This window comes from Cavia porcellus, unplaced genomic scaffold, assembly GCF_034190915.1.
Source record: "Cavia porcellus strain 051 isolate PalLab524CR breed Dunkin Hartley unplaced genomic scaffold, mCavPor4.1 scaffold_1, whole genome shotgun sequence".
NCBI lineage: Eukaryota > Metazoa > Chordata > Mammalia > Rodentia > Caviidae > Cavia > Cavia porcellus.
The window spans coordinates 63,500,197-63,643,904 of NW_026947484.1; the positions used below are offsets into that span (position 1 = coordinate 63,500,197).

The 143,708-nt window shown below is 45.6% G+C and overlaps 1 protein-coding gene across 8 annotated transcripts; it reads left to right on the forward strand.

The window, feature by feature from the left end:
• The first annotated feature begins 10,048 nt into the window (after window positions 1–10,048).
• On the forward strand, window positions 10,049–96,113 carry LOC100732024 (transducin-like enhancer protein 1). 8 transcript variants are annotated; one of them, XM_023566068.2, is made up of 21 exons: window positions 10,049–11,036; window positions 11,573–11,673; window positions 13,094–13,157; window positions 13,269–13,313; window positions 19,413–19,508; window positions 36,135–36,197; window positions 37,402–37,506; window positions 50,615–50,819; window positions 51,529–51,545; window positions 66,895–67,011; window positions 70,147–70,200; window positions 70,898–71,050; window positions 72,337–72,481; window positions 73,318–73,508; window positions 74,626–74,702; window positions 88,002–88,251; window positions 89,832–90,079; window positions 92,774–92,921; window positions 94,414–94,564; window positions 95,356–95,432; window positions 95,517–96,113. In XM_023566068.2, the coding sequence occupies exons 1-21, from the start codon at window positions 11,013–11,015 to the stop codon at window positions 95,622–95,624; spliced, it is 2,439 nt and encodes an 812-aa protein (XP_023421836.1). In that variant the 5' UTR covers window positions 10,049–11,012; the 3' UTR covers window positions 95,625–96,113. The 8 variants fall into 8 exon arrangements, with proteins under 8 accessions (XP_023421836.1, XP_013010536.1, XP_013010537.1 ...); XM_013155082.3 differs by lacking the exon at window positions 19,413–19,508 and having other exon boundaries at window positions 10,052–11,036; XM_013155083.3 differs by lacking the exon at window positions 19,413–19,508 and having other exon boundaries at window positions 10,052–11,036; window positions 73,321–73,508.
• The last annotated feature ends 47,595 nt before the right edge of the window (window positions 96,114–143,708 follow it).

Consider the following 143,708-nt stretch of genomic DNA (forward strand, 5'->3'; position numbering starts at 1 on the left):
TGAAAGCCACCGATTTCAAGATGACTCTGAGGGACAGAAACATACCCTTTTCTATTGAACAGGCCAGACATTTCCAAATCTATTACTAGTACCCAGACACTATGGCTCTCAGGATCATCCCAAAACATCCCTAACCACAGAAATACATACATGTGTGTGTGCACGTGGCGTGTGTAAAATGTAACTATCTGCTAAACTGCAGAAGACGCAGGGTTCCCAGAAGGCACACAGCACAGGTGCAGGCATTTTCCCACCAGCAACAGAACTCCAGGCCCAGGACAGCGGGTAGCTCTTGTGCAGGACCCAGATTCTTACAGTGTCCCTTCACCTAGAAAATGGCAAGAGAATCCCACAAGTTTGTGTGGGACACACACACACACTCACACACACAGAGGATGGGGCCAAAGGGTAGGAGCACCCTAGCAGGTGGCTCCGGCTCACTGGTGGCTGCACCTGGACAGAGATGACTGACGTAGCTCTGCTGCCCTGGGCCGCATGCAAGCCTGGTCAGTTAGGGCAGGGATGATGGCAGCCACCTCAAAGCACTGATGTGAGCATTAAACGAACTAAGCAGTTGGCCCAAAACACGCTCTGCACGAGCTTAGGAAACAAACGAGAGAAAGTCCGAAGTGAATCTAGTGCGTGGCCAGGCTGTAACCACAGCTGCCTAGGAGGCTGAGGTAGGAGGGTCACAAGTTCAAGGGTACCCTGGGCAACTCAGCAAAACGCTGTTCTAAATAAAAGAAACAGCAGGGACATAGCTCAGTGTTGAGCTGCTTACCCAATACTGCAAACAAAACCCAAACCACTAGGAACAAAAGCCTGGTGCCTGAAAGGAGCTCTACTGACTTTTTAAAAAAATGTGGTGGCATGGGAGTATAACTCAGGAGCAGAACACTGGCCTCACACACAACCAGGAAAATGTGCCGTCCTCGGCATTGCCAGCACTGTGCTACACATAGGTCCCAGAATCGCTGCAGCCCGCAACATGAAAGATCCAAACCAAGCTAAGCAACAGCCCGCGACCAGTAACAGGCGTGTACACCCAGTGGCTGGCCTGCATCCCATGGACCTTCCTTTGGCCCCCATAACCACCACCCCACTCTGCATTTCTGGTTTGGACTACTCCAGGCTCCTCGTGTGAATGTAATCACTTTTTTTTTTTTTTTTTTTTTGAGGTGATAGGGACTGAACTCGAAGCTTTTGTACTGAGCTACATTCCCAGCCCCTTGTATTATTTTTTTAAGACAGGCTCTCACTAAATCACTAACATGCTCAAGCTAGGCTTGTCCTTTTGATTCCCCTCCTCGGCCTCCGAGTGCCAGGGTTACAGGCAAGGGCCACTATTTGTCTTTTTATGACTGGTTTATCCACTTACTGTGGCATCCTCAAGGGTTCTCCAAGCTGTCACGTGTCAGAATTTTCTTTCTTTTTACGACTTGTTTGGTTTTTAGCCTAATCATTTCCCCCCAAAATTTTAGAAATTTAAGATGTAAACACGCTGGCATCTTCTTTTTCCAGAAAAGGCAAATACAGTGACTTTTTAAAAAAACACTAGCTGGAGTTCCCCAAAGACAATGCCTCCGTAGAAATGCTAATTGGAAGCCAGTTTTCTTGAGAAAGGTATTATTCCTTGAGGCAGGCTGTTTACATTAATCAACATTGCTCTAATACTTCTCAGTGTTTTGTAACACTTTCCCAAGTGCCAACTGCAGCTTGCCAGCTCTTCTGGAGTGTGGAGGAAACCAGCCCGTACCTCCATTCCCTCAGGGCTGCTTCTGTCCGGTGAAGCTCAAGCTCGCTTCATCATTTTCATGTCACATAATCCTCAGTTATGCGGAGGGTGGCTGGGGACACGGAGAACTCCAGCTTTCCCCATGGCTTCAGACGTGCCTGCCTTCCAGGCAATCAAGTTTTTCTGTACAAATTGAAGATTTAATCTATTCACAGGCGAGCTAGAATCTGCTTCCATGTCCTGCAGTTTTCTCTCCAATACACAGAGTGGTGGTGAGAAAAATAAAAGCAAGTAAAATAACTGATTAAGAAAAAATTGATGGCTGGGGTGACCCATCTGCCTTCTTCTGGATTAAGCTGCCTTCTCACAGTTTAGCCCAAATAAATAGGGTGGGCCTTCATGCCTGAGTTTTGCATTAAAGGACTCAACTGTGGATTGAAAATATTAAAAACAACAACATGAGTGCCTAACAGTTTACACCTGCAATCCCAGCACATGGGAGGCTGAGGCAGAAAGATCTGGCAAGGGTTCAAGGCCAGCCTGGGTTACACAGAGAGACTCTATCTCAGCTTCCAATAATAATAATAAAAAGGGCTGTAGAGGGAGTTTTGACAGGAGGGTGTAAGTTCCCTGTGAAAACTGTGCCATTTCATACTGTGGAGTTGGTCCCTACCAAGGTGGCAGGAACTGTATCCCCCTGGGGGTTTATGTGCCCAGGAGTTTGTGTAAGGACAACACCTTAATCCCAGTGTTTGAGATTCAGTGCTAGTTTTACTTCCTTTCAAGATTACTGTTTCAAGCTTATCATACACTACAATGATCTTTATGAGTATATTTCAAAATACTGAGAAAATCTGAAAATCAAACTAATAATTTATGCAGCACCACTAAGACTCAAGTAATAAAAAGGCTAGCAGAACAAGTACACATAAACATTTAAAAATTAAAGTATTTTTAACATAGAAACAGTTTTGCCTTTATTTTATAATTTTTTGTGGCAATTCTGAGCTTAATGGATCACAAGAAGATGCAGTAGAGGGTCATTAACTTAATACCCTAGTGTATTTAAATAATTTTATTTTATTTTAATTGATAACTGGATATTATGAATTAATGGATATTTAGAAAACAAATATAAGGGCATAACAAAATATTCAATGACCTAGAGCAAAACCACGGGGTGATCCTTTAGTCATTAGAAGGAGTTTTTCCATTATCAGGAAAAAAAATCTTGAATTTTTCTCTTTTTGATACAACTAGACATTCAATACAAGGCCTTTGGACCGAGTGACATCCCCAGAACTTTGCTTTTATTTTGAGCCACTACATTGTTAAATTGCCCAGGCTGAGCTCAAACTTGCAATCCTCCTGCCTCAGCCTCCCAGAGGGCTGACATGTACCACCATGCCCAGCTTCACACTTCTTTCTTGTTATATTAGAAATTTTACAATTCAATTTTCAAGCCCTGAAGTGAATCCCATTTAATACATGAAATGATACAGACAATGAAGTTTAAATGTTTTCTCAAATCATTTTAGCATGAAGAATTTCACACTGAGTACAGAAACAAGAACAAACTGAATAGCTATAAACTACCCCCAAGTCTTACAGCTGTAAATGTACTGCCAGTCTTGCTTTCTCCTTCTCCCTCGAGGTAACCTCTTACTTCCAGTTACAGGAGGCCCCAAGTTGCACGCTTTACCACTCATCAATTGCCTAGAGCTGCAAGGTTTCCACACCAGAAGAGCACCCAGCCCTGGCACATCCTGTGGTCCCACCAGGCACTTGGGAGGCCAGCCTGGGCGGCCTAGACTGCACACTGAGATCCATGTTCCAAAACACCAAACCCCAAAGGTGTAGTAACCTCCTACCCCTCCTATCTGGTACACAGCAGGACAGGCCAGTAACATGCTGCATTGTTTCATTTTTGGAAACAGCCTCCTCTGCAATCCAAGATGGCCTTGAAGGTTGATTTGGAACCCCAGTGATCGTCCCATGTCCCACCTTAGCCTCTCAAGGTGTTGGGACTGCAGGTGTATACCACCATCAAGGAGCCAGTAAGACACATTGCATTTTAATTGTATTGCTTTGTTTTTAAAGGATAATCTCCCCCCCACACCCTTTTTTGAGACAGGGTCTCATATAGTGCAGGCTGGCTTCAAAATCATGGTGCTCCTCCTGCCTCAGCCTCCTTGAGTGCTGGGATTACAGCATGCACCACCATGCCCAGCAACTCTTTTGCTTTTCTCTTCAATGGCATTTTTGTTGGTGTTGTTTTCAGCAGTGCTAGGAATGAAATCCGGGCCTTTTGATTGCTAAACCACTGAGCTATACCCTTGCTGAATGTTTACTTTGCTCATCCAAACCCAGATGTTCCATTCAGAAATGAAGGTATCTGCACTACACACCTGTTGGTGGCCTTCCTGGCCTAGACCTCTTCTGCTTGCAACCCCAGAAACATCAAGGAGCACTGACTAGCTGAGCTCATGTTTTAACCCTACCAAGCCCTTGCTGGCTGCAGGCAGAAGATGTCTGTGTGACTGAAGGTTCAGGGCAGCTGTCCAGGCCCTGGCCTGCAACAGAGGCAGAGCATGAGAGAACCCTAGAGCCCAGGTCTGCTCTTGTCCTGTGAGTGAATGTGCAAGAAGGGGCCCTGGAAGGGGCTTCTTGCAATAACCCTTCTCTTCCCATTGTCTATCCAATGCCCTTTTGCTCCTGTCCTGCTAAATGCCAACGTGGAAGAATAAGTGTATTATCCCAGCTTTCAAGACCTTAAAATGGGTTAAAGGTAGGAGCGTGTGTGAGTGGGTATGTGTGTATGTCAATATGCAAGAGACCCATTACATGGTCACAACTCAGGCAGTACTGGGTCAGGTCCCCAAATCCTGATGGTGCTGTTCCAGGTCACCTTGTGGGGCCCAAGGAGAGCTTGCACTATTTCAAGGAATGAACCATGCATCTATTTTATTATTGGTGTGAAAAACCCAGACTGATTAGACTCCTTCAATACATTCGTGTTCTGTCCTTAGGGGTTATACGTAACAGGCTTGGAAGGGGTATTAACATGCCAAAGAGTATAGGACAATGGCATTTATATCTGCCATTTTAAATTTGTTTTGTTTTTGAGACAGGGGCTCCTTATGTAGTTCAGGCTGGCCTTGAATCCCAATAGAGCAGGTCTGGAACTCTGGGCATCCTGCCTCAGCCTCCTACATGCGTGGGTTAGAGGCATGTGCCTGCACACCTGGCTTATATCGGTGCTTCTGTGACTGCTTATAAACACATGCGATTTGGGGCTGACAGTTCCCTGGAAATACAGACTTAAATAAACTAAAGTCTAGCCCTGGCTGAGGTGGTTCTGTAGGCCACAGACAGTTTTTAAAAACATGATTGACCCCCAGGTAGGAAGTTTATTCACTTGATGCCTCAAATTCTTAAACAGTTTATTTAAATACCTAGTAAATGGCTAATCTCCTACAAACTCTGGGGCTTTAACAAGGTAAACAAATGGGTGGGCTGTGAGCTAAACAATACATTTCCTCCCAATTTCCTCCCAGGCGCCCCAGTTTCCAGAATTCCTCTCCTTCCCTCCCCTCCGTTTGATCTTGCCTTCTGGCTCCCAAGCTTGGTCTCTTATACCCCGTAAAGTACTGCAATTGCAAAGGAGACATTTTTAATTATAAGTACTACAGTAATAAATTCAAGTACACTCATTTATCATAAAGGGCCTTCCCATCTGCCTCGAAAGTATGCTTAAAAATCCTGTATATTTGATAACATTAGCAGCAAGCACCTTCCACATGGGAATGTGCAGCACCGTGATCGCGTCCCCCCCTACCGCTCACCCCATCAGAACACAACCAGTGATGCCCCAGAGAGAGCCTGTCTGTGGCTGCCTTTGGGGATGCCTGTGTGGTCTCCTCCTCTGTGGCTGACACTCCAGTCCTTGGGGAAACCCTAGTAATTCCCCTGGGCAAAGGGAGGAATTAGGGACCTACATCTGCTTCCCCACACTAACAGGGAAGGCAAAACATCTTCTCCAAGTCCCACAAGTTCTTCTGGCCACTGTACAAATTGTTCTTGAGCATGGAGAGTTTCCAAAAGCCCTAATTAGCAACTCACAGCAAACATTTCTTTGCATTAGCTAATGATCCGGCTACACTTGTAAGCAAACAGAACCAACATATCTAATCAATGCTGAAAAACCAACCAAATGCCTATTAAACATCTGGATGTAATTTTCCAGTTAGAACAAAATGAAAACATATGCAGGCCCTTTGATCTGCGTCCTAACAAAGGAATTGTTGATAAGAAGCACTCAGGCCAGTCAGTGTGTCACTTTCTCTTCATAGGCTCCCAGTTTAATTTAGCTGGTTTCCTGCAATCTCTAATTTTACCATAGTGTGTGAAACCACAAGAGATTCTTGGGACGTGATTTTATTTGAGGTTTCACTGCTGCATGATCTGCTACTGACTGTGTTTTCCTCCTCTGCCTTCTCCCTCACTACCCCCCCCACCTCCACTCAAGTCCTAGGTTTTTTTCCTTGATCAACAGTGGAGGAGGAAAAGACTACAAATTAACACTGGCCACTCTCTTCTGAACCCTACCTTCTTAGGCTGAAGAATATTCTCAGTTTCACCAGCTTGGGTGGTACACACAGTAATCCCAGCATCAGGATCCCTGGAGGCTGCTAGGGCTACACAGCAAGCTCAAGGCCAGCCTGAACTATATAGTGAGGCTGTTTCCAAAAGAAAAAGTGACACAAAACAAAATAAACCCAAAGAATCAAAGAAAACTCAAATGAGGAAATATATGAGCACCACAGAGAAATGACAAAACTGGCCTTTAAGAAACTATTAATTATTTTAAAAAGTAGAACTAAAAGATGCATAATTTCTTCTCTTTTATAAAAATTTTTGAACTGGGGATTGAACCCAGTACATCTGGGCTGAGCTGCATCCCCAGTTCTCTTTTGTAATTATCACTATTATTATTTAGAGACAGGCTTTCACTAAGTTGCTAAATGGCAATCTATCAGTCACACAGACTCCTACAGTGCTGGGATTAGAGGTGCATGCCACCACGGCTAGGTAAGATGCATAACTCTTATGATCGTTGGGCATATATTTTCCTATTACGTCCAGTACCTACACTATATACTACACACACACACACACACATATATCTCATGATAAACCAAGTCAGGTACGGTGATTCATGGCTGTAGGATCAGCTCCAAGGAGGCTGAGACAAGAGGATCCTGAGTTCAAGGCCAACCTAGTCTGCACAGATAGAGGGGACCATGCCCCCCTACCAAAAGTCTTTCTCTGTCAGAAAAGGGGTACTTTCTTCATCCAAAACTATTTACTATGAAAGCAGTGTACTTAACATTATTTCCTGTACTAATATCACTGGCATGTGAGTATGTTAACGCTAAAAACGATTATGGTTATGGAAATTATAGATTTCATGAGTAGGACTATTTTTCTTTAAATAGTCTGTGGGAAATCTGCACGTATATTATTTATTTAAAACTAAGATTAAAACTGCTTGATTGTTTAAACCCCTCATTTATAATACAGTGTGATGAGTTTTGCAGTGTAATTATTACAGCTTGACAATCAGGGAAAGCCTGACCTTGACAAAGGACAGAGCCTCCCCCTCTCTCAAGGAGGATGTTCACAGGAAGGGCGTCTTCAAAACCCACCATCTTTAAACTCGAAATTAGCGCACTTTGTTTTGAAATCATTGAGTCTTCCTTTTTCCAGAATTTTTTTTTTTTTTTCTTCAGTACTGGAGACTGAACTCAGGCTTTTTACACTGAGCTAAATTCCCAGCCCTTTTTTCCCTTGTTTTTTATTTTGAGATGTGTCTTGCCGAGTTCCTAGGTTGGCCTGGAATTTGTGATCCTCTTGCCACAGCCTCCAAGACGGCAGGGATTACAGGTGTCTGTTACCCCATCAGGCTTCCACATACTACATTTTAAGGAAATCAAAAGGCCTGGCCTGGTTTTGAACTGGTAAGGAAGCACGAGTTAAAAGTATTTGCTAAAAAAAAAAAAAAAAAAGTATTTGGTTTTACTCATAGCAAGCTAGGAAATGTGGTTGAGGGTGAAGAGTCATCGGGGAATATTTAAAGAAACTGTTAAAATTGACTCTGAAGGACCTAGGGTGAGAAAGAGGCACCCCCTCTTTGCTCCTGTCCCGGAGCATCCTGTTTTAATGTTCTGTTTAAGGATCAGCGGTTCCTGTCAGTCAGCATACACTACTACTATATTACTTTTGGGCAGGGACGTCACGTGGCCCAGTAGTGCCAGAGTGCACACGAGCTCCCTGCCCAGGTGTGGAGCTGACCACCAGGTGCGCGACCACAGACTGGCACGGGTCATCGTCCGTTCCTGCGTGATGACCAGGAGGAGCACAGGCCTTGCCTCCCCAGGACAGGACGCGGGGCCAGGGTGTCACAGGATTTCAGATGACCTGAATATGCAACCTGTTCCAAAACCACAAGACGGAACCCAGACTAGAGGCTGCCTTTCCTTCCTATTTCCTGCCAGTAAAATCAAGTCGCACAACCACCTTCCTCAATTCTGCATAACCAAACACCCCAAACCCACGACTGGTTTAAGAACGAACTATATGACCTTCGAACCAGCTAAAATTACTCTTTGATTTTTCATTTATAACTGATACTTACGATTGGAGGGATTACACACAAATTAATACTACACATATTTAAAAACTCCAACAGAGAACTGTATTATCTAAAAGGACTCGTTTAATATTTCAAGGGAAAACATCTTTGTGAAAGCTCAACTTGGAATAAACCTGTGTGTTTGAATAAGCTCCTTCTGCCCAGGAAGGAGCTTCGTGGCCAAGCCTGTGGGAGAGCTGGGTTTCAATCCCAGCACAAAGAACCAAAAAACCAAACCAAAGTGAAAAGAAAACACCAGTCAAAACAAAACAAAGCAAACCTTCCCTAACTTTGCCTGAAGGTGAAATAGTGGGACCAAGAAAGGGCTGTCACACCAAAAAGTTGTTAACTGGGTTCCTGGATAGGCAGGAGGCTTGCATTAGAGGTGCCTGTTTCCAGGTCCCTGGGTACCGACCACTCAGCTCTCGGAAAACAGCCCATCTGCAAAGTGGTGAAAAAAAGTCCACGCGGGGTCAGGGGAGCCGTGGGTTCCGAAAAGTGGGCAGAACCTGGGCCACCAGGTCTCAACAACACCATTCTCTTCCACGAAACCCAAAAGCCCGCCTCACTCAAGTCCCCGCAAACCATCTTCCCGGCACCCATGAGGGTCACGCGGGCCCATGCCGCGGGTGGCGGCCCTGTGGGCCTCGTCTTTTTTCCTGGGCACTGGAGACAGGTTCGTGGTTCAGCTGCTGGGAGGCTCCTTAGCCCTCAGGCGCCCCTAGACATGAGAAGCCAGGGTTTCCGGACCAGGACCTGGGCTACTCCAGCGGGCCGGCGTCCACTCCGCGCGCCGAGGACACGCATGCCCAACACGCCAAGCCGTCCACGCAACAGCTCCGGGGCGCCCGGCTTGGTGGGGCGGGCGGTCTGGCCGGCCCAGGTGTCGCCGCTCACCAATGCGCTCACACCACGGCGCAGCCCACGCGCGGGTCTCCGCGAAGAAGCGGATCGGCGGAGGCGCGCTCCAGAACGGGGTGTCACCCAAGACCGCTGCGCTGAGAAGGGCAGCGCCACCCGGGTGGGAACCCCCGGTGCTTTCGCCGCCACCGCAGACGTCCCCTCGCAGGGAGAAGCGGCCCTGCGGCCCCGGCGAACTCCGGCCCGCAGCCCCGCGCCGCACGCCACCGCCCCCTCCCGCGCGCGCCCGCCCGCCCGCGGCCCCGCGCCCCACGTTACTTTGATTGACAGCCCGGCCGCGCAGCTCTCCTTCTCATCGACCTTCCAATCCTCCGCGCCAAGCCCCACGTCTCGCCGCTTCCCATTGGCTGCCGGCGGCGCCCCGCGGCCCCTCCGGAGCGGCGCCGCGCGGAGCCAGGGAGGACGCGCCGGGCGGAGACGGGCGGGGCTGGGAAGCGGGCGACAGCGAAGCCGGCCTCTAGCAGGGCGGAGGGAGGGGCTGCGGGCTGGCCGACCGGCGCGGCACGGCACGGCCATTGGCTACGGGGCGGAGTAACGTCAGCGCCCCACGTTGGGCTGGGTGCATGCGATTGGCCAAGGTGGCCTGACCTCGCGGCCCCCGCCTGCGCAAGGCTGGGCGGGGCTGGCGCTGTGCTCTCAGGAGTGTGAAACCGCGTGTTAATGTAAGCGGCGCGAGAGGCGCGGGCGGCGGCGGCTGAGCGGGCGGCTCCGGGAGCGGCAGCGCCGGCGGCACGGTGCCCCCCGCGTCCCCGAGGCTGCCCACGGCACTACCCCCAGCCTCGTCGGACCGGCCGGGACTCGGCGGCCCCGCGCCGGGGGCACTGCTCCGGACTCGCCCGCGGAGTTTGCCCGTCTGGAGCGGGGCTGAGCGGGAAGCACTGCCGCCGTCCTCGGCGTCCGGTGGATGTCGTCTCCCGGAGCGTGAGAGAACTTCGCGGCGGCCCGGAGCACCTCGGGCAGAGAGGGAGCCCGCGGTCGGAGAAGAGGAACGCCGCGGGGCCAGGGCGCGAGCCGGGGCCGGAGCGGGGCGCAGTGGCCCGATGCGCGCGAGAGAGGAGCGGCCGCGGGCGCTTCGACTCGCCCGCACGTAGTGGCCCGGGCTGACCGCGGCGCCGACTCACCCGGCGCACCTCCGCATTCCGCTTCCCTCGTCCGCGACCGCCCACCGACCCGACCCGACCCGACCCGATCCCTTGGCCTCGCCGGAGCCGTTGAGCGCCCGGCCGAAGACTCAACCCGAACCTGCGGGAGTTGGCCGGGGTCGCTGCTGGCTTGTTGGTGTGGGGCTCCCTGGGTCGCTGCGCCACCTGCCCCTCGCTGGTCGCCACAGCTGTCGCGGGAAAGCCGGAGCGGAGCGAGCCTGCCGACCCGTCGGATCCCGAGGGGAGCACACCAGGCCCTCGCCCCAGCTCCGCGCCAGTAGCCGAGGCCCGCGGTGGGAGCGCGCCCGCGTCGCCGCGCACGTTCGCGGGCAGCCGGGGCGCGATGTGGCCCTGAGGGCGGGAGGCCGTCTTTGCCCGACCAGGAGCCCGGTGTTGATCCGGCTGGTGCGCCCCGCTCCTGCCTGCTCTCCTGGCTTAATTCTCTTCGGTGGGATTAAAGTTAGAGATTGCGCGGAGAATCGAGTTGTCCGGGAACAGAGCCTCGGCCGCCGCCAGAGCGATGTTCCCGCAGAGTCGGCACCCGGTGAGCCGCGGCTCTACTTCCCGTTTCCCTGGAAGCCCTCCTCCTGACTTCGGGGCTGGCGGCCTGGGCGCCGTGTCCCCGGAGCGCCACCCTTCATCTCGCATGTTTACCAGTGGTTGCGTCCCCTTGGCGATACGCGTCCATAGGTGGCCGGGCAGCTCGGGGAAAGGGGAGCATCGAGAGTTTTCTCCCCCGACCCCTGGGTGGTTACTGTCCCCGTGGGGAAGCATAGACAACCCAGATGCCTGGCACGGCCCGGGCGCTCTGGCCTCGGGCAGGTGACCCAGGCGCTGTGTGTTGGGCGCAGGCCGCCCTGGGGTCTGGGTGCTTTCTAAGCCTCTGGGACCGGGATCGGGACCGGGGAAGGTCTACTTTTTTTCTCTCCAGAGTGAAGCTTAAACGAAGTGAAGCCTCGCTTACACCACTTCTAACTTTGTTTTATGTCCCACTCGTATCTCGTGCCAACCCTGACGACTTTCTGATGTTTCCATCTGCTCGCGTCCTCGTTCCTCGGTACCCCTCGTTGGTGCCTCCAGACGCCGCACCAGGCTGCAGGCCAGCCGTTCAAATTCACGATCCCGGAATCTCTGGATCGGATTAAGGAGGAATTTCAGTTCCTGCAGGCCCAGTATCACAGGTGCGTGCCCGGCTGCGCGGTGAGAAGTCGCCGGCTCCTTCGCCCCTGGGCGCCCAGGCTGGTGGTGGTGGCTGCCGCGCCGGCGGCTGTACTTTCGCTTGCGTCCAGGCGGTGGCGTGTGTAGTCGCTATTCAGACCTGTCATTCATCGTACCCCCTCTCCCGTCTCTTCTCGGGCCGCTTCTTCTGTCTCCTCCTCCTCCCATTGTTTCCCTTTGGCCCGTTTGCTGCTGTTCCTGGGAGTCCTCTTTTCGTGTATTTAGGAGTTGCATGAGAACCGTCAATATTTGCACTTCATTTATTTATTTTGCAACAGGCTGAGCTGAAACATTGGTTCGATCGATTCCTCAGCCCTGGGGTGCGTTTCAGAAAAGCAAAGCCATGTTGAAATGTTTGTTTGCCATACTAGAGGATAGGGTTTTCTGAGGCAAAGTCCATTAGGGAAGGCCAGGTAATTTCAGCCCATGGTGGTGGCGGAGAGAAGTGTAGAGTGTGTGGGAAACCTCACTGCTCTGCCCTCATTTTGGGTGGTTTTGCGGTGGGATAAGGGAGTGGGGCCACATTTGCGTTAATGAAAGACTTAGTTTCTTTAGTGATGCTGCGCATCAGGGCATTTACAAATGAAAGCTGTTTGTGAAGTACTCTTTCCATAGTGAATTTCCCAGGGTGGTTTATTTCCCTTGCTTCTGTGAGGTTATGGCTGACTGGAGCTAAGAAATAACTGTAATGACTATTTTTACTTTTGTTGAGCTTGAGAGAAAACAGATGAGGCTAAGTGGCTTGAGTGAGAGTTTTGTTCTTAGTTTGTCAGGGACTTTCTGATTGCTGACCTTTTGTCTGCTGGCAGATAGCACCTCCAGAGCCCCAGGCATGCTTGCACACACCATGTGTTTACCAAGCAGGGAGAACTTCGGCCCACTTCATTACAGTAGCTGCTTGACATATTTTGGCAAGGATGTAAGAACCAAAGGTTTTGAAAGGGACCAGCCATAATAAAAGAAACTTTGCAGATAAGATTTTCAAATCTAGAGACTGTTTAAGTTGGCAGAGGTGGCACAGCCCATGCTGAAGACTGACTGTTACGCAAGGGCCAGAGTTTAGTGCAGTCTTTAGAAGCAGTCTTTAATGCAAGGAAGTCGGGGCACATGTCCAGGAGGAAGATTCTGTTTTGACAGTTCTCATTATTGGCATCTGGGTAGATGGGCACCAAGAAGAAAAAGTTGAAGGGATGCACCGGGCTTGCTGGTCATTTTACTCCCTTTTCCTGTCAAATGCAAGGACAAAGCTTTGGGGTATTTACCTAGGTAGTTTATGGCTTGTCCAAATTGGTCTTTGTTTTTACTTGAAGTGCAAATATGTGAGGCAAATGTTAAAACAGGTGAGGCAATGTTTACATTAAGTTGCCTGTTTTGTTTTCATAGCCTTAAACTGGAGTGTGAGAAACTGGCCAGTGAAAAGACAGAAATGCAGAGGCATTATGTGATGGTAGGTATCAAAGATTGACCCTTTTTCCTTTTCTTATGATATTGGAAATTGTGTGTTGACATTATAACAATGCAAGTTAGTAAAAGGCTTGATTCTCTTTTCTCTTCACAGTATTATGAAATGTCATATGGATTAAATATTGAAATGCATAAACAGGTAAGCTTTACGCCTGAAGTTGAAATGAGAAATCAGTTATATGATTTGATGTACTGGTTGTGTCCTCAGTTGCAGGGTGGAGGAGTTGGCATTTGTATGCCCTTTTTCTGCCTTGGTTTCCCTTCCTGCCTAATGGTGATGGTATTCGGCAGCAGTGGTTGCTTCTTGACAATTACTTAGCCTTTAAATGACTAGGTAAGAGGTGGTTTGAAAATGTAAACTAGTTCTGTTTAAAGTAAACTGAGACTGAGCCTTACTTTTCCACCTCCATGGATGTATTCTCCCTGGAGGCATGTGTAGAATGGCTGAAGGTTAGCATAGTTTGTTAGTGCTGTTTAAGAGTGAAATAGGGACCTGTGGAGCAAAGAATTATGATAAACTGTGGCATACTTTTTATGCTTTGGGGTTGCATAAAATGACACTTAGGATTAGTGGTTTATTAGCATACATCTTACTGAGAAGTTTCTTAGTTGATGCAGGTTTGCAGATGAAAAAAGGACCCTTTTATTGCCACAGCATATGTTGGGAGTTGCTTCGGTCCTCATGGTTTTAAAAGCATGAAAAGATTAGTGACTGGAAAGCTTTAGCTATGACTATGAGTTTGCAAGTTCCCATAAAATTCACACTTACGGCTACTATAATGGTGTATAAAAAGAGTATTGAGCTGGAACAAGGCACTAAGGACCTCATAAGAGAAGAAAAGCTAAATGATTGCTCAGCCCAAAGGACCCTCGATTGAGTAGTCATTGTCTGCCAAAGAAAGCATTAATGGCAGGGTGTAAGTATTCTGGAGATATGCTGACATTCACTTTTTCATCAAGACGCTGATACAATAAGTCTTTCAGAAATCGATTGCCTCTTAAAAAATTATCATCAGATGAAGTTGCACAGTTGGACACATTTCAGAGTGCAACAATACAGTTCTTACTTGATGTATATGTGCTATTTCATCTCAAACCCTTGTTTCATTAAATTAAAGAGCATGGCTGACCGGCTGGGGCACAGTGGAGAAATTGATTAGTTCAGCCTTCAGATCTTCCTCATATTCAAAGACTTTCATTAAGCAAGTGTATTTCAGAGTTGAATTCTGCTTTTGTAACTCCTCACTCTTTGATTTTTAATTCATCATAGATTTCATAATGTCAAGCTATCGTTGTGTATATTAGATCCTTTTTCAGATATGTGTTTGGAAAGAGATAGCTAAATTCACAGACATTCATTAGTAAAATAATTGGACATTTTAAAGAGCTCCTGATTTCATTTGATTTGCAGGTTGGGAGCCTTGTTTGTATTGGTTGTGCCTTTATTTTTGTGTGCTTCAGTGGCTAGTCCCTACTGAGGCAGTTGGAACTTGCTGGTAGTGAATGGCTTTGCCTTAGGAGGTCTATGGCTATGGTCTATGAGCTTCTAAGGTAATTTTGAGAATGCATTTGGCCTCGGGCTGCCACTCTTAAAATTAGCCTGAAGGCCATGTTTTTTTGATGTTTAGTTTTTTTGGTAACAAATATTCTGAGATTTCAGTGACTGAGCTTTTTCTTAAACCCATAACTTGATGGATCACCCACCTCATCAAGTCTTGCACTAGGTGTGGTGTTACGTGCTGGTGCTGTCACTGGAGGAGCTAAAAGGTGTGTAACTCTTCTGGGTTCCTGGAGTTCACACAGCATGGTGACCGACCTTTTCTTTGTTGTGTGGGAAGAAGGAAGAAGGGACAGAAGCCCTATGGTGTGAAAATGGTTTTCTAATGAGTTTTTGTACTGCACTGGCATTTGTGGGTATATATACTGTCTGTCCATGAGCCTGCGTGTGTTAATCATATGCTGTGTATAATTGGCTAAATAATTTTTTAAAAAATGAAAAGCTGAAGGATAATGTGTGTCTTGTGGTAGGGTATCGAACCCCTGAAATTTGGTTTATATTGTAAATGCTGACAGACCCTTCACTAGAACAAGGTGCGAGGCAGTGCTGTAATTCAGTTTAAAGTGGTCTTACATTGAAAAACATCCTTCTGAATGTCACACATTAATAATAAGTTCCGAGGAGGCATTTGGTGCAGCTAGTAATCATAATTCTTATTAAAACTGGTGACGTCTGGCCCCCAGGGTGTAGCCAGGCTCAAATTGATGCTTTTTGCCGCCTGATCACCAGCATGGCCTAAGTGCTCATTATATTGTAGAGAGGGCCTTTGGAGCTCTCATTAGATTTGACAGGAATTCTCTCTAGGGGGAAACTGGGCATTAGTGAGACTCCTGACAGGCTGAAATTATTCCTGCTTTATGGCTTATAACCAAATGCTAGCAAGGCATCAACGGGGGACACAAAAAATTGTCATTTCTGACAACATCTTTGTTACCGAAAGAAACGCAGTGACGGGGAAACTTTCCATGGAGAGGGAGCGGGAGGCAGTGAGGGCGAGCTGCACCACTGCTGAGCTCCCCTTTCCGGAGGCTCTGTCCCTTCCTGCCTTGCAGCCGGCTCATCTGGTGGCCATGGGTTCAGAGTCTCCTGTCAAGCCTCCCTGCTGGCTCTTCTGTCTGGGAGTTGTAAAGTGGCAGCTGTCCAAATCAAGAATGGTATAATTGTGGTTTCCTGACTTGAGGAGGTGCCCGCAGCCCCGTGTATGTTGTGTCAACACTTCCGGATAGGCCTTGCCCTTGCTCTCTCCTTCCCATTTGTGGCTGGTTCCTGAAAGGCGAGGCCCTGAGTGGGATAGACACCTCAGTCTTTTATTATATAGCCTTAAGACAGTTTCCCTCTCCGCTCTGACTTTTTAACAGATGCCTGCCTGTTCCAGCAGATCCCCGTGTTTCCATCTCTATGCATATAAGTGGTGAAACTACAATTGTTGCTAAGCAAGAGGGAGACAGAGACTTCTCTTGGAAAAGAGAAACAGCTCTTAGACCTTAGCTGAAGGCGAGCTGCTGTGACTTTGGTTGGTGTAAGGGCTGTGTCCCATCCTTGTGGCAGCCAGATCTTTACATTCCTTTTCTATGCTGTGGCTTGGTATTATCTCATTGGATATTTTTGGGAGCTTTGTGTGTTATAAATGCACGCATAAGACTGTGTGTCCTGCTCGTGTACATTTGCCCTGTGCTGGTAGAGCCAAGCTGTAAGTTGTCATTGGTGGCTTCAGCATTACAGTTTTCAGTAGCTATTCCCCACCATTTCCACAGGCACCTGGCAAGGTGGCTTGGGTAGGTGATTGCTTGGCCAGCAGCTGTGTCTGTGTACTTAGCACTCAGAGCCCATGGCAGCTGTGGATGGGCTCGTGAGCCAGAGGCCTCACTTGTGCCAGTTGACCGCAGGACTAAGGAGACACATCAGGTCTAGATGGAAGTTCTCCAAGGTAGGAAGGTGGTGCTGAATTCCTGTGGTGTGAGTCTGGGGGGGGATCTCCAGCCCAGGAGTACATAGGAAGTTGTATCCCACTGTGTGATAATGTGCCAGGTTAAAATACGTTTTGAGAACAAAAGAAGGATGTCAGGAATCCTGTAGAGACTGGGTGATGGCCTTAGTGTCATCACTCTGCCTGAGTTCTGTTAGGGTGTGCAGGAAAGCCTGGCTCTGTGCAAGGCAGTGATGGGTTTGGAGGTGATTAAAGGTCTCACTCTGCAAGGAAGGAGGTGACCCATTCTGTAGTCCTGGTTTTGGGTGGGTAAGAAGAAAAGGCTGAACATTTCCAAGCTCCATGGCATTTCAACAAGCACAGTGTGTCCAAAAGGGAGCAGGGCCCGAAATGTGTGTAGTTTGGTGGTGCAGAGCTGGCTCAGCAAGTACAAGGCACCGAGGTGGGGTCTGACATTGCTTTCACAGTTTGGATGTATGCTTTAAAATTTTTCTTAGACAAATAAATTGTCTGGGTGTGGTGACACGCCTGTAATTCAACCATGGGAGGCTGGGAAAAAAGAGTTTTGAGTTTGAGGCCAGGCTATACCTTGTGGGGAGATGGGGGTATTTAGTGGGATTTTTTAAAAGATGAAATGATTAGGGATTCCCCTGTGGGTTAATTCCTTAGATGTATCAGTCACAGTATTTTTCACCATTCTTTCTTTTTTGAGAGTGTGTACATTTTTGTCTGTGTTTCTCACTCTGAGGTTTCTCACTTTTCACTTTGGTTGGTAGGAGACCCCCAGCTAGGGCCCCACGCCAACCACAAGGTTTACGGAGTCACACGGTCTCCCAAGGTTTTTGTTTTTTAGTTTGTTTTTATTTTTCTCTGAGTCAAACTCAGACTTGGAAATGACCCGCAGGAGTACAGGCAGAGTTCCGCTCTGCCCGGTATCCATCACTTTGTGATACAAAGAGGGTAGCTGTCCTCAGCATAGAGTGAGCTCTGCCTGCCTTTTCATTAGCCAGACCTCTCAGTCATAGGCACAGTTTACAGAGATAAAGCTCCAGAGCATTGAGAGCCCAGATGCCCCGCAGCCTGCCCACCCACTGGCTGGACCGCCGGGGTGCAAGATTAGACCTTCTTGGTGGCAGCAAGCAGGGCTGATTTCACCCTGCTGCTGTCCCCCTGACCCCAGCTCCACAACAGTTGTCTGTGGTTGCTTTCTGTCCAGGCCTGTCTTGGGCCTTGGACATGAAATTTAAGCAAGGAGTCAAAAAATTTAGTAGTCATAGTAATATTTTAAAAGTTCAAGTTAGTGCCCTCGAATCCACACTGGTCAAAGTGCCCCCATTTTTTAAGGATGTGGCCCATCTGGCTTGGGGGAGGTGGGAAGACCAGGCAGAGCTGGGCCAGGTATGTCTGACAGCTGCCCATTCCATTCCCTTAAGTGTAGGCTCTGCCATGGCGCCTTCCAGGTCATTCCCTGGGGCCTGGATGGAGGATGAATTCCCAACCCCAGTTTCCTCAGGGCAGCAGTCTCCAGAACCCCCATCCCCGAACCAGCACCTTGTATGCGCGATTTGAGGCTAGGCCTTCACCAGAGAGAGGCATCTGATGATCTTCCAGAGAGTGTTTATGAAGAAACAGAAATTTTCTGTAAATATTTAAATAAAGCACCTTGAGTGATAGTTAAACTAAAGATACATTCAGCTATTGCCTCATGGAACCATTTTAATTTCCAAAGAGCCAGCTTCTTTTTGCTTTTCTATTGTTAAACCTTTTACAGTCTCCAGAGTGCATTCAACAGGAGGGAAGCTGAGGATCTTAGCTCTTGACTAGACATCGAGTGAACTGAGCACTCCAAAACCTTGCTTACTCTTGTCTGAGATCTTTTTTCTTTTCTTTGTTGTTTCTTATTTTGGTTTTTGAGACAGGGTCTTACTTACTGTGCAATTCAGGCTGTCCTTGAACCTACTATGTCGCTGAGACTAGCATTGACCTCACAGTAATGCTTTTGCCTCAGCCTCCCAAGTGCTGGAATTACAGGTGTGAGTTACCATTCTTGGCTAAATTTTTTTTTTTTTTTTTTTTTTTTTTTAAACCACAGTTCTCACATCTAAAGGGTGCTAACCTTTAATGTAAGATACTTGGTATAACGCTTTTAAAATAAATTTTAGAGGTTCAAGTTCTAGGACTTTTGTTGCTACAGGCTAATATAATTTTTTAAACAAATTAGAGCTGGGTGATAGTGCATGTTTGTAATCCCAGCCCTCTGGAGACTGAGGGAGGAAGAGCTGAGTTCAAGGCTTGTCTGGATTATGTAACAAGTCCCTGATTCAATCCCGGTGAGTATTAGACAACTGTTTTTGCCATTTGACTTCTTTGATGGGCATTTATACCTAGAAAATGGTCCTCACTAACAGTCTTGGAGAGTAGTTCTGGAGTCCTAAGCATCACACAGTGGGGTATTCTGTGAAGTGCCCATTGGCAGTGCTGGGGCTGGAGTACAGGCTTTGTGTGTGCCTGGCCAGGGATTTCCCCTGCGTGACAGTCCAGCCCTATCTTTTTTTTTGTTTTTTTTGGTTAACAATCTTATTATGCAGTGCAGACTGGCCACAGACTTGATTGTATATTCCAAGTGGCCTCAAACTCATGGTCCTCCTGCCTCAGCCTCCAGAGTACTGGGATTACAGGTATGCATCATGAGACTCAGCTACCAACCCGATGTTTTCTTTGTCTTTTTTTTTTCCCCTCCTTTTTTTTTCCAGTACTGGGGATCAAACTCAGGACCACCTGATTGCAAGGCAGGTGCTTATGCCGCTGAGCTAAATCCCCAGCCCCTCCTACCTGATGTTTTAAGTAAGGTATGTGTTTGTGTTGGTAGGTAGGTAGGTATGGGTATAGGTGAGAGAAAGACCTTAATTTCCTTTGAGCCATGGTTTGATGTGAAAGATGAAATAAATTTGCACTGAAATTTTATCGTAATTAGGGTATTCATGTGATGTAATTGCCATTCGCTTGATGTCATAAAAAGTGATTGGTAAAATAATTTGCAGAAAGGTATGTTTCCAGAGTTGCTCAGCTTCCTGGAAGTCACTATAGGTTTTGAAATGATGGTATGTGGCTCTAACCGACCTGTACTTTAGCACTGGTTTATATTTCACTCTGTGACATTTAACTTTTTAATGATTACTGCTTCATTCTGTTTACCTGTTTTGAAGCATACAGAATCATAACCTTGGTCATAGTTGTTTGCTCCCCTGCTTCAGGCTCAGTACAGTTTCCTCAGGTGGTTCTCGCAGATTGTGTACGGCTTCAGTGTTGTCTCCCTCCCCCACAGTGCTGGGGATCTATCTGAGGGTCTCAGGCATGCTAGGCATGCACTCTACAATGAGTTACATTTCCCCTCCCTGCTTTGTCATTTTTTTAGCCACAAAACATATGGTCATTTTTGGTATAGAGAAAAAACTGGCAGGAAAAAAGTGCTAAAATTCTGTTGATTGACTTCTACACCTTCAACATAGGATGATTGTTGTGCTGAGGACATGTATCTGTGAGCCTGGGTGAAAGCAGAGTCCCATGTAATACACTGCTGAACATCCCTGTATCTGTTTGCAGTGTGCTAGTAGATACTTGTTGTCCATTAGATGGGATGAAATTAGTCTCTGAGAAAATAGGTGCTTTTCAGCTTGCATCCCCAACCCACACAGTTTGCTGAAATTGCTGCAGTATGGCACAGTTAGACTTGAGTTTGGTTTTAGCACTGCTGCTTGTGCATCTGGTTCTTAGTCTGTGTATGCAGCCTGTCAGGAAGATGTTTGCACGTATATCAGGAAGCTAGAGTTTACTTCCTTGTAATTCATGTACGCATGATGCTGTTTTTGTATATGCTGTGATTTGTAGTATATTCTTGTGTGTTTGCACAGGTGAGTGTTGAACCTGGGATCCTCCTTCCACCTCTCGCTTGCTGGAATTGGAGGCCTGAGGCCCTGGGCCCAGCCATGTAGCATGACAGTGAGTGCTCACCCCTTAGTCGTCTGTGCTATGACCTTGGACAAAGGCCCCACTAGGTGGGCTGCACACTCCTCAGGGCTGCTAGGGCTTTGGCCCTTGCGTGGTATGGCCTCTGCCCCCAAGATCTTTCCCCTCTGTTTTTACTTGGCACCCCACTTTCTCTTCCCTGTGGCCCCATGAGCCACCTGGATTCCCTGTGGAATTTCCTTTTTGAAAACACCAGGTCTGTTGCAGTCTGTCTTCCTCAGCTGCCCCCAAGGCCAAGTTCAGAGACCCCAGGTTTTCCTTGAGCCTTTCAGTTAGGGTACTGGAGGCTGCCCAGTATGTGTCAGTGCCGTTGCAGCTGTTTTCAGGCTGCCAGGGTGCTCTGTGCATTCCTTTTGGGTACTGAACTTTTGAAAGTCTGCAGACAGCCGCTTTGCCAGGAAGCAGTTGTATACATTTTTACATAAAATTACCCAAGGTAGTCTGCCCAACAGCTTTGTTAGTCTACATTTCAAGATCACAACAAAACATGGAACCCAGATTAAACACTTGAATCAGGGACACCAAAACTGGTCCTCCACCGCAGTGAGGCTTGCAGCCTAGTTGCTTCTGTTCTCATAATCTCGTCTCAGCCCTCTTCACGCTGGTCTTTCTCTTTCGGAAAAGTAATCTGCAGGCAGAACGTACATGGGCTTCTTGATGAGGAGCTAAGGCACAGTAACACGTTTGGGTTTGTACTGACGAGAGAGAGGAGACAGGCATGTGTGGGGCCGGCCCTGGGCCTGGGGGTCAGGCTCTCAGCTAATGCCCGTCTTACTGCTTCTGCTGTAGCGACCACAGCTCCTGACAGAGTTGGGGATAAGTTGCATTAAAAGCTTCTCTTGAGGCATTAAACATGACATAATCACCAGTTTTCTTAATAATGGTTATAACCATTGATTAAAGTCTTTAATACCCTTTCCTCATCCACCTACCTTTTTTGTGTGTTTTTCATGGGGGAATACACCTGGCATCCTTACATGGAGCTGCATCCCCAGCCCTTTTCAGTGTTTTGAGACCGCTTCTTGCTAAGTTGCCCTGGCTCGTTTCAAATTTGTGATCACCTGTGTCAGCCTCCCAAGTACCTGGATTATATCATATTAACCATTCCAAATATTGTATTATGAAAATTTCGAATCTTAGGAGAAAGATACAGTGGGCACCCACCTCACAGCTCCCTGTATTATCCCTGTAGGTTACATATCTTACTTACATAGGACCCTTTTCTCCCAACATGGAGAATTTGGAAAGGCTCAGCAGAGAACCACACATTCTTTCCTGAGCTCAGTTTAACTTTATTATTATTATTATTATTTTTATTGGTACCGGGGGTCAAACTCACGACTGCGCTCTTGCAAGGCAGGTGCTTATGCTGCTGAATTAAATCCCCAGCCCCTGAGCTCACTTTAGAGTGTATAAAGGAGTGATTTTCCTGTGTATTTTAAGAATTCCAGCTTATAGCTTTGATGATGCTTTTCTGTGAGACCTGCTTCTTACATTTCTGGCATGATTGTATGGGTGGCCCACCATGACTATCCTCTGAAACAGATTGGTGCTTACACAGAAAAGCCAGCTCCCTTTGCAAACCCACCCATCTGCCTTCTGTCACCTTCTTCAGCTTGAACTCTGACGTGCCTGTAAGTGCTGACCAGCGTGTGTGCCAGGGAAATGGCTGCTGCATGGACAAGCAGGAAACTGGGAAATAAGTTTGTGAAAATGAGTCTGATTTTGAACTTGTGTGAGTAACTGTCTCGGTGGAGAATTTCAGTTGTGACTGGTACAGGGCAGAAGTGGAGGCAGCCAAGCTCGTGGAGGCCCCAGGAGACGCCTGCCTCCTGGGGGCTGTGTTCTCAGGTGCCCCCCACAGCAGGGGCACAGCCTTTGTTCCCACTCTACACCCTCTGGGTGCCCCAGCAAGTGCTGGCCAGCGCAGCTCATAGTGTGGGTGAAGCAGCATGTTGACATGCTCAGACACAGTGACGACGGGACGACGGCGTTGGGAGCAGTAAATATATTACAGAACACAAGTGCCTTGCCGATACTGCTTGTTTAGCAGTTTGCTTAGCAGTTTGCAAGGGCAATGGCAGTATGGATTTTTGAATTAGAAGGGAAGGGCTGTTCTTTCTCTGTGCAGGAACATCTAGTTGATGTCTGGGGAGAAAATTGATTTAGAGAACAAAATGCAGGCGCTTTTATTTGTGCCCTTTGAAAGATTTCTGTGGATTAGTGAGTGAAAATAAAAATGTCGCTTTGGGGTAAGGAAAGGTGTCTTAACGGTGATCCGCATCTCTCTGGGATGGAGACGTTAGGGATGGGCCCGTGGAGGGGACGCGCCTGTTTTTGCCAGCCTGCTCCTTGTCATAGAGAATGCTCTTTGGGGATGTTTGAAAGTGTGTAGAGTTCCTGGATTCTGTTCTGTGGCAGCCTCGCATCAACCTCCTAGTCTCCCTCTTGGTGGGTACCAGTTACGATTCTAACTTAAACAGGTAAGCAGGACTGACAGGTGACCATGGCACCTGCCACCCAGGAGGGCTACTTCCATGAGGCCCCTGCCCTGGACCAGCGACCTCTCGCTGAGCACTGTTCTGGAAGCCTCTTGTAGTCCCCTTAAAACTCCGCTCCTTTATTACACATGTAGGCTTTGCTCCATTTATTTTTATTTCCATCATGTGTTTCCAAGCCAGCATTTTCTCCACATCAGAATTAGTTCATTTTTCATTTTTTTCCCTCAGTTATAAAGATCAAACATTTTATTTTTAGCCTCAAAAGGAAAGCTAAACATTCTTTTTCCTTTGAAAAATATAGCCCCTGTTGGCAGTCTCTGTTGTCCAAAGGGTCCAGAGGATTTAAAATACTTACTCTGGCCAGAGAGTGAACTGCGCCCTTGGAAGGTGAGGACTTTAGGTAATTAATGTAAATACCGGGTTGGAGGTTTTTTCCTTGAAGGGGATGGATGAGCAGTGGAGAGGATTTGGTTCATTTTATTGAAGTGAGTTGTCAAAATACAGGGTAAGAGATGTTTCAGACTTTTTCTGTTAGTGTAGCCTGGAAAACTCACTCTCAAAAGGAAGCCTTTGTCTTCCTGCACATGCGTGGCCTTGTGTGTGGAGATTAGCGAAGGACAGGTTTTAGGCCTGGGCTGTGTTAAGTCTGTGAAACCCTGTGCAAAGGTTTGGGGAGAGTGTTTGTGTTAATCATTCTCCATCTCTTCTCTGGGCCTGAAGTCTGTGATTGTCACATTCATAGCTTATGTGCTAATATTTGGGGAAGCAAAACTAACAACCAAACAAACCCTCACATGAGTAAAGCAGAACCACTGAGGGGCCCAGTTTGTGACTCCCACTGCCAAAGGCAGTGCAGGGAAAGGACGTACTGTGTGTGTTTGTAGCATCCAGGATAAAGGACGGTGCCACCCAGTCAAGTTGCGGTCCAGTTTACATCCATGGGAGCTTGAGCGCTCAGCTCTTGCTGATAGGATGTGCAAGAAGCTGCCTGCTGAAGCTGCTCTCGAGTGAGGGAAGCGGCCAGAGATGTCCAGTGTCTGCAGAGGAGCGTTGCTGTCAACAAGCCTTGGGCCTGCCAGTTGGCCCCGGTTGGAGCCATTTCTGTGTGAAGGAGGCGGACTTTCCCAGTGCCTGGGTGGTGACCCCTGTAAACTGGTGTCTTTTCCTAGCTCCTGAGAGGCCTGGAGTCAACCACTAGAGGAGTCCAGCTTCTGTGCGTTTTAGCTGACCAAAGGCCAAAGTCATACCATTCACCTACAAGTGGAACCACTGACTCTGCAAACTTACAAGAAATGTGTATTTCAAAATTGATTACTTGGGATGCTTGCTATCATTGAGTTAGTTAAACAAAGTACAAAAAGGTGTTGAATTGTAACTATGTGGATTTCTCTAAGGGGCCCAAGTTTTGAACTGGTTGTTAAATTGGTATTTATTCTCATTTCTTACGACTTATTTATTGAAAGGATACCACACAGATCAGTGCCAGTGCATTTCTGTAGTCTTGTGCAACCAGTATCTTGGTCATTATTTTGCCACAAGGTCAAATATTTTTAAACAGTAAATTTTAAAAAATGATTTTATTTTTTCTGATATTTTCTGGGCTTGCTTTTGTTTCCTTCTGAGTGCTGAAATTGTGCCAGGCTTTTATGGAATGAGTCTCATTATTGCTTTTCAAATGAAAACATTGTCAGAGAGAAGGGCCTTTTGAGTAGACTTTGCATGGTGAGAATATTGGTATTGACATTATCTGTGACGTGGAGTAAAGTTGGAAGACCAGAGTCTACTGTTTGTCGCATGCTGGTTAATATGTCTGTAAAGGGGAGATGAATGTGGCTACTTTTCCAAGTCTATTACTCAGGAGGACTGTAAATTTGATTGGCTGTTACAATTCTAGCAGAATCATTCGATTTGAGAGCAATAGAAAGATAAGATATCCAATTACTCAAATGATTTGCAGGGTTAGCCAACGTTGTCATGGAGACACGAATTGGAACAAATTAAATTTTAAGCAATAAAATAATCTTAAAGCCCGTCTGGGAACAAGAAAATTTGGCAGTGGCACTTACCTGAATTGAATCTTAGCTTGACACGATGTTGTTTGACATTGATATACTGTGGGGACCTAAACTTATATATGGCACAACATTGTCTTTAAAAAGTAGCTCAGCCAGACCAGTGAAGCAGAATATTGGTATAAAGTCAAGGGATATTAACATTTATTTATGACTTAAATGATAATTGGACCCTGTGTTCCCAAGAATGTTTTGTATTTAAGTCTTGAGATGCCTTAATAATGATGAAGCAGCTTTAATTGGACATTTGGAGAAAAAAAAGATTTCACAGCAGCATGCAGCTTTCAGAACTGCCGTCCTCTTGTTCATGTGTCAGCAGATGTAGTAGCAGTCCTGTGGGTGTCTTTGGTGGGGTGGAGGTGTAAATACGCACATATTTGCATGTACAAGTAAGGAGAGTTTTGGCATATCCCCCTCTACTGCAGGCAATTTCTCTGTGTTAGTTAAAATTTCTACTTCACGGTGTTGCTTGCAGACTGGAAAATTGCATCCCGAACTTCAGCTGATAACCTAAACCCTGAATATGCCTGGGTCTGAGGCTTAGGTTAGGTCCCGCCTCTTAATACATGTTTAACTGGTTCCTGGCTTGGGGCTCAGGTTTGAAAACAGTCCAGTGGCCCGGAGGAGGGAGGGCTTTTTAATCCACACGTCTGTTAGACAGATGGAGATGAAAATTGGTCTGAGGTCAAGCCATTTGCAGCGTTCTCATAGCCTTCGATTTTCCTCTCATCCTCAGCACAGATCATCTCAAATGATTCAGTAATGACCAAAAGTGCAACACTGACCTTTATTCCCGGTGGATTACTGTGTTTCACAGTCCAAATGGCAGGAAGTCTATTCTGTTCTTCTAGCAGGAACGCGACGTTGCTGAGCCAGCCTGGCCCTGTGGGAACTACACAAGTGTAGACCATTGTAACGGAATACCTGGGTCACATTTGGTTTCTGGTGCTCTGGGAAACAAGAACTGACATGTCCTGGAACCACATTAATGACAGAAATCCTGAATGTTTTCTAAAAACACACGGGAGCACATCAGTCGATTTGTCCACTTGTAAAATAACCTGTGTGCAACTTAGGATGGCCCCTGGTTTGTAAATTGTTCTTTCATTGCCCTCCTTGCTTCCCCCTTTTTAATTTAGTGCTTTTCCAGTGTATCTTAAGGCAACATTGTAACAGTATAATCTTAAGATTATAAATTAACATGACTAGACATAAGGGGACTTGGGTCTTTTCTTTGGTATACTTTTAATTCTGTGTATTTTTGGTCAGCCTGTGTAACTAGGAATAGAATTTTTTCATACAACACAATTTTTTCTCCTTAAAGTAGGTTGTTATCATAGAAGAATGGTGATTATTACTATTACTTTGGTTTGGACTTTTCTGCAGATGATAACGCACTGATGGAGATTTTCTTTCTTTATTGCAGAATAGTAATTTGTGTTTAAATGTTACCCCTGTTGCATACATGCATAGGTGAGTCAGTAATGGTGAGTCTATACATTGTGAGGTCTGTAATGAAGGATGTCCTATCCCACCATCTTCTAAATACTTAAAACAACCTTTCCCAAGGGTTTTACTTTGAAAATTTTAGCTAACACCTCAGATTTCATTTTAGCCAGGGTTTAAAAGTGGTTTTGAGAAAGGGAAATTTTTCTGGACTGTGGCCTGACTTGCTAAGTTCTTTTCCTGCCTCGGTGGCTCCTTCACTCCCACCCCCAGTTGCTGGTACCGCAGTGCTGCGTGCTAACTGGTACTGCATTGGAAATACAGCCCCATTCCTCACCAGTACTTGCGCTGGCCACCCTGACAGTTCTGGAGCTTCCCTGGTCTCATGGCCTGTGACCACAGAATGGAGAATTCCACCTTACCCCTGGGAAGGCTGGGACCATGTCTTCCTTGGTAGAGGTTCACCCCTGGCTGCAACTCTACCTGTGGGCTGCGAGACTCCCTGTGGGCTCAGGTTGGGGGCTTCTCAGTTGAAATCTCAGCACTGAGTTTGGGGGCTCCGGCCCTGACCAGCATACCCCCAACACTTGCAGCCCCCGCGCCACATCTGTGGTTGCCTCAGTCTCCCTGTGGAGCAGCTGCTTTTCTTGAGAAGGAAGAGTAGTGGCAGCTGCCATGCATGTGCACGGGTTATGCAGCCATAGCTTGCTCAAGAAATTAGGGCCACCAGGCCGTGACTACCTTGTGCAGGCGAGTCCTCATTACCTTCTGGATTGGCTAAAGCTTTCAGGGTGTTATAGAAACATACATCCAAGCTGCTTCTCCAGCACTCTCCAAATAAGGTGAGGGGCCGCTACCCCAGACACCCCAGGCTAATGATAAAGGAGTCTGCAGTGGTGCCTAGGTGCCTGCTTCAGCAGGATGAAAGGTGTGGAACCAGTGGTCAGATACTGGAGGGCAGTACCAACCACATAAAGGTTGCCTAGGCCTGACAGTTACTTTGGTGAAAGGGAAAGTTTTAGCTTTTATTGTAAGGACAGCACAGTTACAGATTTCAGCCTTAACTTGATTTTTGCATTTTTTTTCTGTTCAGTCCTTGCCTATTTTCGTTTTACAGTTGAAATTTTAAGCTTCATCCAATGATGATGTAGTTGGCTTTTCCTCCCACTAATCCTGCCATTATAGCTTGGCTACCTCCCTCTCTAGCTCCCTCAGGACTGGGATCTGGGAGGAGAAGTGAAGGTGTGGGCTTGCCTTAGGTGTGTCTGGAGAGGCTGCACGCTGCTCTTCCAACTGAGAACAATAGGGATGACTTCATAGAGAAGTTCTCTGGTTTGCTTGTGGGGTGTGTCTTGAAAACCTGGTGCTGCCAGAGAATGCATTTTCTTTCCAGGCCACCAAAAGCTGCCCTCTCCCTACACAGGACAAGTCAGTACTGTTTCCTGTGAACAGGCCCCTCTGAACTCTCTAACAAGGGCTTCTGAATAATGGAAATGTGCTAGTTGGGAACTGAAACAGCTGCGGTGCTTTTGTCAAAGATGCATCTTTACCAAAATGACAAAGCCCAAATGCTCTGCTTGGCAACAGTTGGGTCAAAACATTTAAGTCATTAATTAGAAGGAACTGAAGAGGGAAAGATTACACAAATACACAGCATTGCAGACTCAACTCATCCTGGAAAATGCAACTGAATTCTTTAGGGGAAAAAATGAGGGCAGCCCTCAAGTGGGGCCTGGCAAGCTTGTCATTTGCAAATAAATCAAAAGACCATCATTGCAGGAAGGGGAACCAATGAATAGAGTTGCTTTGTCATCCTTTGATGGGCCCCACACTCAAGCCTACTATTAAAAATGAATGCATTCAAGAGGCTCTGCATTAAGAACATAAACAATTAAGGGCACTTGAGCTGCTCTGCAGAGAGCTGCTGCAGAGATAGGAGAGCTTTCTCCTGAGATGAAGGCCTCTGCAATCTGCCTCAGGAGCTGGAGAATGGGAGCAATTAGTGTTGCTGTCTCTGTAGGCTCAGCACACACACCCCTCCCCTTCCTTGGTTTTCAGAGAAGCAGAGTGTGAAAGATGAGCAGTGAAGGATAGATAGGGTCTGGGCCCAGCTGGAAAGGACTCAGGTGTAGAGTGCTGTTGGAGTTGCCAAGTGAGCAAGAGCTAGAACATCAGAGTTGCTCTCTGCCAATTAGTTGCCACTAAAGGTTTTCTGTCATCTGATACGCTTTGGTTTTCCTCATAGTTTTTCATTTCATAGGTTACACTGCCATGGCATAATAATTTAAATGAATATTGTTTGAGGGTCCCTGCAGTAGGCAGGTGTGTTCTTCTACCCCAGACTTGTGTTCTTGCCTTGTCTTGTTTTCTAAAATTGTGTGGAAACCATGGCCCTTGTGTTGTGGCAGGGATTTGGGGAGAGGAAAGCCAGATCTATGCACCACTGTATTCTGCTCTCAGATGAGTTATTTTAACCTTTAGGATGAGTGTCACAGGGGACATGGTGCCTTGCAGATTGAAGTGTCAGGTAGCCTGGGGCTGCTGCTGTCCTGTGATTGGTAAAGAGCAGTGGTTCCAGCAGTGCAAGGGTTTGTTGGGAGAAAAATGCAGGTTCCTAGGCTCAGCTGTCCTTAAGTAAGCTTAAGGCTGAGGCTCTAGTGAGCCCTTCAGGTGACCCCAGTGTGTGCATGGGTTAGAAACCATCCGAAACCTTGTGTACCACGTAACCTGTGTCGCTCAGGAGTAGACCCTGTGCTCTGCATGCTTGGGACCGTGAATTCCATCCTGAGCACTGCCTAGCAAAACAAAGACACTACACAGACAAACAACAAAACCACCACACACAAAAACGACCAAAACCACTCCACATTAATTTTGATTTCCCCAAAATATGATTAGTGATTTCTGGCACGTAATTGTATCTTAAGCAGAAGTCTCCTCAGAAGCTATGAATTTAGGATGACCTTTCCATGAGTATATTGCTAAAGCAGGCTGTTAAGTTACTGAGGCCACCTTGGCAGGGGAACCTTTCCTCGAAAAGGGGGAGAACATTGGATGATTATTTGCAATGTTTTGTGTGCGTCATTTTTGGTACACAGGTTTTATGCATAACATCCTGGATTTAGATGGCTAGGATGTCACTCTCAAGAACTAGAGATGTTTCTGCAGTTTGCATCATTGGTGGGCAAGGTGGTCTGATGGTGTTTTGGTGCATAATTTTTACAGCCTGTGATAAAGTGGACTTGTCCATTACTGACAAGTTTTGCAGTTTATAACCCAAATTCTTTATGAAATGCCTCAGTTGGGCAGCAGGGTTCAGTAAGCCTGTTTGATGGACACAAGCTGCTTGCTGCTTGTGGTGGCAGTGGGAAATGACAGGCCTGTGGCCTTGGACTGTGCTGGAGTCCTGCTTGGCCTCTGTGCCTGCCCAGCTGTCTTTTGTTGTGCAAACAAGACTGAGTTTACCAGCTGTGCTAAGTCTGGTCTTGAGTATGACCCAGTTGCCCTCTTCTGCTTCCTGGAGAGTCTTGTTTTATGTTCTTCAGCAAATCATCTCCTTAAGTGCTAGTTTCTCCTTTTGTGATTTGAGGATTGTGGGAGGTCAGATACCAAGTGACTGTAGGGCTTGCAGTCATTAACATTGTTGCATCTGGTTGGTTGTAGGTCTCCTCTCCCTCACCAGTTTAATATTAAATTTAAGCAATAAGTGAAGAGCAGTGTTTGCAGATCACTGGAGGAAGAAAAACTTCCCAGTAACCAACCACAGCATAATCACTTTCTATTTTGGGTATCAGCTTACAGTAACTGGCCACATGTGTACATTAAAACATGTACACGCGTACACACACACACACATATACACGCACACACACCATGTCTTCCTTCTTCCTCTTCCCCATCTAGTAAACATGTTGGCTGTTTTAGCATCACTCTTTGAAGCATGACCTTAATGGCTGCTTGCTATGTGTGTGAGTTGGCATAGTGCGTTTAACCGTTCCCCTAGTATTAACCAATTGATTGATCAAGAGGGCAAATTTTAAGTTTTTGGAAAACTGTGGACAGTTGCGATATATTGAACTGCCATCCTATCTTTAACTGGCCTGTTTTCTTTTGCTTTGAAACTGGTGCTATAGTGAAAAGCTTCATGCATGGAATGCTTTTATTCTGAACTGTTTCCTTAGGATAAATTCTCAGCTGTGGGAAGCCTTTTGAAAAGGTCTGAATAATTTCATGCTTTTGAAAGACATTGCTCAGTGCTATCCAGGCAGCTGTTCCAGTCCACTCCTGTTGGTTGGTAATGCGTGATTGTCCAGTTTTCCTCAACACTCACATCATGGGATTTTAATTTCCCATTTTTGGCTATTTTTAACTGGTTTCAAATGACTCACCTGTTTAAAATCTCCATTTAGGCAGGGTGTAGTGATGCACCCTTATAATCTCTGCATGCAGAAGGCTGAGACCTGATTGTCATGAGCTCAAGGCCAACCTAGGCACACAGTGAGACCTTTCCTCAAAAAACAAAACAAAATTAAAATTTCCATTTTGTTTGTTTGCTGGTGAGGCTGAACATTTTTTCTCTGTTTAAGATTGCTGCTTTATTATTTTTATTTTTTGTCGACAAGGTCTCACTGTATAGTTCAGGCTGCCTTTGAACTGATGTAGCCCCAGCTGCCCTCCAACTCCCACAGTCTCCTTCCTCAGCACCCAGAAGGGTAGGGTTACAGGTGTGCACCACCACGCCTGCCTTCTGAGGCACCTCTGGCCAGAAAGGATGCACAGTGTCCCTTCACTTCCTTTTTGTGCTTTGCTTTCATGTTCTCGCCTGTTTATCTGTAGCCAGACCCTTCTTACCAACACTCTTACTATGTTTTCCACCCATGGCTTCCCGGTTGGTTCAAGGAAAGAAAAGATGAGTGTGTCCGTCCTTGTTTGAGCCTGCCTTTTTGATCCATCAGTTTGTAATTTAAGCTGGCTTTGGGCGTGGCGCCCTTGGCTTGCTCCAGGGCTGTGGACAATGATACTCACATGGCCCTTTCCCTGCTTTCAGCCTCAGCTGGCATTGCCCTGTGTGTGGGAGCATGTGGGTGCTGAAGGGGTGGCCCAATGGTCTTATCCTTAGGATGTAGGAGGATGAAAGAGGGCAAAGGTGGTGAGCTGCCGTTTCCGGAATCAAGTGCTACAACTTCAGTTCCGATGCCCAGATTGTACCTTCAGTTTGAAAGCTCTGCAAGGCCGTGATTTGCGGCAGGTCTTTCAGGTACAGTATTTGATCGTGTTTTAGCTTAGCGAAAGCATTTGTGTACATGAACGGTTTTGCCGGGGGCAGGGAGGACGCTGGGAATTTAACCTAGGGCTTTGTTAAGTATGTGTTGTGCTTCCGAGCTCCACTCCCCACCCATCCTCGGGTTTCATGCCTACCATGGGGCAGCTTTGCCTAAGCAGCCTTCCCCCAGCACAGGTTACAGTGATTTACCTGCTGCCTTTGGTAACTGAGTTCAGAGACTAGGATTTATAGTTCAGTCAAACTTAGATTGGAAGTCTGTTGAGTAATGTCCATATGATCAGTTTTAGGTCAGGAGGTTTGGTAAGGAAATGAGTCTAAGTAGTTCACTAGGGTCTTTTTTTTTTCGTGGTACTGGGGATCGAACTCAGGACTGCATACTTGCAGAACAGATGCTTATGCCGCTGAGCAAAATCCCCTGCTCTCACTGTGAAGACCTGTTGCAGGAAGCTGGTAGGAAGCTGGGAGTGTTGTACAACATGTGACTTTTTCAACACATAGGTTTAGTGTATCAAATGACTTGAGTGCCACAGAGGGTCTGGAAGGTCCAGAGAGAAGTGTGTGTACTGGTGCTGCGTGCAGACGCAGCTTCTGGGTGGCTGCAGGGAGGCCTGAAGATCACGCCGCCCTTGGTCTGTGTGGAGCTTCGGCATGGGGGACACCTGCAACTTCCTTACTGACTTCCGTCTTGTGGATGACACTCTGATGTTCCCTGGGGCCCAGCAGCTGGTATAACTACTCTCAGCACCTGTGGTACTGGTCTGCTGAATCACAGCCTAAACATTTGGATTGTAGCGTGATTTCTGTTAGGTGCAGACCAGTGAGGGCAGTCAGCCTACGCAAGGGCCATGCAAGATTGGTCTAGACAGGTAACTTTGCCCCGTCTCTTGCTGCCTGGGGGTGGACACCATCCGTGCAGTCTGGCTTGATGTTCGGCCCTTCACACAGCTCCTTCCATTCAAGCATGGGGGAATTCCTTGCAGACTTCCCTGGGGATAACTCTGGAATGCTAACATGGCATTGTCTTGCACAGGGTCAGAACTACAGGTTCAGGGAAAGTTTATTTATAAACATTGTGACCTAAAAAATATCTTAAGCTTTGAACCAGAAAATGCTGTCTGGGTGGAAAGTAGAGTTAGTGCATTTTTTTCCTGGGAGTTGCACAGCCTGCAGAAGTCTGAGTGTTGGCCAGGCAAGTGCAGTGTCTAGAGGAGGCTGTTTGCAGCTCTGCAACCTGGTTAGTAGCAGGGGTTCAAACCACTGCTGCCTGTGGATCTGCTAACTGAAGAGTAACAGAGTGCGCTGGCGTTGAGGTGAGAGGTGTACTAAGAACTGTTGTTGACTTCTACACTTCCACTGCTGAGACTATTGGAAGCGAAGGGCCAGTGTTTGTGAGCTGCGCCTGGGGAGGCACAGGCGCTGTGTGCAGAATACAGAAAGCACGAGTGAGTGCTGCAGTGCCTGTGCAGGTTCGTCAGCTTGTGAGCAGAAAAAGCCAAGGTATGGATGGAAGCCTCAAGTTCCCTGGTTGGGATCTCTTATGATGTGATTTAGAGACTGGGCACATGAAGGAGAATAGCTCAAATGGGATCCTTGCCCATGGTACTTATTTCCTTTTTTGCTATGGCCTGTGGCTTAAAATTTTTAGGACATGTGACATGGCTTTTGATGGTTTCCTGTCAGCTTGAGTTTATCTATAACTTTCTTCCTGCTTCACTCTTGCCTAAGTAACCCAATTTGTATTGTCTTTACTTTAATCTGTATATATTTTGTTTACTTTTTGATCACTTTACTATTAATAAAGGTTTATTATAAGCTTCATTCAGAATGGGTCTTAACAATCCTTTGCCCATGTCCAACTCTATTTTGATGCCATGTTGCATAATAACACATATTTATTTGTTTTCATTGATTAAAGATGGGGACATCTTTTGTTCCTTACCCTAAAATAAGTTTCAGCTAGATAATTAAGTATAAAAAGTATAGCCATAGCAGTACTAAAAACAAAGAATGGCTCTTATAATCTTGGTATTTTCCAGTCTCTTGTCCAAGGGCCAGAAGTGTAGGGAAAAGAATCCTTTAATTTGGCCACATAACAAATAACATTCTATGCAGTAAAGTGTGGATACTAGGCAAGGTTGAAGCACACACAGCAGGTGGGGCAGCTACTTGAGGGCTGGGGCTCAGTGGCACAGGCACTTACCTGGCAAGCACAAGGTCTTGAGTTCGATTGCTGGTTCTGTCTTAAAAAAAAAAAAAAGAACTACTACAAAAGCATCAATGATTAAACCCTGGCAGAAAATGGAAAAAGGAAAGATACAGTGGACCAATCACTGTATAAAGCATTTTCAATTTCAGGAAGAATCCAAGTAATGTAAATAGCCATTTTTAAATCTATTAGACGAACAAAGGTTTTAATAAGGCCAACAGAACCCAGTATTGACACTAGGTGGGACGGCAGGCACCTGTGTAGCCAGGCAGTAGTGTGTCTTGGTTTGGCTTTTCTGCTAGGTGGCCTGGCAGTGTGCATACAACTTAAAGTATGCACACACTTTGACCCAGAAGTTTCCTTTCCAAGCACACTTTTTGCAGATCTTTGTGGAGGGTTATTTGACAATTTGTAGTTGTGGAAAATTGGAGAAAATATAAATAGTTCCCAGCATCAGGAATGCTTAAATGTTGGTATGCTTGTATAGTGAGATATATGGTGCCGTACTCATTTAGTTCAGTAGGCAGATAGGTAGATGGACAGGGTGAGCATCCTGGAGGAATTGTCCTCTAGGAAAGGGCAGCATGCCCATGCTTTTGAGGAGAGCTGTGACCTTGAGTTAGCTTGATGGGTGGCTGCCAAGAGATGAACTGGGTGGGGCCAACCCAGTCCTAGTTTTGCATCTGGGACTGCTGCACCCCTTTTGCATATATACCTGTTTGCTCCACTGGCTGAAGCAAGGTCATGGCTTTGCTCTCAGTACCATTCATTTCCCCTCCTGGTACGTTTCCCCTACCATGTGGTATGTAATGCTATCTCATTGGTGGTCAGGGGAATAGGGACTGGGTTGGCCTAAATCCAGTCCAATAAAACCAGAGACTTTGCTGCTCAGTTAACTGGAATCATCTTGGAGGACAAAAGGTAGCTCTCTTTTATGTACTTAAGTATGAAGTACCTGGGTTTTCCACTTTATCTTACAGTATTCTCTGTTTTCCAAAGACATGGCTGCTTTGTTTGTAATATTCTTCTCGTTTCTTTTCATTGCTTAACTCAATGATAGAGATGGCATTTAGTAAGCAGACAGAAAATGGTGAAATAAAAAAGGCCTCTTTATAGATGACTTTTTCCTTCCTTCCTGCCTTTCTCTCTCAGAGCAAAAGCAGAGCTGCTCTGTATTGAGGTAGGGTGTTGAGGTGGGAGGTGCAAGGGCAGAGCCCTCCCTTCGGAGGGGGAAAGCCCAGTATCCTCCACCCCTGGGGCATTATGTCCTGGTGTAGAGGAACTGCTGTGGATGTGGGCGCACAGACTCTCAGGACACAAGTCCAGCTGAACTGTGAGCCCCGCTTGTGACATTTTCCAAATACCCAGACTGGCATGATTCGATCAGTCTAGACCTGATGTCTGTGTGCAGTGATGTTTTTTGGTCTGGATTTTCTGGAGTTTGAAATGGAGGTCAGGAGAGTTCTGTGTGTTGCTCTTGACCTTCAGGTCACATCTTTGAAAGCTGGGCTGCATTGACATTATGACTTTGCACACCATTTTGAGCACAATGCACACGTGCACCTCAGGACGCCATCACCAAAGTGTATTGCGGGGCTTGTGGTCAGTGGATCAGATATAGCCCAGATCATTGGTGGGGACCTGTGGCATGTGTGCCATGGCTGGCTGTGTGTTATCATTGAAAGCTCTAAAGGGCTTGCTATCACTGATCTAGTCAATGTAGATTTTCCAATTCTTATGCCTCATTATCTTTAAGTGACCAATAAAGTACGGTTTTCTTTGGCAAAGGGGACTAATATTTACTATTCATTTCACGATAAACACTGGTAGCACAACCTGGGGAAACAAGGAGTGGAGGACCAGGGGCTGAGGTATGAAGTTTCACCTTTCAGAACCAACCATTAAGTATTCTAAACATTTATATGACTTTGTCTTTATAGACTGAGATCGCCAAGAGATTGAACACGATTTGTGCACAAGTCATCCCATTTCTGTCTCAGGAAGTAAGTAAAACTGTTCAACTGTTAAAGTGCAATTACGTTGTTTCTGTTTGCAGATTAGCTAGTTTTAAGATGTTAATTTTATCACAAGGAGCAAGCTTGAGGAACATCTGTTACAGCTGAAGTGTGTAAACCTCCTGCCATTCTAACACATCTGAGGGTATACTGCAGAAGTGGGGACAATAGTTCAACCCCAAATTAATTTTTTTATGAGAAACTGCAAAATGACTATCGAACACAAAGCTTTTGTTTTCTGTGAGTAGTATAAGCCTGCTAGCTCCTGATGATATTTTTATCTTTTTAAGTAGAGAATTTTTCTTGTGCTGACTGAAAAATGGCCCCATGGAGTTGACTACTGTGGACACATACTTCTTTACTCCTGGATCAAGTCCATTGACTTAATGCTTGCTATCTGTATCCCTATCCAGGGACTGGATAATAAGATAAAATAAATATTCATATCAACTTACTAAATCATAGATGTAGATCAGCCATTTCGTTTGGTTACAGAGTCACTGAGGTTTAACCTTAGTATGTTGAGAGGGAAAGTCTTTATGTGAGTAATCTATGACATTGACTATATGCTAGTTTTGCTTTGAAAGGTTTACCCTCCTTTTAGATACAAGCTAATAAATGCTTCAGTATGCACAGGATTAATGTATCTTGGGCCAGGTTGAGAAGATTGTTGAACTGGGAGTAAGAATACTGAATTTGGTTCTAGTTAGCATCTATTGTTCCATGCTGATTTACTGGCTTTTTGAATCTAGATGTTTCGACTTGAGTGGCTTTGGTCTCCATCAGTCTCAACTCCATCCCCCACCCCTGCCCCAGTGCCTTTTCAGTCTGTAGGTAGAGTCTGGAAGGGTGCAGGGTGATTTTCCACCCCCTGGCCTTAAGCTAGGACCTTCCTTTTCCCTGGCAGGTGAAGACTTGAAAGGCTAAAAGAAGAGAGGGAGTTCCAGAGTTGCCAAACCCGGACAGGTCACAATCTGTTAATCAGAGCAGGGACCGCAGCCCTGCGTGCACACCAGCATCGTGGGGCATGCTTTGCCATTCCCTGTTCCTGTGTTGTGTGAAACACGTGAGCTCGAGAAGCTGCTGTTTAAATCAGTGCTTCAGCCTTTACGGCGTGTAGTGTGCCTTCGGTTGTGGGCTGAACAGGGATGCTCTTGATTCCTGCTAACACGCCTTCTTCTTGTTTTCAAAGCATCAACAACAGGTGGCCCAGGCTGTGGAACGTGCCAAACAGGTGACCATGGCAGAGTTGAATGCCATCATCGGGGTACGTGGCCTACCAGGTCTACCTCCCACAGTGTGTATAACCAGCTTTCATTTCTTAATAGTTTGGTGGCTTAGTGTACATGTATGTGTGTGTAATATCATGTAGCCTAATGTTGACCTGTTTGATGGGGAGAGCTGGAAGAGGTTTGGGGTGTGCTGAGCTGTTCATGGGAACAAAGATTATTAGGAGGGAGAAAATCAGTGCAGTTTATCACGTGACTGTGCTTAACTGTCTTTCAAGTGAAAACTTTGGGCAGAGGTTTGAAGACTCTTCTTGCTTCTGTCTTAGCACATGTGACCATAGGGAGGTACAGACAGATCTCGGGCTATTATTTCACTGAGTTCTCTTCACTTCTGCCTTCTGCTTTCCTGGGTATATGAACCTGTGTGATGCATTTGCTCGTTTGCTTTCTTGTGCCTCTTGCATGAATTTCTAAGTGGCACAGTCCTGAAGGGCACCCTCCCACTTGAGGAAGAAGTGCTCATTGTCTGCCTAGCCCTCCTTGCTAGCCTTTCTGCAGCTTCCTGCTCTTTGGTGGGCTCCAGGCTGGCCACTGCATCAAGGAACCCATTGGACCTTGTGTCCCATCCCTGCTTGTGTTCCTTCCTAGCGTCCGCAGGACCCTGGCGGTTCTCATGTGCTGTGGCCAGTCCACACTAAACGCAGGATGCAGCTGAGACAGGGAGGGAACATTTTGATTTTATTCATATGTGAGCACCCTGAGCTGATTCAAATCACTCATTTGTCAATTTATGTTAATTGCTTGTGAGAAGATGCCCTGCTGGTCTTTATAGTTCCCTCAGACACTTTGTAATGGTAATTAGACATGCTGCTGTATGGATTAGGAGTCCCTAGTCCAACCAGGGCCACAGACAATGGGACCAGTTAATCCATCAGTGCTTAAAATTACATCCCGACTGGAGAGGAGAAAAACATAAGAGCCGAGGAGGATTAAAGAATGAGCCTCAGCTTGAAAACTCTCCTTTCATCAGTTTCTCAATTGCAGATCTGCAGTTGGGTTGCCTGTGGTAAGCTATTGGCAGTCAATTAGGTGAAATAAACTGGGAGGGTGACCTTCATTTCCTTTTAATAGCTTTTTCCTCCCTGAAATGGGGAGCTTCAGTGGATTTTCAGCTTAAATTTTATTCAAGCTGCTTTATTACACTTGACAGCTTAGCTCTGCATAAACAGTTCTCCCTCCTCTCCCCTAGACCTAGGCACTGCCTCTCTTCCCTTCAGGATCACATTTTTGACTGTTACTTAGTGGGCTGTAATCACATTCAGCACCAAACACAATTACATCTGCATTTGTCTGCTGCCTTCTGTACCCTTTTCTAGTGTAATGAATTGCTTTATTTCAGAGATCAAATCAAATATTCACTGGTACTTTTGAATGTACCATGTTTGATTAGCAAAGAGTAATAGTGAATTGTACTTGTAGCTTGAGTACAGAATTTTTAAACCCAAATGAATGAGGATGGAAAAGCCTGTTTTGATTAAAGGGAAACATATGCAAAGCAATTCTGAAGTACCCAGCTAAACTTGGAGGAACATGTTTGTTTTCTAATAGGCTGTAGGTTTTTCACATATAATTTTTCAGGGTAAAAGTCTTATATCTAATCCCTCAGAGGTACTGCCCAGCCCCTTTGAGCCTCAGAATCTACACTTGATAGATAAGCCAATTTCAGTAACCAGGTGTTTATAGGTGCTGCCCTTTTGAGAGGAATCAGAAAATAAAAATAGATTACTTTAGAAGGGCACGTGAATGGCTGCTTTTTGGAGTGGCTTTCATCTAGGAAGATGCTGGTGAGATTATACAGGCAGTTTAAGCTTTGATGGTGAATTGGGCCAAGCATGTGACTTTGGCCCCTTGCATGTCCTCAGCATCCTGGCATGTGCAGTTATTATCATTGAAGGTTTTGGATCAGTATATTAATTTACTGATTAAATTAGGCAGAGGCTCTTTTAAAGTCTGCCATGATCAATAATTATCCTGCAGTGTAAGTTTTGTGCTCTGTCATATGTTTGACTTTAACTTGAAAGGAGCTGTGTGCATCCTGGAAAATCGAAATAGCATAAAATTGGGTTGACAATTCCTCAGACCTTCTCACCCGGTCGTTGAACATGCAGTGTGTCAACCTGTCTCCCCGGGGAGGAGGCACCCGGCCGGTCTGTTCCTACAAGCAGCAGCTGCGCTCAGAGTCACTGTGGCCTGATTTGATAGCAGCTGTCAGTATTGTTCAGGGAGCAACTTGGGGTAAAGAACAATGGAAGAGGCCAGGCTCTTGGTCTGCATCTCTCTTAGTCTGCTTCAACTTTCAGGCTATGAAAAGAAATAGTAATTTAACGGTTGAGACATCTATTACCAGTGTGAGAGATCATGAAAGAGCACCCTTTAACATGCAGATGAGCCCAAACATTTTCTCCCCCTTTAAGGTGCAATCAGGAGCTCCCTGCTTGTTGTCAGGGCTAAGGAGGCTTCTCTTCAGCTGAGGACTCCATGCGTCCTAGCTGGTGGGTGGGTGGGAGCTCAGCCCTGTCCTGGGCCTGCGACTGCCCTGCAGGAAAAAGGATTGTGTTCTTTTCTGCCCTTGTGCCATTTTTGAGTGAGGGATGGTGCCCACTTTTTGCTGGTCTAGAGATCTTGGCTTGCGGGACAAAACAGACTGCACTTTAATTCTTTCCTACTTGCCTTCCAGTCCTGTAAAGTACTGATACTTTAAAAATAGATGCATCTTACATAGTTGATATTTATACAAATTGCTGAAACATTTTTGCTGAATTTTGAAAAATAACTTCTACTGAGCGGCAAATATGACTGGCAGAATAGTAACTGCACCTGCGTGGAATCCTGCTTGTCACAACTCTTCTGGGTTGTGTGTTGCACTCTGGTAGTGCTAAAAAGGCCGAGTAGTAAACACAGCGAGCTTCATGGGCACAGAGCTTGTCTAGTTTGACACACTTCCTGGCTTGGAAAGCAAGGGGAGGAAAAAACATCCTTTTGAGATATTAGGTTTTTAGGTCAGGGTCATTTTCAAACTTTCAGCAACATTCTTCAGACTTTTTTTTTTTTAAATTTGGAGTTGGGTTAAGAGTGACCAAAATGATACTAGTTGTTACGTGCTATAAAATCTTCATTTATGGAATCAGTAAAGGCTATCTGGATTGGGAGAAAATTGATTAACTCTTCAAGACCACTTTGCTATTTAAGGAGTTTAAAATTAAAAGCTTGCTTTTACCTGCCCTGATGAACACTATTTGATTTTAGTCAAGTGGAATTCCAAATAATACTTTCCTTTAAACAAGTTTACGTCAGAAGTAATTTTGTAGATCTGACAGTATAGATGCACACATAGGGAGATACATTTCTGTACACATACAGGGATGGTTTTTCATTTTAGAATTTCTGTGTAGTGAAGTAGGCACAGCTACACATGCCCAGGGCCCACACCCGTGAAATGTTCTATCACCACGGCAGGTTCCCTGTACTTTTGAGTCCGTTTTCTCACCCCTCCAAATGAAGTAGTTACTTTTAGTGAAAAGTAATCAGTCCATCAATACTAGCTGAGTTTGGATTTTGGGGGTGGTAATTAATACCTTAGTTGAGGCATGATGTTTTTGTGTAGTTCGTGTAGTTTGTGCTGACCCTTCTGTCTCAGCCTCCTAAATGCTAGGGTTGTATGCAGGTGCTTTAAAGAAAACAGTTGCATAGTTGTATTTTTCATTCCTTACTCACTACTTGAAAGCTTTTGTGGATTTCTGTATTCCCCTTGCATTGTGTTGTCTTGGACAGAAAGCATAGGTCCATGATCTAGGCAGACTTGCCTGTCACTCACTGCTTTGTGACTTTGTGGGGTCAGTTAACATCCACCAGTGTACTCCAGCAGTGGGCAGCGCTGCACATGGCTTTGTGAAGTCTAGGACCTGGCTGGTAGCATCCTCAGTCTGTGCTCTGACTCCCTGCTCGCATGGTTGCATGTGCCTGGTTTCTTTGAGTCCCTGTAACTGATCTGGGGTGCAGTCGGCCTCACCCCCATTGGGGCCATTACTCTGAGTAGCAGATCACTTCTTTCTTTCCTAGTGGTTTCATGGATGTGGGTATTTAAAATTGGATCCAGCTCCTGCCATAAAGCAATCTCGAGTGAGTGCCTTTTAATAGGAACACAGTGAGGAAGCACCACCACGTAGATTTTGATGAATAAATTTAAAACTTCAAACTGAGGAAGTAAAAGATTTAAGAGCAGATGCAGCTGGGCATAGGGGTGCATACCTATAATCTCCCCTCAGAAAGCTGAGGCAAAAGGATCGTGCAAATTTGAGTTCAGCCTGGGCTATATAATGAGTTCAAGGCCAGCCTGGACTGTGTAGGGAGAGACCCTGCCTTAAAAAACAAAAAAACATAACACCAAAAAGCAGGTGGATATTGAGTTGAATGTCCAGATGTGAGAACAGAACATCCTTGGCTGATTGACTTCTTTCCTTACTGTGGAAAGAGGACGGGGCCACTGCAGACAGTTCAGGGACTCCTGTGGTAGAGCGAGCTGGCAGGAAAGAGGAGTGGAAGAGGCGGACACATGGCTGGCAGAGGGCATCCTCCTTACCCACAAAAGGCCATGTTTTGGCAGTGGCCTCAGTAATGACTGTTAAGGTGTAAAAAGATTCTGAGTTGGGTTTGTTAGGTTGTGTCTGTAATCCTAGCTACCTGGGGAGGCTGAAACAGGAAGAGTTCAAAGCTGTCCTGGGAAATTTATTCAGACTCTGTCTCAAAAAGTAAAATGAGCTGGGGAAGTAGCTTAGTGAGAAGGCATTGCGTTCAGCTCCCCAAGTATCACCAAAAAATACAGTTTCCCGTAGCAATACCTTTGAACTTCGGGAATTCAAGAAATGTGACGTTAATCTAGGCATTCATTGTTTAGTTTCCTTGCTATATGGTTTCTTTTTCATAATACAACAATATCAAGGCATATGTGGCCCCAGTTATTGGTTAGATTTGCATGTTTTTGCCTCATAAAACAAATCTATAACTGCTTTAAAACGATTCCATCTGAAATAAAAACGTGAGGCATTGTGTGATGTCTGGCTGTGTATGTTTGTGTAGGGCATGGCCGTGAATAAAAGCCCTTGGTGTATCTGCAGGAAGAGACTGCATGTCCCTGAGAGATTAAGTTGTAGACCTAAAGGGCTCTCCACTGTTGCATGAGATGATTGGTTTAAGGATTAGCACAATGTTAGATTATTTCTCTCCTTTGGCTATGGTGTCAGCTGTCTGTGGGATTGTAGTGTGTGAAGTTTAAGAGGATGAGGATCACCTCTTATTCTTACGCGTATGCAGCTAATCCCTAGAAAGCCCATCAATAACCCAGCTGTAAGTTTCTTTATAAAACAAATTCGCCCTAGGAAAATAATGCATATCCTGTTACCAAAAGAAGACTAAATAGAACAACAAACATGGTTCTTCCAGTTCTACTAATACACCCTCCTTCTAAACTCCAGCCTAGCCCTTTAACTACATTTCCAAATGAAAGGAGCAGTATTACAAGGAAGCCTTTCACGTATCCTGTTTCTCCTTGGTTAGGTTAAAATAATTTTGACAGTAAAATGAGGTGTCTTGACAGATGCAGCATTTGGCCTCATTTGAGTTCAGCACCCCAAGTATCACCAGAAGTAGCAGACAGTTTTCCATAGCAATGCCTTCAAACTTTGGGAATTCAAGCAATGTGGTATTAATGTAGCATTAATGTCTTGACTCTTCTGTGTCATTGTGGTTTTCAGTTTTTAACCAAGTTGCATGTACTGCTTAATAACTCCATATATTGCCATACGATTTCTACTGAACTCCTTGGTACCCTCGGATTCTGTATTTTCTCTTTTTTCAGAGAGTGGGAAGAGCTCCTGAATGGAAAGTAGAGTGCCCTATTTAGGAATTATGCCTATTTGTATGTCTAGTTTTTGAGATGCAATTTCCTTACATCAAATTTACCTCATTACAACTCAGGGTTTGTACATTCACAAAGGCGTACAGCCATCCCTATCTAACCAGCAACCACTGCATGGCCCTCCAAGAGAGACGCCCATCTCCTAGCATCACCGTGCAGGGCTCCTTCCTCCCAGCCCTGGCAGCTATCTCTTTCTAATGCTGTGGATGTTTCTGTTTTGCATATTCTGTATGGTATGCAGCCCTTTGTGTCTGATGCCATTTACTTCTGCAGTGTAAGTTTTCAAAGCGTGTCCATGCTCTGGTACATTAGTGAAGGCTGTGCTGCCTGCATTTGTCCAGACAGAAGCTAGGGACATTAAGGTTGCTTCCTCTTGTGAAGATTTCACGTTGAATATTGTGTACAAGTTTTATGTGGACATGTTTGTTTTTTTCTTAGGCCTAGACCTAGAAGCGAGGCCAGCTACCCCTTTGGTAACTTCATTTTAACTTTGTGAGAAACTTCCATGTTACTTTCCAGAGTGAACATGCCATTTGACATCTCCACAGCAGTGTGCAGGAACTCCGTTTTTCTCTGTCTCATCCAGCATTTGGTGTGCCCCCTTCTCACTTCCAGCCTTCCTAGTAGGTGTAAACTGAGGTCTGCGCAGGGTTTTCATTTTCATTTCCATGCAGACTTGGCTTCCTAAAGCTTTGTCTTCTAAACTAGGAATGCAGTTCAGCAGTAGAATGCTCACTCAGCGTGTTGAAGACCCTGGGTTTGATCCCCAGCACTGCAAAAAGCAACAACAAGACTCTCAAAATGCCTTTTGGTTTGGACCTGTAAGTCTGAGGATTCCGATTTTATTTTCCTGACTATAAGATTTGTGCAGGGATGCTGGGGTAAGCACAGCATCGTTCATGCAGAGTTTGGTCAGGCCTGGGCAGATTAGCTGGAGGAAAGCAGAGATGGCTTCACACCCACGTGGTGCCTGCCTGTATTGTGGCCTTCATCAAGTTTTGGAGGTAGAAGCAGTTCCAGTTATGAGTGTGCAGTGTGATATGCATTATGAAGTGATTACCATCGTCAAAGCTGTTACCACCTGCTACCTCCTTTAGTTACAGCAGGGTGACGACACTGAGGTTCTCTCCCAAATTCTTCCCGGATTTCAGATGCAGAGTACAGTAGCATTACCTGTGGGCACTGTGCTGTCCTGCGCATTGGACTCCCAGGGTGCATTTCTCCTGTAGGATCTGAGACTTTGTGCCTGTCACTGGCAGCTTCCCAACACTGGTCACCCCGTTTTACTAGCTGCCCTGCATGCATCTCTTAGGTTCCATGAAGAAATGTACTCATAGGGCATTCTGTCTTTGTGAACCTGGCTTATCTCACTCACCATGTCCTTGTTCTTCCTGGCTGTCACGAATGAAAGTACTTCCTGCTTTTGAAAGCCTGAATAGTATTCTGTTGTACACACATGGCACATTTTGTTTATCCATTCATTTACCAATGGATTCTTGGGTTCTGTCCATCTCCTGGCTCTTCTGTCCATCTCACTTGAATTCTCAAGTGAATATGGGCGTGTGGATCTCTCAGTATATGCACAGAAGTAAGGGTGCTGGACCATATGGGGTGTTTATTTTGTTTTTCTTTAGTACTGGATATTAAACCCAGGGCTGCTGTGTCACAGAGTTATATCCCTAACCTTTTTGTACTGCATTTCCTTTGAGACTCAGTGAGTTGCTCAGGCTGGCTTTGAACTTGTCCTTCTTCCTCATCCTCTCTGATTTAGGTATATGCCACCACACTTGGCTTCTGCTTTCAGTGTTTCAAGGAACCTCCTTACTTTATTCCCTTATTCCCTAAGGATGTCATCAATTTGCATTCCCAGAAACACTGCATAAGGGTTCTCTTGTCTCTATACCCTCACCAGAGCATCTTTCTTTCCATAATCTTGGTTCTAACAGGTATGAGATGTGATGTGCTATATGTCACAGATTTGATTTTTGCATTTCCCTGATGACCAGTGATGTTGAGGATTTTTCCTGTGTCTGTGACCATTTATTATATAACTATTGAGAAATCTTTGTTTCCATCCTTTGCCCTTTTAATTGTGTTATGGTTCAGCTTCCCCCTTTACTGAATTGTTGGAATTCAGATGTGTGGTTTGCAGATTTCTCTCTCATTTCTTGCACAACTAGTGTTTCCTGGGTGCTTCTGCACTGAGATGGGCCTTTCAGCTCATTGTTACGTACGTGTGTGTGTGTGTGTGTGTGTGTGTGTGTGTGTGTATGTTTACTATCATCTTCAAGTACCTGGAGAAGCCTTGGCTTCTGTAGGTGGTTTGTCCCTATTTCTCACCCTGGCTCTGTTTTGCAAGCGAGTGGGACCAAGACCTGTTCAGACTTGCAGTTTCCAATGGCTCCTGTATACTGGCCCTGATGTTGCAAGCTGCCCTTCCTCTTACATGGCACACCACTTTGCTCCCAAGATAAGAACCAGGTGTGTTAAAGAACAGAAAAGTAGCAGAAATCAAGGAAGAATGACTTGGAAAGAACTGTCAACAAATGCTCCTTTTCACATTTTTTCCCTTTTAAAAATGTTTCCGTGCTGAGTACTGTAAATGCCATTTCCTGCCACTCTTAGCATTCAAGATAACATTGAAGGGCATGGCTTTCCATTTGACTGGGTTAGAGTTTATGATCTGGGGGACATGGTTGCTCCTTGAGTTGTTCAGGGGATGAAATTTCCAAGTTGGTTGGCGGTAGAGCTTAGCATTCTCTGAGGAGAGAGGCTTGCAGGCATTGTCCTGGGTGTTCTGCTTCACTATGTGAGCCACTCGGTGGTATAAAAGCGGGTGCTGCACCTGTGTTGCTGAAACAACAATATAGAAACCATGGCACCATTACATTAGAGCTCTGAGTGTAAACACAGTCACTTGCATTAAAGTAAGGTAATTGGCCCAAGCTGCACAAAGTAAAATGTGAATTAACATTGTGAATGCATAACTGTTGTTTGACATGAATGAGGTTACTTTATTCCTTGTAGGTTTTCAGTATCATTAACTCTCAGAGTTTGGTGTGTGTTTTTCTTGTCTCAAGCTCAGCCTGTTCACATTATTTTGGTTAGAGCAAATGCATGTTCTCTATCCTCTAGCCTAACCCTTGTCTGTAATTTTCTTTGAGGCACCAGAATACCTTTCCGAAAGCTCCCAGGGCAGGTCTTCCCAAAAGTTTATAAAATGCGGGAGCCTCCCTCCCCCAGGTTAGTGGAATCAGTTTTAGAGCGCAAATGTTCATTTCTTGAGCTGTGCTGGGGAACTTGGGTGGAAATGAAGAACAGTCAGCGCTTGGGTGATGAAGAGTAGTGTTTTGTAAACTGAAGTTGGGCAGGAATGTGATGGAACAGAATTCAGCTTGGGTCATACCTGGGTTTTCTTAGCCTCACACTGTTGACGTTTTTGCCTCCTAAGTCTCTGTGATGGAGTGCTGTCCTGTGCGATGTAGGATTTATTTTTTTAGTTTTTGGTACTGGGGACTCAGCACAGTGCTCCTCTGGGTGAAGTAGCACTGCAGTGCCCCAGCCTCAGTTGTGACACCACTGATGCTTATGGATAGCACCCATGTCCCCTCTCAGGGATGGCAGATGTAGACCTGCTCTATTGGAGAGCCACTGGTCCATGGTCGACTGAAAGCCTGAACATCGCTCATCAGAAATATCTATTCTAATGTAGTTTTGCAAACTGTTTTGCCATTGTATTCTTTGTAAGTATTTTTTTTTTTTTTTTAAGTACTGTGGAGCGCCAGGGTCTTACACTGAGCTGCATCCCTAACCTTTTTTGTGTTTAATTTTGAGACATAGTCTTGCTAAATTGCCAAATTGCAGTTTGGGCTTGAACTTGTAATCATCCTGACTTAGACTTGCAGAGTGCTAGGATTACAGGGCTGCCACAAGGCACCCAGCTTGCAAACGTTAACTTTTAAAATGCTTCATAATTATTAGAAACTAACGATCCCATAGATGTTTGAATTTCCCTTGCTGTCATACTGCAAGACATGCAGTTTTCCACGCATGTAGGTTCAGGCTTTAGTCAAGAGGAGATCAGTGACTTCCTGAGCCCGTGGGTTTTGGCACGTCACTTTTGTGCCAAAATGTCTCCCGTGGGCAGCATTCGTGCATTTTCCTTTGGTGAGGGTGGCAGTTTCCAGACAACACCAGATAACCCTGTGGAGCAAAAATGTTCTCCAGAGACAGCTGGGCCCAGAACGGGTCGAGCCTCACTCTGGAACCCCTGTCTCTACAGGTACCAACCTTCTCTTTATTTAAAGAAATGTTTTATCTTAGGAGAACAAGTTTCATTTACAAAGAAGGCTTGATTCCTCTTCACAGGCCTCCAGGGGCGAGGGCTGGGAGTGTGTGAAATTCTCCTTTGGGGATGTGAGGGACTGGACTGTGGGCGATGCCTGAGAACCTGTTTGTGTCCCTGCTGATGAGGCTCCATGGTGCCACTGTGCTTGTTCTGGGTCCCGGGCAGGGAGGGAAATGCTGAGTTTTCAGGGGGAAAGGGGGTTGCTCAGTTCCTTCCCCTAGGTAGCACCTGATACCTTGGCCCGGTTCCAGTGCTCGGGCCTTGGGCTGGCTGCACGGCTTCCAGCAGGTCTCCCTGCCGCTGCCCCAAGTGTGCAAGCTCTTGCAGGTAGTAGTGCACACCATGTACTCAGCGGGACCCAGAGGCCAGCTGGGAGTAGGTCTGTGCTTCCCGGAACCTATCTGGTCGCTGCACTGTGCTTTGACGAGGTTTTACTTTCCTGTGATGCTGCTTTTGAGATGGCTGAGCCAGGAGCATAGAACTCAGACCTCAGCTCCCTGTGGTCGCAGATGATGTGCACTGTTTGTTCCAAGGCCGATCCCTGGAGCAGCAGGGTGCTGCGCGTCTCCAGACAGCTGTGTCCCAACCACTGCCTTCTCTGCCAGGTCCCAGACCCACCCTGGCGTGAGCTGGCCTTGTCAGTGATAGTGTCCAGCTCGCCCTTTCGAATGCTGTCTGGGGTTCAGGGGGAAGTTACATAGATGCCACCCAGGTGGGTTGGGCCCCCTGGAGTCCTGCCTGCAATGCTGCTCTGTGTGTTCCTCCTGGGTTTTGGAGGGAGCTGATGGTACGGGGAGAATGGAGAAGGGGTCCCTTTGCCTCTCGTCTTCTTTTAATCAGTGCCAAGCTTAATTACAATGCCCGCTTGCTTGGGCACGCATGGCTGATTTCTCAGAAGTAGACTGAGCCAGTGCCCTAATGGTCTGATGGCTGTGGGGCAGACCATCCTCACCCCCACATGCCTTTCTGTGGCAGGTGTCTCATCCCTGATTAAGTGCTAATGAGCATGCCTAGTGGACCATGACGCTGCTGCCAGTGTCTTCAGTTTTATGTCTGACTGTTGCAGAGCCCTTAAAAGGTGACAGAGCAAGAATTAGTGTCTTTGGAATGCCAGGAAGGTGATTTTATGCATAAAGAAATTATTATGATCTGAGACGGTGAATGAGTGGTTTCTAAATACTTTGCAAGAATACTGTTAAAGCTGCCAGCGTGGACCTCAGCCCCCTTTTCTATTTACCCCTCTAATTAGGAGGAGGCAGTCTTCAAAAGGACATTTCAGAGAGGGGCGACCCCTGGTGACTTTAAAGGTGCTAGGAATGATTGGACATGTGCTATAGAATGACAGTATGACAGTCGGTGCCGACTTCAAAGGTGGTGTGTTTGCTTACTCTTGGATGGGAAGTGTGTTTGGGATTCGATGAAGAATCAGTGGCCTGGCTGGCAATTACTGAAGACCTGGCATGAAGATTCCATGTATTCATTTTATGCAAGGGCACAATAAAGGAAACAAGTCCTAGTGAAGTGAGTGCAGATCACAGTAAGACTTTGCTAATAGTGCAGCTTAGAAAGTGAGCTTTAAAAGTTTTATTGTCTCATCAAGTACAAGTTTTCTTTGGACACCTAACATGCATCCAGATTGGCAGAGGCCACCTTTTAGATTCCTTTGCTATCCGTGCAGCATACCTGTAAGCGTGTCCTGTAGAGAGTGTGGCCACCACCAGTGCACATGTGACTGGCCCGTCAGGTATCTTGTGCCTCGGTGGGACAAGCGGACCTAATCAGTTTCATTGGTGTGTCTACTCATAGAATGAATGAAACGTTACCTGATGGGACAGCCATGCATGTCCCACAGGTGGTCCATGCTGACCCGCAATGGGACGGAGTTTCAGCCCTGTCGTGGATGTGCTCATGTAGGCAGATAGATGAGGTTGGGGGTGCCAATGACAGAGGCAGAGACCTTAGGAGACAGGGACTTGGGTCACTTTGGTTGGAGCCCCTGGTGGCAGCGAGAAGTGCTTCCCTCAGCAGGCTTCTCACCCTCTCCGATCACCGTTTTCACCTGTCCATAGCAGTGAATGAGAGGACTGAGTAGAGAGTGGTGTGTCTGTCAGGCTGCCGGCTTTCACAAGCCTGCGCCTGCACCAGCTCCACAGGTTGGACAGGTGACACAACAAAGGAAAGGGCCTTTGTAGCAGCCCTCCTGCAAAGTGGGAGGCACAGCAGTTCCAGAGCTTTTGGGCCTAGCTCCCTCTGAGAAGCAGGCGGATCAGTAGTTCTTCGCCTGTGAGAGGGCTCAGTAACAGGCTGCATAAGGGCCTAGGTGGTGCTGAAGAGAGACCGGAACCCACTGCTGGTTCTCCTCTCTGGTTTTGTTCATTATAATGGACCAGCAGGGTCTTCCTCCTTAGGGTGCGATGCACCTCCCTGGGGTGAGACACAGTCACCTGGAAACTGGGGCTGCTCTAGGTGCGCTCACCCCTGGTACAAGCACACAGCCACTCCACAGCCTGGCCCTGGAGGAGTCTGGAAATCTTGTAATGTCTTAGGGATGCCTGGATGTCCTGCCTGAGGCACTTAGAAGTGGAACTAGCTAGCTGTAGGCCCTTCGTAACTGGCCAGACTTAAACACCGCCCTGTCAGAGAGAGTCTGCCTGGAGTGCAGAGCGGAGTGGAGAGCATGGCGGAGGTGGCTGAGTGGTGGAAGGAAGCCTGTGATGAACAGAAAGCACTAATCTCCCTTCTTCCTGTCTCTCCCCTGCTGTGCCCCTGTCCAACTCCCTGTGCTGTTTGTTGCACCCACCTGTGTCTGTCTTCCCCCGATGCTGCCACGTCACCATGACCTGCACCCCAACAGCAGCAGCAGTTGCAAGCTCAGCACCTCTCGCATGGCCATGGACCTCCAGTACCCCTCACTCCGCACCCTTCGGGACTGCAGCCTCCTGGTCTCCCGCCCCTGGGGGGCAGTGCCAGCCTTCTCGCACTGTCCAGTGCTCTGAGTGGGCAGTCTCACTTGGCAATAAAAGATGACAAGAAGCACCATGACGCAGAGCACCACAGAGGTGAGAGGCCGGGCAAGCCAGATTAGGGCTCTGCCCATACCCAGACAGTGCCGCAGACTCGGGCATCACTAACGAGAGCCCCGACCTATGCAGAGAGCTAAGAGGAACTGTTGCGGAGCTTCCCATGCCGCACAGTCCGCCCTGTCGTGGGCAGGGCTTCCTGTGGGCGTCTAAATTTCCCAGTCCGATTAGATTGCAGGCACCTTGACATCTTGGCAGCTGCCTCGTTAATGCTGGTGGCCTGTCCCATGTTACAGAAAACTGTTAACTGCTTAATTGGGTAATTTTCAAAGAAAGTAATGTTGTTAAATGGGGCGAAATAAGTTAAATTTGAAAGTGAATGTGTTCAAATGAAAGGTTTGATAATTGCTTCTGTTACTACTTAGTTTCATAGGCTTTAATTCTAGTATGCATTAAATATTGGGCAGAATTGCACTTGACTAATTTTTGAAGAAAAGTAATTTATTCTGTCAAGAAATAAAAAAAATAGGCTTTGTGTATGGTTAAACTGTAAATCTTATGTTTACAAAATACTGTAATTTTCAGGAAATCACTGTATTAGGAATGTGCAATGACTTATATAAATAAAAGCCATTTTTAAAACTGTTTGGGACTTGTGTTCTAATTATTCCCCCCTTTTTTTATTTCTGTCCTTGCCTCTGTGTCTGAACGGGCATGTCTGTGCGTTTCTTGGTAACCTCGGGAGCAGACAGAGAGCCGGGCACAGTAAGTACCCCCGCGGCCCTCTCCACGCACATCCCACCCCTACCCCTCCATGACCTGGCTGTGCTTTTCCCTTCTAGTGGAAAGGTTTTGTCCTATACCAGGTCCCACTCTTTACAGAACTCATGTGAGACAAGGCGGTGTGATTTGGCGGTGGAGCTGTTTGCTGTAATGATTGGCCTGAAATATGCTTTGAGTTACCACCCAAGCCCACTTTAAAGACATTTTTTGTTACATTCTAAGTTCTGCTTGCATGTACTTTAAAATAGTATTGATTTTTATTTTTTATCGTCTTTATAGATAGATCAACAACCACATGTGGAGTTGGATGGTCTCAAATCACTTTTACCTAAAGCATTCACTACTTTCTGTGAGTGCATCTTAGTTTCTATATCTAATTTTCTTTGCATAATGATTTTTTATTTAGAAATTTTTTTTAAGGCCAGATCTTACTGCGTAGTCCAGGCTGACCTTGATTTCATTATGTTGTAGGCTGTGCTCCAACTCAAGGCTATCCTCCTGCCTCAGCCCCTGAGGGCTGGGATTACAGGTGTGCGCCACCACGCCTGGCTGAATAATGGTTCTCAGAGCATAAAGTTGACCTTAAATTTATTTTAGGCCTTACACTGGCCGTACAAAAATACTTAAAGACAAGGAAATTCAATAGACACGGCCCTGTGCTGATAGGGCTCATCTTTTCACCTTCTGAACCATGCCTGTATTCTGTTCTGTACATTGGACTGTATGTGGATCTGCCAGGTAGTTCTTAAAGCTGTGTTTAAAAATGCATCTCTCAGATGTTGTGCAGCAAAGAGGTTAAGAATATAGTTCCTATTCACTAGGTGGCCTATGATTTTTGCCTTTTCTTATTTGTTTCTGAACATAGCAATATTTTGACCAACTTTACCTTGGGAAAGGGAGATTGAACTTCTAATGATAATGGGTGTGTGTGTGTGTGTGTGTGTGTGTGTGTGTGTGTGTGTGATGAACCAAGGGCCTTGCACATGCTGGACAGTGTTGTACCACTGAGCAGAAAACCTCCACCCAGTCCCATTTTGATGTACTTCTCTTAGGAATTTAGGGGGAAGATACGTAAGTTTTTCGGTTTGAAGAGTTTTGGCCCCCTCTCTGTGTAGAGCAGTTGCTACTTTTAAAATTCTCTGAGCTGGACCACGGTAGCTTTGTGGGATATATGGGTAATGTGGCCAAAGGAAACTTTCTACTTGTGCGTGGATTTTCTTTGGAGAAGAAGAGGGAGAGGAAATTAATGACATTTTAGGAAACAAGTATAAAAATAATTAGTACACACAAAGTACAAATATTAAGTAAACTGGTCTGGATTTATAGATGTGATCTTGGTTCTGCTGGCCCGTTGTCCTCATGGATGTGCATTTGTGGAAGATCAAATCAAAAGCCCAGCCCTGGACTGGAAAGCACAGTTAACATCCACCATATGTGTCTTTGATTTATTGACCACTTTGAGGCTCTGTTTCTGATGGAACATTTTCCCCTCGGTGCCCCTGTTTCCCCTTCAGTGACTGTACTCATCAGGTCCTCATTGTCTATCTGGTTGTGTGGGACATGCAGCTCAAGCTTCCTCAGAAAGCCAGGGAGAGGGACAAGAGGAACCGTGTCTGGACAGGGAGCACAGGTGTGGGAGCACGATGGTGTGGTCTGCGATGTGGCTTTGAGCCCCTGGGTGTGGGGCAGGGTTTCACAGCTCAGAGGCAGTGGCCTGTGCTCTGCATCTGCTTCAGTGTGTGCCTAGTGTTTGTTAAAAGGCTGAAAAATGTATACGGATACTTGGTTCCTGGGGGTGGTGAGAGGTGACTGGAGGAAGTACAGTTGATTGTGTCATTGAAGAAACTCAAAACAGTTCCTGAATTCCAAGCAACTGTGGATTGTGTGTAAGTGGCTGTGAGAGAAGTTGGTGAAGTTCTGGTAAAGATGCAGTGGCTGCAGTGCATAGCCCTCTCTGTAAAGCACAATAGTGTGGAAGAAAACAGCAGGATTGGCTTGCATCCTTCTTCATACTGGATCTTTAACAGTGTTAGCAACCACTTAACATTTAAGAAGTGCACATACTGTGTTTGGTGCCTAATTAGCGCAGGAGACGCAAATGGTGATATAAAATGGGGAGACTCCACGGCCTGTGACCTCAGCATTTAATGTAGTCTGCACTGTCCACATAAGTGGGATTTTCTTGAAGTTACACAAAATTAAGTAGCTCCTCAAAACGTAGTATAAAATTGACTATGAGCAGCAATGGGCAATAAGATGATTTTTACTGTCAACACCCAAACTACTATTGTACTCATCTGTTTAATACAGTGGCTTGAATTGTGAAGTCTAGCTGTACTTGCAGATCAAGTCAGTCAGTAGGGCTAAGGGCAGTTGCTGCAAGCCAGTGGCTTTAAACCTTGTGGCCTTAAGATCTTACTGTTTCTACCTTTGAATTAAAATTCTTGGGGACCCCTAGGAAGTCGTTTCTCTTGGTTATATACTTTGAAAATTACTGTATTAGAAATAAAACATCTCAGGACTGAGCATTTTACCAATGCATTAGCTGTGGGTTCAGTCCCTAGTACAAAAAAGGGGGTGGGGGGAGTGCCTGCCTAACAAGCACAAGGTCCTTCATTGGATCCTTGGTACCCAAAAAAAAAAAATCTAGATTAAAAGCTGTTTGACTTTGTTAACATAAAAGACGTTATTAGTGAAAAATCTGATTCCAAAAGAGAAACGTTAGTGAGATGGATTGGTTTTTTATTTGGCGGTATCAGGCATTGAGCTCAAGGCAGTATGCATACTGGATACAGCCCTACCTCATGCACTGTCCCCAGCCCCTAACTGGTATTCTTTTGCATTTTTAAATGTCTTCAATGCTTGGCTTATAATGTACAGGTAATTTCTGGCTAGCTTCTGTATTTGATCTGTTGTGGTGCAGTTATTGTGGTTGTTTTCTGGAGGAAAATCTGCACGAATGGATTATGGAGACCCTCAGAATCCCCAGATCAGGAAGACCCAGGTTCTCACTGCTGCTTTTTCCTGCCATTGTTTCCATGTTAGCATGTCACAGTGGTACCTTGCTTCAGGAACTTAATTCTGTCTATGAGTCTGGTTGCAACCGAATTGCACACATAGTACGTATTTGCTTATGGTTAATATATACGGTACAAATATACCTATATGCCTGCCGTTAGTACACATGGCACAAATAGCATACCTATGCTTGCAATTCAGTTGCAGCCAGCATTGTGGAATGAATTCTGTGACCAAAATTAAGGAAAGAATTTTGTGGACCAAGGAACCCCTGTGTTTAAATCAAGTACAAAACAATTAGACTTCTGTAGATGCAGAGGGAATGTGGATATATGCGGAGTTTTAGCTGTGAGCCTGAAGCTGGGTGGTAGGTACTTCATATTTATCCTTAATGATAAAATTATTCAGTGTTCTAGTTTAAGCTTTTATGGCAGGAAAACAAATGAGTTTTAATATGGGCAGTTTGTTTTAGTGGAAAACAAAGGCAGTAAGAACAAAATAAAAATATGAACACTTCTAAGTTCTTCCTTCTGAAAGGAGTAGTGCAAACCTAGTAACTTTTTAGTACTAAATGCATTTTACTGCACATTTTTTGTTTATTTCATTGATGGGTTTTAAATTTGATTTTTCGAATTCTTAATGTTTTTCTTTTTTTCATTTTTTCCTCTCATCTGTTTTGTAAGTAAATCTTATGAGAGTGCAGCTATTGAGCAGAAAAATAGGATATGACTTAAGAAAATAGTTTATATACAGCAGTAATAATATACAGTAGTAATAAAAAACTTAACCGTTACACATTTTGTTTAAAGATAAATTGCATTAAATTTTGGCTGAAGGAATTATCATGTAAGTAATTGACTTGAAAGACTTTGAATTAGAGAATTGACAGAGTTGCATAGCTTTAAAAAAATGATAGAACATCACAAAGAAATACTTTCCTCATTTTTCAGACATTTACCAAGTACTTGCTGTGTTCTAAGTGCTGTTGGAGGCGCTGCTCATACTCAGTACCATTTTGCATTCATCTCTTTGAATGTTATAGGTAAATATTTGTTGAATATGGAAGTACTGAAATACCTAAGGTATGTGATGGCTTCTTGGAAAGGATGGGTCTCCAGAATGTCTTCGGGAGGCCCTAGGGCAGAGGAATTGCTGGAGTTGTGTGCTGTACGCTGTGGGTTGCTATCTTTCGCATAAGGAAAAAACTCAGAAGGCCCCTAGTCCGGAGTATTAGGCTTGCTCCCCTGCCTTAAAACCCATCATCTTACCAATGAAACAGCAGGGTCCTGGACACAGGGCCGAGGGACTCAGGTGACAGAGTTTTGAGACAGTGTCTGGGGGAACATTTTGTCACTCCCTAACTGATTTCTAAGATCAGTATTTTAAATTTATTTAAATGTACTTACGGCAGTCAGTTATTTATAGAAGGCGATTCTTTTATTTTTCTTCTCTTACGTCTTATTTTAAAGAGAAAAAAACCAATTATACAGAATTTCTTAACTATATAGTAGAGAGTTAACAATGTTAACAATAGTGTGCAGCCTTCAAAGTTGACTAATTAATTGACAGAGGTAGGACCAGCTTCAAGTTCAGGACCACCCAGTGCTCCATTTTTTCTCAGAATGACACTAAATGTTACAAAGGCCAGGAGGCGATTAGGACTTGCTTTGCTTTGAGGATGCCATGGAGCGGTGGACTCATTCAGCACTGCTGGGTGGTAGAAAGAACACCAGTTTTGGACAAAGGCAGCTCTGGGTGAGATTCTGGGTGCACAGGCAAGACTTTCCAGGAGGGTGGAAGTGGGGTCCCTCATGGGGAAAGGGTTAGGGGGCCTCAAGGTGGGAGGTACTGACAGCAGAGCAGGTGCCTGGGGGACCCCTGCAGAACAGTCAGCAGTAGATGCACTGTTAATTACTCTCAGCCTGGAGCAGTTCTCAGGCATTCATCACCAGAAAACAGACGGGTCCCTGCTCGCTTTGCCTTTGTCCTCTGTAATAGAGCTGTCCATGAACCAGAGACTTAAAAGGTCAGTGTCACCCAAATAGGAATTAATCTTAACATGCCAAGAAATGGCCTGGAAATGAAGACTAGAACTGGTGGATGAGTCATCTGAAATTTTAGATTTTGGGCAAGGTAGGAAACATACATATGTTCTAAAGCAGGTGCCCCTGCAGGGCTCCATGTTGGCAGAATTTAAAACAGTGTGTTTAAAAAACTAGATTCCCTATGGAATCTTGGGTCACTGCTGTGAGCTCTAAAGAAGAGAGACGCTGGTGACTTCTGGATTGCTGGGGGAGACCTCCCTGGCTCAGGGTGAGGCCATCGTTGGAGGTGGCTGCAGCTGTTCACACGTCTGTGCTGGATGCGTGTACCTGGAGAGCACCCATTCCTCTCGCCAGAATTCTAGTGCACTTACACAAAACCAAGCTGCACAGGCAGGAAGTGTGCATTCCTTCCCTCCCAACCATGTTAGCCTCAATTTGTTTTCATGCCTCATCCTGTTGAGCAGGATTTAAAAAGAAAATTTCCCCCTTTGGGCCTTACGTTCATTTTTACCATTCTCTAGAAAATAGCCAAGAAACTTGGCATACCCATCTCCACATGACTTAGGTCCTGATCTGATGCCTCTTGTTTATTAAAAAATGCAGATCAAATATTGTTCATCTGAACACTTGGGAAACCAATGTATTTCGGATTTCTGAGTTTTCCATATTTTGGAATGTTAGCATGACTTTACTAGTTGAGCATCCATAATCCCAAAATCCAAAAAATCTAAAATGTTCTGAAGTTTAACCCTGCATTCAAAAGTTTCAGATTCAGAGCTCTGGGTCTTGGGCTCCTGGATTAGGGGTACTCAATCTGCCTCGTTGGGCCTGAGGAGCTGAGGAGCACCACGCACCCCAAGAGCTCTGAGAGACTGCTTTCCAAAAGGACGTGGCCATGGAGGTTGGGTTTTGCTGTGACCAGATCTGAGTTGGGGAGTGATGGTACCATGACATTTTAAAAGTTTATTTTTTAAATAGTTAATTTTGCTGGCTTCCAGGATTAATGTTTTGTTCTGGCAAGTCCTGGGCAAGCCATCCGCCACAGTGACAAGGCCACATTGCTGGGCAAGGGGCAGGAGCACTTTGGTTCTTCCTCCTGTTTTATGTCAAACCTGTGAAACACACACTGCCGATTTCCTGCATGCCAGATCTCTGACATGCTTGCCGTGTGGACACGTTTTCTGATTTCTCTGTGTTGTTGAAAGTGGGGATTCCTTTAATGTTCGGGTTAAAAGTGCCTTTGTTAAAAGGTCAGGCAGAGCCAGTGAGTGACCAATTGGACAGCAGCGCCTGGTGCAGCGTGGGGTGATGGCTTAATTGGAACCAGGTGTAGACAGAGGCAGCTCACAGATGTGACAGGGTGCGTTGTTACCTAATTGTTTTAATGTTCACCGAGGAGTTAATTGTCAGTGTAGAGTGTGCTAGCAAATTAGGTTCCCACTGCTGCAGTGTAACCAAGGATAAATGAGGTGTCACGATTTTCCAATCTGTACCTCTGACACAAACACTTTTCCTTGGGGAAGAGCAAGTTCCCAGGGGGAATCTGTGGCAGCTAACAAAATCTATTTGAGTAATGTGCATTATTTTCCCATTAGGGAAACCTGTCTAGCTTTTGCTGTGCCCATGAGTGGGTTTCCTGTTAGATTTGTCTCTGGTGGTTTCAGTGAGGAGTTGTTGGAGGTCTGGAGACCTTGAAGGCCTCTGTGACTGGTGTCCAGCAGTATTGGCAGTGTACAGTATCCCCAAACTTTGCTTTGTTTTCTCTGCTTCCCCTCTGGAGTTGTCCCAATAGATGTGAACAACCTTGGTTCTTGGAGTGCTAACAGGAAACCCAGTTCTGGAAGAAGACCAGAAGGACTGGCACTACCCACGTGGAAGCTCTGGAATCTGTACTTCAGCCTCAGCAGAGTGATCAGAGACAGGAAAGGGCAGTGTTGTCCTGAGCAGCCACGATAAGGGAAGTTCTGGTCTTAACATTTCCTCTGAGTCTGGGTGCTCCAGGGGCCACAGGCTCTTGCATGTGTACTGCTCCATTGATGAAGGTACAGACTGACCATTGCACTTGGGTGTTTTTGGTAAGAGAACACAGTGGCCTTTCCCACCTGCCTTGCCCAGACAGTTTGCCAGATGTCTGGCTACCTCAGCTCCGAGTGAACCACAGCAGGAAAAGGTTCCAGTGTGTGTCTCATGAAGTGTGGTTCCCACACTGGGAGCTGTGCTGAATCTGCTTCCTCAGAGGAGCACACACGGCTGCACTGGTGGAGGAGCTGCTCTTTGTTCTGCGTGTCCCCCTCACCCCTTGTCATGGTGGCTCTGTCTTTTGTTAATAACATTTGCACGGGTAGGTGTGGTTTTTATGGAGTCCAGTAGCCGAGCCAGGTGCCCGTGGCTAGTGAAGATGCCCTACGTCAGAGGAATGATACTCTCTAGAACTCCCAGGATGGCGAAAGAGGGGTGCCTGCTGGGTGTGGAGTGTGTCCTCTCCCTTCTCACCCCGGCAGGGTCACCTGGCTCAGATGACTTCGCCTGTTAGAGGAGGGAGACCGTGGTCTGTCTCTAGCCCTGAACATTCTTGAAGAATCTTTCTTTTTTTTTCCTTTTTCCTTTTTGTGACTTGTTAGACGTATTTCTCCCTTTACCGTTTTCCTTGGCTTTCCACTCTAATGCATGTGTAACACATAAGGCATACAAAATCATTATGGTTTTAGAATTTTAGATTGTTTGGAAAACACTGTTTTTAAGTATTGATTTGCTCAGGTTTTAATTTCTTCCTCAGGCTATATAACTCCTGTTTTGAGTTCCTATAGAAAACACAAGGCAAATAAGATGATTTTGTTTATTACTTAACAAAATTTTAAAACAAAAGAAAACTTACATGCAGTCTGGAAATCTTAGTCCCTGGGACATTTGTAATCAAAGTCTGCCCAGTATTTACAGTGTAGGAAAAATCCTGGCAGAGCCTTAAATTTTACCAGCTTCAAGGTGAAATAAAATATCGAGTTTCTTGGCTAGGATGAGAGTCTATCCGTCAGCGTGACAACATTTGTTCTCATGTTGATCAGAAAAACTAATTCATGATTAAATATTTATTTGGCAGATAAATATTTGAAAAAAGAATTCTCCTTGTTGAATGCAGTGTGGCAGATTCCAGTCTTGCAGATGTGGTGCCTGGGAGGGGCTCTTGGGGGCAGCGGGGCCTCTGTGGAGCTGTTTTCTCCCGAGTCGCATCCCAGGGCACTGGCGCTGGGCTCCCACCGATGTCCTAGACAGTGCAGTGTTCATGAGCAGAAAACCAAGACTATCAGACTCCTTTCTCTTCATCTTGTTGTTATTGCTGTAGGGCTACTATAAGAGACAATCTCACTGTGTGACTCACACTGGGCAGTTCTTTCTGGTTTTTTTGTTTGTTTTTAATTTTATTTAAAGAAAGACAAAACAAATCAGAAAACGGGTAAAAATAGTACATACTTTTAAAGGAAAAAATAAACAGTAATAAATCACTAGTTGATGTTTACATATTGTCTTCTTACAAATAATTGTTCAAGAAACAAAAGTGGGACATATAAATGGGAATTCAAACAGGGAGACTGCAAATAGTTCTGCTCAACTATCTAATAAAAATTAGTAATATGGTTATCAATCCTATACACTTAAACATACATACATTTATCCATATCTTCATTTATTTTGAGATTAAGCCAAAGCAGACTAAAATCAATCTGAAAAAAGAATAATAATATTGCTGGATTTCACATCATGATACTCTGGAATCAGCACTGGGTGCTGTAGTGCCTTTTTTTCCTTCAAAGTATTTGTTCATTTCATCATGTGTCATAAGATCAGTTCTCATAAACTGTTTATAGGTTTTACGCAAGCATGAGTCTTAACATGTATTTCTATTCTTTCTATATTAGAGGGAGAAACAGAACAAAGCAGGACAGAACAAAACATATTCCTATAGACACATAAAACTAAAAAGACATAAAACTGCTGTACAAGGAGTTCTAACATGGCTACTGTGTTGTCTCGTTATCATTAATAGAATTGGCTATATCATCAGATAAAATATAATTGAATGTATTAGTACTTAACAGTATTAATAGAAATACAACTTTGTAGATAGTGTAGGACTACAAAAACAGGTAATAATCAAACCAGAATGGGTATTATAGTGAATCATTGTTATTTTCTTTTTTTTTTCTGTTTTTTTTTTTTTTTTTTTTCCTTTCTATCGGTACCGGGGATCGAACTCATGACTGCCTGCTTGCAGGGCAGGCGCTTATGCCACTGAGCTAAATCCCCAGCCCCTGTCATTTTCAATATAGTTGTCTATACTCTCTGACTTGATACTATCAACCTTAACAGTTTTGAATAAATCTTATCAATAACAAACAGCAATCAAACAAATCAGATTTAAGTAAGATCAGTAATGATATAACAGTATAAGTTATATAGGGATCCAGATTAAATTAATAGGAAATTAATGATGATTACTGTGCTATATCCTGATATTTTGGGGATATCTGTCTGTGTCTTCAGATCCAGTGCTTGTATACAAAGTGGGACGGAATAAGTTCTATCTAAGCAGAGTGGTGTGAGTAATAAGGGTTTTAACTCCTGATACACTATTAGCAATATCTTCTGCTGTCTTTTTTAAGACTATTCCTCCCCTTTCACTCCCCCAGGGTGTACTGTGCATTTTTTGGGTCTCCCCAACATCCTTGGTTTTATAGTGGGGAGCAACCTGCTATATGGTTCTGAACCTTCTCACTCCTAGACTTGATCTCTAGTTTATTTCTTTACCCATTAAAGCCTGTCTTTCCAACCTATCCATAAATACTGGTCCAGTTGCCCCTATTACTCGCTGGTTCCCTATCACATAGAGTTCTGTTTTTTCATATTTGATTTTCAATCCATATACCCTTCAGGTTAATTATATTTCCTATAAAGAACATATCGGTGGACCCTATCTCTTGATCCACTCTGCCTGCAATTCTTTCTTTTTTTCCTTAATTTAGTGAATCTAGGCCATCTATATTAGAAATTATATCCAACCTTCTCTGCCTCATTTCTGTTGTGCTCTTTTTCCATCATTCATTATCTGTTGGTCTTCTTCATTTTGCTTTTTGCTCTATTCATTGGGGCCTCTCTGCCACTGTTCTGAAATCCTGGTGCTTTTCTGTCTCTTTAAAATGTCCTGTAGTATTCTCTGTAGAGTTGGATTGGTGGTTGCGAATTCCCCCAGTTCCTCTTTATCTTGGAAGCATCTTGTTTCTTCATTAATTTCTAGGGACAGTTGTGCAGGGTACATCAATCTGGGCTGGAGGTTATTTTCTTTCAGGGCTTGGAATATTTCACTCCAGGCTCTTCTGGATTTGATGGGTTGTTCAGAGAAGTCTGCTGGAATTCTGATGGGCTTTCCTTTGTAAGTAATCTGTTTCTTGTCTCTGACAGCTTTTAATATTCTGTTGTATTGGATTTCTGGGGTCTTGATTATTATATGCCTGGGTGTAGTTCTGTTTTGGCTGTAGGTGGCTGGAGTTCTGTATGCCTCATACAGCTGAATATCTTTTCCTTTTCCTATGTTTGGGAAATTTTCCTTAATTATTTCTGTGAATAGCCTTTGTAATTCCTTTGTTTGTACCCCTGCTTCTTCGTTCACATTCATTATTCTTGAGTTATAGATCCTCTTCTAGCCTTTGTATTGTTTCCTTGTTATTTTTAAGAAATTTTTCCTTTCATGATCCCACATTGCAAACCTGTCCTCCGGTTCGTATAATCTATCCTTAGTTTCTTTCAAGCAGTTTTGCCAGCTTTCAATGGAGTTTTTAATTTCCTAGTAACCTCTTTGAACCTGCTTCATGTATTCTATGTTTTCTCTATTTTCTTCATCAAACAATTCTCCCCTTTTTTTAAGTTTCTCAATTCTTCCATCTGTTTTTTTGAGAGGTGGTTAGCATTTCTTTTATTATTCTATTTATATCTTGCTTTACTTGGTTAAATACTTCATTTTTGAACCCATCTGTGAGGTCCCAAAGATAGCGCTTTATGTCCACTGGTGCCATGTCTGATTGCATGTTTGCTGTCCTCATTCTCCTTTGCATTTACCTTTCCTGGATCAGTGTTCTCAGGGTTGGGGGCTGGAGACCCTTTCTTGTTGCTTCCTCTTTTCATATTTTTTGTGCCTTCTGTACAAGTGTATATAAGGGTTTCTTTGTTTGTTGGTTACAGTTTGTCTAAAGTGCCGCTGACTAGGTGCTCCCGCCCACTGCAGTGTACTATGGAGGTACAGACCAGGGCAGCCTGTGCTGGGCCCTCCCTTCTGGGTCAGTCAACCTGCTGAAGGCTTCACTGCATTAGGGTGCACTGCCAGGCGTATGGACTTGGTTAGGGCTAGCCTATTGGAGCTGAGTCTGGGGCATGACCCAGGTCCAGCGCTCCCCACCAATCCCATTTGAGAAGGGAACAGCTGACTGAAGTCACTGCTGTTCCTTGTTCTGGCCAGTCTGCCCGGCCCCAGAATGTTGTCTATTGGAGCCCTTTCTTCTATGGAAGGGTTTTATTCCCGTCCCTCACTGCAGGTCAATGCAGGTTCCTCACCAGCTTAGCTCTCTGTTCAGTTCACCGACTCTCATTCTCAGTGAGAGTGCGTCTCCCATAAGTTGAAGCAGTGGGCTTTCAGATAGCTGGGTAAGTCTCAGCTGCAGGAGTTCAAGTTCAAGCACTGTAGCGGAAGCACTGAGATTTTAGCTGTTCCAATAGTAGCTCCGGGACTGTATATTTAATTGGTTTATCTCGCCTTAGTTTGTTCCTGGGTCGGGAGGATCTATCTCCCTTTGTTTGGGACTCCCCACACTGCATTATTTTTGGAAATCTAAGTTGACTATCTCAGGAAGTCTCTGTAGCCTGCTGTTATCTATCCCTCATCTTTGCTCCATCCCCCAGCAGTTCATTTTGAAGTAGGCTGGAAAATACTCACTTCCTCCCTAATTCTATGTTCACCTTTGGTGTGCGAGGCTGTGTGTCCAAGGACTCTGAGTGCCTTGGAGGGAGGATCAAGGAGAACGTGCCTTAAATGTGGTTAGGTCCTGTAGAACGTTAAGCTTGATAGTTTAGGCCCATGTAGGTTGGTGATTTGTGTGTCAATACAGGTATTCTGTGTGCAGAAACTGCTGAGAAAGCACCCCTCTGAAAGGGAATTAGACATAATGGGAATTGGCAGGGTGTTCCATATGTGTATGTGCTGGGGTGGACAAGGCCTTGTCTGTGCTGGCAGGCGGTCTACGGCTGAGTCATATCCCAGGCATAGGAAGAGCTTGCTGGCCTAGGCTGCCACCCTGCACCCTGGACATCAGAGTGTTTCCAGTAAATCCAGGGCCTGAAAGATACGTCTTCAAGGTTGCTTCAACTTTGCGATTGGAATGACTTTTCAATAATTTAAAGAGAAACAATCTCAATGTCATTCTTTTGCAAATGGTCTCTTTAAATATTTGTTGTATAGCGTAAACTATGATATTCTGCAACATTGGAGCCCAAATTTTGAAGGAGCCAAGGATATTCACTCAGTGCTCAGACTTCTCTTACTTTTTGAGAAATGTGGAAGTGGCTCATAGTGACCCCCAGGATGGCTAACTTCCACCCTTCGGCCGTGTGGTACAGAGGGCAGAGTGCTTTGATACCTGAAGACATGCAGTGATCCCTGAAATGTCACTTCAGATTCCTGGAGAGGGAGCAAATGGGGGAAGCACAAAGACCCCTCAAAGCCATGGCTGAAACACTGGCAGCGCTGTTGCTGCACGTGCCACGCCTGGGCTTGCAGATCCCTGCTCATGTTGACAACGGCCAAACTGGTGTCAGGACAAGACAGCCATGCAGCTGCACATGTGGAACCTGGTTCCCTGGGCAGGGCGCAAGGGCGGGGCTGCCCCTGGCAAGCAGCATGTAGGTGGGCAGCCTCCAGGTGCGGTGTCAAGGCATGCAGACCAGCCTTCCCCTCAGCCTTCAGCCTCCTGCTCAGCCCCTGCCTTCCAGTCTGTGTCCAGCAGCAGAGGTGCGAAGCCCTGGCTTGTTCTGTAACTTGTGGAAGGAGGCCAATGTTCAGATGAGGAGGGGTGCTAAGGAGTGGCCTCACCCAAGTTTAGAGGAACTTTGAGAACCTTTCAAAACCCATTCAGTGCAGGCCTCATTCAGGCCGCCTGCATGACAATCACTGTTGTCACTTACATCGTGGAGACAGAGTGGTGTCAAAGCACAGTGGTGTCTAAGGCTCAGCCTCAGAAAGGCTATTGTTCCTAACAGAAATTACACTGTTCCTAACAGAAGCAGAATTCTACATTCACAATTCCATTGGATATCATTTTGAAAATAAGACAATAAAAAGTGGTGTGAGAATGGCTGAGTGGTTTGGAAGCTAATTACACAGGAGGGCTTTGAAAACAGCCTTGTGGAGAGCTAAAAATTACCAGCAGAAACCAGGCATAAGTTGGTGCACTCCAGGAGGCTGAGGCAGGACTATCACAAATCAGAACCCAGCCTGGGTAATTTAGCAACTTAGTGAGACCCTGTCTCTAATGAAGAGGACTGGGGGCATCTTGCAGTGTGAAGGCCCTCGGGTCAGTCCTCAGTGCTGGGGGAGAAACAGCCAGCCAGTCCAGAGCACAAGGGGGATTTTAGGCACTTGTGTAGATACAGAACCTAGCAAGAGGCAGCCCTGCCCCTGCTCCATCTAGAGGAGGTCGCAGGGCTGAATGGGCTAGGACTTTTCCTGATGCTGGTTAGCCCTTTGCCGAAGTTGTGCTAAATCTCTTCCATCCTTAGGCTGTGAGGCTGGGTTGGCGGGTGAGCTGTTGGCAGACCTTCATAGAGGTAATTAATTTAGAGACCCAGCCACTGAGGCAAAGATGTGACTTTGAGCTTCTCCATATGGAGCTGCTTGGGTCCCTCCCCCTTTTTATCTAGGCCTCCTGGCATTTGTGTAGCTTGAATAGTCAGGAATAAAGCTCTCAGCTGGTCTTAGGTCAGCCCCTAAAGTGGGCCAAGAAGCTTCAGATTGCCTTCCGGGCTGCAGTTTTGATTCCCTCCTGCCCTTGGTTGAATCAGGAATGCGCTCCAATGGTGGGGGTGGGGGGGTGGGGTCCATCTTTTTCCAGGGGAGCATTGAGAGCCAGCGCCTGGCAGGTCACTAGCTGGCCCTAAAATGTGGCATGAAGTGTTTGGTCTGAGTACACACTGCATTAGGCTTGATCTAACTTGAAGGTTTCCTTTCTTAAATTATGACAGAGAAAGGTAGCCAAGTGTTTGTTGGTCCTAGATACCCCACCCCCCACCTTTAGTTCTCTAACATCTTTCCCAAAATTGAGGTTATCTGGGCTTTGTGAAAGGAGGTTTTGCGCAGCTCATTCAGTATTGTTCAAAGCAGTAACACATCACTGAACAAATTGCCTCTTGCATATGCTAATCCTGCACTTAAAAGAACTCATTGTAACATGTTCTCATGCTGTAGCCTGAGGGGAGATGGGAACTGAAGGGATGTCAGATGGTGTCATGTGACCCCAGAATTTCTAAAGTGCCTGTTTTCTTTGGGTCAACAGTTCACACTCAGTGTATGCCAATGAGAGTGTCTTGTGTGGTTGTGGAAAAAGATTAGTCCTTGTTCCTGCTGTTGTGTGGAGGAGCTGGTCTTGCTATTGAAGATTCACTGGCTGGGATTTCCCCTTTGGGTCTTAAGTTTTGATGCTATTGGCAAGCAACACCAGATCTTATTTTCAACAATAAATAAGAAGAATTCAAAAGTTTCTCCACTGTCACTGCAGAAAATGTGATTTGCCTTTTAGGAAACCATGCTGTTAATCCCACCTGCTTCCTTAATGTCCTTTTAGAATGGTACATAAGTGACTCTTAGGGTTAGAAAATATGCCTAAGAGAGCAGTTTCAAGGCTCAATATGCCTGATAGAGCTTGTCCATTTTCTGACTAGGAAGTCGAAGTGAGAGAGAATAAAAACACATCTACATCAAATAGCCAGCTCCTGTTCCCCAGTGCTGAGTAGAACAGTGTGAGTGTAGGGCCAGGATCTGAGGTATGGGTGGTACCCTGGTGAGTCAGATCCCGGCAAGTCCTGAGCCCTGGGAACGTCTTTGCAGGTGAGAGGCTGTGTGGGCACTGCTTGTCTGGAACAGTTCTTGCGTCCAGTTTGGGTTTGCCTGGGTACAGAGGGGCTTTGCAAGCAGTCGTTGATTACTAATATTGTTATTTTTCTTTACCTTGCAGAGTAATTCTCTCTTGGTTCCAGACAGTCTAAGAAGTACAGATAAACGCAGAAATGGACCTGAATTTTCCAATGACATCAAGAAAAGGAAGGTGGATGATAAAGATTCCAGCCACTATGTGAGTAAATCTGAGATTTCGGATGGTTTTCTTTGCTTACTGCTCACCATCTAATATCTCCATAATTCCATACCCTTTTATGATATAATAGAGGGAGGGGGTGGGTTCACAGAAGATGCAGATTATCCTTTCCCTTTAAGGCTGTAAATTATGCTTCTGATGAGCATAAAGGTTTTAGACTTTGTGCCGTGGTCATGTGAGGTGCTGCCCCTCAGGCCCAGTGGCTCCAGCTCCTCTTGCAGAAAGGCCCAACCCCAACACCTGGGAATCTCAGTCTTTGAATGAAGACTGCGTTTTCATTTTGTCCTGGGGCCTGCAAAGCTGGTGGCCTCTCATGTCAAATCAGAGTAGTAAAGTTACAGAACACACTGGGATGCTGTTCTGCTGTTATGGTATGGTACCCAGGTTCCTGGGAGTCTTTAAGAGAGAGGTGCCCCCACAGATGAGCTCACATTATGGTTGGTGGAGGGAGGGCTCAGGGCCAGCTGTCACTGCACTCAGAGACCCAGGCAGGCTCGCCCCTGGCCCCAGTCTCGGTGTGGTAAGCACCAGAGACAGGCCGTAACTTAGAGTCGCTTAGGTGTCTTGAGGGTCTGTTCCGGGTAAGTGGGTTCTCAGGGTCAGCGAGAGCCCACACTGTTGCCCTGGAGGGAGAGTGTCCACCTGCGGATATGTGGCCACAGACACTGGGCCTTTGTTTCCTGAGGGCCTTCTCAAGCTGATGCGGGGTGGATGCCAGCTTGTCTGTGCCAAGGAATAGGAGCCCTGTGCTTTATGTGGACCGTTTCATTCCATTCGCACTGCAGCCGAAGAGCTGGTTGTGTCGTGTCCATTGTATGCCGACAGAAACTCAGGCTGTCGCTTTTTGGTGGTTGTCAAAGGTCCTGGTTAAAGGCATACCTTGGAGGTGCTCCTACTCCAAGATTTGTACTCCTCTGCTCACTACTTTAAGATTCTCAAAAACAAACCTGAGAGTGATGCTTTGCTGGAAGCCATTAAATCAGTATCAGCTTGGTCTGCAGACACTGGGAAACTTGCTGATGTTCAGTTCTGAGTTGCAAGCCTGGACTATATAATTTATTTAACAATGAGTGACCAAGGATCCCTAGGTCACATTATGGCTTTTTTACCTGCTTGTGTAGGTGCAAAATTTCTGGTTGAATAGGTGCTCAGTGATGATAAGCAGATTATGCTGGAGAATCTGGTGGCAAAGATCTCAGATTATAGATGTTCAGTGCCAGAAATGTAGTATGCTGAGATCATTCAGATTTTCAGAAGGGCCCAATACAGAGCTAAGACTGACATTAGAGAAGACAGAAAAACTCGCCTCACAGTCTATTAGAAATGCTGTCTGGTGCTAAAATGGAAGGGTGGGATAACAGGTACCAAGGTACGGTTAAGCAGTAACATAGTGGGGGGACTACAGCTTTTGATTGCCTGTTCTGTATCCTTTTGGCACCGGGGATCAAAGTCATGACCTTGTGCTTGCCACGCAGGCACTTACACTTCTGCAATAAATCTCTGGGTATCTTATGAGAAATTAGAGCAGTCCAAAGATTACAAGCACAAAGATGTGATAGGAGATGGAAAGGCCAATTATCCTAACTTTATTACATACTGTGTTCATATATGAATTATACATCTACCCCATACGGTGTAAAATTTCAGTGAATTAAAAAGAAATTTTGTTTTAACACTTAAAAGTACCATTAATGTAAAGGTTTGTTTTGTTTTGTTTTGGTGCTGCTTCAGCCTATAGATGATCGAGACATTGTCGGAATTGTTTTTCCTGGAAGGGAAAGCCTTTTGGTTTATGTTCCATAATACCTGAGAACACTTGTGCTTTTCTGTGGGCTTTACTAAGAGAAAACAAATTGTATTGTTTTTTTTCTTTTTGTGAAAATTTTTTTTCAGTATACTTACTTTGGATTACCCTGTAAAGTTTTCTGTTGCTACTAATGAACTGTGTGGTAGCTTTTCAACTGTGACTGAAGTGTATTTTGTTACATTCAGCTGAAGAAAATAAATTGGATCGTCATCATGTGGTACTTAGAGGATGGTTGTAAAAGAATTTTTAAGATGTGAATTCAGCATTGAGGGTAAATACTGACTGGTGGACCCACAAAAATTCATGTAGATACTAGGTGACATTTCTCAGTCATTGTCTTTATCACCTAAGTGACAGTGACAGCAGTAAAAGGGTCTTTGTTTTTGCCTCATAAGCTAGGGTTCCTCTGTTTTGTAAGAACTCCATTGAAATATTCTCCTTTTTTAATAGGCATGTTGTGTTTCTTATCACTAAAAGATACATAAGGCCTTTTGGCTTAGGAACATGGATTTTTCAGCCTACCCCGATCTTTGGAAATGGGAGTGATCACATTATTACATTGAAGAGATTTTCTGTATCTTTTCCGAAAGTGGTGTAGGCTTGGGGTTTACTCTGGGTAGCAAGTGGTATGGCGCTGTGAGGAGACAGTATTGCAAAACGGGGATCCATCCCGAATATTGCCACCGTCTTGTTTTCCTCTCTGCAAAGCATTCCACACTGATTGCTATTTATCATGGTAGGCTACAGCTGTCTCTTTTTTTGCTGAAATCAGTAAGTAACCTCAAGGAAAATGGTTTAATAAATAAATTTGTTTTTACAATTATGAATTGTCTGTGAGTGCCTGATTGGCTGGCTCTCTCCTTCAGGGTGAAGCACATAAAACCAACGATACGAAATCATGTAGTTACTTTGAAATTGAATGAAAAATACTGAAATATGGGCATGCAGATTTCAGATAAAAAGAGGCAATTTCAGATTGCAAAAAAGATTCAGCCGTTGCAAACACTTACCAAGCCCTTACAGCATACCAGTTTTGCAGTTTCCCTTTCCTGTGAGCAGATTCGGATTGGACAGCTGCTTTGCGGCTGCAGCAGCATCCTGCCTGGTGCTCGGCCTTGCTGCAGGTCAGGTGGGAAGAGGGAAAGGCCGTGCAGTGTAAACTGCAAGGGCTGGCAGTTGGGAGGGCACACAGGGACGGCCCAAGTGGTGGCTCAGTGTCTCTGCCACCCAGAACTGCAGTAAGGGATTTAACTCTGCCCAACCCAGGGTTAGCCTTTACCAAACAGCATTATAATTTCTTTTTACAGGACAGTGACGGTGACAAAAGTGATGACAACTTAGTCGTGGATGTGTCTAATGAGGTAATGATTCTTCCCACAGCATGACTTGACTGGTTGAGAAAGATCCAACAGTAAATGGATGAAGTGGAGCCACAGTGTTTTGGTCTTTTGAATCTTTATGCATTAAGAATTTAATAGTCATTCCTGAGCAATAGTAGTCCGACACAAGTGTCCTTTCCTTTGAGAAGAAATCTGGGCTGGTTTTCATTGGGTGAGAGAGGGCTTGCTCAGCATTTGTAAGGCCCTGGGTTGAATCCCAACACTTCCTACCTTCTTCGCCCAAACACCTGACTCCTTAGTCATTTGGGATTTTTAAGTTGAATGGCTGGTTCTCCTTTCTTTCCATTGTCCCCCGGAGAACTTGGGCATGGCTGTTGTCTTTATGGTATGATTATGGATATGTTACAGATACCGTCTTGTTCGCTCTAACAGCATTGCTGGAGAATGTCACACACTTCCCCTCTAAAAGACTCTCAGTATTCCATAAGTTAAAGAACTAGCTGGTGTGATGGCCCATGCCTGTAACCTAAGCACTCTGGGAGGCAGAAAGATGAAAAGCTAAGCCATATTGGGCCAACTTAGCAAGACTCTGTCTCAGAATAGCTGGGGACAGAGCTCAGTGATAAGGCTCTGGGTTTAGTCCCCAGTACTGAAAAAAAGTGGAAAGGTCTATTCATTACAAACTAAAGCATGGAAACTTTTGATTCTATGTGTTGAGGACCCTGCTTCCCCTCGTGCAAGTCCTGCCCATTCACCCCGGGAAAATGGAATTGACAAAAACCGCTTGCTCAAGAAAGATGCATCCAGCAGCCCAGCGTCCACGGCCTCTTCGGGAAGTTCTACCTCTTTGAAATCCAAAGAAATGAGCTTGGTAGGTGGAGAATATATGCTTGCCTCTTTGAGCAGTGTTTTTTTTAGTGGTCCACAGGAGCTCAAAGTATGTGAAACTGAAGTGGTGGTGAGTGTTAAAAAGCAGAATCCTCAAGCCAGGCAGTGTGGCACATACCTGTGACCCTAGCACATGGGAGGCTGAGGCAGGAGGATCACAAGTTTGAGGCCAGCTTGGGCTACATAGTGAGTCTAAGGCCAGCCTGAACTACGTAGTCTCCAAAATAAAGAAAAGGTGACATCCTCACGTTTGTTTCTGGTGCATGCTTCCCGTATTTGTGCCGCTGTCCTTCAAGCTGTGGCTGTAGGGTTGCTTGTGCTGCCGCACCCACTGCCTTGTCTTAGAGACCTACACACAGTGGAAAGCTCTGAAAAAGGTGCCAGGTGGCAAACACTAGCTCGACCTGGAAGGTTCAGGGACTCTTGATTTTGTGGAACTGCCCGTTTACCTGGGGACCGACCCATGTTATGGAGCATGGCAGTACCAGGGAGCTCGGCAGGGTCAGAATGTACATGGCAGGCCCTGGGGAAGCCAGGAGCCCATACAGTCCCTCGACACGCTCCATGCAGTGAGGCAGTGCTCATTATAGCAGCCCCCAGCTGTCAGTCTGCATCACCTATGGGAGAATGCAGAGGAGCACGAGGAGTCCCTCCTTGGTCCACGCCCTTCATCCCACAGAACTCCTTGGCCTGGGGATTAGTGGGAGTGGAAGATAGGGTGCCAGACAGAGATGATGCCCTGGTCATGCTGCTGCCGCCATGAGGTTCCAATGCACCCTGAGCTGCGAGTGAGGCCTCTGATGCTGGTTCCCTTCCCTTCACTTCACTTCTCTTGGTGCTGATGGCCCTGCTGTCCCCTGTGTTGGTCTCAGTCCCAGAGCCACCTGCTGTGAGAGGGTACATGTCTCCCTCCATTGTGCGGAGGCGGGCATGCATCTCCCGGGACTGGGATCTGTCCTCTGGGCACTTGGCCTCACTTGGCCTGACGCCAAAACCCACAGCCTGATGGAAATTCTTTTAAAATAAAATCTGCGGAGGAAGAAGTGTGATCATGTTGTACGTCTCTAGCTCGAGTTTTAATTTTGGCAGGAAGCAGAAAGGTCAGCATTTCTCGCTCACAAGTTAATGCTGTCAACATTGTGTGGATTTATGAAAATTGGCTGAGGGAGTAGCTAGAAGGTGCCCAGTGTCCCAGCTGCTGTTGTGATAAATTGTGTAATATGGCTTGGATTAAAATTAATACTCATTTAATTTGTTTAATGATACCAGCATGAAAAAGCCAGCACGCCTGTTCTAAAATCCAGCACACCGACGCCTCGGAGCGACATGCCAACGCCGGGCACGAGCGCCGCTCCAGGACTCCGGCCAGGCCTCGGCAAGCCGCCAGCCATGGAGCCCCTCGTCAATCAAGCGGGTAGGTACCTCCGTGTGCCTTCCCGCGTGATGAGTGACCTGCTGGTCCCCAGGCTGTTCTTGGCATCTGACACACACTAGGGTTACCTCTCCCATCTCCATGTCCGTCCAGTGAGGGACAGACAGGTGCTGGGCCTTGGGTTTCAGCAGCTGCTTCCAGTGTCCTCTCCAGCTGTTTAAGCTCTGCTTTGCCTTTATTCCTGCGGATCCAAACCCTAGGCGCTTCAGTAAGGTCCTGTTAATTACTCTAGACGTAAGCACCTTACCAAACTGTTACTGTGCATCTGACTTTGCCGGCAGTGAGGGGGCAGCTGCCTTGGTGCATCATGCTGCTTTTGTGCCAGTGTGTCCCTCAGGGATGGCAGGCTGTCCTCACATAGGAGCAGAGAGGGTGCCTCAAGACCCCAGCTCCCCAGTGAACACTCATAACTGTCAGGTCCAGCTGCCTCGCTAGGTGAGGAGAAGCTAGTGACTGGAGTCCAAAGAAATCATCCTAGGGTTTGGTTTTCAGCTGGAACTGGTACCAGGGAATGGAAGTTGAGAGTGAGTGAGAAACTTTGAATTTCTAGAGTCTGCTGAGATTCAGTCAGGGAAGCACTGAGTGCCATGCCTCAGTTTGCCCTCTGCAAACAGGGTACCATCCTGCTGGCTGGGGCCCCGGCTTTCCAGGGCTGCTGCACACCAGTGAGGAGGGGGGTTGGTGAGCTTGTGGCTCAGGGAGAGTGGGTCCAGTGTAAATTGGAGTGGCCTCCCCTTCCTCTCCCGTGGCACTGAGTCCAACACACAGCACACACAGAGGGTGCGGTCAGGACTCACCTGTGCTGTGCTTGCTTTCAGCAGCTGGCTTGCGGACACCTCTGGCAGTCCCTGGCCCGTATCCCGCGCCCTTTGGAATGGTGCCCCATGCTGGCATGAATGGCGAGCTGACCAGTCCTGGCGCTGCCTACGCCGGCCTGCACAACATGTCGTCCCAGATGAGTGCTGCCGCCGCTGCCGCTGCCGTCGTGGCCTACGGCCGCTCCCCCATGGTAGGCCACCGGCCGGGAGCGCAGGACAACCCAGGGACAGACCCATGCCCACCACCCTTGCTGCCTCCCATCAGTCTCAGAGCCACCCTGGGGTGATGAGTGTAGTGTCTGGAAGCTCCTTGGTGGCCCGGCCCATCTGACTTGCTTTTACTAAAGGGGATTTTCTCATTTCAAAGTGATGAAATGACTCTAGTGATAGACAGAAGCCTTTCAATTTGTTCTCAGTTTAAAATTGTAGGAAAAAAATACTTGAGAAGCCACAGCTTTCTCTTTCTGTGACCCCAGGGACATGACCGGGCGCTCGATTCTTGCCCTGCCTCAGACCCACTCAGAACATGGCCCCGAAATGAGTTGGCAGTTCTCGGGCAGAATGTACACGTCAGGGAAAGGTAGAGCAGAGCAGTGCTGAGATGCCATCCTCTAAAAGGAACAGCTGTCTTCAGACAAACACAGGCACTGGCACAGAGCCCGCCTGTCCCAGGGCGACACAGACTTGCATTTGAAGGGTGACATGGACTGCCCCACTGGTCATCCTGGAGGGGAGTGGAAGTCACCTGCAGCGAACAAGTTCTGCGAGCTTGTGCATTGGCTGCCCAGAATATGCCACATGCCTTCCTGCCTTTCCCAGCCACATTTTCCTGCAGTTTCCCACAGGGAGCTGTGAAAGGCTGCATCTGTGGGCTGGGAGGCAGCGGAGGCAAGAGAGCTGAAAGCAAGGTGGTGGCTGCGTGGCAAGCACAGCGCCCCAAGATGCTCGGCGCATACAAGCAGGGAAAGCTGTGGTGCCACGGGCAGCGGCCTCAGGTGCTGCCCGATATCCTCAAAGCCGGAGACAGCCCACAGAGAGCCACCTGGCCTACACCGCCAGGAGCGTCGTACTTGTCGGCACATTGGCACTCTGCTCATGTTGGCTCAGAGAATTCGGGGTGCGTGGGTTGCCTTCTGTGGACACTGGCCCCTGTGCGTCATGGTGCCCTTTTCTCCTGAAGAATTGTAGCCCTGCCATCGTTCCCCCTGATACCGCTTTAGGAACACAGGAGTTTCTGTTGGGAAGCTGAAGCTCACAAAGTGCCTGTCTGTGTTCACTGAGTCTGCCTTGCCATATTTTCATTTCCAGGTTGGGTTTGATCCTCCGCCCCACATGAGAGTACCTACCATCCCTCCCAACCTGGCAGGAATCCCCGGGGGTAAACCGTAAGTACCTCCTTGACTTGGCTTTTGTTTGTTTCAGAGGCGCTTTCTCAGCCTCTGGTGGTGGCAGGCTGGGATTCCGGGGAGGGGGCATCCTTGGCGTTTCCAAGGAAGACCTGTGGTGCCTTTCCCTGAAGAGTGTTAGCACTTGCTATAAATAGGCCACTTGTAGGTGTCTTCTCCCTGTGGTGAGCTCATGCATTCAGTTTTTCCTGGGGAGAAGCTGCTGGGGAGGAGATCGGGGTGGAGGAAAGAGCAGGAGGCACTGGGCCCTCCTCGTTAGGCCCTCTGTGGAAAGCTGTGGACAGCCCCCGGCAATGTCCCTGGACAGGGCTGTGCGCTGGGCGGTCAGCTGTCACACACTCTGGAATGGCAGCCTCAGAGACATCCTCTCTCCACCTGACCAGTGCCACCTTTTCCTTTCTTTGGTTGGAGCAAGGTTTTGTGGAGGGACAGGCTCTCAGGAAAGCCAGCATCCCAGGCCGAAGCCAGCATCCCAGGCTGACCCCAACTACATTTTGATGAGTGTTTTATCAGAGAGACCTACAGCTGCAAAAAGGGACATGGGTTTAGAGGGAAGCAAGAGCAGTAGGATAAAGGGTGCAGACACATTCTCAGTTTGAGACATTTAGGTGGTCACTCTTTCTGCACTGCAGAAAAGAAGGAAATCTTTGCCTGCTTTCCGTGATGTTATTTATTGGGAGCATGGTTTCAAAGAATTCTTAAAATCCTCAAGTTTCATACAAAGCGGAATTGAAGTATGAGGGTATGTCTTGGCTTCCAGCAGATACTCAGCGTTTTCCCATGATGGAAATGGCAGAAGGCCTTTTGAAATGCTGACTTTCTAAGTAAGAAATCCCAAACAGAGATCCCAGTAACACTGTGTCTCTGTTCCTCTGCCCTGTGTCTTCTCCATGCATCACTCTTAAGGCATTGTTGGAGCAGTCTGTCCAGCACCCACTCACTCGTGTGATTTCACACTCAGTTGACTTTGTTGGCTGCTAAGGGCTGAGCTGTGTCTACAGCCCCGAGGGAGCCTTGGCTTCACTAATTTTTTTTTTTTTTTTTTTTTTTTTTTTTTTTTTTTCCCTTTTTATCGGTACTGGGGATCGAACTCACGACTGCCTTCTTGCAAGGCAGGCGCTTATGCCGCTGAGCTAAATCCCCATCCCCGAGCCTTGGCTTCAAATAAACCACCAACCCAAAGAAAAACCTGAGATTCGTCAGCCCATCACCAGCTTTTTAGAAAAGCAGGACCCATGGTTCACTTTGCATGCATGACAGTACCTTGTCATGGTCATTTGGTTCATGGTGAGATGAGGCTTTTGTCCGCCCTGGAAATTAGCAGAGGTTGAGGATTCAGGTGGTGCCTTGGCTGGGTGCAGAGCAGGACAGGGTGCGGGAGGGGCGTTGCGTGTTGGTTTAGTCGGTGGACGGTGTTGTGTGTGTGCTTGGGAATGCCTCCCTGCTGCAGCCAGGGAAATCCTCTGGGCCCGCGAAGATGTTTCTTCCTCTGGTTGCTGGCAGTATAGCACGCAGGTATTCAGCTGGATTGGTGAGTGGATGAAGGGTACACGAGAAGCAGTCATGATACTGCCGATGAATCTTTATGGGTTAATAAACGCCAAGCGTGGTTGAGCCTTAGGAAAAGCCAGTTTCAGGAGGCAGGAGGGCGGGGAGTTGTGCAGCGGCTCAGCGCTCATGGCGAGGGCAGGAGGAGGGGTGGACGGGGCAGAAGGCAGAGCAGTGTAGTGCTGGATGGAAGGCAGGCACCCTGTTCTTACAGCTGCGTGTGTGTATGTGTGTGTGCAGGCTGACGGCAGCGACCATAGCACGGTGCTTCCTAGAGCCATACAGTCCATCCTTAGCTGTGTGCACTTCCATTGTTTGGTGCTCAGATCTGTGTGAGCCAGGATTTGTGTGCTTAGGACAAGGACAAGGGCAGAGTGGCCAAGTGGCGAAGCTCATGTGCAGAGATACTTTGTTCTTGGTTTGGTTTTTGAGACAGTGTTTCACTGTACAGTTCAGGCTGGCCTCAACTCACTTTGTAGCCCAGTTGGTCTCAGACTAGCTTCGATCCTCCTGCCTCAGCCTCCTGAGTGCTGGGGTACATGTGTGTGCCACCACACCTGGCCAAAGATGTGTTTCACGTGTTGATCAAAACGGCCATTGGTCCCTGAGTCTGAGCCATCACTGCTCTCTTTGAAATGGTAAAAATCCACTGTTCAGATTCTCTTTCACCTTTGAGCTGAGCCATTTCATGTGAGAAAGGGCATTCATGCACAGCAGAAGGACAGTGGAAGTTCAGAGTTGCTGGAATCTGGCTCTATGTTTGTTCTTTGTTTGTTTTGTCTTTTTGAGACATGGTCTTGCTGTGCAATTCAGGCTGGTCTTGAGCTTACACTTTATAGCCCATGGTGGCCTCAAACTTACAACCATCTTCCTGCCTCAGTCTCGCTCTGTGGTCTTGTTGCCACTGTCTGTCAGTTAGATCGAGAGGATCTGCCACTCTTAACAGTCAGTGATGGAGCTTTGCCTCAGAGTGCTTCAAAGCAGTTGTGACAGACTAAGCATTTTTCCAGTATCACAAAGATTGATTTCTTTGAAACACAATAACTGCAAATAAGAGGAAAAGACATAAAATCGCAGACAAGTGTTTTCGTGGTACAGACGTCATCCGTCATAAACTCTGGCTAGTTGCTGCGTGTGGGTCTCCAACATGCCCACAGCACACAGGGTGGTATAAGTACATACGTGCCTTTCTCGGGGCTGCTCTAGGCACAGAAGGCCGATGCTGCTGGGGCAGGGTGTGTAAGATGGTGAAACCGAACGCGTCATTCTTGGAACACCTCTTGGACACATTTGGGGGCGGCAGGGAGGTGGGTGGGTGTGTACACCTTGGCACTGGCCTGCAGTCGGACTTTGTCTGCAGCCCAGGTGGCTCCAGGTATGGGGCAGCCCCTACCCCGGGTCCTCTGCCCACTCTCTGACAGTGCCCCTCTGCGGCTACATGACTCTCCCAGTCCTCATGTTGCAGCCCCTTCCACAGGCCTGGGTCTCACCTCCCCCAGTCCTGCGTGGTGCCCGATGGCCACAGAACCTGGCACCCTCAACAGGCTTCAGCCGTGTGGCGGCCTCTGGCCAGCACAGGGGTGTTCCTTGGCCAGATCTCGGCATCATCTCAGCCCTGTTGGGAGGAGGGTGCTTAGGCCTGGTCACCGGCTTCTAGGTTCAGTGTACCTGGCCTCCTCCCAGAGCAGATGTAGGGAGCAGATGCTTCTCCTCACCTTGGCTTCTCCAGCTGAGCCTAGGGATTAAGAGGACATGAGGCACCGTAATAGGAAAACACGCACCAGCTCCATTAAAATCTTACATGTATGTGGATGTCATCATGCCTTTTGTATAAAGAAATGATAAATTTGAGAAGAAATAATGAGAGAAAGAAGTTTGAATGAGAGACAGTAATGGTGGAGTAGTCATCTGGAGATATATCGGGAAAAGTAGTGCCAGTGAGGGGTTCTTTTGGGTTGTTTGTACAGGTCCACTTCAGTGCTGAACCTCAGACTCCAGCAGAGAGGTACAGGGCAGGCAGCATCTCATCCTGTGGGAAATGGTGTGAAAGTCCCGCCTGTAATTCCTGTGTCTCACAATACTGTGCCAGGGCAGCATGTTTCGGGGTGCCATGTCCTGATCTCCTTCAGGGGGGTCACAGTAAGAAGTGTACAACTGTAGTAACCCTAAGAGCTACCTCAGAGGGACCCTGCTGACTAAGGGCTGATCCCACTATGGGCAGTCAAGATGGAATTCTCTGCAGATGTGTTTCCAGTGCTGCCTGAACTCTCAGTATGGGCAGGACACAGACCTTTGGGTGGGTTTGGGGCAGCTTGTGCAAACACCCTGTGGTCATATATGGCTTTCAGCAGAGTACAGCACAGCCACACAGTATTTCTGGTGTTAAGGTGATCTAAAATCTCAGAAGCATTTTCCCAACCAAGTCTGGTCTTTTTACCTCTTCTCTTTTCTGCTCATACATTGTCTCCCAACTTCTGTGTCTCTGTTTAAAGACATCATCCTCTTCACACTGACATCTTGACTAAATGTCAGCCTCAGATCTGCCCTTAACTTTTGGTGTGTATTCCTTGTTTCCCTGCCCGCTTTTGTCCGTAAGAACCTGGATGGTGTTGTCTTCTTTCTTCCTCCCTCAGCAGCCCACTGATGAGAGATCAGCTGTGGGGCCGTTTCCTGCTCAGAGGATGAGTTAGTTGATGGGACTGTGACACTCAGCAGGCCCCTCGAGGACTGTCACCCCCGAGCTTGCTCTCCTGGCCTCACATCCTGGTGTGCTTACATCTGGGTGACCACACGGGGTACCCTGTATCCCTAGGGCTCCTGACCTTGATATCTGGAACACCTTCTCTGCTCAGGGGTCCTCACTTCTTCCTGTTGTGTTCACTAGTTCCTGTTACTGTGACAGAAATACCTTAGGTGATCAAATTAAAAGGAAGGAAGGTTTATTTTGGCTTGTGGTTTTAGTCCTTGTTTGCCTGGCCCTGTTGCTTTTGGCCAGTGGTGGACAGCATCTTGTGGTAAGCAGGGCCCGGGGGCAGTTCTCCCTTGTGGCAGTATGGATGCAAAGAGAAAGGAAGTCCCAGTGTCTCCTTCAGGGGTACCCCTTGAGCTCCCTTCCTCTCCCTGGGTCTCACCCCCGGAAGGTACCTCCACCTCCCCATAACCCTGCAGACTGGCAGCCACACCGGCAGTCAGGTCTTACACACTGGGCCTGAGAGATCCTTACCACACCCTAGCATGCCATCTTGCTTCCACTCCTTCCAGGGCCACATGAGCTGCCTTCAGCGTGAAGCCTGTGGGTGCTTTCTGTGCATGGCCTTTCTCCTGTAGCCCAGGCATTGTGGAAGGACACTTACAATGTGGTCTGGAACTATATGCAAATCATGTTTCAGTCTGCCTCCTCCTAGTGGGACTGGAGTTTCTGAAGTTTCTTTGTCTTCTTGAGCAGACCAGCAGACCAGTGCCAGGGTACGGAGTAAGAGGGAGATAGATCTGTGTGCTGTGTAGGCCTCTGAGTCACCCTTCTTGCAAGGAGAGTTGTATTTTTGCACTTCAGAATTAAGCACTATTGATTTACAAGAGGTAACTGTAACTTTGTTTTCAAACCCTCAAGGCTAGATTTAATTGGTATCATTCAGTCAGCTCAACTTGAATTCATTTTTAGTTTTAGGAAATTTATCCCCCTGAGCTCTATGGAGATGATTGGTAGAGAAATTCAGCAGTTTAATAAGACCTTTATTTTTCTTTTCTGGGCCTGGTAGCATTCCATATCTCCCCATAAATACCTGGGCGCTGTCTCTCCCTAGCTGGGACACTGAGGTCAGTATAACTCAGACTTAAGAATAGTTCGGCGTCAGATTCTAGGTTAGTTCCAGGTTCTTTCACCCTGTGTTTTAATGCCAGACGTGTAATTCAGAAATCTTCTGCCTACTTGTTTAGTGTGTAAATAAGTCTTTAAAGTACCTCTTTGGGTTTAGAGCCTAAAGAGAAAAGAAAACTTTAACTGCTTTTGGGGTAAAAGTGCCTCTTGGGAAAACAGTTTTCCAGCAATGACCAGCGTCTAGCCAAGAAGGTGGGCCAGTGGCCACGACTTTCTCCTTTTCCCTAATTTTGCACCAATCTGAATTCTACAGCTGATAATGTAGTAGATTTGAAAGTTCAACCTCTTTGTGCTTGTATTAGGGTTCATTGGCATCTGTGAGAGAAGGACAGAAAGAGAGGAGGACTCAGCAGGCCCACACTACCATGGAGATAGTAACATCCCAAGATGTGTGAGTCTGACGGCCTGAGAACCAGGGACACAGATTCACCCTTCCTCGTGCTCTGTGCAGTCCCTCTGCAGGTGGCCTGAGGCCCAGGGAGGCCCACCTGCCTTAGGAGGGCAGAGCTTCATAGCCTACTCACTGGAGTGCTGCCTCCCAAGTACACCCAGAAACAGTGTGTGACCAGCTAGCTGGGCATTGCTAGCCTGGTCAGGTTGGCATATAACATCAGCTATCACAGTGATAATTGGGTTTGAAGTGTCTACTGAATTAGCTTCTACTCGAAGTAGCCTGTACCTCTTTATTGTGAGGTGGGTTTCAGTGTAGTGTCTACTTTTCAGATGACCTGGAAATACGGAGCAGACCCCACCCCTCTCTGATTCACGTGTTAGCCCATAGCTGGTGGACTCCAGTACAGGAGTGCCTGGTAGAAGGGCCCGAGCCTGGGCAGAGGAGGAGCAAGGGAGCAGAGGAGCTCGGTGAACTCGGAAGCTGGAAAGTGGAAGCAGAGGAGAGAGCCAGGCCAGGCCCCGCCCAGTGCCCCCCCACCCCCCGCCAGGTTTGTGATCCTTTTTTTTGAAAGTATACAAACAGAACAAGTCAGAATAAAGCCAACTAAGATTGTATAGCGAAATTGGTACAAAACTTCACAGCAGGTTACCGGGATAACAGTAATAGGTATCATAGTATATTCTGTGATCCTGTGCATCTTTAAGGGAACAGCTAGATAGCTATACCTTTTTTTTTTTTTTTTTTTTTAATAGTGCTTAGAATTGAACCCAAGCTCTTGCACTGAGGTATATCCCCAGCTCTTCCCTTCAAAAAAAGGGGTTTTTGTTGTAATTTAATTTTGTTTTTTTTTAAGTTTTTATCGGTACCAGGGATCAAACTCACGACTGCCTGCTTGCAAGGCAGGCGCTTATGCCACTGAGCTAAATCCCCAGCCCCTTGTTTTAATTTTGAGACAGGGTCTCATTAAATTGTTCAGACTGGGCTCAAACTTGTGATTGTCCTGCCTCAGCCTTTCAGAGTGCTAGGCTTACAGGCTTATGTCACTGCACAAGATCCTTTCTCTGCAGTCAGTTGTCTTTCTCTTTACTCCTGCCTTCTCCATCAGAAATGAGCTTTAGTGGGTGAGAGACTGCTGTAGCTTTAATTTCCTGCATGTGTTTTTCTGTTCATGTTTGTACTGGACAGTTTCTTTGCTACTACTTTTAAATGAACCTTAGATGGCAATTCTTTACTTTGTAAATAGCTGTCATTTAGCAGAAGGACACCGCTTCAGGGTTGTCACTTACTTGTCTTACTGGGGTACCGTTAAGTGATCAGTGGCGCTGGCGTGTTCTGATCCATTCATCCACAGGACAGCAGCTCGCAGGGCTGTCTTACATGCCAGCTTGGACTGCGGAGTCTCCTTTCTGCTAGCTAGGTGTCCCTTCTTGTTTCCTCTGCTTATACTTTAATGTTCACTAGCACCCATTTGCTGTACATAATGATCACTTTCAGTGGGGCATTGTGTGTGCACATAACCCATTTTCATTCTAATTCCCCCTCCCCTCCTTCCCCAAACACCAAATCTACATTCCCTTCCCGTCTGCAAAAAATTCTGTCTCCTACTTCATATTATCTATCTTTTACTTTACTCTTAAATTATTTACATTGTGAGTTTCTTCTGTAAGAGAAACCATGGAGCACTTAATGTTCTGTGTCTGATTTTTTCACTTAATATTGTAGAGTCAAGATGTATCCATTTTCCTACGGGTGACTCACATTCTCTGTGGCTGGGTTGTACTCTGTTGTATATACACCACGTTTTCTCTACCCGTGTATCTGCTGGTGGACATAGAGGCTGGTGCTAAGAGTTAACTACTGTGAGGTGTGCTACTACACACATGTGCATGTTTCTATTGCTGTGCTGTGTCTGTTTACAATATTTTCCATATTTAAGAGGTGTGTTTTTTGTTTTGTTTTGCAGCACTGGGACTTGAACCCAGTGGTGCTCTATTTGGATTTCATTTGGAGACAGGTCTCTTTACATAGCCCAGGCTGGCCTTGAACTCTCAATCCTCTTGTCTCAGCCTCCCAAGTAGCAGGGGTTATAGGTATACAGCACCACACCCAGCACGGGTGTGTGCATGTGTGTGGTGCTGGGGACTGAAGCTAGCCTGGTACATGATGGGCAAATCACTTCACCACTGCAGGCTCCTGCTTTCTTGTGACCCTCACATAACCATCCCCTTGCTCCTTTCCTGCCACCATCTCTGTTAGTTTCCAGGCTCAGAATTTTCTCAAACTCAACGGCACAATTAGGGACTCATTTTCAAAGGAGCCAGGTGCCCCAGCCCCCAGCATCCTGTGCCCAGGCATCTTGACTCTGAGCTCCACAGTGAGCCACGGTGCTCAAGTGACTGCTTGGTGTTGTCATGCATGCAGGAAAGGTACGTCCATCTTAAGGGGCCCTCTGGATGGTGCAGTCAGTGGACCTGTGCTGACCTTGACTGAGTGTCAGGTCTTCCACTCGTTTCTCCGTTGCCTCTTCTTTTCTTCTCATGATCTGCCTCCTCTCCAAGCATTGAGCAGATGCTGTGCTTGAGGTAGTTTTCCCAGGTAGCAGGCAGGAAAACCAACTCCAGACACGGCTCCTGCCTCTCACCAGGAATACACAATGCTGTGCTCCGCCCCTGTCCTCTCAGCCCCTGCTCCTGGGAGGTGCCCGAGGTGCCCATCTGTGCACTGTGGCTGCACCTGCTCCCGCTGTGAGGCTGTGTATGTCACCTTGGGACCATACCTGCTCTCTGTGTCTTCTGTAGTCGAAATGAGCTGTCAGGGGACTCCCTGAACCTGGTGGATGGAGATCATCTCTGCAGCTGCATTTGGTGTGACTGCCCTAGGATCTTGTAACCCAGTTAATCGGAGCATGACGGTCTGCTTTGTGGTTTTCCTCACCAGAACCACCTTTCCCACCGAGTTGTAAGTGACAGCAATACTAGGAGGCTTGTGCCCCTGCTGGCTGAGTGCAGCCGTGGAGAGCTAGTTGGGTCATCACACTCACCCTTGAGGAACCCTGGGCTGGGCAGGTCAGAAACATCCAGCGTGAACAAAGCCCTTGGAGAGATTTGCAGAAAGAGCCGAGGCACTGGAGAAGAACGCCCTGGCAGGAGGAGGGCGCCACGCAGAATGCTTGAGGGGAACACAGACACGAAGGCCTTCAGGCTGAAGGAGCAGCACAGCTGGAGATGTGGCCTTGTGTGGCCACATCGTGAGGGGATTGGCTTGCTATCTCCTGTGGCCCGCAGTTTAGGGTCACACAAACTTTTAGCACTAAATTGTAAAAGGCTCACGAGCCCTGAAGAGCTGTGAGGTGTGGGGTGGGTGTTGGCTGTGTCTGGATTTGGTGACACTTGTTCACATAGGCGGTAACAGCACAGGGATTGGGCCAGCTCCATGGCTTGGAGGCCTTGGCCACAGCCCTCACCTCCAGGACCTGCACTCAGATCTTCATGACTGTTCACATCACTCTATTCTGCAGTTCTGTCTCTTTGTAGCAAACTGATGACTGCAGACACCTGTTTTCCTTCAGTCATGGAACATAGCCTGGCTTTTTTTAATAGGATCCTGTCTGCTAGGAGAAAACGCCATGCTTCCCCGCAGCCAGCATGGCCTTGCTTCTCCAGCTCCTGCTGTTGACAGCCCCACAGGGACTCTGTGCTCTGAGTCCTTACGGACCGCTGTGTGCCCAGAAAATGAAAAGGCCTTGCTCCCGGCCAGCATGGGTTTCATTTGGTTTCTAGAGCTGATGCCCGGTAGGCTTTCTTCTCAGTTCTTGGATTCTGCTGCCAGACCTGAGGGTTAGAAGCCATCCTGGTCTGTGGGTGCTTGGCTCAAAAAGCAAGTAGGGGGCCATGCACATCAGTGAGGCTCCCTGGGGATGAACAGCTCCCTGGGTGTGAGCGGCTAGGCTTTCACAGGGTGATCCTACAGGCTCCAGGGCTGCTTCTTACTGCTGTCCAATTCACCACAGTCCCTACAGTGTGTACCTTGATGGCTGTTTGCTGGATCTTTGCCACGTGATGTCTCTCACCTTTAAAGACCTGTGAGGTTTCTGGTTTTCCTTGCCGTCTCATTTTTATGCCTTCCTGCTCCTCCTCGGAGCCTTCCCTCCTTTCTGCTTTCCCTGAGGGAAAGAGGGCCTGATGTGATGCAGCCTGACTTCCCTTCATTAAGGCCAGCGTGATTAATCAGGACACCACCTGCTGCAGTGCAAGTGCTATGGGAGGGTTTGCAGGTATTGTCTCTTAGTCCTTACAACAGCCCTGCTTCTTGTCATCAGGCAGCTCTAGAGGTACTGTTTCTCTCTCATAAGTCAGGAAATGGATACAGTGTAGAATGCAGGTTGGCTAGTTCCTAGACCACAAGAACAGCTGGCACAGCTGGCAAGCCAAGACTGTGCATCTGAAGTCATTCAGCGTCAAAGGCTGGGCACAGGAGTGAGTGTCTGTGCCCCTTGTTTAATGGGTCAACTGGCTAGAGTGCCTTTCCTTCATTGAGTAAATGAACATAAACTTGACTGAAATGTCCATAGAAAGAAGCACATGAGTCATGTGTGTGTGACCCAGCTGCTTTCCACCAAGGACACCAGCCAGTCACCATGGGCAGCCTCCAGGGACAGCTGCTGGGGTGTATATGCCACCATACTTGTGCAGTCTTGTGGGTCTGGGCTCATCTTGAATTCAGGTTTGAAGAATGTTTAGAAATACAGTCGTTCCCCTTTGTGGTTTTAGTTCCTTAGTGTGCAGTTAGCAAATATTACACAGCAAAGTCCAAACATGAGCAACTTAGGAATTTTAAACTCCAGGCTATCCTGAGTAGCAGGAGGAAATCTCACCTGCTACTTCCTGCCTGTGACAGGAGGCATCCCCTGATGCACCGTATCCCTGCTGAATATGTTGCCTTCCTTTTAGTCCCTCAATAGCTATCACAGTGCTCAGACTGCCTGTCCCGGTAGGGAGATGCTTGTTCAGTGAACTGCTGTGTGACTTACAGTGGTTCCAAAGGTCACATGACGCTGCAGAGAGGCTGGAAAGTACCTCCTTTAATGAAAATGTGGAAGTACAACATATTGAGAGAGAGAGATCACGTTGATATAACTTTGATTGTATTGTTAGCTGTTTATCATGTTATCTCAATGTGCTTAATGAGTTAAACTTTATCACAGGGTATCTCTGGGGTTTCAGGCATCTCCCAGGGTTCTAGAAGTCATCCTCTGTGGAGAAGGCAGTTAACTGTACCCACTGTTTGTTGATAAACTCTTTTCTGGTTAACAGTGCTAGTCCTTGGCCATTAGAGAAGGCAAGTTTCCTTTGGGGGTCTCTTCCCCATCATCATGATGCACTGCATCATGGTCTGTTCTTGGTCCATTTGCCCGTGTCTCCTTCCCACCATGGATCCCTGATTGATACTTGCACTGCTGTGGTTTACCCACTTGATGACTCTGGGCAGCATCATGGGCAGTGCCAGCATCCTCCAGAGTTCCCCCGGCATGGATGTGGGTTCACAGCCTTGGCCATCACTCACCGCACTATGGGTCAGTTGTGAATTGCCTCAGTGTGCTGACCACAGACCGCCTGAGTCAGAAGGAGAGGGTCTCCTCCTGAGATCCGTGTGCATGGCTGCTGCCCACACTCTGTCATCTCCTGCTCATCTGGTGCGTTTGGCTCCATGCTGAGCAGGCATCCCTGCCCTGCACATCTGGGGTTGCTGGGCAGCTCCTGATGGAAACCCTGTCTCTCTGAGGCATCCACGCTAAGATGGGCACAGAGAGGCTGAGCCCCTGCAGTACTGCTCGTGAGCAAGCTGTTCTTAGAGGACGCAAGCAGCCGGGTGGTTTCATTGTGTCTGAATTCACCTGCTATGTGCTTACCGTTATCTGGAGACTCGTTCCAGACCCAGTTTTGGAGCTAGTTCACAGTGCTTGATCTGTCCTGCAAGAGTTACTTGAAGCTCAGAATTGTGTTAAGACAAGGATAGACTTAATCCTTCACAGTTCAGTGGTCATTTTTTTAAAGGCAACAAAGTGCTATTTGATTACAGCTGCAGATGTAACTCCCATCCTAAGGGGCATAGGTTATGTGCTAACTGTGAGGTGTGTATTTTGAAAGGTCACGTAGGCTTTATGTATTGCTAAGAACACCAAAGGGAAAAAATGAGATTTAGCTAGCACAATGGTGCATAGTTGTACTTCTAGTACTAAGGGAGCTGAGGCAGGAGGATTACAAGTTTTGAGTTCTGCCTGGGCAACATAGCAAGACCCTATCTCAGAATAAAAATGTTGAAAAGGGTCGGGGTACAGCACAGTGGTCAGACACTTCTAGGCTGGATCTTCATGACCACCAAGGGAAACTGACTTGGTGGTTCAGTGAGGTAAGAGCTTTGAGGTGTGGTCTTTTACATGTGCACCTGTTTCTGGAATATTCTGCATAGTTCTCATTATGTGTGTTGAGTTACTCAAAAATAATATTAATGATTTGGGCCAAATAGTTATTTCACATCCGTAACTAAATGTTTTCTAGGACATAATAGATACCCAAGAGTATGTCCTTTGGTTGAGGGTAGGGTAAATTTAAGTTTTCATGCATTTAATATTTAGCTCTTTGATCTGGAGATCAAATGATAGCCTTTAGTTTATTTTCAAGGTAAAACGTGGGTATTAACTAGGAGCTTGTAAAAATCTGCCATTCTGTCTATTTTCTTCCATTGTGTGCCTGTTGTAATCACAGAACTCGAGTTCTTAGTAAAGCTGAGGCTCTGAGCTCTGAGTATTTGTGGTGTCTCAGGGTGAAAGTGGCAGCAGCCATACCAGACTGCTGGCATCCTGCAGTCCAGGAGAACTGGGGACCCGCTGAGTCAGAGACTTTCAGTCCCTCATACTTTGTTCATTACGACAACCTGCTACAAAGCCGCTTGTACAAGAGAATCTCTTGTTTTCCCTTTACTGTACCAGAAGTTTAAATCCAGGCTTTAAACTGGTGTACTTCGAAAACTGGTTTTTGTTAGTGTTGACTTATATGCACTATTTGCTGTGTGAAATTATTTCGTGTTTCTATGGGCTTCATTTTAAAACTCCCAAATGGTGATGATTTCTGGTGACACCAAGAAATCATACAGTTGTATAGAGTTGACTAGGAAGCACATTGTTTCATAATGGGATCCAAAAGAATACTTTTTCGAGTGGATAAGCCCAAGTTTTAATTCATGTTAAAGCAGGGTTCAATGTAGGTCTCTGTGATACTCCTTAGGCTTCAGCCATGATTTATTTTAAATCTGTTCCATTGGTAAAATTTGATTTCAGAAGGAAATCACCCCTGGGGAAGCCCAGCTTCTCACCGCCTGTCTTCTCCGGGAGCAGGGCTGAGGCTCATCCTTCACCACAACCTGTGTTGTCTTTCCTCTCTCTTCGGCCCCATGCCCACAGAGCCTACTCCTTCCACGTCACTGCGGATGGCCAGATGCAGCCGGTCCCCTTCCCCCCAGACGCCCTCATCGGACCTGGAATCCCCCGCCATGCCCGCCAGATCAACACGCTCAACCACGGAGAGGTGGTGTGCGCGGTCACTATCAGCAACCCCACGAGACACGTGTACACGGGCGGCAAGGGCTGTGTCAAGGTGTGGGACATCAGCCACCCTGGCAACAAGAGTCCGGTCTCCCAGCTGGACTGCCTGGTGAGCAAGCGGCACTGCTACACTGTGCCTTCCCCCTGGAGACTCAGGAAGGAGACAGCTGTCCAGGCCTGCAGTCCACGCCTGGTTCAGCAGGAAGTGGGAGCCCTGCTGGCCTCTGTGCTATTTCTCTGCCCCACTCCCTCCGTGCAGGGCAGGTTCCCCTGTTGCTATGCAGGTGGTTGGATCCCAGGGTGCTGATGCCTCTGATGGGTAGATGTGTGTGCAAGGGGGTTTCCCATGTAACAAAGGGAAAGCTCAGTGAAGCCTGGACTCTGGTCCCCCCATTCTTAATTTCCTTGTAGCCTGCAGGTGAATGTTGGATAGTAAACATTTGATGCCAGTGCTTGAAAGCCTTCTTGAACAGGGACTGTTTTGTTAGGGGAGATCTGGGAGAGCCGGCTGGGTTTTATTACCATAACTTTAGGCAGGATGCAGCACAGGTGCAGGAAGAATGCTTCCTGAGGCGTGCGAAGTCCAGGAACCCCAGTTTGCCTTTTCAGAGACATGGAACATGCATGAAAGCATAACCCCAGATTCCAGGTGGTCCTCCTGCCCAAGCAGAAGGCACAGTTTATCCACTGCCTGGCTTGGAGGGCGTGAGGGTTCCAAGGTGATACTTCCAAAAAGTGGGCTGGCAATGTTCTTGAGACACACAGACTTTGGGGGTAGTTATTAGTATTTTTTCTTTTAATTAAATGACTTAAAAATGTCTCCTTTAATGACACTTGAGCCGCAGCCCAAAGTTCTACAGTAGTTAGTAGTGTTCTCTTGTGAAGTTCTGTGCTTAAGTTTCTCTAAACTTCAGGAGACTAGATGACATCAAAGCTTGTCCCTTGGGGTCTGAAATGGAAGACGACAGCTCTTCCTTCTGAAGTGGGAGCCTGTGCCGTCCCACCCCATCTTTTATCAGTTTTTGTGGCCTTTAAATTGAGAAGCTTACAGGAGACAGTGGTTGCATTCTAACCTGAGACTGCAGCACACGCCTGTGATCCCCACTGCTCCAGAGGCTAAGGCAGGGTCACCAGTTCAAGTCCAGCTTAAGCAACAGGGGAGGTACTATTTCTGTGTGCAGTAAAAAGGGGTGGTATAGCTCAGTAACAGAGCACTTGGCCAGCACATGTGAGGTCTTGGATTCAATCCTCAGTATAGCAGAGTGAAACTCCGAGTTGAGAGAGCAGTGTTGTTAACTCCTCAGGTAAGAATCTTCTGACTAAAGAAACCACAGTGCAACATTTGGAAGCGTTAGAGCATGGAAGCCAAAGCACAGGCAGGGGGCTGCAGTTTCCAATAGTAAATAATGGAGAGGAGCAATAAAGATTCAAACTAGCTTCATAGATGAGTCTGTGCACACCAGCCTGATTCCTAGCCAATGACAGGTCTGCCTGCCGGGTAGAGCACGAGGGATGTTCTGAGCTTCCACACACAGCAGAGAAATCCTGTCAGTTGCTTTGTTTCCCAGTTGCATTTGGACCCCAGTCTTTTCTCCAGAATAGAGTCCATGAAATGCCCCTCCTCAGTCAGAAAACAAGATACAGTTAGAGCGTGGTGCATTACAGCAATTGGATTATGTTGTTTCGCAGAACAGAGATAATTACATCCGCTCCTGTAAATTGCTGCCTGATGGCTGCACCCTCATCGTGGGAGGGGAAGCCAGTACTCTGTCCATCTGGGACCTGGCGGCTCCGACCCCGCGCATCAAAGCAGAGCTGACGTCCTCGGCCCCCGCCTGCTATGCCCTGGCCATCAGCCCCGACTCCAAGGTCTGCTTCTCGTGCTGCAGCGACGGCAACATTGCGGTGTGGGACCTGCACAACCAGACACTGGTGAGGTGAGCACAGAAAGACCTCAGGGGAGCCCTTTTGGAGTATGGCCTAGAGACTGGCTCTTGGCTGTCCGGGGCCCTCTGCCATGCACCTCCTGCCGCCAGGCTGGGCAGGGGCTTCGTGGCTGCCAGGTGGTCTCCCCCAGGTTTCTGCTCATTAGCCCACACAGGGGCCAGGCCTGGTTTAGGATGGGGCTGGTGTGGCTCACGTGGTGGTGTGAAGGTCCTGAGTGTTCTGGGTTTGATCAGAACCTTGTTTGTGCAAACAGGAGCCATCTGATGTGATGCAAACTCAGCAAGAAGACACTAGAAGAGGTTCCATGAGTGTAGCCCACTGACCCACAGTGCATTTCTCAGCAGCCAGCTAGGAGACCTGTTCAGGGTTCACCCACCCAGGAACAGGTGGCTCTGCCTGGCTTCCTCGAGCTCGGCCTCCCAACCTCAGCCACTGCGAGGCTTCCACTCCCTTGGCCAGCACTCACACTGAGATGTCCTGGGGACGTCTTACATGGAAGCACTCAGTGTAGGACCTGCTTGCCATCCCAGGCTCTCTGGGAGCCTGAAGCAGGAAAACCATGAGTTCAAATTCAGCCTGGACACTTGAGCAACTTAACAAGATCCCGTCTCAAATAAAACAACAAAAAGGACGGGGGCTGTAGCTCAGTGCAGTGGTCCTGGGTCAAATCCCCAGTACTGAAAAGAAACAGAGACATCAATCACTAAGGCAACATCAGAAATGCAGGTGGCCATGTGAGGGTTTTGGCCACATTTCAGCATTGCTCAGAAACTGCTTCTGCTGGGGGTGCAGGTTGAGAGGCCCCTCTGCCACTGGGTGTACACGTAGGGACATGGGGGGCGTTGTGCCAGCCCAGCTCCTTTCCACCTCTTTGTAGAAACCCAGTGTCCTGATGCTGGACCTGGGCACAATGTGGCACGAGTGAGCAGCAGGCCCCAGAGAGCTGGTTACGTACCCTTCCGTCTTTAGAAGCTCAGGTTTCCTTTTGTTTCTGTTCTTTTTTTCCTCTTCTCTTTTCCTTTTCTTTGATTTTTTTCTGTAATGTAACAGTGCTTCAAAATATTCTAAGCACTTTTCCAGTGTGACTCCATTTAGTCCCCATACCCACACGTGAACCTCTGTAACCCACGTGAAGAAGGGAGCTGGGGCCACAGTGGCAGAGCTGAGGTTGCAGTGCAGCCTCTCACCCTGCTGTGCTCAGCTGCCCAGCCTCCTTGGGGCTGTGGTGCCACCAGTGCTGAGTGGCTACTCCCAGTGCAGGACATTGCGTGTTGTGTTTCTTGGTACGCAACACATTGGTGCACTCATAGTTCTGTCTGTGGCAGCCGGGGCGTGGGCACGATGAGCGTGGCAGATGGAGGAGCACTGTTGGGTATCACCATCAGCAGGAAAGGGTGTTTTTAGAGGGCAGCATGGTTATTGAATGAAAGAGGGGAAGAGAAGTCACAAGACAAAGGGCTGTGCTCAGGACTGGCTTTCCAGAGCAGTGGATGACAGGGACCACGGGGACACCCTGGAAGCAAAGCCTGCAGGCAGGGAGAAGACTCGCTGCAGAGGCTTCCCCAGTCGGGGAGAGATCATGACTGAATTCGGAGCAGCAGTGGTGCTGTTTCCCTCCCTTGCACTCTTACACTGCACGTTGGGCTCTGTGGGAATGAGGAGCAGTGCAGCACGGAAGCAGACCCTGCCCCGTAAGCCCAAGCCTGGCTCTCGGCCCAGGCCCACCTGGTTCTGAAGGCAATCAGACTTCTCCCCCGTCTGCACCACTCCTTGAAGCTGCCTCTCATAGGCAGCAGAGCTGAGCTGATTGGCGCAGAACGGCCTGGCCTCACCTGTGCCCTGGCGGCACCTGTGCCCAGCAGTCCCTGCTGTCTCAGCCTTCTGGAAGCTGCCAGAGGTCCTCCTGAGAGTGAAAGCCTTGTGCTTGGCCTGGAGGGGTCTGCCCAGCTCAGAATTGGGATGCAGGCATGATGCTTTGTCTCTGGAAGTCCAGGTTTCTAATGCTGGGCTCTTTCTAATTCAGAAAGCAGAGTTGACTCCAGGCATGGTGACTCGAGCCTGTTAATCTCAGCACTTGGCAGGCTGAGGCAGGAGGATTGCTGCTGAGTTCAAGGCCAGCCTGAGCTACAAAGTGAGTTCAAGGCCAGCTTGAACTACATAGTGAAGAAACCTTGTCTCCAAAAACAACAAAAACCGCCCAGCAAAGTTGAGAGTCAAGTGGCTTGTTCAAGCTGTGTTGGGTGAAGGGTTGACATGCTCAGGGGAAAGGGTGCTTCTGTAATACAGCCACACCTCATGAGTCAGGCTTTCCCCTCTGCCGTTGAAGGCCAGGCCTCTGTCTTTCCTGCAGGGTACACTGGGATTGTTTCTCCTTTATTTTCTTTTAACACTTTTAGAGCTGGGGAGGAGTCTTACCTTGTAGACCAATTTGGCAAAGAGCCAGAGCAGCGTATCTGACTTGAGGGTAGTGATCTCCAGGGACAGTCTGTCTCTTTAGCCCTCAGACAGTGAAAAAGAAACCACTGTGCAGGCATAGCTCCCTTCCTCCCGGGAAAGCTGGTTTGATCTTACACATCAGCAGACACTGACGAGAAGTCACACATGGAGTCCAAAACTAACAACACAACAGTGTTTACCTTAAGCTCTGGCAGGAAATCATTATTCAATCTGGTTTGTTTTATCAGGCAATTCCAGGGCCACACGGACGGAGCCAGCTGTATTGACATTTCCAACGACGGCACCAAGCTCTGGACGGGTGGCTTGGACAACACGGTCAGATCCTGGGACCTGCGCGAGGGGCGGCAGCTGCAGCAGCATGACTTCACCTCGCAGGTGACTGGCCAGGCTTCGCCTGCTGTGGGGTCCTCAGGGCATTCTGTGGGCTGTCCCTGCTCCGAGGGAAGGGTTGTTGGACCAAGACAGCTCAGCAGATTTCAACCTAAGATGACCAATATCAGGAAAACAAAACTCACGGATAACACCCTCTGCCCCCTAAAGTTCTCAGTAGTCCTGAAGTGCTGTAGTTAAAGACGTCCTCACTGCCTGGCTTTGTGTAACAGATTCCGTAAGTGAGGCACAGATTTCCTTCAGCAGGGTTTGACTTGTTGTGTGTATTCTCACTGTTCAGTGCCAGGGGAGAGAGATGATTGGATTCCCATCTAAAGAGAGCTTGGAGAATATGCAGGGCGCCATGAGGAGGAATGGAAATTCACAATAACTCCCAAAGTTAGTTCACTTCCCCTGTATCCGGGAGCTTAAGGAAAATGCAGCAGTAGCTCAGTGGGTGCCCACTTTATTACTTATTGCTTAAAAGTGGACTCATGCTAACTAGATTTATGGGGTTCTGCAATAATTAAAAATAGCAACTCTGGATTTTGTGAGTACCTGGATCTAGACTTGTTTTGGGAAAGGCAGTGCCTATACTTCAAGTGGTTTCTAGTGCTGGACTTGTTCTTTGATTATTACATGACATTTCCCTTTTTTATAATAAAAAAAAGCATGACTTAAAAAAATAGACAAAAATGGGAACAACTATGTATATTAGTGAATTTTGTGTCCTTGTTATATTTTGATTTTGTTTGTAGTCTCCTTCATTTTGCCCTTTCCTAATGTGAGTAGGATTTTAGTTTTAATCTTAATTTTTAACTTCTTACAGAATTCTGAAATATATGAACGCTGAAAATGTGCGATCATACATGCAGGGACGGGTGCTCGTGGCCACAGCCCGGCACCAACAGTGATCATTCCGTACCTGGCCGGCCTCTGTCATCCGTTACCCCACATACTGCCCACCCCCAGCACTGGATTGTTTGAAAATAATTCTAGATACATGATTTTATCTATAAACATAGAGTTAAGATCTCTGAAAAGCTAAAGACGTCTTTAAAACCCAAATGACCACCCTTAGTATTTAGAATAATTCCTAGCTAGATATAGTGGTGCACACCCATAGTCCTAGCTGCTGGAGAAGCTGAGGCAAAAGGGTCAAGAGTTTAAGGCCACCTGGGGCCACTTAGACCCTGCCTCACACCAAGTAACAAGGCCTGGGGATGCAGCTCAGTGGTGCAATGCCCCGTTTCAGTCAGTCTCCAGTTCTGCAATAAAAAGGATGCATTAATTTCACTCCATGTGATGGACATGTTGGACTATTTCCGATGTTTCATAAAGGTGTTTTTGATGGGAGGTGGGACCACTGAGCTGCACCCCAGCCTCACAAGGGTTTTGAGCCTGGGTTCCTCTGTTCACTGTTCCACTGTCTGGAATTAGCTAACTTCGTCTCCCCATGTTTGCTGAGCAGAGTAACTGTGGGTGCTCTTTCTTACAGATCTTCTCCCTGGGCTACTGCCCGACTGGGGAGTGGCTGGCCGTGGGCATGGAGAGCAGCAACGTGGAGGTCCTGCATGTGAACAAGCCTGACAAGTACCAGCTGCACCTCCATGAGAGCTGTGTGCTGTCCTTGAAGTTCGCTTATTGTGGTGAGTTCAGCAGAAAGGAAGCTGGAGGCCATGGATGGCCGAATGGAAAATACTTCAGAAAGTATGGTTAGAGATCTTATCTGGAAAAAATGTCGCTCTCCCAACAGCTGGGTGCAATAATTCTATTGTTTTACTGTGCCCCTTGGAGCATGGTGATCTCAGTTTTAGTCTGTGCTGCTAATTTGAGAGGAGTTAGCAGGCATTGAAATTGCCTAAGGCCAGGTTTGGACTCAGTCTTGTTTTGGTGGCACGTGGGCAGTTTGCATGCTGAAGTTGGGGGGGTGGCACATTCCCACCTCAGCCCTGGCCATTACACATTGGCCAGGATGAGGAGCTCAGGGTCAGAGCAGGGGATACTTAGCTGGATCCAGTCTCTACCTCATCCTGCGGTGAAGACAGAAAGACTTAAAGTTCCCAGGGGATTGTCCTTGTGTGTTGCAGGTGATCATATATTTTTTTCAGCCAGCAGGCAGATAGATGGGAGGTACACTTAATGAGCACATTGAACGTCATGACATTTAATTCTTACATTTTATCGTAAGGAGACTGAGTGATATAGAGCAGCTTCATTGATTCAGTATTTGCGGGATGGTTGTGTGTTGAGTGAGGCTACAAATGTGTCTAGGAACCAGCAAGATAGGGAATATCATGGGGAGGCCAGATATAAACCTCTGCTTAGGTCTTAGACTCACTCTTGGGGCAAGAAGGTTCATGCATGAAACCAAGTCGCTAGTATCCTAGAAGGCACTTCAGTGTCACTAAAGCATGGTGTGCTGTGCTGCTTATTCTAGGTAAGTGGTTTGTGAGTACTGGAAAAGACAACCTCCTCAACGCGTGGCGGACCCCTTACGGAGCCAGCATCTTCCAGGTCAGTGCGGTGGCAGGAGCCCCGGAGGGAGTGGGCCTGTGTCCCAGCTCCAGTCACACGTGTGCCTGTTGTCTTCTCTTCCAGTCCAAAGAGTCCTCGTCAGTGCTGAGCTGCGACATCTCTGTGGATGACAAGTACATAGTCACTGGTTCCGGGGACAAGAAGGCCACCGTCTATGAAGTCATCTACTGAAAACATGGCTTAACATTACAGTTGAATTGGGCCAAAATGTTTGAATTTGTAGAAATAGAGAAGTTGTCACTTCAAAAGAAAAAACCACATCCAAGAACATAAAACCCAGTTTCCAGACCCTGACACAATCCTCTGAGTCTACAAAGAGGCACGATGAGGCCACTGCTGTCGCCGGCTGCCTGCCTAGCCCTGGGAGCATCACTACAGCGCAGACCTGGCCGGGCGCAGGCTGAGGAACAGACCTGCAATTCCAGCTGCGCCCTGCCTTCCCTGGGATCTGAGGCCTGTGCCTTGCAGTGTGAGGCTACTTTCTGTTCTGTGCAGCTCACCTCGAGTTCTGTCCTTCATCGAGCAGTGGTGTCTCCAATGAACCTGTTTCCTGGTTTTGCATCTTGTGAAATGTTTTTTTGTATTTTTGTTGAAGGTTAAACATTTGTATAAATTGTAAATATATTTGGTTTATTACAGTAAAGGCTTTAGTACCAATAAGTACTTCTCTTTTTCCTTCTTTACTGTTTATAGCAAGGCTTTGGGATCATTAATGTAGGTTGTGTGAACAGTCTGTGCATGGGTTTGGAGTTTTAAAAAACACTTATTATTTCATAAATAAATTTGGCTGTAGACTTCTGCTACATTAGAACATGAACCTGCTAGGGTTGGTGGTACAGACCTGTAATCCCAGCACTCCGGAGGCTGAGACAGGCAGATTGCCACAAGTTCAACGCTACCGAGCCAGGCCTTGTCTCAAAAAACCCAAAAGAAAAAAAATGAATGCAGCAAGCATTTCTGAGTTAACAGAAACTCAGGACTAGAAATGAGAATAACCAAGTGTGTTAATGACAGTTTAATCAAAGAAGCTAAATGTGCTTCATCAATACTCTTTGTTAGGAGACTCTTGTGATTTAAGGTTACAAATCACAGCATCCTTTTTGGTGTCGCCTCAGAAGGCAGAGCCTGATTTCTCTAGGAAAGCCCAATGTTTTCAAATTTGCGTTCTCTTCCAACCTTTGTGTTTCAGGAAATGTTGGAGGCTTGGGTTTTGTGTTACAATTTATGATGTCCAGAAAGCTGGAGAGTTCATTGCCTTGTTAAAGCAAGGTGGAAGTCCGCTGGTTTTTATCTTCATTAGTGCTTCCTTGGCCCATTATGTTAATTTATTTAATCCTGCCGTCCTGGCCCTGGCCATTCTGCTCCTTAGGGCCATCCCAGTCAGTCATCATTCTTGGGACTTGATCTTTGAGCAATTTGATTAGATGAAATCTGTAACCCTGGGCTTTTAATAAGTTACCAAGCCTGTTTGTTCCTGCAGGGGCCACATGGCTCACTCTTCACACACCTGTTATTTACTATTTCAGAAAAGAATTGCCTCCTAATTTTGTCTTTTTTCCCCAGCTATTTAAAAATAACACCTAAAAGATTTTTTAATGTTCTTGTTTTCTTACAAAACAGCAAATTGTTGGCAGTTTGTCTTAATATTTTTCATTTGTCATCTAGACTTTCTGGTTTTTATATTTTTAAGAACATTGCTTTGTTTTTTTGCCAAAAAAAGTTTGTGTATGTACAGAATTTGTTAAATATTTTCACTTCTCACTAAGAGAATGGCAGACCACTAAGGGCAAAGCTGGCTTGTTCTGCCTAGAGCCAAGCTTACTGTTGTGCCTTGTCGGCCGTCTCCCTTCCTCTTTGCTTTGTCCACTACCAGGTCAGAGGCTCGGTCAGTGTCAGGCTCAAAACTGGGGGCAGCTCTGTGTTTCCAGGGTTGCTCTTGTGGCTGACACTTGCAGCCGCCCCTGGGAAGGGTATAGTCTCGGGAAGAGCAGGTCTCCTCTTCCTAGTGGCTTGCAGAGGTCAAGTCCCATGGCTCAAGGGCCTTGGGTGAGACTGCCGGGTGAGACTGGTTCCCTGTGGTGCAGCCAGGAGCTCCTGGAGAAGGGGACACAGCAGAAGTTAAAGAGACTGCCCTCTCCTGTCAGGGAGTTGTGTTTCCCCTTCCTTCATGCAGCTTTCCAGCTTTGGTCTGCTGCCTGACGGTGCTTTTCTGAGGAGCTGGACGCTGTCCTTTCACGTCCATCTGTGCGGGCTGGGGGAGGACCCAGGGCCTCATGTAGGCCAAGCCAGTGCTCTGCGGTGGAGCTGCAGGGCCAGCCCTGACCAGCCTGGTGGGAAGAGCTTGGGAGAGGCGTGGCAGTGCACAACCTATCGCAGGAGTGGGTAGAATCTTGAGAAAGTGTCCAGACAGTTGAGCATTTCCTACTCGTAATGAAAATGATGAAAATCAAGCCTCAGTTTCATGGTCTTGAGGATCAGAAGTGCTCGGAAGAGGTGTTCCTTCCTAAACTGTGACCTCGCGCCCTCCCCTACCCCCAGGAGATTGGCTGCAGAGATAGTTGGGACCTGGCAAGCCATGTGTTTGCATAGCCCTTGCCTTGACCAAGGGTGACTAAGCAGAAACCAGCAGTTCACAGGGGTGTAAAGTGGGTCGCATCTCTGTGCTGAGAGCCTGCTCACCAAGTCCACCTGTAAAAACCCCAGGAAATGGCTGCCACTCACTTTTTAAGGCAGGGAAGCAGTGCCCTGTGTTCCTGATACACAGAACCATGCATGGTTTTACTGTGATCTCTACTTCACGTTTCATAGGTGGGCTGTGACTTCTCCCCCTAGTTACTACATTTTTTGGTTTCACTTAAAAACTTAGGATATGTGTGGTTTTCTTAAGGACCTCTTCTATGCCATGGTAATTTAAATATTTTTTTTCTCATTCTTTTTATTAACAAATCCTACTTTGGCTTTTCTAAACCCACCCTACCCTTACCCCAGGCTGGAGAGCCCCCAGGATGCCCCCCAAAATTTCAAGGAGAGGTTCGTTGTGGCTGCCAGCTCCAAGGCAGGGAGCAGCTGCTGAGAGAGCCTCACACTGCAAGGCGCAGGCCTCGGACCCTAGGGAAGGCAGGGCGCAGCCGGAATTGCAGGTCTGTTCCTCAGCCTGCGCCCGGTCAGGTCTGCGCTGTAGTGATGCTCCCGGCAGGGCCAGGCAGGCAGCCGGAGACAGCAGTGGCCTCATCATGCCTCTTTGTAGACTCAACAAGAGCCTTGCAGTCACACTCCCAGTGGCCTGCCTCCTAACACAAGTCCTCTGCAGTGCCCTCTAATCCAGTCACCCCACAGCTGGCCTCTGAGCACGCGAGGCTGGGGAGCATGTGCCCTTCCTCATCCTGTCTCATCATTCCCAGCATGCAGCACTTCGATGGGAGCTGCTAAGGAAAGTCGAAGGCACAGTGAGGATGGTTTTGTTGTGATTTGTGAGGTGCCAGTGTAACTGTTTGACACAAACTGTAATAATCCTTTGGTAGCTGACAGGTACCAGGACTGGTAAGCAGCAGCTGGCTGCCCATCTGAGGAACATTCAGGTAGCTGCGCTGAAATTTGCACCTTTGCTCTGTGGTACAACTCACCCAGGCTGCCCAGCAGACCACAGAGTCTTCATTTCAGCACATCATGTAATTCCACCAAGGAGGCTCAAGGAAACAGCTTGAGCGATGCCGCTGCAAGCCTCTGCTCTGCTGCAGCCCAAGGGCTGGTTACCTTTGGACAGTGTCTAAGGAAATTCCCAGATCACCACAGTTGTATCAGGGTCTTTTTCTGCCCTAAAGGATGTGACCATCCAGATAGCCAAAGCTGCTTTGCCTGCCTATTTCATTTTAGCACTTAACAGTTAAATGTTCTTACTCGGATTCCCGTTTCTAGAGATGCTGACCACCTTATTCTGCATCAGAAACATCTGGAAGACTTAACATTCTCATTTCTGGGCCTGGGTCTCAGAGTTTCATATTCTACAGGTCATTGTGGGACCTGGAAATTTGCATTTCTGAAACACATTCTCAGGAGGTCCTGAGGTACCCTGGAAGAACTGCTAGTCTAGAGCAGTAACTTCTACAACAAATCTATCAATTTAATAAACTTCCCTGTTTCAATATCTTTATACTCTTAAGACTGGACGCCTCTCATGGTTTAGGCTTTGTGGCTAAGGGTAAAAATACAAGGCTTACTACCAAAGTTGCTTGATGTCTGTCCTGATAGGCTCCATTTTCAAAAATAATTTTTGACATATAATAGGTCTAAACCAAAACTGATCTACAAAAATCATTTCATTGCTTAGCCTCTCTCAAAGCACAGTGACTCTATAAGGACTTGGAAGATGTAACATAGTGGAGCCCTAAAGAATGTGCCTCGCAATGGGGTGGGCAGTACTGGGGTGGTGACCCACAGCTACAAGTTAGAAACCATTCTGAAAATTGGAATACTGACCAAATACAAACTAGCAAAGCTGCTAACTTTATTTTATTTTATTTTATTTTATTTTTTGAAGTACTGAGAATCAAACCAGGAGCATGTGCCTGTTGGCAAGCACTCTACTCCTGAGCTACAACTCTAGCCCTTTTCATTTTTTGCTTTGAGACAAGGTCTCACAAAGTTGCCCAGGCTGACCTGGAACTTGTGATCCTCCTGCATCAATTACCCAAGGAGCTGGGGCTGCAGGCACATGCCACCATGCCCAGCCATGTTGCCTACACTGGATTTTTATTCTTCAAGTGATCATACATATTAGATATCCTCAGCCATCCAGAATGGACTGAGGTGACCTTAGCTGGGTGCTTCTGGGTAGATGACATGGGTAAAAATACTGTAGGGAGACCAGTGCTAGAGAACTGGGCTGAGGCACTGCCTAAGGCAACCAGCAGGAAGCCACGGGCAGGGACACTCCCGAGCCTCAGGTACGAATCACCAGCTCCAGGCTGGCTTGCCTGTGGCAGCATGCCCTTTCAAAGGATGGGAAGTGCTGCTGTGTGCCAGTCAGCCACTGTGCCAGGCGAGGGCTTCCACATTGTCTCCCGTAATGGGGCTGAAATTTTGCATGCACCCATGTGTTAAGAAAAACATTCCTTTTTGCTTTAAAAAGAAAAAGTCATAAATACGTTCTACGCCCCTCATTTTCAACTTGGAGAATATGGCAAGGCGCAAAAAAGAAAATAAAAACCCACTGGTTTGCCTAGAATCCATGCTATCATTTTTATTCAAGACACATCAGACAATGCAGGTAATTACTAAATGCTGACCCTTAAGTGTTTACTACATGTCAAGGGCGGTTAAGCGCTTGTTTGCTCACTGAACCTTACAAAAGCTTCGTGAGAGCAGTTACTAGCTTCATACTTAATGGGTGAGGCAACCGAAGCAAAGGGAGATTAAATACTGGCAGAAGGTAGAGTCAGATTTTAACCCAAATGGGTAGACTCCGAAGTTAGAAATCCTTCTTTCTGTTCTAGATCTTTGCACACATACAGGGGTGGGGACAGTTCTTTTCCTTCGTTTGTTTGTTTGTTTCTTTTTTTTGCTCACTCTCTTGTTTTTGAGATAGTCTCTCTCTGTGGTTCAGGTTGGCCTTGAAGTCCCCTTGTCTCATTCTATCAATTGTTGGGATTACAGGCATGTTCCACCACACCTGTCTCTGCACCTACTTCTATAAGGTTACTTCATATTTCTTTTTTATTCACACTTTGCAAAGTTGGGTATATAATAATTTGCCCATTGTTCATTTATTAGGTTTATTTGGTTCACATTTAGGCTGTTTTGAACACTGAGATAAAAAGAAAATGTTTATGTGCCATTTTTCTCTTAATTCTGTTCCAGTCCTTAAATTTAATCCCAAGAAATGGAATCACTGTGTTGAAAGATAAAATGGTTCTAACTCTTGATATTGTACATGACCAGCGACATTCTGGGAGCATCCAGGCCAGCACACTCACCCTGCTAATTCCCACAGTGCTGGCTTCCCTGGCGTCCACTGCCTCTGAAAACATTGTTAATGATAGACAGTAAACAGTATCTCATCTTCCTGTTTTGTTGTGCTCTAGCTTAGACACTCATTCCTTTACAGGATCTTGGAGAAGTCAGTCCACTGACTGTCCCCATCTGCAAGAACAATAGGTGTTTATCCAACAGTGTTTGGTCTAGCTGGAGGTATTTTCACAGACTTCATGAGGGGTGCTGGTGATCGATTCCCTATATCAAAGTAAAAGTGTGTAAGGAAGATTGGGGATGTATATCGGGGTGAAGCTCTGGTTTCAATCACCAGCCCCGATATACATCCCCAATCTTCCTTACACACTTTTACTTTGGTATAGGGAATCGCTAAGTAGCCCAGGCTGCACTGTATTTGTGATCCTCCCGCCTCAGCCTCCCAGACTTGCTGCAAGGCACCCAACTTTCATAGATGGTTTATAGTTCCCGGCACTTAAACTAAATGTCTGTCTCCACAGGTTTCTGTTGTATCAACTGCATCCCGCTTCAAAGTTAACACGTCGCTGGTTCTCCACAGCTGTCCTGTGCCTGCCTCAAGGGTAATTTCAATGTGCTCGCCGCTACCATAACACGAGGCAGGGGCTGTCCCAGCTCACAGCTGTGGCGGTACCGCTAAGCGTGACACGCCTGTGGCTTTCAGGGCCCTAGAGTGTGCAGACCGTATGTAGAGGGGGTGCAGCGCACCCGCAGCAGTCCTGGAGGGTCCCTAGGGGCCGAAGGCTAGGCCCCCTCAGACCCGCAGCCCCAGGGACCGGAAGTCCCTCAAGCCCGCCCCTGAACTTCCACTCTCTCTCACAGGGGCACCCAAACTACCTAGAGGGACCTTCTTAACAAGTGAAAGGCAGGGTCTAGAATCTGCCAAGGTTCTGCAGCAGGTGAGCAGAGCTCTTACTTATGCCTGCAGCAGCAGCCCAGCGCACTGGTGCCCGAGAGGACCCGTATGCAGCAGGGCCAGCCATGACGGGTCCCGCGCGTGGCCAAACTTAGTGCTCTGCTCCAAGGTGCCCTGTGCGCTTCCTGCCCTTCTCAGGACCTGCGCCCACTGCACAAGTGGCTTGACATGGCCCACCATGGTGGGCTGTGAAGGATATTAAACAGGACTGCTGTGGTTTGTGTCTGGGGGCCTCCCAAGCCTCCTGCAGTCATGGAGGTGGCTGAATCTAGCATTGTGATTGGCTGATTGTCTAGTTCTGGGATTGGCAGTGTGAGTGCACCACCGGCAGGGATGGAGCCAGCATACTATATAATGGAGGGAAGGCACCTGTTTTTCTCTTTCGGCCTTTTACTCTCCTAGCTTGCAGCTGTCATGAGTAGCTGCCCCTCAGCCACACTACCCTGCCTTTGAGCCAGCTGAGTATAGACTGAAAGCTCCAAAACTGTAAGCTAAACAAACCTTCACTTCCCTAATTTTGGGTGTCAGGTACTTTGTAGGAGAAAAAAGTAACGAGGAGAAAAAAATAACCAAGACAAGGACCCTGCATTTTGAGAATTTAACCTGCATTTCTTCGAGCTGTTGCCAGTTAGGCCTGGGCTGGCTGACCACTGGGCCTACCCACTGGCATCTCGAAAGCCAGCGCCAGGCCGTTGTGTGCATGACCCTGCACCAGTCTGTCTGACAGATGGCACCCCGCCCAAGTGCCCAGGGCCAGTGGACCGCGGAGTCTTTTCTAGACATGCCCGCATGTGGTGTCCTTGCAAGAGAGCTGCAGTGGCTTGCGGCATCTGGACTGCAGTGATTGTTCAGCAGCTGGCCGTGCTCAGGTGAGAGGCACAGATGAGGGCAGGAGAGTCCCATTGTCACTTCTTAGAATGGTGACCACTCAAGTTGTGCTCCTAAGGAGGAAAATGTACACTCTAATAAAATAGCCTGTGCAGTGGGCTATTTACTGTTACTGTTCATTTCACTGAAAATGTTGCACATTTTCTAACAGCGAGCTCCTGCAGTGCCCACCAGCTTCATTCATGGTCAGCACTGTCTTTGCCATGAGTTTCCCTCGCTTTTAGTGTCTGCTTAGAGAGGTACATGTCATGACCCAGTTTTACTGTATGCTAGAAATCACTGCAGTGTGCAACAGCCACAGTCAAAACCACTTGTATTATAGATCATTGAAGGCCGAGCCTACAAAACATTTTTAAAAAGCCTTTTTTATTCCTATATTTTTATGTTTCCTTATATCCATGAACACACATATGTAAGCACAGCACACATTCTGTTTGTATTCTGCTCTTCTGGTTAAGAATCCATATACCTTTATCTCCCATTTCACTGTCTTCTTGGTGACATACTCACTTGTTAGACCACTGCTGCAGTGTTACCGGGTTATTTATTTTTGCCACTTGTATGTCTAATAAGTGATACTGTGAAACATCTTCATATATAGAACTTTTTCAAGAATGAAGATTGCCAGATCAAAGGTGTGAGTATATTATTTAGAAGGTTATTTTTCATATCTGTGGTTGATTTTCTTGTTTGTACATAAGTAAAATCTTTCCTCTATCCAACACAAGGATCTCTTCAGAGTTTCATTTTGATCAAGCATTTTAGGTATAACCTTTCATAGAGAATCGTTTATATGGCATCAGTAAAGAAGAGATAGAACTGTTCTCCTTCCAGTAATACAAATAATCACTTTCCAGCTAGGTCCATGCCAAAGCCTATAGCCCTCTAGTTTTCTGATACCGTATGAAGCAACCTACTCTGCATAAAAGACAGTTGATGAGAAAGACAAAGAAAGCTCCTGTTCTTTGGGTGAGCAATTCATTGGTTGATTACCTAGCGTTTTCCACTTGGGAGCAAATTCCTCCTGTGGTTTCCAGAGCTTGAAGAGATATTAGTTTGCTTTTCAATTTGCATGGCCACTCTACTGAATCCACGGCGCAGCTCTCTGCGAGTGTAATAGCCCCGATATGTAACTTCACATTTGGAATGGAAAGTGCAGCCATTCTTAATAGTTTAACTTAATGGCCACTCTTTCCTCTCCCCTATGGTTTCTTGTATATTATTATTTTTTTAAGCAGACAGCCATTTCAGTGCCACCACATTCTCCATTTAACATACCCTCTGCAGTGAAATCCTTTTAAAAACAACTGTCATCCCTTGGAAAGCAAATCACTCAGTATGAAAAAACATTGACCTATGAGAAAATATGACCTAATGAGCCCTGGTTGAGACTGTCCCTCTTTCTCTTTTCCCCTTCAAAGAAAAGTGAGCATGATGCATAAGAAAATGAATGGGCAGATGGTCTGAGCTGTAGAGAGCCGAGTTGCATGGCCTAGCGGACCCAGGCAGTTGGCCTCATCAAGGTGGTTTTCACGATCTGCAGAGGGCTCACTACCTGTATGTTTGCTTTATTTGAATAACGATTTTGAAATAAAACCTTGAATTTTTGAAACCTTCTTAGGAAGCCTCTGGCCACTTCTAATTCTTCCTTACACCCTTTTGGCTGATTTACGAAGTGGTAGCCTGTGTTACTTTCTTCTTAAATGCTGGCTTCTGGACTGGAAGAGATTTCTTGCTCTCAGCTCCTAGAGGCTACACCCTTGATCCTGTTGCTAAGGAAACCAGTTTCAGATGGGTGCAAAGAAGAAAATGGGTTCTAACATTTCATTTGAAATAATGAAATAACATAACCCATATATTCCCTTCCCCCACCTATCTAATGTCAGTTTCCATGGAAACGGGATGAGAAAGGCAGCTGACAGTCAGCAGCTGACAGCATGCTCACGTGTCTCCCTAGGTGCCAGGTGTCCTTTTGATATCTTCAAATTCCAGTTTGTACAAAGCATGACATAACATTGGGCTGCAAAGACTTTTATTTGAAGTGTAAATAAAATCGAACACACCAAAATCTCTTTCCTGATATTTTATCAAAGGGATTGCAATTTCAGATGGCCAGGCAATTTTCACAGCTTCCTGTGATAGCCACTCTACTAACATGCAGTGCTCCTTTCTGCTGTGTTTGTCTTCGTCTTTTCTGTCCTGAAACTTAACGATGTGGTAAGTGTCCACTTTGGACTAGGCTTGCTATCAGGTCAGAGGTTTTCGAGTTTGGAAGATGTAGAGCTTCAACACATAGATACCTAAACATCGGTGTCAGTGTTATTTTTTAATCTTTTAGTGCCTAAAAATTTATTCACAGTGTCTACTAACTCATTTCCATTGTTGATATTTGATTTTTAAAGGGCTCTCAGAATGGAATAGTTGGAAATCGTTTTTTTCAAAACTGGTTATTGGATTCCATGAGAGTCTAAATGTTTTAAGGGGGTTTCATTCTCACTTTTGCTATATAAGTATCTTGGATCACTCATAAACTTCAGTCTTTCCAGTTAAAATAAAAATACAACTCAGCATTTCTTTCCTCTTAGCTCTTCTATCAACACCAGTTCCTAGACTTAAATTATTGAAACTAAATCTGTTAGTGGTTCACTGTTGATGTTTTAAGCCTCAACGAATGTTTGCATTTAGTAAACATTAATTGCTACTCATTAATAGTCGACAAAATGTGTGAACTCAGGCTTTCCAGGCTCGCCTGAGTGCTAACCCAGTGCTGTGCCTAGGTGGGAGGAGCTCAACACAGGGCCAGGCTGTCCTGGAGTCAGCTGTGTCCCTCCAAGCACCGAAGCCCAGAGAGCCTTTGAGGCTGCCAACTCACTAGGTTTGTGAGGACGAAGTGACAAAGAAGTGGCCTACATAATGACTCACTTGAGGAAAGCGCTGGCCTTTCCTCCCCCTTCTGAGTACAGAAAAACATTACGATAAATCACCAGTTAGCTAATACTATCACAAGCTAAAAAATAGGAAACACTACTTTCCCTTCTTCTGTTCATCTTGATTTTCTCGGATCAAGAGATGAGGCCGGCAGGCAGACTTCTTATCTGGGCCTGGCTCAAGCCTCTGTGCATGTAGGATTTCTTCAGAGAGGCTGAGGGGTGCTGAAATGTGTGTAAAAAGGCCTTGGATTCGACTTGAACAGATTTCATTGTAGGTAGTAAATGTGGTTCCTTATGTCAGCAGTTGACAGCTGTTCAAAAGCAGGTTATTAAATGACTTGCCTTGCGAAACTGTGAGAATTTCTGGAATTGCTTCTTGGCACAGCCACAAGAATATCTGTGACTGTCCTGTTAGAGTGGGGAGGCTTCTCTCAGCCTTCCTGCCAGCCACCTCCTTGGCTTTGATTGTCATCATTGTCTGCACTTGACCTACTCTGGTTCATGGCTGTTTCAAAAGAATTACAGTGCTGTGATGTGGCAGCATGTGAAATCTTTTAAGTCATTCAGATCATTTCAAGGATTGTAGAAACTTGAGGAAAATCACAGAAGAAATAAATGATGATCTTTTTAAGTAAAACCAGAGCTGATAAAAACATTGGCACAAACCCTAAGTCAGTACTGAGTTATACTTTATTTTTCTGAACTTTAAATAGAAAACAGCCACAGTAACATGTAGTCATGGGAAAGAGAAGCCGCATGGCACTTTTTTTGTTGAGTCATAATTGTATTTTAAATCGAATCCCAGCACATGCAAATCCTCATCACCCATCATCACAGAAAGGCAAAACAAACTGGCCTTTTGCCAGCCCAAATAGAATTTTGTATTCTGCCTCCATCCAGGATCCTGTGGAAGCATGTGCTATCAAAAAGCACAAGACTTGACTTTTTGAGGAGTGGAGACCCTGGAGATGGAGCCCGAGCCTTTGCACTCAACTACAATTCTAGTCTTTTCCAAAAAAACAGTGGGTTTTTGGTTTTTTGGTGTTGTTGTTGTTTTAATTTTCAGACAGATTTTCATTAAATTGCTAAGTTGCTCATTTGGGCTTGAACATGTGATCCTCTGGATCCAACTTCCCAGAATGCTAGGATCACAGGTGTGCCCCTCCACCTGGTCTAAGACTTCACTTTTTCAGAGTTAGAGGGAAACACAGGATGCACAAAGCACCTCCCCTCCTCTCCAGTCCCGGATTGGTTAAGCCTCATGAAACAGTGCTTTCAAAGTAGGTGAGAGATGAGAGGATCACCATTGAAGGCCTGAGGTGAGCAAAATGATTTGAGAGAATTTGTTCTGTCTTTAAGTTGGAACATTGGCCCTTTCCTGCCTTTAGACTGAGTGAGCTCAGATTTACACCTTGGGCTCTCGTGATATTGGTCTTGGACTGAAACAGTGTCATCAGCTTTACAGCTCATGTGTAGCTTGCTCACCTCTGCTTTTCAAACATCTCTGCAGAAGCCAGCTCTTCACAGTCACCCTCACACCTGCAGTGTCCCTGACTGCACATGTGCACACATGTTCTGTCAGAGAACCCTGATGAAGTGTTTAAGTAGATTGTGTTTCACCCAATGGAATCATATGAAGCTCTAAAAGTAAAGAAGCTGGGCTGGGGATGTGGCCTCGTGGTAGAGTTCTTGCCTTGCATGCATAAGGCCCTGGGTTTGATCCCCAGCAGCTCAAAAATAAGTTCAAAAATGTAAGTAAGCTGTCAAGCCATAAGAAAAGCCATTGAAGAAATTTAAATGCATATTAGTAAAAGAAGCCAGTTTGAAGAGGCTGCTTATTGCATGATTTTCACATATGACATTCTGAAAACACAAAATCCAGGCATTAAAAAGATCAGCGGCTACCAGCTTTAGGAGAAAGGAGCTAGGTATAGCCATGGTGCAGTGGCACCTGCCCATGCCTGTGCAATGTGCAGCACTGAGAACGTGTACTTTGGGGTGCTCATACTGTGGCAGTGCCATCACCGGATGCCACAGGTGCCCCATTCTGAGGGCGGAGACTGTGAGGATTGCAGGGTGAGCAGAGGGCATATCTTCACTCTTCACTTTCCTCTTAATAACTGCTTTGAACTTAAACAGTCCTAAAAAACACAAGCTATGGAAGAGTCCATAATCTCCAAGAGCGGGTGTCTGCCTTGAGCCTGCAGTGCAGCCTCCTACTCACCGTGATCCAGGTCCTGTGGGCTCAGGCTTTTTCCCGGGGCTTCCTTTCTGTGTTTATCCCAAGTTTTTTGGCCTTCATTTTTACTTTTTAAAATAATTAATCAATAGGATTCATTTGGCTTCCAGAGTTCCTGGTGCCCCGCTAAATTTGGTGCCTGTGACAAGTGCTTTAGCCCTGTGCCCTCATCCTAGCCCTGAGTCTGGCAGTCACACATGCAGCTCAGTACAAAATAAGGTGACAAAGGACATATCCTGTTAAGACAGATACTACAGTCTCCAGAGAAGGTGTTACAGAGAATACACTGTGAGAGGAAAATACGTAACAACGTATAACCCCAAAGATGTGAGACTTACTAAATTTTACTAGATCTAGTAAGAATTCTAAGGAAAACTCAGCATTGTCAAGAGGATGTGGCAGGCACTTTGTCCTCTCCCCTTGTCAGATTCTTCTGTGAAATGGTCAGAGGTAGGGATTGAGGACATCTGCACAGCTCACCCTCAGACAAAGGCATCGGTCTCTACAGTGTGGCTGCAGGGGACTCTGCCCTTTTGCACTGTGATGTTGCTGCTGGTCCCCTTGAGGGATGAGATTTGTTCCTCTGCCTCCATGAACCTGGGTGGCCCTGTTCTCTTTAGCTGATGGGGCAACCTTGCTGGGACTTGGGGAGCACTGCAGAGGCTCCATACCCACAGCCAGGCCAGCAGCCAGACAGAGCGAGGACAAGCCCAGTCATCAACACCTGTACCTGCAGGAACCCAGGTTGCTGATCACCTGAGTTTTGAAAATTGGCAAAGTGTTGCTTGGCAGTATTGTGTTTTGGGATGGTTAATTCCAAGGCCAAATGGAACTGAAGGAGGAGAAAGTGGAAGCTGGTTTCAGGCTGAACTCTTCTAACATGTGCAGACTTTTATAAGAAAATGTCGCAACTGCTTTTGCCTAGGCTCGGGGCAGACCTTGCTGTGTGTCCTGTTGCATTTTGTGGGGTCAGGCAGCACCATCCTGGGAGAGTCTTGTGATTTCGGTACTGCTCTTGTAGCCCAGGCTGGTCTCGAACTCGAAACCATCCTCTCACCTCAGCCTCCCGAGTGCTGGGATTACAGGCGTGAGCCACTATGCCTGGATTAGACCCAGGCTGTTCTTGTTGCTGGTTAAGGATGCATACATGACCACTATAGACAAGCACACACCTTGAAGAATATTTTTCCAACTAAGACAGTTTAAGATCTCTGTTAACCACAGAACCTGCACAGGATGATTTTTGTAACATTTGGAGGGGGACTCTTGGCTGGGGTCCTTTGCTTTCTATTTCTGAGGCCCAGGAGTGGGGATTCCAGAGAAGAGCTTGCATTAATTCACAGCAGCAGCCAGGGAGGCTGACATGAATTTACATATGTGTGGATCACTGCTTTTATTTGCTTACTGTCTTCCTCTAGGAAATAGCCTTAAATGTAAGTGTAGTGCTGTTCTCCACGAAGCTGGCGAAGAAGGGTGGGAAATCTCTAAGGAGAGGAGCAGGGCTGAAGGGAAATGGGAGGCTGCTGGGGACCACTAAGGAAGAGAGAACCAGAAGAGTGGCAGGCCAGGTATGGGCTGGGCAAGGGCTCAACTGGCAGAGCTTGCCAGGAGGACAAGGCCTGGCTTCCATCCTCAGCCAGTGCTAAGTCCTGGTCTGACTTTGACTCCCGAGCAACACTTTTTTAATGGGAAGTTTCCAGTCTTCTTCAGGTCTTGCCAACCTGAACAATAGGGAAAATAAACGCAGAGAGTACTGTGGGTTCAGCCACTGCGGGGAGCGGGTGGTTTCCCCAGGATGTCTCTGAGCAATGACAGACTGAGTTTTGGTTCCTTTTTTAAAAAGCCCTCATTTTGTATTTTTAATTGTGCTTTAAAAATGTATTGGTACATGTTTGCCTTTCATGCAATTTACAGTCATCTTGGGGACTGGTTACATGTCCTCACTGCAGCGCATTTCTTTTTTAATCCCCTTCTCTGTCTCCCTTCCCCTTCCATGTCTAATTTCCGGTCCTGGATGACACTCTTGTTGATATTTGTAAACTTGCTCGTGGTATGGCACACATATTTATGTTGATTGAAGTTATTAAGCTCCTGTACATGGTGTCTCTTCATTCTTCTTATTTTCCCTTCTGCTCCTCCCCATCCTTCGTGCTTGTTCCCATGGACCACTTCCTATAGCAAATGGTCCATCCCTTGTCCCGTCTGTCTGTGATTCATCTTTCTCTCTCTTTGTACTTTGCTTCAAGGAGAGGTCCCATATGGTATTTAAACTTCTGTGTCTGATTTGTTTCACTTGACATTATATTTTTTAGGGATATCCATTTTCCTGCAAATGTCTCAAATGTGTCATTCTTTATAGCCAAGTAGTATTTGATTATATACAGATATCGCATTTTTTTATCCAATTATCTGTTGATGGGTTTATGGGCTTCTTCCAGGATTTAACTATTGTGAATTGTGCTGCTACTGACCTTGGTATGCATAAATCACTGTACTAATGGTGACTTAACTGTTTGGGGAAGATACCTAGCAGGGGTAAAGCTGAATCTTAAAGAACTTCAATTATTTGAGGTATCTCCGTACTGATTTCCATAATGGTAGTACCAGTTTGCATTCCCATCAACAATGAAGGAGGATTCCTTTTTCACCATAGCCATACCTGCATTTGTTAATGATTGGTATTCTCTGCAGAGTATGATGAACTCTTAGCATCATTTTTAATTTGCATTTCTTGAATATCCAAAGATGTTGAACATGTATTACCACATCCAGCAGTCCATGTCTGATATTCGAATTGCTACTCCTCTTTGTTTACGGGGCCCTGGTTCATGAAATGCTGTTTTACATCCTTTCAGTTTTAATCTATGAGTATATTTTTGGATTATGTGAGTTCCTTTAATACAGCAGTCTGTTGGAGTCTGATTTTTGATCCTATCTGCTAATCTGTGTCTTTTAAATTGGAATTGAGGCCATTAAGGTTGAAAGAGATTATGGAATGTGTTGGTTATTTAATATTATTCCCTTTTATATCTATTGGTGGTATTTTTTCCTGATATTTTTGTTTCTGTTTATTCATGGATCTCACAAGGTTTTTTGTTGTTGTTGTTTTTTTTTTTTTTTTTTTTTAGCTCTGTCTGTTTCATTTTTCTGTCAAGAATGTTAAGTATTGTCTCAGGAGGTAGTATAGTACTCATGTATCTTTGAAGTTGGTCCTTCTCATTGACTTCCTTGTTTTTCCATTTTGAAGGATAGCTTTGCTGGATAGATTAATCTGGGTTGGAAGCTATTTGCTCTTAGGACTTGAAATACTTCAGATCAAGCTTTTCTCCCCTTTAGGGTTTGTGTTGAAAAGTCTTTTGTGATTCTAATTATTTTACCTTTGTATATTATAGTTTTTTCTGGCTGCTTTTGAAATTCTGGGATCTTTCTTTCTTTTTTGCTTGGTATCTGGTAATTTGATAAGAACATGCCTTGGTGAGCTACTTTTATCATCATCATTGTTTGGTGTTCTATAAGCTTTGCTAATTTATAGTTTATACTTTTCTTTGGGAAATGTTCTATGATTTCTGTAAAGATGCTAGTAAATCCTGTAAAGATGTAGTAAATTCTGTAAAGATGCTAGTACTGTATTCTAGTTTTTCTTTAACTCCATTAGCCTTAGATTGCTCTTCTTGTTGTCATCTAGCAGCTGTGTGATAACCCCTTCTTCTCTTATTTTCTTTGTGGCTTCTTTGAACCCTTCATCATAATTTTGTCTTTAATATCAGACACTGTATTCATATGGGTGATTTCTGAAATCTATGTGTTCTATAGCTTTTTTACTTTGAATATTTCTTTTTGACATCTTTTTGAAGGTTTCGTATCTTTGTTGATCTGTCACTTGAGTTTTAAACTCCTTTGGTTACTTCACCCATTTTTTAAACCTATTTCCTCAAAATTCACCATGGAGATATTGACCAAAGTCCTTGTGAACCTTTGATTCATTTCCTCTTTGAACTCATCTATTTTCTTCATTGCTTCTGTGAACTTTTCATAGATTTCTGCTATTCACTGTGTGTTTCCTTCTCACATTGTAATCTGGTGCTTTGTACTGAGAAGGTTGGGAGAACTTGGGGATCTTGTTTTTGTATTTCCCCACGCTCCTGTGAATGTCAGTGAGATATATCTCTGTGATAGGTGTTACTTGTGATACATCTGTGATATATATATTTCCTCTCTTTTTGCAGGTTGAGGACTAGGGACGTGTGGCGAGTTTATAGTTTATTTGGAGATTTTTAGTTGGATGTTGCCTCCCTGTGAATAATTTTCAGCTTTTTATGTTTGGTGCTAGTATTTATCCCTTCTCTTATTTACTGGAAATGAGATGGACTCTGTCCCTGTGTTTTGCCAGGAATAAGTTCTGGTTATAGCGTCCGCAGATTCGGCCGTGTGCACTTCCGAGGGGAGGTCCAGCGGTTAGCTTCGCGCTTGGCCACTCTGCGCGCACTGTGGCCGTTTATTACCTGAGACTGCTCTGCAAAGAGGGGGTGGGGTGCGGTGAAGAGAGTGGAGGCAGTTGGGTTAGGAGGTTGGACACTAAGGGGAGGTCTGAAGTGGGAAATACAGGTGGGCCAGAGGAAAATGCTGTGGGGTTTGGTTCTACTGGGGTACTTTTAGTGGAGCTGTCGCGTTAGGGTTATTAGAGTATATTTTGGGGGTGTGGACATGCTCTGGGAAAGAGGGATTTCTTCATGTTTGAGGGAAGCTCCGCCGATCCAGATGACAGCAGTCCAGGAAAGATGCGGAAGAGCCAAAGGCGTAGGATGGGAGGATCGAGGGTTAACGCTGGGGAAGACAGGGGAAACTTCGAGGGAGCCGAGCATCCCCATGCTCAGCTCAGAAGTTAGAGAAGAGAGGAGGAATTCGCATGCTCAGGAGAGAATAAATAGATGTGTTAATAATACTGCTTCAACATTTTGAGGTGAAGACCTTAGATAGCTGATGAGAGGGAGAGATGCTAGCCACTGTGAAATCATAGCCAATGAGAGAACAAACACATTAATGTAATAATAAATTCAAAAAGTCATTAAAGAACATAACATAGCCCATGTTATTAAATCAAGAAACATAAAAATTAAGCCTGTAAGATGTCCAACGGGAACACAGATTAAGTATTTCAATGGAACTTCATGTCTGATCTCCAAGTAGCCTTTTTGCCACAAAGTCTGGGTACCAAAGCCCCAGTAATTCTTCTGCTCCCTCCAATGAAAAGGGGAAGCTGACTCAGACTCAGGACTTCTTTCAGCCAGGTCGCAGGCATTCTTACAGGGTCTAATCCAGTTCTTGGATTAGGACTTCTAGCCGTCCCCCTCCCTGTGTGTGGTGGCAGAACAGGCAGACTAATTCACTGGCATGGTGTTGTCCACGAAGTAGAGATTATTTCTGTGCAATCAGATCAGCTAAAACAGTCGTGGTTAATCCATTACAGAGCTGTCTGTGAGGCCTAGTTGTGAAACAGCGTGCTTTGATACCCTGCTTCAGGCTCCCTTTAACCTAGAGAAGAAACTAAGGTGCACTATATAGCCGAGTTATAGTAAAAGCATCATGGACCCATGCACTAAGTGTGATGGTCAGGTCTTCTCTAATGGTGAAAACAGTATGCAGTGATGGTTTTGTACAAGTAATTATCTGGAGCCCAGAGGTTGGGGACTGAGTAATGGCTGAGAGCAGAAAGGAAGTAGGAAACAGGTATTTTTTAAAAGTTATGATATAGGGATGGGGGGTCTAGAAAGGGGTGAGGGAGCCTATGATGGTGAAGTCGTGCTGTGTATTTAGATGGGGATAACAGCCCAACTTGGGCACAAATCTGGTAGTGAGAAATAGGGTTATAAAAATCACTATCTGGCTGATATAAATACTGGAGAAAATGTTAGAGACAAATGAAAAGGGGGAGAGGAAAAATCGAGGAAAAATAAGAATCAAGAAGTCCAGCAAAAAGATGAGGATAAAGTAGGAGGGTTGGAAATGGACAGGGAGAATTCCCTTTGCCTCTGTAAACTGTGTTAAAAGAAAAAAGTAAGAGGAAGAGAAGCACACACACAAACTCATGCTGATGTACGAAAATACTAGAACAGAAATGGCGGGGAACAAAGGGAGAAGACAGGAAAAAAATAACAAAAAACCAAACATAATAGAGTCTAAAAGAATACAGGAAAGTGTTTTCTGTTTTTGACATTTGGCTCTTCTCCTCAGCCTAGGATTAGGGAGAGAGGTTAAGCCAGGTTGTCTGTCTGTGCTGGAAGTCTGGGATGGCTCTCTGTCCCCAGGGCGGTGCTGGGTGCAGACACCCCGTTATTATGGGAATGCGGTGCCAAGGTGAGGCTGTGGTCCCGTGTGACTCAGGCTAACCTGGCCTCTGACTGCTGGAGTCTGGTCCCTGTGTACCAGCTCCAGCCTGCAGCAGAGCACCCTGAGCCTGTTCTCCAGCCTCGGCCTCGGCTGTGGCTGTCCTTCCCTCAGGTGCAGTGGGATTGACTGTGTGGCTGTGGGTTTCTGGGGCTGAGATTCAGACACTCAGTGCTTCCCTGGAATGGTGACCCTGACGTGTTGGTGGTAGTAGATGCTGCACCAAGGTCATTCTGCACCATGGACTGTGGGAGCTCACTCTGGAGACTGCATCTGGTGTTTTCCCTGCTGGTCCAAACTGCTGCTGCTTCTCCCAACCCCAGTGTGGTCTCATGGTTCCCAGGAGCCAAGTTCAACCTCACCCTGCCTTCATCTCCCCTTCCTGATGTAATTTCTTCAGCAATTTCTTTATTTGGTACCAGAGATCAAAATCAACCTCACACTTGCCAGGCAGATACTTATGCTGCTCAGCTAAATCCCGGGCCCCTAATGTGATTTCTTGGGTATTGCTTAAAGCTGTTTTTTATCTCCCCTGTCAGTGCCCTCCTGACTCCCAGGAGCCAGCTTTGGTTTCTCTCCAAGCTACTGTTTTTCAGGCTCTAGTAACTTTGTCCTGGAGAAACTGAGCATCTGGCATTCAGTGTTCTGCCGTTTTTCTTCCTCCAAAAAACCCTTCTTTAATTAATGCGACTAAACCTCACTGTTTAATAATCTACAGGAACCTTTTCAACATCCCTTGAGGTCACTGGAGATGCTGTGCACAGAACCTGGGTTGTAAATTTCCCCCTGACTGTGTTTAATAACAATAAGTAGTTATTAACGAACAGAAGAGTAGATGAAAGGAGACAAATCCAGATCACTAGAAATTTAAAATTTATGTATTTTATGAGAAAAATTGCCTTATTACTTCCATAAACTCTCCAAATGAGATACAAAAGTATAAGCAGCTACTCCAGTATTAGAAGTTAGCAAAAGAAACTACAATTCCCAAAAAAGTCAGGGACGTGAATCTTTCCCCACTGCTGAGGTTCTCTATCTTCAGCACCTTTGAGCCTGGGAAGCTGTCACCTCAAGTTTCCTGAGAGGAAACAGAGTCTCCCAAGTCCCCAGCAAAGTCAAAATGTGTTTTCTTCGCTCCACGCCCCTGAGGTACTGCCTTGCTTGTCTTAGGTGACATCAGATCCTTGCAGAATAATTCCATACTGGTTACCTCCAGGACTTCACCTCCTGGTGCCCGTCACCACTGACCGGGCTCATCCCACCCACACCTGGGTGCTGCTCTTGGCAGCTCTTGAAGGTGCTCCCAGGCCAGTCTGCTGGCCGTTTTTCTCTTGTATGGCAATAGCAAACGTACTCAGAATAGCCCAGAACTCCAGTGTCCATAAGCAGGACAAAGTGCGATGCATCCGTACAGTGGAACTACTCAGCAATGAAGTGAGTACATTGCTGAGATACACAACAGTATGAGCAAGCCTTGTAATTACTGTGCTGAGGGAATACAGCCAGATTAGCCCAGTAGGGTGTGCATTACCTGATTCCATTAATATGAATTCCTAGCATAGGAAATCTGCACCATGATTAAAATCAAAAGATCAGGACACTGGTGGCTGAGCCCTCAGTGGCAGAATGTTTTCCTGGTGTGTGTAAGGCCCCATGTTAGATCCCCAGCTCCACCAAAAGTAAGAGAAAAAACTGAAGACGGGGAAGGGGCTGATTGGAAAGGGCCACAAGGGAAATTAATAGACTAATGAATGCTCTTTATATGTTGGTTACGGTGTGAGTTTATAAGCATATTTGTCAAAACTGAAGAAAATTATACATTAAAATTTGTATATTTCACTGAATGAAAATATTGGCCAATTCTTAATGTTCCTGTCCAATCTATCTTTTTGAGCTAAACACTCTTTGCTTGGCTTTCGAGACCACAGATGCTCCTGCGTTGCTTCTGGCCTCTCTGCCTTTGATCTTTCCTTGTTGACACTTTTCTGTCTTTGCTACTTGTGGAACACGGCCTTCTCTGTTTCTGAAAGACACCAAGCTTTTTTCCTCTGACCTTTGCACATGGCTGCCGTGTGAAAGTACCTCTCACTCGGCTCAAATTTTTGATTCTCGTTATTTGGTGTCTTCCTGTCACCCCACCTCATTCCATTTTTGTTCTGTTTTCATACATGTGTTTCTGTCTTGCATCCTTATTGTAAACCTTTTGCTATTCATTTTCTTCCCAAAGAATATGAAGTCTTTGAGAGCAAATCTAGTATCTGCTGTGGCCCTAACCAGGTCCCACCACGGCCCTTGCAACTGTCCCGTTGGGGAGCTCTTGTGACTCTGAAGCAGGGCTTCCCTGTGTGACCAGCAGAAGGCTAAATGGAACCTTCTGCCTTGATCTCTTGGGTTGTTTCTGTAGGGGAAGCTGGTTGCCACACTGGAAGGTCACTTAACCTTGTGGACAGGAACATCTTTACTAACATCTGACACCAATTTTCAGGCCATGTCTTAGAAGCAGGTCCTTCCGGCTTAGTCAGACTCTTGCCTCACTTTAACTACACTGGCTCCCAACTCCTGATCTGTAGAATCCATAAGAGGTGACACATGAGTATTGTTGCTTTAAGCCAGTAAGATTGGTGGTGGGAACAGTGACATAGCTCAGTGGCACAGTGCCTGCCTGGCAGATGTGAGACTCTGAGTTTGATTCCTGGTACCAAAAAAGAAAAAAGACCAAATATTGCTGTTGGTTTGTTGTGCAGTGTTAGATAAGTAATACAGATGCTTATATTTTAGTCACTTGGGAAGGTCACTGGAATGTCACTTGGTGTCCTGCTAAGCTGGAGGCACAGAGCTGAATGAAGCTTGGCTTCTACTCTTCTGGCTCTTGATACAGTTTGGAAGACCAGAAAATGGCCATTCGAGTAATTTGGGAGATGACTATGAGCATGTGGAAGTTAAAGGGTTTTAACAGATGACGATTTAGAAGGAGGCATTAGATGTTAAGCTTTGGTTACCATGAAAAGTTTTCATGGTGGAGGTGGACATGAGTGTGAAAACAGTGTAGACGTAGAATACTGTGGTTCTGAAGGCATGGAATGTGTCTGAATCACCCAGAGGGCTCCTTAACACTGGTATTTCTGGCCCTATCCTCAGAGTTTATGATTCAGTCGCCAAGTGAGGAAGAACTTGAATCGCTAACAAATTCCTCAATGGCACTGGTCCCAGGGCCGCACTTGAGAAGCTGTACACTGCTAGGAGCCATCTGCCCCATGGGTGAGGCTGCATGGAAAGCACTGGGACTGGTTTCAGGGACATGCGCTCGGGGTCCCACTGCATTCACACAGAGGAAGAATCTGTAGGTTAACAGGGTCCCTGGGCAAAGGCTGTGCACACATTAACTCTTGAGAAGCCCTGTCTCTGAGGGAAGAAAGGCTGTGCTCTTTCAGACAGCCGGCAGGCGCTGGGCTCGCAGTATGCCTGCGGTCAGGCTCCGCCGGGCGTACGAGAGGACCCTTGGCCGTGTGCAGGCCCTTGCTGTTCCACTGATTTCCTCAAACAGACCTTGTTTTCTTTATTGACTGATTTTTGCTGCAGTCTTCCTCATCGGTTCTCTGCAGGGAAGTAGTTTCAATTCCTTTCCGCTCACTTCCTCAGCAGCTGCCCTGGCAGCTCCTCTGAATGGCTGGATGTGACCCAACCATGGAAGATTGTGAAAGGTCAAAGGACTGCTGCCCAGGGCAAGGGTAGAAAGGTCCAGGTGCTTTCTAGAAAGCTAGGGAATTTGAGCCTGGGCTAGACAGAGGAGGCGGTGATGTCCTTGCTGTTAGCAAAGTGAGAGGCAGGTGACAGAATGAGTATACCCATAGCAATTGGTAGAACAGAGCAGCACAGTTCTATGCTAACTCAAGGCAAATATGCTGTTGCCTCTGGTGATCACGAGATAGAGATGGTGGCATCAGCTGCTCCCATGCTCAGCTCAAGGGATTTTCGTTACCATACCCTCGCTGAAAGCAGGGAGCCGTGGAACCTGCTGTGCCCTGTCAGGACACAAGGACAGCCCTTCCTCAGATTTTCTCATCTCCAGGTTTTCTTCCTTTTTCCTCTGTTTTGCAAGCTTTAACAAGTTCCCTCTTTAAAAAAGCAGTTTCCCCCCTCTTCATTTAGCAAATAGTCCTTGAGTCTGGACAGACAAAGATGAATGCAACAATGCTTTTCTCAAGGAGGCAAGCCACATTTATTTCCCAAACTGCAAAACAGGACTGGGAATGTAGCTCAGGGGTAAAGCCTTTACCCTGCACGTGAGAAGCTCTGGGTTTGATCCCCTAGAACTCAAAACAGAATAAATCAAAACCAAACAACCAAAAAGACAAAAGACAAAACAAAATGTCACCCAAACACCTAACCAGACAAAAACAAAAATTGCAAGATTGCATGCTGCATGTTATATAAATAGCAGTGAGTTTAATTCAGCAACCCAGTTCTCTTAGGTGGAGGTGACTAAACTTCCTTTTTCACAGTATTGTTTTCATGATACTCCAAGCCTAACAAATAACTAACAGTTCTGCAACCTAATTATACCTGTGTCTTATAATTTTGAGAGACATTTAAGTAAATACACATGAATTTAAAGGAAAAATTTTCAGATGACCACACAAGTTGTTCCTGCTAGTTGCATATTTAGCTTCTCAAAGTCTGGAAGCAGAGTGAGCACCACAAGCCCTAGCTTTCTATTTCTTATTGATTTTTGAGACTAGTGTTATAACTTTGAACCCCTCGAGTTATCAGTTTCTACAATGTCTGACAGTTGTTGAGTACCTCTGCTTTTCCCTTAAAAATTAAAATATCATGGTATCCGTGTGAGCTTGCTGGGGCACCCCAGGGGCCCAGGAGGTCACATGTAACGTTTGAAATGTGCACAACTCAATCCCCATTATGCCTCAGTCTCTCCATGGGCCTAAATTTAGGGAAACATTTTTCAATGAACAAAAGTAGTTATAATTGGAGTCCTTTTTATTTCTGATGTTGATTCATTATACTACCTGAGAGAAAAGTTTTTACCCATTTTAAGGTCTCTGATATTACAGAATAACTTTTAGGTTCAGAATTATGTTTGATGAGAAGTCATCTTGCTGGGTTCGTACAAAACGGTCCCCTCTGACATGGGGGATGCATGGTTGTCACAGGGGAACTGTCTCATGCAATTCAGGGTATTTAGTTAGCATCCCTGCACTCTATCCTTTAGGTGCCAGTAGGGTGTCCTCCCAGTCATGACAACCCAAAGTATCCCTCAACATCCCTAAATGCCCCCAGGGCAAAACATCCTCAGGTAAGGGGTGATGGACTGTCCTGAATTTTGCCTGTCAAGCCCACACTACCCAGATCAAGGTGCAGAACCTTTCTGAATCTTCCCAAGGCCCCTGTGCATACTTCTCAGCCCACACTTGACAGCTCAGGTCAGCTGTCATTTTGACTGGAGCCAGGCTATGTCCTTGAGGGACCCCAAACAGCGTTTCTGAACAGAGCCTTCCTCTGGTGCCCAATTGGAATTTCCCTGGGGCCTCCATGCTTCTCACTTCTGAACTTCAGGCATCTCCTAGACCAGCCCAAGTATCTTTTCTGTCTCCCCCTCTTCCTCATTCTTGGTGACCCACTCAGCTCTTTATTTGGTTTCCTCTGACCCATGGCTGATTCCTTCACAGAATGAGGGACTGATCCTGGGAGGAGATAGCAATGTGCATTTCTGTTGCTCCCTCATGCTGCACCTGCCACACATCTTCTGGCCTCTGCATGATCATAAAACAGTTCAGATGAAGACTTGTTTGTAGGGAAGAGAGAAGTTTGGGGTGTGTATCTGGAGAGTGGAGTGGGCACCATATTACAGGACTAGGACTGTCCATGTAATTCCTGCAGTCTTGGCAGGACCTCTCTGCTCTCAGTCCCATTATGTTTTTAGGTTTGGTTTTGGTTTTCATACTGAGTATTGAACCCAGTGCTATCACACTGACCTACACCCTCACCCCTTTTATCTTGAGTCAGGGCCTTGCTAATTCTCTAGCAGGCTATGCTTGGACTCATGATCCTCTTGCCTCAGTATTCTTTTGTTTTGGGATTACAAAACACCTAAAATGGGATGACACTAAAGGACAGGACCTCAAGGCTCCTCATTTGGGGAAGAAGAGCAGGCTGTGGATTTCCTTCTTGTATTGGCCCCTGTCTATCACATGCTCTCACTTTATGGTACTTATCAACACACCTGAGGGTGCCAGTCCTCACACTGTGTTGTCTAACTGTTTTGACAAGTAGGCTACCACTTGAAAAGAAGGTCTCCTATTGTGTACACCTGAAGCATTGTAACCCTGAGAGGTAATATACAGAATGAAGGGTTGGGTAGGGTCAGGAAGGGTAAGGGCTGGGGTCCTTAGGAGAACCTCCTTTAGCTTTTGAAAGGAGGGGTGTAGTGGCATCTAGGAGCCTTTGGAAGCTTTGTAGAGAGGTTGTACTAGAGCTGCAAAGTTAGGAATCCGAGGTGAAAGAAGTTAGCTAAACCCAGAAAAGATAGAACCTGTTGTTTGGTTGTGGGCACCTGGAGATCTCAAAGAATCATTTTGTGATCTGTAGTGATGGAACGAGTGGTAGGAGTGAGGGACCCAGGTACTTGACTTTTTTTTATTTAAAGAGAAAGAAAGGAAATAAAAAACAAAGTAGTAAAAGGGTACAAGTAATACAGAATTTCAAGAAAAAATATACAGTAAGAAATCACTAGTTAATAGGTTACATATTGTCATCTTAGAAACATTTGTCCAAATTACAAAATTAAAGCATATAAAGTGGACACTCATACAGTGAGATTGCATTCAGTTCTGTTCAATGATCCAACAAAAGCTCAGTAATATGGTTTTCTATCCTACACACTTAAATATACATGCAGTTAAATCCTTTAGACCACTTTCTTTCCCACTCTTTTTTACAGCAACAATTACACTTTTTGGGTTTTATTGCTCCCACAGTTCTTATTTTTTTGAAGAGAATAAAACCAAATGTGACTAAACAAAACAGAGTCAATTAGAACAGAAGGGTGGGCATAGTACATGATGCAAAAACAGAATACCAGTTGATCAAAAATGGTTACCATTGTGTCTCTTGCTATTTTAAAAAGAGTTGCCTATGTCATCAGGTATAATAGAATTGACCAAAACAGTACAGAACAAGACCAATAAAACCTACACTAGAGACCTTATAGGACTTCAGAAGAAGATAATAGTCAAACCATAGTGGGAATCATAGTAAATCTTATTGCATTCAAAGTAGTTGCCTATACCCTCAAACTTGATACTATCAAAGAAAACGGAATATAGTAAAATCAGAACAAGATGGGGAGAGCAATACTGGGGTTCAAATCAGGTTAATAGGAAAACAGAAAGTTACTATAATATATCCCGCTATTTTTAAATTTAGTTTTCCCTTAATTAAAAAAAAAGAAGAAATAAATTAATTTTAAAAAAGGGGGGAGATTGAGATAAAAGAGGACATTGTAACAGAACAACACAGGTCAGAACCAAGCAATTTAAGCATCATTGTGTTTCACCACCAGGTAACCTAACATAATAGTAGTCACCATAGTGTCTCTTTCCTTGAATTATTTGAGTCTAACTTCGTATACTGTAGCATCAAACAAATCAAGACAATGTGAAACCATTCAAGAGAATGAAAGAATTATAGGGTATTTAGAACCAGCTAACAGAAAATGAACAACAGTTTCTATATTATCTCTTTGCCTATAAAAATTTTTGTTTATATTATCGCATATAGTAAAATATAGTAAGATACAACATGTTAAAACCAGTGGAAACAGACATACAACAGCTTGATGGGACTTCAAAACAAGGCGATATTAAATCAGCACTAGCTATTATGATGTCTTGTTTTCTTCAAAATAGCTATTCGTACTATCACAGATACTAAAATTGGACAACCCAGGTTAAAACCATTCCAATTAATGAGTGAAAACATTATATGACTTCAAACCAATATGATTGGGAATCATGATTACCACATACTTTTATGTATTCTTATCATTTCTTATACTAGGGAAACTATTCGGTATTTATACATGTGAGCTTGATTTATCTCACTTATTAGTATGGTCTCAAGCTGCGTCCATTTATAAATATCTCAATGTGATCATTATTTATAGCTGAGTAGTACTCCATTGTATAAAAATACCACAATGTTTTTATCCATTCCTCTGTTGATGGACACTTAGATTGTTTCCAAGATCTGGCTATTACAAATTGCACTGCTATAAACATGGGTGCACATAAATCACTGTGGTATGATCCTTTCAGTTCTTCTGGGAATATGCCTAGGAATGGAATAGCTGGGTCAAATGGGTCTTCCAATCCCAGCTTTCTGAGAAATCTCCAGACTGACCTCCACAATGGTTGTACCAGTCTACACTCCCACCAACAGTACAGGAGAGTTCCTTTTTTCCCACAGCCTCTCCAGCATTTGTTGTTGGTGGTTTTCTTGATCTTGGCCATTCTTTCAGGAGTGAGATGAAATTTCAGTGTGGTTTTAATTTGCATTTCTCTAATGACTAATGATGATGAGCATTTATTTGCCATTTGTATTTCTTCATCTGAGAGTTGTTTATTCATCACAGACGCCCATTTTTGGACTGGATCTTTGAATTTTGGGGGTCTGATTTTTAAAAATTCTTTATATATGTTTTAGACAGAAGTCCTTTGTCTGAGGGGCAGTTCACTAAGATTTTTTTCCCAATTTGTGTGTTTTCTTTCACTATGCTAGAGATTTCTTTTGACATGCAGAAGCTTTTTAATAAGAGGTGATCCCAATTATTGACTCTGGGAAGTATTTCCCATGCAGTTTGAGTCCTGTTCATGAATTATCTACCTACTCCTATGTGGTTTTTACCCAATTTGTCTTCCAATAGATTTAGTGTTTATGGTACTTGACTTTTGAGGAAGCTATTTGGGCTTTAGCGGGAGAAACTCTGTGTCCGTGACTGAGGAGAAAATTGAGGAGACTGGCTGTATGTTGCATGGCTAAAGTATGGGATGGAGAACACAGGAGAGAGTTGTCAACATATTGAAGGAGAGTGCTAGATTTGAGATCAAGAGCTGTAAGGTCAGCAACACGAGATTGGCTAAAGAAATGAACACTGTCCCTGAGCCCTTGGGGGAGCACTGTCCAGGTTGAGTTGAGACCTGAGAGTGTCTGGGTCAGTCCACATAAACGCAAAGAAATCCTGACAGTCAGAGTGTAGGGGGATTGTAAAACAATCTTTAAGGTCTAGGACTGTGAAGTGAGTGATAAGGGGGAGGAATATGAGAGAGCATAGTATAAGGTTTTGGCACTACTGGGTGAAATGGGTAACAGTGTCATTGACTACCCTAAGGTTTTGTACCAGATAATAGGACCTATTAGGCTTGAGTACTGGGAGAATGGGAGTATTGTAGGGTAAAAGGTTAGGTTTGAGAAAGCCATCGTCTAAAAGAAGCTTGCTTATAGGTTTGAGCTATAGGATATTGGGGAATGCAAGGAAAGATTGAAAGATCTCTGAGATGAATTAAAACAGGAATAGCATGGGTAGCACAGGGTGGATTGGAGATGTCCTAGACCTTGGTATCAACAAGGGAAGAAGGGAGGGAAGGGGGTGGGTTTGTGGCAGATTGTTATGGTGTTTGGAGGATGAGCTGTGTGGAGAGGGAGAAGGTAAAGAAGTTAAGCTTTTGGTGGAAATTCCTACCTAAAAGAAGTGGGGCATGTTGATATTATCAGAAAGCTAGGGGTAAAGAAGAGAGTTTGGAAGTTGCATGGAATGGGCTCTGTTTGAAGAGGCTGTCTAGATTCACTGTCAACAACCACTAGAGAGACTGAGGATTTAATACAATGGCCTCAGGAAGAACACTATATCCAGCCCCCATATCTATAAGTACAGAAAATGTCTTATCTGAGACCTCCAATGAGAGTTGCGGCTGGGAAGGGCACCTTAATGGGAACAGTGGGACCCAAGCCCTATCAATCTTCAGTAGCAAGTCCAAGTAAATTAGCCAGTGATGAATCCAGGGGTGATGAGATCTCCTGTGTGGGCAAGAAATTAGAGGATGGCTTACCCACTCTCTGGCAGCTAGGACAGTGTTCTCCAATGGCCCTTGAGATTGCAGAGGAGGCAGGGCTCCAAAGGAACTCAGAGGTTAGGGCATTCTCTTGCCCAATGTCCTTCCTTGTTACACTTGAAGCATGGTCTGGTAGGGGCTGGGGCAGCTCTGCCTTGTCTTGGTTTACCTGTCTTGGAAGCCCGAAGTGTCACTGTTAAAAGATCAGACTGATGTTTAGCAAGTTTCTTTTTTTTTTAAATGTCTCTTTTTCCTCCCTTTGAGGTCTATCTCTGTTGTTGAAAAATGAAAAGCCATTTTTTTTTTTTGGTCTTTTTTTCCTTTTTATCAGTACCGGGGATCGAACTCACAATTGCCTGCTTGCAAGGCAGGTGCTTATGCTGCTGAGCTTAATCCCCAGCCCCTGAAAAGCCATATTAAGAAGGTCTCTCTGTGCGGTTTGAGGGCCAAGTAAGCCTTTTGTAGTTTTGCACGAATGTCAGGAGCAGACTGAGAAATCAAATAAAAGTTAATAATTGTCCCTTCATGACAGTCTGGGTTTACATTAGTAAACTTAATTAGGGTGTCCCTAACATGTGTTAGGAACACAGCAGGGTTTTCATTAGCCTCTTAGACCTGTTCTAAAAGCTTGTTATAGTTAGCATGCTTGTGAGGTATTTGATTAACGTCCACAATTATACATTCAATCATCTTATGTACCCTATAAGAACCTTCTCCATTTTGGTAAACACAGTTAGGGTCCTGTTCAGGCACTGCAGCAGGCCCAGGGTAATTCTCAGCAGTATTTGCTTTATGTCTACGATTGGCCTCCTCTTGAGTTGCTTGCTATAGCTGAGCCTGCTCTCATGAGCTGAGGGTGGTGTTCAGAATCACATAAACATCCTTGAAATATAAATTATAACAATTAGTTATAAATTTAAACTCTCTAATAAAATTTTATGGTTCAACAGAAAAGGAACCTAATTTATGATTGATCTGAGATAGGTCAGTGAGGGAACAAGGAACGTGAATATGAATCAGTCTCTTGGGACCAGCTTGTTCCCAAAGGGGGATTAGAGATTGAGGCTGAGATAAAAGGAAAGAGACTTACAGAGTGGATCAAGAAACAGAGTCCAACAATATGCTTTTTACAAGAAACATGTTTAACTCAAAAGAAATTCATTGACTGAAATTCAAAGGATTGGAAACAATACTCAATGTGACAGTAACCCAGAAAAAGGCAGATAATGTAATGTCAAACCAAGAATGATTAAAAGAGATAAAAAAGGTCACTACACATTTGTTAGGGGAGAACTTCAAGAGAAAGAGATAGCAGTCATAAAAATATATGCACCAAATATGGGGACACCCAAATATGTAAGACAAATATCAATAGATATGAAAAATCAAATAAGAAAAAATACAATTATAACAATGGACTTTAACACCCCACTGGCACAAATAAACAGATCAATGAGATAAAAAGTCAGCAAAGACATAACAGACCTGAATCAAACTTGTGAACAAATGTACTTAGTAGATGTGTGCAGAGTGTTCTACTCAACATCGAAATACACATTCTTTTCAGCTGCACATGTGATGTTCTCTAAAATGGATCATATATTCACCCATAGAACATGTTTAAGTAAATGCAAAGTAATTGAAATTATCCCATGAATATTATCTGACCATAGTGCAATGAAATTAGAAGTTAATGGCCAAAAAACCCACAAAGGCTCTGCAAATATATGGAAACCAAATAGCACCCTACTGAACAACCAGTGAGTCACAGAAGAAATTAAAGAAGAAATTTAACAATATATACAATCAAACAAAAATGCAAATACAACTTACTGGAACCTGTGGAGTGCAATGAAAGTTGCCCTCAGAGGAAAACTTGTACTGGTGAATTCCCATCTTAAGAAAACAGAATGAGCACAAATAAACAATCTAATGCTGCATCTCAAACTTCTAGAAAAAGAACAAGTCAAACACAATGCCCAAAGAAGACAGGAAGTTATAAAGATCAGAGCAGAAATTAACCCAACTGTGACTAAGAAAACAATACAAAGAATTAATGAATCAAAAAGTTGGTTTTTTGAAAGAATAAATAAAATTGATAAGCCCCTAGCCAACTTTTTCAAAAAAAGAAAAGAAAAATTTCAAATTCATGTTATAAGGAATTAAAAAGGTAAAATCACTACAGATCCTGTGGAAATACCTACTTTGAAATACCTACTTTGAAAATCCTTGTTCTTTGTAGGATTGAAAATGCAGAAGAAATGGACAGATTCCTAGAAACATGAATTACCAAAGCTGGATCAACATATGCAAATCAATAAATGTAATATACCATATTAACAGAGCAAAAGACAAAAATCACACAATCATCTCAATAGATATTTCTAAAAAGCTTTTGATAAAAGTCCAACATTCATTCATGGTAAAAACCCTAGAGAAAATTGGAATAGATGGTCTCTATCTCAATTTGATAAAAGGCATGTATGACAAACCAACAGCCAACATCATATGAAATGGTTAAAAACTGAAAACTTTCACTCTGGTCACATCATGAACAAGATAAGGTTGTCCACTATCACCACTCCTATTTAATATAGTTCTAGAAACATTAGCCAGACTAATTAGACAAGAAAGAGAAATAAAAGAAATAAAGATAGAAAAGGTAGAAGTTAAACTATCATTATTCACAGATGATATGATACTCTACATAAAAAACCCCTAAAACTCCACCAACTGGCTTCTAGAACTAATAAGCAAATTCAGCAGCATGGCTGGTACAATGTCAACAGCATTCCTGTACACAGACAACAAACTCACTGAAAGAGAAGTTAGGGAAACCACACCTTTCATGATAACATAAAGAAAAGGAATGCTTAGGAATCAGTTTAACAAAGGAAGTAAAAGATTTATGTATTGAAAATTATAGTACTCTGAAAAAAGAAAAAGAATTAAGAAAATGGAAAGATATCCCTTGTTCATGGATAGGAAGAGCCATCATTGTGAAAATGGCCATATTCCCAAAATTGTTATATGGAATTTAATGCAATCCCAATCAGAATACCATTACCATACCTCACAAATCTAGAGAAAACATTCCTAAAATGTATATGAAATCATAAGAGACCTAGAATAGCAAGGGCAATCCTAAGTAACAAAGACAAGGCAGGAGCATCACAATCTGAGACTTGAAATTATACTGCAAAGATGCTATAATAAAATCAGCCTGGTATTGGTAAAAAAAAAAAAAAAAAAAAAAAAAACAAACAAAAAAAAAAAACAACCTCTTAAGGATCAGTGGAACAGAAGATACAGGCACAACTACAAACACACTCAGCTGCCTTATCTTTGACAAAGGGTCCAAACATGTTGACTGGAAGAAAGATAGCCTCTTTAACAAGTGGTATTGGAAAAACTGGCTTTCTACATGCCAAAGACTTAAACTAGACCCATGCCTATCACTATGTACTTGACTAAAGTCAAAATGTATCAAAGATCTAAATATTAAGACAAACACTAAACCTACTGGAAGACAAAGTAAGTGAAAACCTCAAGGACATAAGGATAGGCTGAGACTACATGAACAAATACCAAACTGTATGAGAAGTCCTTAAAAAAATCAACAACCGGAATCTCATCTTATTAAAATGTTCTTGCACATTGAAAGAAATCACCAACAGAGTGAAAAGAAAATCTACATATTAGGAAAAGATTTTTGTCAACTGTCCCTCAGACAAAGAACTTTTATTTAGACTATATGAAGAATTGAAAAAAAATCAGATTCCCCAAAATTTAAAGATCCAATTCAAAAATGGGCATCTGAGATGAATATACCATTCTCAGATAAAGAAATACAAATAAATATATGAAAAAATATTAAACATCATTGGTCATTCAAGAAATGCAAATTAAAACTGCACTGAAATATCATCTCACTCAGAATAGCTAAGAAAACATTAACCAATAACAAATGACTGGGCTGTGGGGAAGAGGACCCTTCTCCATTGTTGGTGGGAGTATAGACTGGTACAACCACTGTGGAAATCAGTATGGTGATTCCTCACAACTAGGATTAGAGGTTCCATTTGACCCAGCTATTCCCCTTCTGGATATTTTCCCTGAAGAACTGAAAACATACCCGAGAGGTACATGTGCATCCTTGTTCATAGTACACAATTTGCAACAGCTAAATCTTAGGAACAACCCAAATGCCCATCGACAGAGGAATGGATAAAAAAGGTGTGGTATTTTAGACAATTGAGTACTACTCAGCATAAAGCAGGATAAACTTGAGGCTTTTATATGCAACTAGAAATAAATCAGACTTGCATGTGTAAACACTGTGTTGTCTCACTAGTGTAAGAAACTGAAAGAGTAAAGAGAGCCAGAAGTTACAATAGATATAATAAAAGGGAAAGAAATTGCTCAAAGGAAAATTTTATTGTTTGATGAGTCTTGTATGCCTGTATCTGATAGCCTGAGCAACTACATTGTGGATAACAATATGCAGTATAACAACCTCAGACAAAGTTAAATCCCCATCACCTTGTTTTGAAATCTTGCATTACCATTGTTTTTTTTTTGTTTTGTTTTGTTTCATTTTTATTGTTGTTGTCATCATTTTGCTCTTGTTGGTTTTTTAATTGCTTGTTTGCTTGTTTTTCTGGGTTTTTTTCTCTTTAAAATAAAAAAAATCTTATGAGAGCAAACAATCACTGATATAAAAATGACTGCTTTCAGACATGCAATAATTACATGTGGTTAACTACAATTGTGGGACAACTTAATAGAATAAAGGAATAACTCTATTCTAATTGGTCTAATTCTACTAATAATACACTCGGATAGACACTCGGTAACAGTGTATACACACCATAACTTTAGAGGTCAAAAGAGTAGTTTGCCACACACTGATTTAATTGCCCCAGAATTATATAGCAGTGGAACTCATTGGTCCTGTGGAACCATTTTGTGGCCCTGGCTTCCCCTTGGGTGGATAAGGAAATGCACACTAGAATTTTGATTATAAGGCAGGAGTGTAAAAATATCAACAAACCTGCAAACTTTACCCGTCTCTGACAATGATGGTCTAGACGTATTTCACTGATTTGATCATTTGGCTTCTGTCTTTGTCCCTTCCCTAGGATTAAAGGATTCTATACAACATATAAAGGGCTTGGATAATGTTATTGTTATGATACATTGTGTCACTGTGAAAAGTTCAGAAATTTAACTGAGAGACTCAGCAGGGAGCCAGCATTCTTACTTTGTAAAGGTCCTCCTCCCTTGCAAAGGAGAGCAAGGAGGTTTTGTAAGTGCTCCATCCACCCTGGAAAGGGATGGCCTGTGTACACTATAAGGAGGAGAGGCTTGCTTTTTTCGTTTTTGCTCTGGCTGCTGTCTTGAAGTGCTGTCTCAGTGCTGTGCCACCCTGCCTTGGAGCCAGGTGATTATGGACTGAAACCTCCACAAACAGTGACCTAAACAAACTTTTGTTCCCTAATTTTGAGTATCAGGTATTTTGTTCAGCAAGGAGAGAAAAGTAACCAAAGCAGATACTCAGTGGGCCTTAAGTGATATTTCAACTGGTCTCTTTCTCTCTGAAATTAAGAAGTAAAATTAATGAATCAAGCTGTCCTAAAAAATCAGATTGCATTAGGTTCTAACAGCAGCACATGGGGATACTTAGGCAACTGTAACAACTGAGTGTTGTGTGTACATTCCTGATCCTCTGCTAATATCTCAGTGGCTATTTGAGATAGTAAATGACAGGTTAATGCTATCTCAGGTTCTCAAATTCCCTGGACCTTCTCCTTACCCTCTTTGCAGGGAGCTATTACTGGCTCTTCCTGGTGGAAACACTGTTGGTTTTGTTCATAATACTCTTCTTGATCTTATCATTTAGCTCATGGATACTTAACTATTTTTTTGGCCTTGTCTCCTCCAGATCTAAAGCTGTACACCTACACAACATGAAAACACTTGAACCTGTGGTGGGCCTTTAGATAGCCTCTCTAGAGACTGTCTCTCACTGCCAGCCATAGCTCCACTCCCCTGCATCCAAAAGTAGTCCAAACAGTCATCAGCCCTCGCTCTCCCATGGTAGTCATGGGGTACTGTTTCAGAGGGATGTTATAGACAGGTACATTAGGTAGAAACGTTATGGGCAGTCAAGTCCTCAAAGAGTGAGTACAGAGTATGAGAACACATCACCACCATGGCTGGAGACATGGTTGATAAAGACTAGGCCTTAAGACACAGATGGAATGACCTAGTCTACAATCTCCCCCAGGGGATTAGATAATTAGTATCACCTGTAACAATAAGGTCTAGCTAGACCTCAGTCACCTGGGAGGGTGACCAAGACTCCCCGATCCATTCTTTCATAGAAGGCTCTTTGGTCTTTCCAGGTACACTTGCTGCGTGACCTGTTCCCCTACTGCAGCAATATCCCCTTAGTGACTGTTCTTGTAACCTTATTGGTTGAGGATAGTTTTGATCCACATTGTACCCACCTTGGAATTTTGCTTTATAAGATTTGCTTTGAGGAGCTGACTCATTGTCAGCCCACTTTTGGGTCCCTCCTATCTCAGTCATTTTTTCCTGCTCTTACCTTCCATTGTTCCTTAACATTTGTTGTTCAGTTTTAGAAAACATGAACTTGATGTACGTAAAATCCAACAGGTTAAAATTTACATTTATTCCCCTTGTATCATTCAGAGAAGTTTTTTTTACTCTTAATCTCTGTTATTTCTTAAAACTCTTTTTTTAAATTTTGGGAAATACATACAGCATATCTGACATTTCGCAGGTTGGGAGTTATCTTTATTTCCCTCATATCAACCCTGCTAGCTCTGGGAAGATTGACTAGAGGGAAGACTCAGGAGGCTTTTAATTTAGATCAAAGGGGTTAGTCACTGATCACTTAGTGTGAATTTATATACAACCATCCCTTCTGTCCAAAGTCGTTAGAGGTGATGGAGTCTTCCTGAGAACACAGCTGGACGGTGAATTCTAAGGGTATAAGCTTATTTTTTTCAGGCTTGGTGAAAGAGTATGGCTCACTGCAGAGCAGCCCATTTATTCTCTGAGCACAGGGGCGTCTGGACAAGGAGGAAAGGAGGGAGGGATACGGAGAGGGGAGAAGGGATACAGAGGACCCTGTGTCTGCCTGGGGTGGGTGTTTGCCATGTCATTTGCCACATGAGATTCTTGATGACTCTCACCACCCAGAGTTATAAGGCGTGGCATCTCTAGAACATAGCTTTTATACTGATCAACACATTTGGGAATGAGCACAAGGTTAAAAGAACAAATGGTTCAGTGATGAAGTGATCAAATTCTGTATTATGGCAATCTGTGTGGTACCTCATTTGCTCATTTAGAGCAGGAGACAGTCATTCACAGCTGCAACACAAAAACTGCTTTTCCAGAAAGTTCTGAGTTCCTGGGAGGAGCATTAAGCTCTTGGGCTGGAAAGGTCACAAAGAGTAGTTAACCCATGGCATGGAAAACTGAGAAATGACTGGTTACATCCCTTGTCATGGGTCTAATTTGTTCAAAATCAAATCCATCTGTTCATTTTACACCCTTTGTTCCACTTCTTTGTTGCAATACACACTGGATTACTCCATGACTTTAAAAACTGGCTGCATTTACAATAAACTAATCATTTATTTTGTGGTTAACCATGTCAAGATAGTCTGGGACAGGACCAATATTCTTGTGTTCTCCCTCCACCCCCTTCCTGGGCACAATGACCAGGAAAAGCTTTAAAGTCCCTCCACAAACAGATTCTTCACAACCTGTGAAGTGACACTCAGGTTTCCAGTCTCTCCTTCCTCCTCAAATAACCTTCAAATGCCTCTTTGCCTCCCATGGGCCACACATTCTAAAGGACTTTGTAGCTCACTAGACTCCATTTATGATTTCCAAATCTTAATTTCAAATGACACTTGCTCCTTTTCAGGAAAGACTTATCTTCCGTGCAATAAACCAGGGTCCCCTAAGGCATTCATTTGAGCTGCAGCAATTCCCTTAAGGTTTCCAAACCCATTAAAATATGTTCAATTTTTCTGCTTAACTAATGGATCCTTGGAAAAATAGTATTGCATGCAAGATATAATTCAAAGACAGGCACTTGGGGTGGTTTGCCAATCCATTTATGAACATTTGCTGATTGGGAAAATATTTTACATTCTGGCTTACTCTTTTGCCAGACCACACAAACTAGTGAAGGTTGCTCTGTTTTATTTGTTGGATCTAAATTCTGAAGACAGCAATGGAATTTGTGATTCTGTCACTGTTACTATTTAAGAAATGGCTGGCTGGCATTAAACCCAGTCAGATCTGTACTCTCCACTTGGACCCTTGTTGAGTGCAAGTTGTGGCCAGATACTATCACTGACTCACCTCTTCTTTGTTCTGGAAGGTCAAATATTTTGGAAATCTTGTATTTATGAATTTTAATCTTGAAAGGACAAGTGGCTTAAGCTAACGGGCAGGTTTTGAAAGATCCAGCAATGTGCTTATAATAATTTCATATTTTCCTTTACTGAAGTAATTAAAAATTCCTTAGCATTAAACTGTAGTAAAATTTTATGTATCCTTAAACAAAGCACAAACTGATCTTCCTTCCCACTGCTAATTTAAGTAGGAAATGTTTTAATTTTATCTCATGTATTCATACATTGAAAAGCTGCAAGCCTTACTAATTCAGGCAACATCATTTCCTGATTCAGTAACTGATATTTTTAGTATTAAAAGATAAGCATAGATGGAAGATGTACTTTTGTTTGTATCATGAGTCACCTTTGCCAGTTCATTCCCTGGGTGTCCTAACAGAAGTTATAGGGTCTGAGCTTTCTGTACCTAAGTTCATAAATGTCATTACAATGTGCTCAGAAAGTTTTCTTTTTACTTTTAAGTGTATGGAAAATAGTACCTTGTATCTCAGACAAGTCTTTGATGTATCTTTATTCAGAAAATAACTTAAACGGAAAGAAATTCAATGAGCTAAATTTTCCCTCATACTTCATCCCTGTGCTTGAAGCAGCAAGCATAGTGTTCAGTGAAGCCCTTTGAGTCTTTCAAGCCAAAAGGATGCAATTTTGTGTATTGTCATTTGTCTGCCATTAACCGGGAGGCTCACATTTGTCTTCCGGAAAGAGAGATGTGAATGTGTTATACAAGAAATGACATAGAATCTGATTAAAAATGACAGAAGGAAGTGAGAACCTGTCTTCATGGAGCAGTTATGCCCATTTGGAAGTCGTGCTTCAAACAGTGCAGGAGCCGAGCTGGGAAGAGGGAGGATGGAGGGGAAAACTACACCCAGGGCTGGGGCGATCTGTGCAGTTCCTGAGACCTGGGGGGGGTCTTTGCACTTCATAGGTCAAGGAGTGCTCGACCAGAGGAAATAGAGAACCTACTGCTACACTGGGAGAAGGAGGAAAAGTGAGGATGTGAGGAGGAGCAAGAACCTGAAGGAGGAGGAAAGGAGCTGGAGAGGCTGCAGAGGAGTGGCCGTGCTTCCCTGCGAGCACTCCCTTGCTGGCCCTGGCAGTAACCGGGTGAGTTCCATGAACACCGTTTCCTGTAGTCCTTGAAATCACTTGCACTGTAACAGTGAAAGAAAGAACCTCTGACTAGGTCACTTGGCTGAATTCCTATAGCTTGGAGGATTTAAAGTCAGGCTGGGTTTTAACACAGCTGAGTAGCGAAGGAGCCAGGTTGGAGCCACTCAGAAAATCAGCCAAAAACAGGCCATTGAGAGAAAGGAGGGACATGCCTGATGCCAAAATCACTCTGAAATAAGAGACCTGTAGGTCAAACAAAACATAGAACTAGGACCATAACATGATGAAGCAACCCACAGGGCTGCCCATGTGACTGCTGCCTACACATGGAGTAGAAACTGTCCCTCTGGGAGGTTCCACAATCCTGGACTGCAGTAGTGTGGCACACTCATGCCACACAGGATGGATTTGGGGTGTAGAGGTTTTCACCTCTTTTGCCTTCCTCCACACAGGGCACTGCAGCCTGGCAACGAATTCCACTAGCACCCACAGGGGCCAGTGACCAGCAAAGCTGCTTCCTCCCTAGTGGGCCAGCAGGACCCCCTTTTTTGCTGTGCACCATGACAGCTGTCTGGAACCTGCAGCACTGGCAGAGAAGGTAGTGAGTGGAATAGCATGGCCCTTCCTACCCTGTGGCCAGCAGCATGAGAGGGGGACACCAGCATAGGAGTCAAGCAGCCTTTGGCCATGGTGGGGAGACGGGTTGGAAGTCGGTATTCGCCCGCTAGAGAAGAGACAGGAATGGGGCCACCTTTTTCATGGTGGCAGGGGCAGTGATTCAGCTTACAGCATACCCCCTGTGCCAGAGGAGGCTGTGCAAGGACCAGGAGAAGCCACCTGGTGTTGGGAGCCGCGTCTGTGATAGCTCGCCTTGCGCGGCGGACGTGCGGCCTGTGGTAAAGAGCAAAGCCTGAGGTAGATTACCCCTCCCATCGAATATGTTAGTTTCCTGCTTACCGCGTAAACAACCCGCTCAACAATGTAGTCTGCCTGGCAACTGATGATGTTAGCCAATCAGCTTGCCTTGCTTACTTTAACATGATTGGACACTGTACCCGTATATATACCGGTGCCACCCCTGGGCGAAAGAAGAAGCCAGGTAGAAGCCCAGAAGTAAAAGCCCAAAAGGAGCCGCGGAGAGCGGACCGATAGAGGCTTTGGGGCAGACTAAAGCACAAAAAGAGCCGCGGGGAGCGGACCAGAGGAGGCTTCAGCTGAGAAAACCCAGGGCAGGCTGTACGGAGAAGGAAAATAAAAAGAAAAGGTTGTCCACTACCAGACTTTGTCGTGTGTCCTTCCTGCCGGCCGGGAGCGGACATCGACATTTGGTGGCCCGTACGGGGACTGATCACCCCCGAGACGTGGAAGTGGACAACGCTCCAGTACAGAGCTGCGAGACAGGTGAGTTGGGGATAAGCCTGGGCTCTGGGTGGCGCGCACCTACAGGGCTTTTAGACTCCCCTCAGGCTCACGCGTAAGTGGCGGATTCCTTGGGCCTCACGCGGTGAGTAACATATTAAAAGATGGGAAACATGTTAGGTAGTAACATTAAGAGCGAGGGTGGTTGTGGAGAAAGCTCTCAAGAGCTTACAAAAGTACGCAGGGTATCTGAGCAGGCCCAGTCAGGGAGCTCCCGAGAGGGGTCCGTCAAGGGGAACAAGGATGCTAAGGAGGAGGACGGGGCTCTAGCCTCGGAGTCGTCTGACTCCGAGGACGAGGGAAAGTTGAATGGCAAGGAGGCCAAAGAGACCAGCTGTCAGGAGCCTAAATCGCTCAATAAGGAGTCGCAGGGTTCTTTTCCAGCGTTGCCCCTCGAATTGTGCTCTGCTCAACCTGGTCTGCGGAGGAGTAGAGAGCTCCTGAGCGCTCCCCGGCGCGAGAGGGAGGCGAAGCCTTCCGCCCCACCTTGGGGGCCGTTTCCGGAGGCGATTCCTCGCCACGAGGCGGCCGCCTGGGAGCTCTCTCCCCTTTCGCCAGAACAGGAAGTGATGCACGGGCCCCCATTTTCCGCCCAATCACGGCCGCTGTCTTATGCTCCGCCGCCGGCGGGTCGGTATTTTTACAGGCGGCTTTGGCAGGGGGGACGCTTGTCTCATGAGGTACATCCACCTGGGATAGATAGTGGCCCCTACGGGATATTTCCTGTACAAGTAGCTATGGGCCAGGGACGCAATGTATGGGAGCCTTTTGAGATAAAGCAGATTAGAAAACTTAAAAATGCAGTTACAACCTTTGGGCCGACTGCGCCTTACACCATTGCCATGCTGGAGAATCTGTCTTCTGGGCCCCTCACCCCCGCGGACTGGATTCAGCTGGCAAAGGCGTGTCTGCCCTCGGGCAGTTACCTGGATTGGCGAGCCTGGTACGCAGAGTTCTCTGCAGAGCAGGCTGAGAGAAACGCCAATCGGGGAAACCGGGGGTGGAACAAGGAAATGCTTATGGGAGAAGGTCGGCACGCTGATGACCAGACCCAGTTCCCCGGCGCTGTCTATAAACAAATCAATGCCATAGGGCTCCGCGCCTGAAAACAGGTAAGTGGTGCCGGAACAGCCTCCTTGTGTCTTTCAAAAATAATTCAGGGTACCACAGAGCCATTTGTTGACTTTGTGGCCCGAATGCAAGATGCTGCCGATAAGATATTTCCTGATCCGGGAGTGGCTCAACCGCTGGTAAGACAGCTGATTTTTGAGCAATGTACAAAGGAGTGCAAGGCAGCGATAGCTCCTCATAAGAACAAGGACCTCAACGCCTGGATTAGGATATGCAGAGAGATAGGGGGGCCGCTCTCCAACTCGGGAGTGGCTGCTCTCCTGGCCGCGGCTGTACAGCAGAGGGGACCTCGCGGGTTAGAAGGGGAATGTAAGGCTAAAGGGTGTTTTGCCTGCGGGGAGCCAGGACACATTAAACGTCATTGCCCAAACAATGCAGATGCTAGGCCTCGCCCTAGGAATGAAGAACCATATGTTTGTGGGCGATACAAAAAGGGATCACACAAAGCTGAGGAGTGTAGGTCGGTCTTTGATGCTCAGGGCAACCGTATTTGTGGACAAGATGCTAGAGAGCCAAAAAACGGCCAGAGGGGGCCCCCTTCACAGGCGGGCCCCCGCCCCAGAGACAAGACAGCTCAGGATGGCAGCCTTCAACAAGGGCCACCCCTGGGTCAGCAGGTGTGGACCTCAGTGTCGCCTCCAGACTTATACAGAAGGTCACCATTAGGATGGATGGTGTTAGGACCCTAAATGACATGCAAAAGCTATTGGGAGACATTAATTGGATTAGGCCATATTTACATATACCAAATTCAGATCTCAAACCCCTGTTCGACCTTCTGAAGGGAGACCCAGATATAGCCTCCCACAGGAGGCTCACTCCTGAGGCAAGAGCTGCCTTACAGAGAGTGGAAAAAGCCTTAGGTGGGGCTACCTTACACAGAATTGAACCAGGGCGACCCTTTGATGTCTGTTTGCTACAGACTAGTCTACAGCCTACAGCGGTGATTTGGCAAAAAGGACCACTACTGTGGATACACCCTAAGGTCTCACCTGCAAAAGTCATAGAGCATTACCCGGAGGCAGTCGCTTCATTGGCCCTTAAAGCGCATGATAGAGCTGTCCAACATTTTGGCTCAGGACCACAAGCCATCCGAGTACCCTATACCGCCAGCCAGATCAAGACCCTGGCTGCCTACATAGATACCTGGGCCATTCTGAGATGTGTTTTCCATGGAGATATAAACAATCAATACCCTAAAGACCCTATCTTGTCATTTGTCACTCAGCACCCTATAATTTTTCCAAAGGTTACTGCCTCTGAGCCATTAGTCCTAGCAACTACAATATACACAGATGGCTCCAAGACGGGGATAGGCGCCTATGTGATCCTAGGCAAGCCCCCGGTTACCATACAATTTAAACCAGATCAGCCTCAGGTGGTAAAACTGCAGATCGTTAAAATGATTCTTGAACGGTTCTCAGAAGCCATTAACATTGTCTCCGATTCTAGGTATGTGGTCAATGCTATGCAAGTGCTTGAGACTGCCAGTTTAATTAGATCCACTTCCACAGTGGCTGGACTGTTCCTGTCTATCCAGACATTGCTTCAAAACAGACACCATAAGGTCTTCACCACCCACATAAGAGCACATACATCCCTGCCGGGGCCCATGGCACAGGGGAATGCGGCTGCTGACACTGCCACTCGCCCGTTATAGATTTTTACCTTACTAACACCAATCGAGCGAGCCCGTGCCTTCCATGATAAGTTTCATGTTAATGCCAGAACACTAGCAAACCATTTCCATGTTTCTAGAGCAGATGCACGAGATATCGTGCGACTATGTGACTCCTGTGCCACATACAAACCTGCCATACCGATGGGAGTAAACCCTCGAGGTTTGATCCCTGGTGATGTTTGGCAGATGAACATCACACATATACAGGAGTTTGGGACTCTTAAATATGTTCATGTTTCCACAGACACCTGTTCTCACGTCATATTCACAACAGCAGAAACAGGTAAAAAAGTGTCTAATGTGATCAATCATTGCCTGGCGGCTTGGGCCGCATGGGGCAAACCAAAAATATTAAAAACTAATAATGGACCAGCCTATATAGACAAAGCCTTCAATGAGTTCTGCAAAATGATGGAGGTTCAATTAAAACATGGTATCCCATACAATCCCCAAGGTCAAGAAATCATTGAGAGGGCTCATAAAAGCCTCAAAAAAATTTTACAAAAACAAAAAGGGGGAGTAGGCCAAGGCCTGGCCCCAAAGGCACGATTATCCATGGCACTATTCACACACAATTTTTTAAATTTAAATAATGATAATCGCTCCCCAGCTGTGGAGCACTGCAACCCTTCCCCCAACCATAAAGGGTGGGTGAAGTGGAAAGATGTCCTGACAGGACAATGGATGGGCCCGGATCCAGTGGTCAGCTGGAACCGAGGCGCGGTTTGTGTTTTCCCACAGGAACCGGGACGAGAACCACTGTGGATACCGGAGAGACTGACACGGGCAACAAAGCCCTCGACTAAAGATCAGACCTGCCCTACTGGAGATCCATCACAGACCAACCAATAAGATGAATAAAAATAGCGGTAGCCCAAAATAGACAAGAAGATCCTCAGGCATATGCATGGCTTGCTCAATTGGCCCACGACCGAGTCTAGATATGGCGGGCATCCCTCATTCTCCTCCATAAGGTGACAATACACAGCAGGGTAGGTGAGTCAATGACGGGTAAGAGCGTGCCTCCCCAGCACGACTCGACCTAAGCCAGGCCCTACCCCATCCTGCACGTAAGCCGCTGGACTGTTAGATGCTGCCCAGGTCTAAATTTCTCTCCGAGGGGATTTCTTTACGGAGAGGAAATGAGTGCAAGCTTGTGTACATCCAGGTTCCGTCCAGTTTGTGCCTGGCCCTAGAAAAAGGACGAGGGCCTCAGGGCCTTGACAGACCATGGCATGGCCAACCAGGGTCTAAGCCAAGGACCTACGGTGGGCCTACACATAGGGCATAAGCCTCTACACCCAGTCCAGGAAGGGCTACGATGCGCACATTCATAAAAAATAAAATAGGGGGAGATGTTGGGAGCCGCGTCTGTGATAGCTCGCCTTGCGCGGCGGACGTGCGGCCTGTGGTAAAGAGCAAAGCCTGAGGTAGATTACCCCTCCCATCGAATATGTTAGTTTCCTGCTTACCGCGTAAACAACCCGCTCAACAATATAGTCTGCCTGGCAACTGATGATGTTAGCCAATCAGCTTGCCTTGCTTACTTTAACATGATTGGACACTGTACCCGTATATATACCGGTGCCACCCCTGGGCGAAAGAAGAAGCCAGGTAGAAGCCCAGAAGTAAAAGCCCAAAAGGAGCCGCGGAGAGCGGACCGATAGAGGCTTTGGGGCAGACTAAAGCACAAAAAGAGCCGCGGGGAGCGGACCAGAGGAGGCTTCAGCTGAGAAAACCCAGGGCAGGCTGTACGGAGAAGGAAAATAAAAAAAAAAGGTTGTCCACTACCAGACTTTGTCGTGTGTCCTTCCTGCCGGCCGGGAGCGGACATCGACAACCTGGCATGCGTGGAGAACAGCCTCGGGCTGTCTCACATGAGGGTGCTGCCACAGCATCTGAGAGAGTGGTGCAGAGATCAGCAAGGTGAGGAGACGGGAGGCTGGTGAGGGCCACACAGAAAGTGGCTGAATGACGAAGACTAGCCCCAGCCCCCACATCCAGAGGCACCCAGCACAATCCTACTTCAGACTTGGCGTGGCTGCTTAGCAGTGTGGGCTGTGACTTGGACAATATGACACAACTGTAGACATCAGAGAAATTTTATTATTTGTTTCATTTTTCTTTTTCTATTTCTTTTATTGTTTAGTTTTTACCTTTATTGTTTGTTTTGGTCATTTTTTTTCTTTTCTTCCTTAGCTGTCTTTCTTGATGTTTAATATTTTCAGGTGAGTGAATATTGTCTGTAGTCTTTCTTGCTTGCTTGGATATTCTTTTGCTTTCACCTTTATTCTTTCTCCCCTGTCCTAGTCTCCAGTTTCTTACAGCGTGGGTGATCACTCTTTGCCCTTCAGCATTGCTTCTACGGTATTTCTCTTCATTGTTTTGTCCTCTGTCCCTGTTAAATGCCCCCTCCCAGGGTAAAATCACTCCACTAAGTTTCTAGTTTATGCTGTTTTTGTTACATAACTATAGATCTAGTTCCTATGGTTAATGGTACCAAATTACTAGCTAGCACAGTTTGTCCATTTCTAGCTTGTGCTTGATGCTATTGTTTTCTAGTCTATGTGTTACCAAAGTGAGCATATGTTGCTATTGCTGATTGCAGTATGTTAGCCAGGATTGCATACCAGTTGTATGGCAACACTACAATTGTCTGTGGTCATTACTATCACCACAGTACAGTACCAGAAAACTAGGTGCTGAATCAAATAAATAGCAACTTCTTATCCCTAATAAATTGGGAAGGTAGGACCTTGGGACAGACACAAAGACCAAGAGCCAGCTAAACCTAGAAGACATCTCTGAGGAATAGAAATTGCCAAAGAAAGCCTCAATACTATGATAAAGCTGTTTATCACAAAAAGTTACCCACATCAACATAGAAAAAAGTAGAAAATGACCAAATGCAGAAGCAAAATGCAACCCCAGACTTCCAGCCTACCCAGGACAAGACCAGGGGAAATGAAATAGAGAAAATCAGAAACCACACACCTGAATTTTCTGAAATCATAGCAACAGAAGTAAGATAAGACAAAACAAATAGATGACTGATGATATGCAGAAAATCAGATTAGAAATATGCTGTCAGGTGAAAAAAGAGATGATGTTCCAAACGAAAGACTTGCTCAATGAATATAGAGAAGACATAGGAAAAAAATGAAGTGCTTAGCAAGATGATGGAAATGATGAATATCCATAGGGAAGAGACAGATTCCATGAAATAAATTCAAACAGCCAAGAGATTAAAAATTCCATTGAAAGCTGATTGAACCAAGGTGAGGCCAAATACCAAATCTAAAACATGATTGAAGTTAGTGATCAAGGAAAGGAGGATTTCTTAAAAATGTCAAGGGACCATGGAAAATTAATTCAACAGCTGGAAGACAATATGAAGAAGAACAATAAGACTGATCAAGTTCAATGAGAAAGCAGAAGACTGCACAAATGTCATAAAAAACTGTTCACAGAAGTAATGGCAGAATATTTCCCAATCATGGGAAAAGAATTTGACATACAAATAAGGAAGGCATATAGATCTCCAATTATCCGTGACCAAAATAAATCTACAACAGTGCATATAATAAGAGTCTTTAAGAATTCAGCATAAGAACAGAATCCTGTCAGAGAAAAGAAACTAATCACCTATAAAGGAAAGCCTATTAGAACCACAACGTATTTTTCAATACAAATCCTTTAGAGCTTGCAGTAAAGTATTTCTAGTCCTAGAAGACAACAACCTCCACCCCAGATTTGATGTACCCTGCAAAACTATCTTTCAAAATCAATGGAGAAATATGATACTTCCATGACAAAGAACAACTGAAGAAATTCATGATTACAAAACTAACTACATAAAATGTTCTGAACAATATTTTAGAGAGAGATAATGAAGACCATAATTTGAAGAACACCAAAAGAAAGAAGCCACCAGGCAAGGCAAGCAATTAAACAGAAGGGAAAAATACAGAATCAACTACAGGAAAATAATAATGACAAAGATAAGCCAATAGACATCAGTTATACCCATCAATATAATTGGACTCAATTCAACATCAAAAGAAACAGACTGGAAAAATCGATCAAGAAAAGAGATCCAACAATATGCTGCATACAAGAAATACATTTAATTCAAAAAGAAATTCATAGACTAAAAGACAAAGAATGGAAAATAATACTTCATTTGACAGGAACCCAGGAAAAAGCAAGTGTTTTGGTTACTTTTCTCTCATTGTTGAGACAAAATACCTGATGCCCAAAGGGAAGCAAGTTTATTAGGTACAGTTTTTTGGAAGTTTTAGTCCATATTCAGCTGGCTCCAAGGCAGAGTGGTGTGGCTGAGGGGCAGCCATTCATGGCGGCTGCCATCAGCAAGTGCAAAGTGTAAAAGGAGGAAAGTGCACCTCCTTCCCTCTCCCTTCCTGGGTGGGTGCAGCATTCAAGCACCAATCCCAGTGCTATACAATGAACCAATCACAAGCAGTTCATTCAGCTGTCCCCGTGATTGCATGAGGCTTTAGGGGGACATTTCAAAACCACAACAGGAGGATTACCTATTCTATTTGCAGACAACATGAAATTCTAAGCCAGAACTGGTCAAAAGAGACATAGAAGTTTACTACACATTTGTTACGGGAAAACTCCAAGGGGAGAGATGGCAATCATAAATACATGTGCACCAAATACCAGCATTCTCAGCTATATAAAACAAATGTTAATGGATATGAAAACTCAAACAAGCACTAACAAAATTGTAATGGGGGATCTTAATACTCTACTATCACAAATAGATCAACTAGACAAAAAAAAAAAAAATCAACAAACGTCCATACCTAACCAAACCTGTAAATAAACAGACTTAGTAGATGTCTATAGAGTGTTCTACCCCACAACATCTGAATACACATTCTTTTCAGCTGCACATGGATTTTTTTTTCCAAAAATAGGCAACATATTGGCTCATAG

Bases quoted from the DNA above. Each gene is read 5' to 3' on its own strand.
- LOC100732024 (XM_023566068.2), top strand. From the start codon at position 11,013: ATGTTCCCGCAGAGTCGGCACCCG. The intron at 36,198-37,401 runs GTAAGTAAAACT...TTGTTTTCAAAG, and splicing joins TCCCATTTCTGTCTCAGGAA to CATCAACAACAGGTGGCCCA. The intron at 88,252-89,831 runs GTGAGCAAGCGG...GTTGTTTCGCAG, and splicing joins TCTCCCAGCTGGACTGCCTG to AACAGAGATAATTACATCCG.